Source organism: Narcine bancroftii, chromosome 9 (genome assembly GCF_036971445.1).
Source record: "Narcine bancroftii isolate sNarBan1 chromosome 9, sNarBan1.hap1, whole genome shotgun sequence".
Taxonomy (NCBI): Eukaryota; Metazoa; Chordata; class Chondrichthyes; order Torpediniformes; family Narcinidae; genus Narcine; species Narcine bancroftii.
In genome coordinates, this window is record NC_091477.1 from 104,092,021 (window position 1) to 104,236,199 (window position 144,179).

A 144,179-nucleotide genomic window follows, 5' to 3' on the forward strand; every position below is an offset into this window, starting at 1 on the left:
TCTGATGCTTCAAGGAATAAAGTCCTAACCTATGCAACCTTTCCCTATCACTCAGCTCTTAAAGGCCTGGCAACATCCTTGTAAATTTTCTCTGTACTTTTTCAATCTTTCCTGTTCGAATGTGACCAAACTGCACAATATTCAAAATTGGTCTTACCAATGTCTTCTGCAACTTCACCATAGCACTGTATGCAATCCTGCATGCAATACTATGATTTATAAAGGCCCATGTGGCAAAGCTTCCTTTGAAACCCTGTCTATCTGTGAGGCCACTTTCAAGGATTTATGTATTTGTATTCCCTAATCCCTCTGTTCTTCGGCATTTTGCATTTCCCTGCTGTTTGTTGTGCAAGTCCTACCCTGGTTTGTCCTTCCAAAATGCAACACCACTCACCTGTCCACATTAAGTTCCATCTGCCATTTTACAGACCATTTTTTTTTTAACTTGTCCAGATCCCACTGCAAGATTTAGAGCCTTCCTCCCCGTCCACTATATCTCCAATCGTCATATTATCTGCAAGATTTACTGATCTGCAAATTATTTTTTATTTTGTGTTCTGATATCTTCCAAAAATATACTGCCTTATCTAAACGGCTATCTAGCCTGATTCACATGTTATCTCCATGCTTTCTGACCTCACTCATTTTTCAAATCTTTTTATCCCTCCCTATCTGAACAAACATTCCCAGTGCTACAAACTTTAAAAATCTTGGAGTGAGGGTCAAATTCTGTTCTCTCGATCAAACAAAATATTAATCATTTGGCAGGAAAACCTTTATCTGTCATGTCTCTGAACAATAACACTTTGCACTTCTCCCCCTCTCTCCTCTCATCTTCTTAAAATAATGTTTTATCTCAATGGAGTTCTGCATTACACTTTGTGCAAATAGCCTTTAGCAAAGTGCTTTGGGGTGATTTGTTATGTATTCACAAACATCTTTTATCTCTCCTTACAACGGGCTACAGTTCCCACTTGCTTCAAAAAGACTGCCATCTTGCCAGTACCAAAGCACAATAATAACTACTGAACTACCATCCAGTGGTTCTAACATCCACCATCCTAAAGTAGATTGGAAGGTTGGCCATGGCTTCCATCAATTCTTGACTATCAGTCAACCACGACCCACTTCAATTTGCCTACCATCTATATACCTGGCTATCCACTCAGTTAGAATAGCTCAATCTTCAGTGTCATAGTCCTCAGCAAACATATTCCCAAACTTCAGGAGCTAGGCCTAAGAGCACAACACACCGCCACCACCCCCCCCCCACCCCCAACCATGTAAACTGGATCCTTGACTTTCTGTCTAACGAACCTTAATCAGTGAAGATGGGGAACAACATCTCCTCCATAGTAACAGTCAACACTGGCACTCCTCAAAGATGTGTACCCAGCCTCCACTACACTCTCTCTACTCCTACAACTGCACAGCTAATTACTGTTCCAACTCCTATCTTCAAATTCATTGATGACTCCCCAGTAGTGAGCTGGGTATCAAATAATGATAAAAATGGAACAAGGGAAAGAAAATGAAAGTCTTGTGGCATGATACCAAGATAAAAACATCTTTCAATGTCAATAACATGAAGGAGATCATTAACATCAAGAGAGCAGCTATTAGTGACAGTGAAGTGGAAAGAGTAGATAGCTTCGGGTATTTGAAATAGACATCTCCAATGACCTGACCTGGGACAAGCACATTGACACAACAGTCAAGAAAGTGCACCAATATTTCTACTTTCTTAGAAGGCAAAGGAGATCTGGCATGTCCACCTGTCCCCTCAACGACTTATACAGGTGTACCATCTATTACAGGTGCACCATAAAAGCATACTTGCTGGATGTATCAAGCGTGGTTTGGGAGCTGGTCGGTTCAAGATCGGAAGGAGCTACAAAAAGTCGTGAATGCAGCTCAGACCATCATGCAAACTTTCCTCCTCTCCATGGACTTCATCCACATCTCCCACTGCCTTGGAAAGGCAGCCAAACTACTGAAGGACTCACTCACTCTAGACTTACTCTTCTCCCTCCTCCTTTCAGGGAGAAATCTTAAGAGTGTGAAAGCTTAAAGAGGCTTAAATACAGTTTTCTCCTCAAAGCCATCAGGTTCCCAAATAAACCCTACAGCTGTGTTCTTGTCCTGCTCTTGCTTGCTGCAAATTGATCTTCCTTTTCATTGTAATTTTATAGTCTGTAAAATATGCTCATGAAAATTCAGCTGTAAATTCAGCTGCATGAATATTAGAGATAACTTGTTAATCTGCTTGCAAAAGAACGCTTCTCACTGTACTAGGCATAATATGATATATAAACTTAAAGTTGTATAGAAAATAATCACAAGCTATTCATGTGCAAGTATTTATCCAATTCTCATTCGGATGCTAGCACTGAAGCTATGGCCATCACCCCATCAGGTAACGTAAACCCACTGCCTAAAATAATGCTTCTTCATATCTTTTCTAGTAGCCTTGCCAACAACTTTACATTGAATATTGATCAACCCTTCCAGTGAAGTAGTTCACCTGATTCTTTTATCTCTATTAAACCCCTTTGTGGTTTATCAGATCAAAGATAAATAATTCTGTTTTTCCAATTTGACCAAAGAAATGTAGTCTCTTGCTGCTGGTACCATCGAGTGTTGCAGCACGATAACTGGCCCTTCAGCCCAACTTACCCATCTTGACTAAGTTGCCTCTCCAAGCTAATCCCATTTGCCTCTAAACCTTGCCTATCCATGTAATGTTGCAATCCTACCCTCCTCTACCACTTCTCCTGGCAGCTTGTTCCGCTTACCCATCATCCTCTGTGTGAAAACGTTGCCCTGCAGGACTCATTAAATCTTTACCCTCTCACCTTAAAATACATACCCTCTATTTTTAGAGCCTAACCAGCCTCATTTTATAATTGAAATCCATCAGTCCATGTAACAATTTTGTGAATTATTTCTGCACCTTTTCCAGTTTAATCATATCGTTCCTGTAGTTGCAGGTCCAGTTCTTGTACAGATATAGCACAATGTCCTGACTCTGATACTCAATGCTCTGACTGATGAAGGCAAGGTAAGGCACCTTCTCCACAGCTTTGACAACCCTCCTAAAATGAGGTGCACTGAGCTACAGGCAATACTCTATCTGAGGCCTTGCCAATTGAAGCAAAATTAGTATAATTCATTTTGCACTCAATATTCTGTATCTCATGTATCTTTAAGCATCATCTCAATTATTTAATCAGCCATTTGTTTATGAATTCCACAAATCCTTTTATGTCCTGATTGTTGTTTGTATATTTCCACATTTTGTGTCATCTTAGATTTTTAAACAAATTTTTTTTTCCAAAGTTAGGCTGTCAATATAATAAAGCAAAAACATCAGAATCAGAATTTATTGTCACGAACAAGTCATGAAATTCGGTGTTTTGCAGCAGCGTCAATAGTGCAAACGTACATATTACCCAGCTGCGCTGGATGGGTCACGTCTCCAGAATGGAGGACCATCACCTTCCCAAGATCGTGTTATATGGCGAGCTCTCCACTGGCCACCGTGACAGAGGTGCACCAAAGAAAAGGTACAAGGACTGCCTAAAGAAATCTCTTGGTGCCTGCCACATTGACCACCGCCAGTGGGCTGATATCGCCTCAAACCGTGCATCTTGGCGCCTCACAGTTTGGCGGGCAGCAACCTCCTTTGAAGAAGACCGCAGAGCCCACCTCACTGACAAAAGGCAAAGGAGGAAAAACCCAACACCCAACCCCAACCAACCAATTTTCCCTTGCAACCATGTCTGACAGTCCCGCATCGGACTTGTCAGCCACAAACGAGCCTGCAGCTGACGTGGACTTTTACCCCCTCCATAAATCTTCGTCCGCGAAGCCAAGCCAAAGAAGAAGACATATTATAAACATCTTACGACATTACAAGAAATAAAATAAAATATTAACAACAATATTAGTGCACGAAAAGTAAGGCCGTGTCTTGGGTTCATTGATCATTCATTCATCTGATGGCAGCGGGGAAGAAGCTGTCCTTGTGCCGCTGAGTGTTCATCTTTGGCTCCTGTACTTTTTCCCTGATTGTAGCAGAGTGAAGAGGGCATGGCTTAGGTGGTGGGGGTCTTTGAGCATAGAAGTTGTTTTTTAACGACACCACCTCATGTAAAGTGAAGTCTGGTGCCTGTGATATCACAGGCCGAGTTAACAACCCTCTGGAGTTTATTCTTGTCCTGAGAGTTGACACCTCCATACCAGGCCAGAATATTCTCCATGGTACACCTGTAGAAGTTTACAAGAGTCTTTGGTGACAACCTGCTCAGAAATGTCACAAAGTCTAACTGCTGGTGAACCTTCTTTGTGATTGCATCAACATGGATGCTCCAGGACAGATCCACGGAGATATTGACACGCAGAAATTTTTTGACCCTCTCCACTACTGAGCCCTTGATGAGGACTGGGTCGTCTTCCTCTGACTTCCTCCTGAAGTCCACAATCATCGCCTTGGTTTTGCTGAAGTTGAGGGCAAGCTTGTTATTGTTACACCATTCAATGAACCCACTGGAACTTTCTTAAGTCGTAGTTTATTTTGTACCCCAACAAGTCACAGTCTCCTCAAACCAGTGACTGTTACATTTACGAACAGTGACATTTTCCTTTAGTTCAGTAAAAAAAAGAAATAACAGATTGGAATAGGGTCAGGTGGGCTGAGTGGAAAATATAGGTTCATTCTAAATGGAGATGAAAATGCTGTTCACAGAGAATTCAAAGGTGCAAAAGGCAGAAAAGCAAATGGATGAAGTGGGGATCTGAAAGTAGGAAAGGAACTTCCAAGGTGAATATAAAATCATGTGGTTGATGAGAAGGGGAGAGGTGGGGGGAGGGGTGAAGGGGAAGGGTAGGTGGTCACATGCTGGTGGAAAACAGTGAAGTGGGAGTGTTTGCAAAATATACTACTATGGTGAAGGGCAAGAGAAAAGGTGCTGAGGGGCAGAAGTTGGGCCATCCCTTTATTGGTGCAAAACCCCTACTGGTTGGGAAGAGGCCGAAATGTTGATCAGAAAAAGAGTAATGCAGCCACCAATATCGTGTGCATACATGTACATTGAGCTCAGAAGCAGATGAGCCACCTGTCACGGAAATGTTCTGCTGCTAAGAAGAAGGCTTGACAGTTAGTCTGCAAGAGCAGATGGGGAACGACGGCCCTCAGAGGCAGGAATGCTGAGGCTGATATACCAGGGCCAGACAAGTATGAGACAGATTTATTGGGGGAGATTTAGAAGATCAGCCTTTGGAAAGCTTAATTGGAGTGTCCATGATTAAGAGATACAGGCCATTTAGGGGAAGGAGAAATCTTCTGGGATAAGGTGGGAGGAAATCCAGCAAGTGGATGTCATTGATTAAAATCTTACAAAGATTTTTAATTTGTTTGTACATCTTAATATAGAGCTTCCGGCTGGAGTAACTAAGGTTGAAATAACTTCGGCTGCTTCACTGTAATAGAAATGTCAAGAGCATGCAACTACATGCAGATACAATTGTGTTTTGTTTTGGAATTAACGCTCAGCATGCGATATAGCAGCTGCTGTTTTTACACATAACATCATGTGTCATTGAATACTCTCATTGTAATGCCACCTACAGATACGGTGCTGTTGACACTTTTATAATGACTTCTTTTTTATTCACCCACAGTATGTGGCTGATACTGGCCAGGTAAATGTTTATCAGCCATCATATACTGGTCAGAAGATGGTGATTCATCCTCAAAGTGAATATAATTCAGCAAGTTATTAGCGTTTTACCAAGCAATCACTGAGGATCAGCAATGTATGTATTTAGTCCATTTCAGTTTCAGGTCAAAAATGTTGCCTTAGATGTTATAATAATACCAGTGCTATTGAATGCCAAGGATATGTGGTCTATAATTTCCTTTGAGAAATTGTTATGAATTATCATCTTATTAAATATTGTAAAAAGTTGCAACTGTGGTGGAACACCCCATGGCACAGTGAGGTAGCGGAGAACTGTGGCTTGAGGAGTGTCGGGAATTCGTCCAGGATCTGCTGGAACTCATTCGTCTCTGGGCCTGCTGATCATGGCAATCTGCGGTTGCTCCGAGCAGGAGGCATCGAGGAAGACCGCCTGGAAGGTACGGGTGTCCACCAGGCACCTACCTCGAATGTCCACCAAAAGCCCTTGTGCGAGGAGGAAGTCTGCACCCAGGATGGCAGTCGGGAGGGATGAGACTGTGAACCTCCACGCGAAATTCCGTTGGCCGATCTGGAAGTGGATTGTCTTGTCTCCATACGTCTGGATTGCCGTTGTGTTGGCCGCATGGAGGGGAGGTCCACGAGGTCGGTTCCTGGATTCGATGGCCATGGCCAGGATGACGATGATCTGGGCTCCAGTGTCATCGAGGAACTGCCGGCCGCTGACCGAGTCCTGCAGGTAGAGAAGGCTGTGTCTTTGGCCGGCCACCGCAGCCATTAACAGCGGCCAGCCTGATCGTTTCCCTGGAACGAGCAGGGCTGATGACACATTCCGAGCCTTGGCTCCCCAGCGCTGGTGGTAGAAGCAGAGGCCTGAAGCAAATGCTGTGGCCTTGGTTATGCTTCTGGGGGCCCCTGCAGGGGCCAGGTGCTCTACCACAGTGTGAGGGGTGGGCTTGGCGTGGTTGTGCCTGTGCCCGTGCCTTGTGACCTGCTGAACTACTGAGCCTTCCGAGAATCATGCAAGCCATAGCCTTCTGGGTGACCTTCCTCGGGTCAGTGAAGCTCTCCTGAACCAGCAGCGGGCGGATGTCCCCGAGCATATGTTTGAGGAAGATGCACTCAAAAAGTGGGCCGTTGTTATGCTCACCCATGACTGCAAGCATCTCGTCCATCAGTTCCATCGGGGACCCGTCCCCCAGGGCATCGAGGTGCAGCACCCGAGCGGCACCTCGGATAGTCCGAGGGACCCGGTAAGCACTCACTTACCTCAGCGGGTGGTTGCTAAACAAGGTGCAGCATGCGTCTAGTGGTGGCCTGGTCCAGGGCAGCAACCACATGGTAGAATTTGGTCATGTCGGACGAAATCTGGTGGAGGTAAAACTGGGACGATCCAGGTCTCCAGCTCCTGAACCCAGAATTCAGGCAATTTCATGGCTATAGCGTTGATCCCAGGCTCACTCATGATGGGTTCAAAGACATTTGAACCAGTCAGGATCGCCTCGGGCCAGCGAGTGACGCAGTCCACCTCTGTAAACAGGTAATGGTTGCCCCAGGAAACGGGTAAGGGCCCGACGACGTCCACATGAATGTGACTGAACCGTTCCCAACGTGCTCGAACTCTTGTACGGGCACCCTGGTGTGCCTGTGCACCATGGACGTCTGGCAATGGGTGCATGTTCTGGCCCATGCCATGCGAACCGTTCTGCCACCATCCGGACCATGGACATGATAGATGGATATGAAATGTTGTGGATGTCATGGAAGACCTGCCTGTGCCACTGCTGTGGAACCACTGGCCACGAGGTGCCCAAGGAGATATCGCACAGGATGGTGCCTTCGCCGTTCGGAGTCGAGAGGTCTCAGAACCACAGGCCAGTGATGGCAGTCTTGAAGGCCCTCGTCTCCTCATCAGCTTCCTGGTCCCAGGAGAGCTGGTCGAAGTCGAGGCTGGGCATCAGCGCGCAGATGCATCACGAGAGTGCATCGGCAACCACATTGTCCTTCCCCGTCTTGTGCCGAATGTTGGTGGTAAACTCCGACACGAAGGAGAGGTGACGCTGCTGGTGGGCCGACCAGGGATCCTTTGCCATCACGAGCGCCTTGGTGAGGGGTTTGTGGTTGGTGAAGATGGTAAAAGTCCTCCCCTCCAAAAAATAGAGGTTGTAAAAGTTGACCATACCCCCAAACTCCTGCAGCCCCTTGAGGCTGTTTGACCTTGGGAACTCCTCAAGGCACGGTTTTCCACTGCCATCCGCAGGCCAATGGACTGGTGGAACGTCTGCACCGCCACCTTAAGTCGGCGCTCATGGCCCATCTCACTGGTCCCGACTGGATGGACGAACTGCCTTGGGTGCTCCTGGGCACCCACTCCACTCCCAAGGAAGATCTGCAGGTGTCATCAACTGAGCTGGTCTACGGTGCGCCGCTAGCACTACCTGGTGAGTTCGTCAACGCACCTCACAATCCCCAGCGGTCGCCGCACAAACTACTTCCTCACCTCAGGGCACGCTTGGACTCCTTCGATCTCCCACCGCCACCCAGGCATGGCACCCACCTGTCTCACGTCCCTGGTGAGCTGCTTTCCATGGAGTTCATTTTCGTTCGGCAGGGCCCGATCGCGGCACCTCTGCAGGGGCCGTACAGGGTCATACAGTGTTCCGGCTTGACGTTCACACTGGACTTGGGCGGCAGGCATGAGCTGTTTACCATGGACAGGCTGAAGCCAACGCATCTCGATCCCACCGAGCCAGTGCCCAGCCCAAAAAGCGAGGCCGCCCGACATAAAAGGACATTGGCGCTGGTTCTGGGGGGGTGCTGTGTGGCGGTTCATCACAAGGCAGGTGAACTGGCCCCGCTTGTAAGCCACGTGGCAGGGTAGCCGGGCAAAATGGCGCCATCAGGGGTTTCCCTTCCTTCCAGCTCAGGGCCCAGAAACCCATGCTTGGGGACCACATGACGCCCGGGTGACGTTAGTGCCCTCCAGCGCGGTTCTCAGCCAGGTCTAAGTGCAGCCCAGCAGCCTGCAATAAACTAGTCTGCTCACTGAGCCCAACATGTCTGGTTGCGTGTGTTATTGCAGGAACAGTGTAGCCGCCGCTACACAACATAGAAATAATATTTAAGCTTTGGCAGTAGTATAATTTGGCAGTAGTACAAAGATCTCCAATGTGATCTCTAAACATATACTGTGGAACAGTTCTGCAACAAGCCAGGGCAGATATTGGGCAGGTACTAACTGTGGTTGGAGCTTGGTAAATGTATTCTGGTTTCAGAACTTGCCAGAGATTAGATTTGCATTGAGACAAATTTACTTCTCTTTATTGTGCAAGTATAGCCAAAAACAAAAGATGGAATACTCAACGAGTTTTTTTTTCCAGAGGAAAATGGCAGAATGTATTAACTATTTAACAGTTGTTAAGAAAGTCATCTGATTCTCCTTTAAGAACACCTTTCTCAGTGGCAAAGAAAATAGATTGAAATAAATCAGTCCTAGGACATAAAAAGCAAGCCTCCAAAAACTCACAGGTGTTTGGTTTCATTACTCCAATGAACTATAGCTGTTGATGAGTTTCCCTTGTACTTTTAGTTTCCAAGTACATGTCTGAATGCAATAAAATTACTCAATTAAACACATCTGTCCCTTCATCAAGAAGTTTTGTTCCTCTTTGCTGAAAGCCAAGATTAACCTGCTGCTCGGAATCCACCTGGGCAATACACTGGCATATTGTTTACCATGCAGATCTGGCAGAAGTCAAGGGTCAAGCTAGATTCAACAGTGTCAGATTTTTTTCCCTCGATGTACAATTAGCTGCAGAGCAGATCACAAATACGCTCTAATTACAAGTCAATTATTGTAAATGTTCAAGCTCCCAAAGGGAATGAAGGGGGAACAAAACAACCAGCACGAGTACATGAGTATTGAGAACAGGAGCTGACAAACATTGCCGTCAGAACTAACAACCTTTTTTGCTTCTGCTTGCTTCATACCTGAAAAGGATTTTCATCCACAGCTCTTTGGGTCCTGCTGCACTTTGATCCATTAAATGAAGATTTCTTAGTCAAAGTGTAAATGCATATATCAAATGAAATAAAGTGGTCTGCAGTAAACTAAAAAGAATGCACAAGAATTAAATATCCTACTATATTTTATATACAACCAACAGAAAATTTCTTTCCTATTAGACTTAATTTTCTTTGCTTAAAGTATATAATTTAGTTGCCGTTATCATACATTCTTTCCAATTATTTTTGCCAAATAAATTGATGGTTCATCCAATTAGTATTCCTGATCAATCTTAGCAAAAATGATAAAGAAGTATTCATTCATAGTTGTTAGTACTTATCAAATGATTCAAGTAATTCTAACCCATTATATCTGAATTTCTTACTTAAACTGGATGAGGAGCACAATGCATTTTAAAATGTATAGAAATAAACTGAATATTAACAATATTATGGTTCCAGTAATATTATTATTCTACTAATATTTTCTCTTATGTTTTACTTTATTAATTAAACCATTGAATCTATAAGTTTGTTTGTCTAATCAATTTTTGAGCACTCCTTCCCCAAAGGACAGATTTACCATCAATGAAAGGACCAAAAAAAATCTTAATAAAATACTTTATTTAATTGGTTTCAGTTAAATTAATTTATTTTACATTTTGATTATTTAATCTTTTTAAAAATCTTCACACTTGATGGTTTACCTTCTGAGAACTGGTTACATTTTCAGAATTCTATTCAAATAGAAAAACACAAATAAAATAATAAGCAAATCTTGGAAAAGCAAGATTTTTCTGAGAGTTATCAAGTAAATCACAAATGTTGTTCATGCAGTTCTAATCTTCCTCAAAAGAATTCTGATCCAAGCTTCTGTTCTGTGGTCATATGTGTGGCTGGGTCCTGAGGTAAAGTATTTGTTATTGCAGTTCATACCAGCTAATTGTATACACACCAGTAACCTACAGCCATTCACTGTTAACAATTAAGAATATATCCCAATAGAGAAAAGGGAATGATTGAACACATGGTAGATTGCTAGTTAAATCAGTTGTTGATGTCAAATGAGGTATCTCTAAATAAATCCCTGGTGGAGAATTGAAATAATTTATTTTGTTAGTAACAAAAAGGACCTGTTAAACAACAAAAGACAGCTTCATAATTTCACAGTACATATACATTCACGTTCTATCTTGAATATATATTAATAGAATGCAAAGAGAGAGGTCGCCTTTGGCCAGGTCTGATGCAGTTCATTTGTCTGAAAGTATGCAGCTGAGCCTGCCAGTGTTTGAGGATTAATGCTGATCTGCACTGATTGCTCACACCTGCGTGTCTCAGCAGTTGACGTGGTAACCTGTGTTCCGCTCTGTGTGCAATCAGCCATGAATGGGTAAGACCCTCATCTGTGATGGCTTGTGCAAAAAGACAGCCAACAGGTTGGACCAGGCACCTGCATGCAAAGGGGAAGGAAGAGATGCAATCAGAGATTAGATTATCTATCTATATCATAGCCTTCCATCTACAATTACAAGGCTGTTCTCATTAAATAAGATTAAATCACTAAGAACATCATTGTATTATTAAAATGTATTGATGCCACATTGAAAAGTTTGAGTTCTGAAAATTAGTTAAATCGCACATCAAAGGCAAATCAGCTTGCAAATGCAGTGAAAAACACATAAATGCTGGAGGAACCCAGCAGGTCTCACAGCATCCATAGGAGGTAAAGATATATAATGACGTTTTGGGCTTGAGCCCTAGCTCCTCACTAAATCAGTTTCACATGATTGATGCATTGCTCTAGGTCCTGGATAAAGTCAGGCTTCTGACCAACAAATGATTTAATTAAATGGTTGGCAGTGTACATGTAACCAGGGCAGCAAAACTCAAACATTATTAGTGTACCTATGATAGATTCCCTTGTCTTCTTTTTGCCTAATAACATTCTCAGCTCTGTTCTTGATCTTAGTCACTCCCTCACCATTTTTTCCCAATATCATTAATGAGTGTATCAATGCACTTCCTTCTCTTGCCCTGAACTAGAAAATATCATTAGCTGTGCTGCCCCTGTTCTCACCTTTATATAGTCGGTCTCTGATACTTCCTTTCCACAAATGATCGACCTCCTTTTGAGGAGAAAGGATAGCATCTGCTCCAAGCTGACTACCACTTCTAGTTCTCCCACCCTGCTGTGTCCAAGGACACAATCCATTCTCTCAGTTTCTTCATCTCTAATACATTTGTCCTGCAGATCATCTTCCACACCATGTTTCAAAGTCTTGCTCCTTTGTCCTCAAATTTATGTACACATATCAATTGCTGCAAGATCAACAGCAGTGGGAAATGGAAAGAAGGCAGATGATCCAGGAGGAAATTTCTCATTTTCTGTGAGTAAGTGTACAATGTGAGGATTCAACTCCTGAATGATCTCAGCATTCAAATATAAGTTAGTGATAAAGATCATCCTCAACAGGAAGGATCACTGATGAACAGATATCAATCAAATGTGCCAACTTTTCTCTTGCGCGCCAACTCTCCCCACACCCAGAACCAGGACAGGGTCCACATCATCCTACTCTTCTGACCCAGCATTGACATTCATAAGATCATCATTAAAATTCTGGATTTTTTCAACATAATGCCACTCAAGGCATCTTCCCTTCTTCCCTTTCAGCATTGAGAATGAGCCATTCCCTCGAGGAGATTCTGATGTAGTCCACCACATCCCACTGCTTGGAAGTCCAAGATACCCACTCCTCTTTTGGAAGACCAAAATTCAGGGTGAAGTTCTCTAAGCTTTGGTCAATCATCTTTACTTCTTTTTCCCCATTTTAGGTTGCATTTAATTCTCTCATCTCTTTGCATTTCCTAGAGCCAGGAAGAGCAAAGCCAAAAAACATATTCTCCTCGTGATTCCAAAGAAACACAACTGCAAAGTGCTCTGTTTGGATGTTGCTTATCCCACTCATATAAAGACCACATAACATGGTTCTGAATGACAAGTTTTCTATAAATGTATCCTTTGGTCATTCCCTTAGAGGCTAGCAGATCATTTAGATGTGAAGAATATCTTTAATGATAATCTTTAACACTCCTCAAGCATATGTCAAGCAAGTTAATTGATAAACATGTCACCAGGTTAATGGGGGTAATTTTCACCTTTACTTTGCATGGATTGTAAACTGCAGAAATAGACAGATGCTGGTTTTAGAACTTCCCAATTTTCACTTCCATTATTACAGCCAGTAATATGTCCCACACTTGCCCGCCACCCAAGAAGTAAAAGTGAAAATATCCTTCCATTCCATACTTATAGAGAGGATACTATTTTTTGAAAAGAAACTCAATGTCATTTGAAAACACCAAACTAGTCTTATTCAGGCCGTTAACATTGGTAACAGATTTTCATGAAGGAAGTTTGGAACATTTATAAAATATATTAACATGCTCATTAATCATTGATAAAAGAATGAATGAAATGACAGGCGTTGAATAAAATGGACAAAAGTATGCATCAAAAAAAAATTGCACAATATGATGTGACTTAGAGTAAATGATGGAAAGATATAAAATGGCTAATAGAAATGAAAAGAAAATCAATTTGTGAGATTAATCAGACCAGTTAAGGGAAGTGTATTTTTCTTGTGAAGTTCTGATACATGCATTAGAATGCTGATTAAGAGAAGATATGAATTTTGAAGTGGCATTTGCTGATAGAATTAATGTTCTTACATTAGGGAGTATGAGGTCTGGTAAAATACAGCATGAAAAAACATGGAAGGATCAAAGAAAATCTCAGGAAGTAAACATCTTAAAGAACTGTACAAATCATATTCAACTATGTCCTTAAACATAATACACCTTCAATATTTTCTACTAAAGTTGTACAGAAACCGATACTATTCTCTCAAAGAATACATGACAATGCAAGGCTTCCTTTGGCAAAAGGTAAGTGATCTCCCAGTCTGTGTCCAGTCTCCCCAATGTTGAGGAGGGTACACCAGCAGTACTGGATGCAGTAAATGGCCCCTATAAGTTTACAGGTGAAGAGTTGCCTCACTTGGAAGGTGCCCCAAATAGTGGTGAGGGATGAGGTGCAGGTGCAGATGTAGTAGTTGGTGCTGTCATGGTGGTAGGTGCTGGGGTGGGGTACGGTGTGTGGGGGGGGGGGTAGCGGATTCGTGGGAATGGATGAGTGGACAAGGGAGTCACGGAGAGAGTGGAAAAGGCAGGGGAATGACAATTTCTGCCAAGGTAACTGTGGTAATCAGGGTTTCTAAAAGATATCAGTAAATAGAGGGATTGAGTAATTGGAGAGAGTATGAACATTTGAAAGCGGGGTGGAAGTTGGTGGCAAAATTTATCAAATTAACATGGGTGCTGAATTTAATAAAGAAAGAGTTGGGGAGTTTTGCCTCTGTAGTTTTCCAGCATCTGGTTTACCCAACCTTTTTATGCTGTGACTTATGCTGAGTTAGTTTATTTTTGCACAATTTCATATCTAAGGAATTCAACAAAAAATGAATGCAACATTTTACCAAAACTCACTAATAACTTTTGACTAGGTAAGTAGCTACAAAAACGGATGAATCACCCCATTGACCTTTATATCATTACCATGTTTATATTCATACTGTCTATATTATCATTGTTCTTACCTTGTAAACTGGTAAGAAAGCAAGATTACTACATGTACCTCTCTGCTCCTAAGCTGCTTTTTCTTCCAATATGCTGACTGTCACTAAATACAATGTTTCTTGAACATGCCTCTGGAGTATGTGTGGATGTCATTTATGGATAAGATTAGGCTAGCCTCAGCATTGGACTATTTGCTGGTACACATATGGTCTAATTATTCATTGAAAAAAAAGCACAAAATGAAAACTGGCTTTATCTTAAATGTTATTCCCATCATATTCTGTTGAGCAAATATTACATTGGAGGTGCCAAGATCTGGCTGCCTGTGTGGCCTGAAATGTTCATGGTTACAGGTGTTTATCTAAGTGACTCACAGGTTGCTGCCTCCTTCCTCCTCTGCCATTATCACTATGATCTAGCTCAAGGGCAACAATCGCTTCCTGGATGAACTCTGAGGAAATTAGATTAAGTTCAGTGTTTATTTTCCCCTTTTCCATAAAATGATGACGGCAAACAAATGGGCATGAGAAAAGATGGCTGCAGCCACAACTAGCTGTCAGTACCCCCCGAATCCTCCTCAAAATAATTAACCTTTTTTGGTAGCATCAGTGAGAATCAAACTGAAGGACAAATAGATATAAAGGGTTCCTTTGTTGGACGCTTCATTGGATGGTTAGCATTCAGTTGTTAACATTTGACATTTTAGTGTGTTTACAGACTCTTTTTCTTTTTATAAGAGTCAAGACATTGCCCAGAGTTGCAGGTATTTAACAGGCAACATCTAAACATGAGACACACGCTGCATAGTCCTTTGGGATTCAAACACTGGCAATATATTTTCAATTTAGAATTTAGGTATTCTGAGAATGGCTTTGAGTCATATTAACCATTCATCAATTTAACCCCTTTTAACCCTCTCCTTACCTAGTTCACCTTTACTATCAACTAAGAGGTCAATGCATCAAATCTCTGACCAACCTATCATTTAAAGGCTCTAGTTTCAATGGGAAGGATTCATCACTACTTGCCAGAAATACAAGATGGAGGTTTGTATAGAAACAAGCTCCCCAACCAGAACTCCAGAGGATGCGGCTTCTGAAGGAGTAGAACTGTCATGAAAACAATCGTGGTCGGGCCTGAGATCTAAAAAATGGCAATTACTGCTGGGAAAGGAACCACAGAAGGGAGATAAATGTATATTGTTCATGAAATTTCAGATGTTAGAAAAATAACATGTAATCTAAGACTTTATTTCTTTGTTTCCATTATTTTAAAACTTGCAATAACTACAGTTATAGGGACCCATATCTGCCACTGTAATTTATAATGCAAATTTAGAATTTGACAGAATTATTCATTAAGAGCTTTAGTGAATACTGTGTTCTGATTTTAAACAAGGGTCTTTCTTTAACACAAATTGCTAAGTATCATTTTACTCTTTTATCTCAGTAATCTAATGGCATTTGTCAGATTGCAAATTGAGATGAACTAAGAAGGCTGATAGATTATAAATCTGTTAAACTGACACTCCATATTGATGATTCATCCAGTTTCAGAAATTTTTAACAGCAAATCACGGTGTTTTTCTTAGGACAAGTTATTTTTATTTATGTGAGATCTCTTTAAACATTTATAGGCACAGAAATTGTTGAAGATTTAGTTAGCAGTAATTTTTTCAGAATGAAGTTAATTGTAAACATTATTTCACAGGCTTTAAAACATATTTGTGTTTGTTCTCCAGGTTTTTTTGAGAATTAAAATGTAAACATGGGTCTAATGGTTTCTGCATTACATACAGGAAAAGGTTTTTTTTAATTTAAATCCTAAATACACTCTATAAGATTTTAATACTGCTCTGTATCTCATTAGAAACATATACTGTGCTTCAAAGCTTCTGTTAATAGCTATTTGTAATGGAACTAAATTAAACACAACAAAATCATTATTGGGCAATGTTGTGGATTAATAATCCCTCAATTCCTATTGGAAATGACTAGCAGCTCACAAGATGGCACAGTCATGACAGTGAACCTCTATGTTACATCTCATTAATATGGCATATTGGCAACGTGAGGGTTTTGATCAATTCTGATCATCAGCCTTTGAATAATAAGGGCACAGGCTTAAGACCCATTCTGATTCTATTTGGAGAGTAGCATTTTCATTGGAAGTTTCTATCTTTAAACTAAAATATGTGCTTCCTTGGAGGCAAACGAGAAATCCTACAGCAACATTTGGAGGAGTTTACTCGACTTCACAGCCAATATTCATTCACCATCATCTGCAATAAAAACATGGGTTATTTACACCACTTGTTGTTTAAAAGATAAGAAAATGAGTATATCATTTGTCACTTTGGTATTGAACAATAATACCTTCAATTCAAATTTTTATCTTAATGGAGTATTGAGGGATGTCCTAATGATAATGAACATATTAAACCAATACAAGTTCCTGTTTCAGTTTTTTGATTCACATTTAAAATTACATCATTGTGGAATGGGTGAAGATTATTTCAGACCTTTTATGGCCTCCAACTTTCAGTTGATCCAAATCTCTGCTCCCTACATCTTAACTCACACCATAAACACATGCCCTCTGTTTTCAGTAATGCATTATGGCATGTTTGGCTTTAAAGTCCTTTTTGTTTGTTTTCACTCCTTCCATGATCTTGCCTCACCCCACTTCTGCAAACTCTTCCCTGGCCAGAATCCGCAAACGTCTGTGTTCTTTTTAAGGAGTGCGGTAGAACAGAGGGACCTGGGAGTTCAGATCCATAATTCCTTGAAAGTGGCATCACAGGTGGATAGGGTTGTAAAGAGAGCTTTTGGCATATTGGTCTTCATAAATCAAAGTATTGAGTACAAGTTGGGATGTTATGATAAAGTTGTATGAGACATTGGTGAGGCCAAATTTGGAGTATTGTGTGTAGTTTTGGTCACCTAGCTATAGGAAAGCTATCAATAAGATAGAAAAAATGCAAAGAAGATTTACTAGGATATTGCCTGGACTTCACTTACAAGGAAAAGTTAAACAGGTTAGGACTTTATTCCTTGGAGCAAAGAATGAGGGGAGATTTTATAGATGTATTTAAAATCATGAGGAGATAGACAGAGTGAGTGAATGTAGATAGGCTTTTGCCATGAGGGTAGGGGAGATACAAAGCAGAGGATATGGGTTATGGGTGAAAGGGGAAAAGTATAGGGTAACATGAGGGGGAACTTCTTCACACAGAAAGTAGTGGGAGTGTTGAATGAGCTGCCAGCTGGAGTGGTGAATGTGCCCTCAATTTTAACATTTAAGAAGAATTTGGTCAGATACTTGGATGGGAGTGATACGGAGGGCTATGGACTGGGTACAGATCAGCAGGACTAGACAAAAAAAAGGTTCAGCACAGACTAGAAGGGCCAAAGGGGCCTGTTTTTGTACTGTTATTTTCTATGGTTTTAGGCCTTCCTTATGATCATTTCCTCCTTGATCATCTTACCACTGGTGACCATGACTTCAGAAATGTCAGTCCTCAGTGCTAGAATTCTTTATCCAAACATCTCTGCCTTTCCACCTCACTCCATCTTCATTTAGCTGTTGCAATTTTAGTTCCTGGTAAAGAAATTGGTGACATTTCATTATATAAGCAAATTGAAGTGGCTACGAAGTGGCTGCTCTTAAAAATAAACTTTCACTGTGATTAAACACCTTCTCTACAATAAAGGCAAGACATAAATGAAAAGTAAAGAAACTGCAGATGCTGCAAATCTAAAATGAAAACAGGAAATGCTGAAAACTCAGTTTAAAGCATCTGTTAAAACTGAGTTCAGGTCTCAAGTCAAACACTCTTCATTAAAATTGTGAAAGATTATGAACAATAAGGAAAGATACTTTTTAATGGTATGAAAGGTTGTAGAAGTTTGAATTGGGATCTGGAGCAGCTGGATAAATGGGATGCAAGATGGCATATAAAATTTAATGTGGCACGTTTAGTGTGATGGTTAGTGCAACACTATTACAGTCCCAGCAATGTGAATTCGAGTCTGAAAGGACTCTATACGTTCTCCCCATGACCATGTGGGTTTCCTCAGGGTGTTCTGATTTCCTCATCCTCAACATTCATTGGAGTGACTTCATCACCAACATCGAAGTACTCGAGATGGCAGAGGCCGACAGCATCGAATCCACGCTGCTGAGATCCAACGGCGCTGGGTGGGTCACGTCTCCAGAATGGAGGACCATCGCCTTCCCAAGATCGTGTTCTATGGTGAGCTCTCCACTGGCCACCGAGACAGAGGTGCACCAAAGAAGACGTACAAGGACTGCCTAAAGAAATCTCTTGGTGCCTGCCACATTGACCACCGCCAGTGGGCTGATATCGCCTCAAACCGTGCATCTTGGCGCCTCACAGTTCGGCGGGCAGCAACCTCCTTTGAAGAAGACCACAGAGCCCACCTCACTGACAAAAGTCAAAGGAGGAAAAACCCAACACCCAACCCCAACCAACCAATTTTCCCTTGCAACCGCTGCAACTGTGTCTGCCTGACTTGCATCGGACTTGTCAACCACAAACAAGACTGCAGCTGACGTGGACATTTACCCCCTCCATAAATCTTCATCCGCGAAGCCAAGCCAAAGAGAATTAGTACAACCAGAAATAGGAAACAGGAAATGCTTTGCCGAATCCTATCAATAATTTGCATCCATTAAAAAGCAAATTACCTGTGAATGACCTATTTAAAAAGAGGGCAGAGGGTAGGAAGACAGAGTCCATCCTGCTGCAGAACAAAGATTCGGCCATGCAGTATTAGAATATTAGGAGAGAACACATCAGCTGAAGAGCTGAGCTCTTATTGGTGGATTGTCATGTGCCTTCACCAACTTGGGCAAAATGTTGACAATAGTTTGGAGTTCCAAGGGTGTGAGCTGCACTAAAAAAAAACTAGAATCAATAATCTCAATGTCTTGCTAATCAAATTTTTGTGTTATTTTAAGATCAAGCATTTGTTAACTTCTCAAGAAGGAAGATGAGCATTTGTTTTTACCACTTAATATGAGGTCTTTTACTCCAAAATAAAGCTTCAGAAAATGGCTTAAACTTCTTGCAAAAAGGAGTTTGAGAGTGGCAAGGATCTTAATTAAGATAATTAATGCCTAATTTACACCTTCACATTCTAAGTATAAAACCACTTTAGTCTCTACTGAGTACCAAAGTTAATCCAACATTTAATTCAAAGTTCAAATTCAAATGTCAAAGCTTGAGAAATAACTGCTGTGGGATATTCATCTTTTCCTACTTTGATGCTGTTACATTTACAGAAAAAACCTTTGTGATAAATTCAAGAACACAGTTTACATTCAATGAATATGGTATTATAAACTAATAGTTTTTTTTTTAGCCTTTGGATATGTCTATTGTAAAGTGGGATCAAAGTCAGATTAAGAGAAAATACTCCATGAAAACTAAATAGTGTGTCCTACCTGACAGCAAGAGAATAAAGCAAACTGCTCTCATCGGCTATAATTTCATGTACTAGAATTAACTGCTCTGCTGACAATGAAGAGGGGAAATTAATATCATGATAAATGATATTATTATAAAAGACTTGATAACTGATATTGTACCTCCGAACAGGCTGATACCTTGATATGGCTAATTACTACCGCAACCTTACCTATGCCGATACTAAAAATAAATAGTGAAAGAATCCCAGATAATAATCAAATCAATATAAACGTTAACCATTTGTGATAATGATGTCATGGTGGTTGACAATTGCTTTTAATGTCTTCTGAAATTAATATAATTTTATGTAGAAAATAGAAAAATGTGGAAATGCCATGGATATCTAACTGGTGTGAGACAGAGTTACATTCTACATCCAAGTATTTGCTAATTATTGTTTCAGAAGTTGTTTGCAATGACATTTTACTGTCTATCAAAAAATTACTTTGCACTCTTCAAAGCACTTCTGGCACTAATTCACAGGTGCCGCTTAATTTGCCTAAGAGCTTTAACAATTGAAATGAAAGTGAGAAAATGCAAACAGTGGCGCTAAGAGTGTAATCATCTTAAATATATCAATTTAAACAATTCAAGTGAATATTAGTGAGGAGGTTAAGAGCTACTTTTAACCAGCAGTTCACAGCAGGTGAGCAGTTTATTTATTCAATTAGTATTCCATTTTACTGGAATCCAAAGAAGTGTTAAAAGGGGGAAGGCTCATCAACACAAGAAGGATTTTATATTGAGAGCTTTCCCAGACTTTGGCTAAACCTCATCTATTCTTGTCAGTCATGGTAGACAGTTGAGAGCAATATTAGAGGAGGTAATTATATGCATCAGTCAACAGCCTTTGTCCCACAGCAACTGAGACTTACAGTAAAGTTGGTATAAGGAACCACTGTACTAGATTAAAGGTGGAGTGCTTTCTGGAATTTCACTCAGAGCACCAGCTGTTGCTTTTAAGTAGAAATAATAGTGAGTAGTTTTTAATCAGCCACAAATTTGTTAATAATTTTCACCACTGCTGAAAAAAACAGATCAAGTAAAAGCGATTTGGAGAAAGGGCTTCTCATACATGGTCCCTATTAATCAATATATCTTATAAAGCATTGTCAACTATATAATTGTTACTCTAGTTTTCCATAAGTGTGTTGTAAAAGCATAATCATATTCTTTATATAATTGAACTGACATTTATTGAAATAATGGAAGTGCAGAAAAAATTGAATATTTTCTCATTTCACATGTACTGTGATCAAACACCAACAACTCAATTCTAAAACTGTTAGAAGCAAAGCAAAACTCACTTTATGATTGGCTTGGGAAGAATATCCATGCCATAACAATCAAATGTTTTGTTGTCACTTTCCCCTTGGTCTCCGTATGAGGTTGTCACTTTAAGTTCAATTAATTATGAATTAAGGGCAGTTTAATGGTCCACTCCCATGCACACAAGACTCATTCAAACTTACTTCACAAAGGACCTCTATGAATATCCATCGATTGGGACTAGATGCAAAAACCTACTTTCAAATGATATATTGCAGGAATTAAACACAAAGGTCAAATTGAAGTAAATGATGACAGTGAAGCTGAAAGGACAAATGGCTAAATCCATTTTCTATTTTTTGTTTCCCTAAAGCTGCAGTTTTTTTAAAAATAAAATCTATTCTATCCACGTATTGACAATATATGATTTATTTTGACCAAAGGTGCTTCTGTACAAAGCTTATCCAAAATTGGTCTATTTTGACCTGTCAAGTCTGGGCTGGTTTCCTCCCTAATTTTCCAAGTAACCCATTCTCTACACCTTTCCACCAATTCCCCCAGATTCTTCATCTATCTACACATTAGGACCAACTTACAGTGGCGACTTAATCTGCCAATTTTTGGAGGCAATTACAGGACATGGAGGCAACCCACCTGGTCAGAGGGAGAAACTGCAAATTCCACACAGTCAGGACCAGCTGTCCGGATTAAACCTAGGTGTCTTGTCGTGTATGTCGTTTGCTGTATAACATGAAGTTCCTAAATAGTAATGAGAAATTTGGATCATGCTGACTTTAATTTTCAGTATTTAGTTCTTCATTAAGCAAAGTTTAGGATATTAAGATATATGGAACAATAGCCATTAGAAATGGAGTCAACTTCGGAAGACCAGGTTTAGAATATTATAATTTAACCAAGAGAAGACAGAAAGCAATCTCAACCAACTCCTCCAGATTATATATTTCTATTTTAACCATTTGGCTATTCCTGACTAGAAGGAAGATTAATAAACTTTATCTATTAATAAATAATTAAACACTCTGAAAAGATGTTCATATTCAGGTACAGGTGGTCCAATAACATGTGGAGACCAGATCAAGACTTGCATTATTCTGAGAAGCATGTTAGTACAGATTGAAGACAGGTTATCACATAGAAAGCAGACAGTCAGAATGTATGGATGTTTCCCATGGCCGCAAGATTGTAACTAGTGAACTTCCCCAAGGATCAGTTCTTAGCCTTATTTATTATTTATAGAAGGGGGTAGAGTAATAGAATTTGCATGGTATCCAAGATTGAATGGGGCAGGTTTGACGGGTGAGGTGACCTGTGGCTGCTCCTATTGTGTTCTTGTGAGATAATTAGAAGATGAATGGGTAGTATTTTGCTCTGCAGGATGGCCAAAAATTAACACTGGCCATCAGGGAATGCTCCATATATTCCTTTTGCATCACCTGAAATGCTAACAGAATCCAAGAAAGTAAACACACTCCATCATTCCACATGATATCGATTTGCCGTGGCCCAATTTGTTTGATGGATTTAACTCATTAAAATTCCTATCACTGACCCACATTCAAAATAGGTTTATGTCAAAAAGATTACTGGAGTGCCTTCCAAAAGAGATTTACCAGGAAGTTGCCTGGATTGGAAAATAAGTCCTTATGAGGCAAGATTAGCAGAGCTGGGACTTTTATCTTTGAAGCGTAGAAGGATGAGAGGTGACTTAATCGAGGTCTACAAGATTCTGAGAAGGTAGACAGCCAGTGATTTTTCCCAGGACGGGAGTGGCAATCACCTGAGGATGCCTGTATAAAGTGAAGGGGGGAAAGTTTAGGGGAGAAATCAGGGTTTTTTTTTGTTTTTTTTTACACAGAGAGTTGTGGGTGCCTGAAATGCCTTGTCAGGGATGATGGTGGAGGTTGAAACATTAGGGGCATTTAAGAGCCTCTGAGACAAGTACATGGATGAAAGAAAAACAAAGGGTTATGAAATAGGATGGGTTTCGGATTTTTTTTACAATTTTTTTAGGAATATATAGGTCAGCACATCATCGAGAGCCAAAGGTCCTATACTGGACTGTAGTGTTCAAAATGCTATGTTCTATCAGTTTCCACAGACGAGAGGGAAGATAGCTGGTAATAAAGATAGGGGGAGGGGTGAGACAGGGGTTGATAGATGATGGGTGGACTGAGAAGGGGTGAGTCATGATGGCTTTTATGAAGACGAGAGGGTTTCACCTAGAAGCTCCTTTCTCATCTCTTTCCCATTTCCTCTTTACTATCAGCCCTGATGCAAGGTTTTGATCTGAAACATCAACAATTCGTGGCCTCCACTGATGCTGCTCAAGCCAGCAGTTATTCATCTGGATTCCAGCGTCTGCAGTTTCCCATGCCTTTATAAAGGTAATAAGAATCCATATTCAAGTAACTCTTTAATTGAGCAGAATATCTAAAAGTTTGCATATGCCACCATTGTCTGATGTAAACAATGATGTTTTGAAATAAAATATGCACCCTATTTCAGCCAAACTGAGTCTGATAGACAGTTTAATGAAGAGGCTCTCTGATTTTGGTTACAAAGATTCCAGAATGCTATGATCCTTAAAAATTAGGACTGGAGAATTTATGTCCATGCTTATTTGTGGAGGCAACCAGGACATGATCTGGATATCTTAAAATTCCAAAGATAGCCACTCTGTCAATGCGGCATTCCTTTTCCATTCCATAGAATTATTATTTGAGATTAAACTTAAAATCTGCAAAGGTGCTTGAACCTAAACTGGATTGCAACTTGTAGGGAAATATCAAATGTTTTTACTCACAACAGGATCATCAAATGCTAAATTCCCTGATACACTCTATGGTGGACTTCTCATAGATTTCATAAACATACTGGAAAACCAGGAGCAATTCCCCAGTATTTTAACTGTGAATTCTTTGTGCTGAGCTTGTACCAAGTACGAAGTGAGGCATGAACAGTGAGCTTATTCATCTCAATGGAACAGAATATCGACGAAAAGCCTCGGAAAGTAGAAGGCAGTTTACATATATTTTAATAATTGAGTTTATTTAACTGTTTTATTTGTCATTAGACATTTTAATGGGTTTTATTTTTAAAATGTTTAAAGTTCCTTAATCTTCCATGATTTTACAAATTGTTGTTTTAATTTTCCTAAACATTAAAGAGATTGAGAAACATGTAGGATCTCTAACAGGTTTGACAGCTAGATGAGCCTAGACAGTCAGTTTTTTTTTTTAATGTTTTTTTAAGCTGTTTTATGAATGTGCCCCACTCCCCTCAAAATGCTCGCGAAATGACCCCTTCTTATTGTATCAGGTATGATGTGACAATAAACTTGAAGTTGATCTTGAAATTACAGCACAGTGTCATGCTATGCCTTATGTTTAGGTTACAACCAGGACAAGATGATACTTGGATTTTCCCCTGACCTTTGGATTCTGAGGTAAGAGTGCAGAGTTTAAATTCTAAATCTGGGAATAATATTATTCGGTCTGAAGTATGAACAATAAAATATATTTCACCACTTTTTAAGCTTTCATTCATGCTTTTGTTTTGGAAGAGTGCATCTAAATTAAATTAGGTATATCCAGTGAACAACTAGCAAACCCTTCATTTAATCTGAATACATTTTAACAATAGAAAATGTTAGAACAACAAAATCAGATTGGATGCTGTACCGGTTGAATGCTAAGGTATGTAACCTACATGTCTGTGAGAGCCAAGGCAGGGTCATACACCACTCACTCAGGTCTGTTGGTATTCACTTCTGTTGGAAATTACTTGGTCCAAAATGAACTTGTATGTTTTGGCCTGTAATGAAAATTCTTTTGTTGCCTCTCCATAGGATTTCCCACCATTTTCCTCTGATGCAATTAACTCCCTATGGTTGGTCCAGCGGGATCATCTAATTTTAGCCAATCAGCTTAGGAGCTGCCATTTATCTTACAATGTTGCCATGGTAACAATTGGCTGGGTTTTGTGCATATTAGGATACTCTGACATAATGAAAGCTACCAGCTTGCTTTTTAGATGATTAATCTTTTCCCCCGTGAACCTAGTGGAATACATTAGCAGAACTAGTATGATAAATTTGTTTATCCCTAGACAATCATTAGAAAATTACCTGTGAACCAAATTCTCATTAGTATATAGTTCATGAATGAGTGACCATATGGTAAATGATACCAGTCAGATGTGATAATGTCTGTTTCTGCAACAGGCTGCGACTGTTTATAAGGTGCCGCCAGCAGGTTTTAGATCTCTGCTGGATCAGGTTAATTTCAGACACTGTACAAATGTAACCATTAGGACACAGCTGGGACTTAATCCACATGCGGCCCTCGTCTTTTGCACGGATACAACATTTCACAGATTCACACATTCATTGGGAATGTATAACAATGAATCGTCAGTTATTGCACTGTATAATTTTTGACTATTTTCAATCCTAAAGATATACTTTAAAATTGCAAATGAACTCTTGATTAACAACTTTGGTTTATAGTTATAATCATAGTCCATGTCACATCAAAGGTAACTAGTGTTTTTGCCAGTAAACAAGAAAATTTTCAGATGCTGGGTGTCAAGTGTTTTTGCTAGCATCAGACAGAATTAAATTCCATGAGTTGCACAATTAGCAAATAATAGACCTGTGATGTTCTAATCCAAAACTGAGAATATCTGCACTCTTTCTACTTGAAGAAATCAGCTTTTATAATTGTTAATTTTCTCACTTCTGCCACACACCCATGCTTTAAGGAAGACAAATGACTTGGATACTTGTAGGTTATGTGTGCCTTTTGAAAATTATACCTTTTAATGTATCTATTGTGAGGCAGATATAAATATGCTTTAGAAGTTGGTCTTGAAGAATTTGATCCAAAATTTTGGCCATTCTTTTTCTCCCACTTATACTGCTCAATCCACCGAGTTCCTCAAGGAAATTGACTTTTGGCGCAACATGTGGATTACATGGATGCCGAATGTAGAAAAGGTCACTCCATTGACCTTGGCTTTTCATGTCCTTCCTTTTCTTCTTGAAGGAACAGGGATTAAATTATTAAAATTGTATCTGATGCAAACACTCTTGTTAAATTCTTGACAAATAATTTGAACTAATTCCATTAACTGCCAATATATGTTGGGAGAAATAAGTTGAAGCTCTGTCCCCATCCTTCTGCCTCAACTTCACATTAGGGGGAATAAAAAGGGTCCCGAATTCAATCTCATCCCCTCACCATCACCACCTACCCGCTAATGAGATTTGGAAGGAAAAGTTGACCTATCTAAATTCTCATGCTTTCCAACTCATCCATGCATGCCCATCTGATTGAGATGAAAGCCATGATACCCATATTACACAGAGATGTTGTCAAATGACTTCAGAGCTTAGAAATAACCAACTCGAGACCAACACAGGAGGGCAACTCAAGTTTATTGTCATCTAATTGCACAGTACAACCCAATGAACAGCATTCTCCGGTCCTTGGTGCAAAACAGACACACAACCAGACATAACAAGCAGACAAACAAGACACATGCAGGACAATATTCATATACATCATGCGTCACTTTGCATTCACGATGCAGTCTGTGAAATAGAATGTTATGCAATTTGGACATTATGTGAACACTATTATCCAGTTACATCTGTAATGTCCCATTCTCCGACTGAACGGGATGTAGTGGGCATAACCGGATAATTGATTTGCTTCAATTAAATCATTAACTCATACTGATTTCAATTTGAAACATAAAAATATGCACTTCATAAATACAGAAATAGGCAACGGATAATCTATTATAAACCTATGGGACCACAGACGTACATGCAGTTGGATGTTGTCCAAATGGACGTTATGCAGTGCACGACTCCATACAAATAAATAAATGTTTCATTAATATCAGAGTCTCAGATGGTTAGTATAAGAACTTCCTTTGGTTGTACAGCATCTCACTCCATCAGGAAGAAGCCGTTCCTCAGCCTAGTGACGCTGGCTCTGATATTCCTGTATCTCTTTCCTAATGGGTGCAGCTGAAAGGTGCTGTGTGCGGGGTTGAAGGGGTCCTCAATGATTTTGATCCCCCTCTTCAGACAACAATCCTGATAGATCATGTTGATGGTGGGGAAGGGAGACTCCAGTGATCCTCTCTACCACTCTTATGGTCCTGAGGATTGACCTCTGATCCATTTCTCTGCAGCAACTGTACCCCACTATAATACAGCTGTACCACACTGTAATTATAGAGCTCCTATAGAAGGCTGACATGATGCTGGCTGGTACCCTTGTCCACATCAGTCTTTTCAGTAAGTGTAGTCATTATTGTACCTTCCTGACAAGTGAGGAGATGTAGTGTGATGTTACAAGATATGTTATAGGCAAAAACTCCTTCAAAGTACTTTTAAAATTAAATTTTTGGTTTTATGAGTTTTTGTTAACTTTGAGTTATACAAGTCAACTAGCTGCTATACCCAACATTGGTTGAGTTACTATTCCAGCAGTGTTTCCATTGATTTGCATGCAACTGGATTTTCCCACTCCTTGTGAAAATCTAACTACATTTAATCTACTGATAATATAATTATGGAATTAAAATTATGCAGTTTAATTGAAATTGGTGTATTCTCTTCTTTGGCTTGGCTTCGCGGACGAAGATTTATGGAGGGGTAAATGTCCACGTCAGCTGCAGGCTCGTTTGTGGCTGACAAGTCCGATGCGGGACAGGCAGACACGGTTGCAGCGGAAAATTTGTTGGTTGGGGTTGGGTGTTGGGTTTTTCCTCCTTTGTCTTTTGGCAGTGAGGTGGGCTCTACAGTCTTCTTCAAAGGAGGTTGCTGCCCGCCGAACTGTGAGGCGCCAAGATGCACAGTTTGAGGCGGTGGTCAATGTGGCACGCTCCAATGAATGTTGAGGATGGAGCGGAGACAACACTGGTGGAAGCGTTCTAGGAGCCATAGGTGATGCCGGTAGAGGACCCAAGATTCGGAGCCGCTTCATATTATTCTAAGTAGTTATGTAGTAATGCGCAATATATACCCTATATTTCAACATACAAGTCTCGTCGTGAAACCCAAAAAAACTCTCAAAATATGGGGGTTGACTTATACACTGGATATACTTTTGAGACCTTAAATTCAGCTCAAAATCCAATCCGCACTTATCAGGCATACAAGTCGACCCTTGAAAAACCGATCCAGTGTATGTCAACCCTTGCAAAACCAAAAAAAAGTGTGACAGATTTTCATTGAAAACAAAATAGAACCCTTCAAAATCACTATCATTTTCTGAAAACAACACATTTAGAACACTTTAAAAATCACTCTTGCTATCATTGTCTGAAGCAAAGATGGCGGCAAACACATCCATACTCTCACTGTTTAAACAGTCATCATATGGGGTCCCAGTCTGTATCTGATAAGATGGTTCAGCTTTGTCATCAGCGTCCCACAATAAATCATCTTCCATGCACTTTTTAAACAATTTTATCAGTCTCTACTTTAATTTTGTCCCGTGTCTTGAGCACAAAGTTACACAACATGTCAAGTGATGCGACGCGCATTGCCCCGCCTTTTGTAAATGACTTTTCTATATTCGACATCCATGTAATCCACATGCACATGGTCTTTAAATGGCTTGTTCGAGTAGACATCGAGAGGTTGCAATATAGACGTCAAACTACCTGGGATAACCGCCACCCAAGTATTATGGAGTGCTAATCTACTTTTAATGTTCTCAGTTAAGAGGCTACAAAACATATCCCAGACCAGCAAACTCCATTCTTTGCATAAACCGCCTGGCCACCTGTTCCACATACTGTGTATCCATAATTTTACACCATTTTCATCCATCCATGAAAATGTACAAAAATACTTGCAGAGAATTTAATTTTCAGTTTAATTTTGTGTTTGAAGATTACCATGGGTCTTAACTTTGTCCTGTCGGCCATGCACAAATAACACCATGGTAAACCTGGTCTTTTCGTGACCTGTACTACTGTCCTGCACAGTTTTAACACCTTTCCATTCCACTGTTCTATTGCCTATCATGTCAAAATTGATGGGGGGGTTTTGTCCATGTTTCTGATATTTGCCAATGCAAACTGGTGTTTCTGCCAGTTCTGTATAATAAACTATTGAAAACTTACAACTTTATGATCAAGATATTTTGGTACTTTCTGTTCAATTTTTGTTTTTTGGCATTAAACCAGATTTTTCCTGTTGATGAAACAATTGCATCAGCCTACTGTAGCCTCAACATCATCACTGATGTCTGGATGTGACTTGGCCCACTGCAGTGCAAATGTTCTTATTTTATTTTGGGTGACTATGTAGCAATCTTGCCTCTGTTCACACACCTATTCTGCAATGTGAGTTTCCAACTCTGGCCAACAAGTGATTGCTTTTCTCAAAGAACTTTGACTTGTTGGTATGATTCATAAAGTCTCTTCTTTCTTCTTCCAATCTCTCACCAACTTCTCATCCACATCCAATTTTCTTGCAGCAGCGTAGTTGCTGGTTTTATTGGCCATTTCTATCACTTTCAACTTAAAGCTCGTTTTATATAAACTCAGATGCCATGATCAAAGTAAGGAGCTGCGTGAGCTGTCGATGGCTGCCATGGAGTAATCTTCACAGATGGCAGCTACCACCTGGAGCGCCACAACTCATGGTTCAACTGCACCATGTGCAGCTTGGTGAGCCGAGGCTCGCTGGTGCAGGCACCTGGATGCGGCGCCTCGAACTCTGTCAGGCTTAGCAGTTGACCAGAGGAGCCGGCTGCCTGGCAGATGGTGTGGTGCCAGAGGCTGAGCTGCTGGCAGGTCTGTCACAGCCATCCCCCGGCTGCATGCAGGCAGCCTCGCCGAGCTCCCTGCAGCCTACACATTGTCACACTGCTTGCTTTCCCCTCTGAACAGCTGGCTTCTATGAGGATTGCTACCAGGAGGAGTGTGCTGAGAGCTGGACCACGGCTGGCTTTGGAAACATAATTGGGACATGATGGGGGTGGCTGCTGTCTGTGCAGGTTGATGGACAAGGGGGTTGGGGGGGGGGGTCAAGGTGGCAGGTTATTGATCGGATTGTTTGGTTGAGGGGGAAATAAATGGGCCCACCAAAGGGAATCAGTTCCGGGCAAGTAGTGTGGTTGCGAAGGCCGGCCTCCTGCCCTGTGTCCCACTCTCCAAACAAACTTCTGACAGATTTCCATCACTGGAAAGTGGGCTCTCAGTGATCAGGAGGAGGAAGGGTAAAGACAGATTAGTGTTCCACAACCTGTGTATATGGTGGTGGTGAGAGGCGCTTAAACTGGAAACTGTCGGGCAGCAGCGGTACAGTTGGTGTGTGGAAGATTTTTTTAAATTTTATTTTATTTTTTTTTAAAAACAGGGAAGGAGGGAAGCTGATGTCAGTGGCAGCCCTGGGGCACCACTTTACCTAGATACACCGCTGTGAATGATACTGGGGGAGGGGGTGGCGGGGAGAAAGAGAACAGCTTTGCATCAGATCATGAGGTAATATCACTCCTATTGAGTCTTCATGTCTAATTTGCCCATTCCCTTGTTTAAGCAAATTTGAATCAAACTCTCTTGTGGATGGATCACCTGTCAAATGTCTTTTCCTTTCTTGATTTTTAGGAGTAATTGGTTTAATATGTTCCCAAATTTTTATGCTTTAATATACACTTTTGCTCATCTGCTTTGTACCTTGTGGAATTACTGGTAGCATTTGACAAAAATCTCCAAAACCCTCTGTTAATTTATTTTTTGTGCCTAAGATCTTGCACTGTCAATCTAATGCTTCAGTGGCTGATTTGTGTATCATTGTTCATTACTCCTAGAAAAGAGGTTTACAATCATTTGGAACTATTTCCTTTGCAGTTCCCTGACTAATTTTACATTTTGGTGCCTCTACATTTGGCAAATTTAAAGGGAGTTTAAAAGCCATATGTGCAGTGTTGAAGTAATGCCTTTTCATGTCATGGCCACGGCAGTCAAACTTTAGCAAAAGTAGATTAATAAGTAAATATTTTCCTGTTCCAGTGGAAACAACCACAAAATAGAATTCCTTAGTCAATGTAAACAGTCTCCGATATAGTGCAGTATCTAAGGCATTCCTTTGGTACCTCAATAAAATTGCTTCCTTCTCTCAGATATATAGAAACTCAATGCACACATTTTCAGTTTCCCTGTAAAGGTTCAGATAGACCAAAAGTACTTGGGACAGGTCCATCAACAAGTATCTATTTAAAAATAGATATTTAAAAAATCATCAATTTTCAATGATGAGTTGGACTATGGAGTGGCTTCTGTGAGAATTTTAGAAAAAAAAACTGAAGAATGGTGCACAACCTTATGCTAAACCTAAGTTACATGCAAAAGTTCAGGTTTTTAGGTGGCTTTGTTACGGAGTGCGACAAACACATGTTCCATTTTGCTTTTGATAAAGCACAAGAGTGAACCCAAGAACACGTCATCTGTTGAATATTTCTTTTCCTTCTCCATGTGAAGGAGATGGAAAAGTAATCAGCAGGAGAGTTATGTAGGGCTCCTGTCATACACCATTTTGTTTTTTTTTAAATTTGTAGGTGGTTGGGGGGGGCTGGAAAGAGAGTGATCTATAACAATGCAGGATGCTCCATTTTCAAAGCAGTTATGATGAACCTCAGTCAAATTTCAACCACAGAGGAGGAAAAAAAAGAAGCAATATAATCTTAACAGTGGGAAGTATTGAGGGGATGTGGTGCAGATTCAAGTGAATTCAAATGAATAGCTGAGCAACCTTTATATGACCCCCACAATCATAAAGCTAACACCAACTCACTAGGAACACAGTAACACATTGTGATAAAAAATTACTTAGCCACTGGGCAATCAGTTTTATTGTGATATACCATATGTTTTACTGATGTATTAGACCAGAGTAAAAATGGAAATTTGTTCAATGCTCAAAAAAGGAGCAGTAGTCAAAATATTTAGCATTGGAACCACAAGACTAATGTTCACTTGAAGTTCCAACATAGCAAGCTGAGAATACTATACATGTGGGACAGGCTCTTTGTCATTCAAATCTTGAAGTAGGTACTATATGCAGTATTGAAAAATAGGCACATTTTCCAATAATCTGTAATTAATTGGTAAAAAGACTCAGAAATGGCATTTGAAATTCCACCAAAGCTGAGAAAGAAACATTCATGAAAATTTAAAAGTGTTTTTCCTGATGTCTAGATCTTTGTAAACTGCTTTGAACCTGTAAGTGTATCACAGTTTCAAACAAGGAGCATTTTCACCCAATCCCACCAGACCCAATTCTCTGTCTTCCAGCAACTCATTCTCTTTCACATGTCCACTTCCCTTGGATTCATTTTGACATTTGGCCACATGAAGGGGTAATTTATTGTAGCTGACTAACCTCTCAGTAAGTCTTTGGGATGAGGGAGCACCCACGTGACCACATGGAAAATGTGCAAACTCCACACAAGATAAGGAGCTACATCTCTATGTCATCATGTTACAACCACAAGGAAATGAAAATCTTATGTGAACAGGTAATATAAATTTGGTAAAAACCACAAAGAATTACATATATAACTTCCTCACCACAAGAGTGATGAGTGGTAACAACATCTCCACAATAATCTTCAATGCCTGTGCACTGCAATGTACCCAGTTCCTTACTATACTCCTTATACCTTCATGACTGTGTGATTAAATACAACTCTAATTCCATCTACAACTGTGCAGATGACACTGTCATCAGACATCGACTCTGAAACAATAATGGGATGGGTTAGGAAGTGGATAAAGAGTCTGGTGGCATGGTGTCCAGATAACAACTTATCCCTTGATTTCAGCAAAAAAAATAAGAGCTGGTCTTTGTCTGCATTATCGGGGATCAGTGCTGGGGCCATTGTTGTAATCTGTAATCAATAATCTGGATGATAATGTGGTAAATTGGATTGGCAAATTTGCTGATGACTCTAAGATTGAAAGCATTGTGGACAGCAAGGAAGGCTTTCAAAGCTTGCAGATGGATCTGTACAAACTGGAAAAATGCGCCATAAAATGGCAGATAGAATTTAATGCAGTCAAGTGTGAGGTGTTGCATTTTTGAAGAGCAAATCAAGGTCGGACATACACAGTAAATGGTAGGGCACTGAGGAGTGCGGAGGAACAAAGGGATCTGCGAATAGAGATACATAATTCCCTGAAAGTGGCATCACAGTTAGATAGTGTTGTGAAGAAAGCTTTTGGCACTTTAGTCTTCATAATTCAAAGTATTAAGTGCAAGAGTTGGAATGTTTTTGTGAGGTTGTACCAGACATTGGTGAGGCCACCAATGTGTGCAGTTCTGGTCGCCAAACTACAGGAAGGATATCAGTAAGATTGAAAGAGTGCAGAGATGATTTATTACAATGTTGCCGGGTCTTCAGGATTTGAGTTACACGGAATGATTAAACAGGTCAGGTCTTTATTCCTTGGAGCGTAGAAGAATGAGGGGAAGTTTGATTGAAGTTTTCAAAATTATGAGAGGTTTAGACAAAGTAATTGTGAGTAGGTCTTTCCACTTAGATTCAAAAAGATAAATACAAGAGGTCATGGCTTTAGGGTGAAAAGGGAAAGGTTAAGTGAACTTCTTCACTCAGGGAGTGGTGGGAGTGGGAACAAGCTACCATCTGATGTGGTAAATGCGGGATAACCCTTATGTTTTAAGAATAAATTGGATAGATACATGGATGGGAAAGGACTGGAGAGTTATGGAATGGGTGCAGGTCAGTGGAACTAGCAGAATGTTTCAGTCCAGACTAGAAGGCCTGAATAGCCTGTTTTCTGTGCTGTAGTGTTCTGTAGTTCTAATGTAATCTCTTGCCATGACTGAGGTTAAAATGGATTATTTTAAGTGTCCAGTTTCAGGCATGCAAGCAATGTGACATGCTCATGGCAGCTGACTGAATTTCATTGCTGGTGATATTGCCGTGGAAGAGGACACTGATGCTGGCTTTCTAATTCTTCCCATGAATTTGGAGCATTTAGCAAAGAAATGGCCAGTGATATCTCTGTAGTGATTTTAGAGGACTGCTGTTTATATTCAGCAGTGCTTTGAGAAAGCACCTTTAAATACTGGAACAATACCATTGTCTCTGCACAACCCTTCAAATTCTCCAGTGAACCGATATGAATGCCCACTCCTGAGCCTCTATTACATTCATTGGGTAGGCCATCTTAGTCAAAGGCTTACAACAAGACTTCTGCAACAAGTATTCTATCTTCTTTCATGGGACAAGATTATCAGATGACAGAGGAAATTATTTGAAGTTGTGCTCACAACCCCTTGAAGAAATGTAATACCTCACTGACACCTGGGAACCTCTGACCCCTGACCACTTAAGGTGACAAATGAGCATTCAAGCTAGTATTGAGAACCTGAGCCCATGACCACGTCAAAAGGAGAATACCTTTCAGATTGGAAACCTTGCGAATCTATTTGTTGGTGGTAGGAGTGGAACACCTGATGAGCTACCCATATCTATCAGATACCACCTATCCTATCAGTGGAAGGGGTTGTGGTTCCTATATTTGCTTCATTTTCCTGCTCAGAGCTCATAGGTGGGAGTAAATCAATATAGAGAGACAAAGGGGAGAGATGGGGTGAGACAGACCAACAGAGACCTAGAGACAGACCAACAGAGACCTAGAGACAGACCAACAGAGACCTAGAGATGACAAATGAGCATTCAAGCTAGTATTGAGAACCTGAGCCCATGACCACGTCAAAAGGAGAATACCTTTCAGATTGGAAACCTTGCGAATCTATTTGTTGGTGGTAGGAGTGGAACACCTGATGAGCTACCCATATCTATCAGATACCACCTATCCTATCAGTGGAAGGGGTTGTGGTTCCTATATTTGCTTCATTTTCCTGCTCAGAGCTCATAGGTGGGAGTAAATCAATATAGAGAGACAAAGGGGAGAGATGGGGTGAGACAGACCAACAGAGACCTAGAGACAGACCAACAGAGACCTAGAGACAGACCAACAGAGACCTAGAGACAGACCAACAGAGACCTAGAGACAGACCAACAGAGACCTAGAGACAGACCAACAGAGACCTAGAGACAGACCAACAGAGACCTAGAGACAGACCAACAGAGACCTAGAGACAGACCAACAGAGACCTAGAGACAGACCAACAGAGACCTAGAGACAGACCAACAGAGACCTAGAGACAGACCAACAGAGACCTAGAGACAGACCAACAGAGACCTAGAGACAGACCAACAGAGACCTAGAGACAGACCAACAGAGACCTAGAGACAGACCAACAGAGACCTAGAGACAGACCAACAGAGACCTAGAGACAGACCAACAGAGACCTAGAGACAGACCAACAGAGACCTAGAGACAGACCAACAGAGACCTAGAGACAGACCAACAGAGACCTAGAGACAGACCAACAGAGACCTAGAGACAGACCAACAGAGACCTAGAGACAGACCAACAGAGACCTAGAGACAGACCAACAGAGACCTAGAGACAGACCAACAGAGACCTAGAGACAGACCAACAGAGACCTAGAGACAGACCAACAGAGACCTAGAGACAGACCAACAGAGACCTAGAGACAGACCAACAGAGACCTAGAGACAGACCAACAGAGACCTAGAGACAGGCCGATAGATAGGGATGGAGAAAGAGATAGAGGGGTGTAAGGAGTGTTTGAAAATTACCCCAATATTTATAAAACAGTTTCACAAGATCAAACATCTCTGACCAAAAAAAACCAAAAATTAATTGGATTCTATTTTGTACATTTGCAACCACCAATATTTATGTATGCTAATTTACACTGGGGTGGTACCTGTGAAAGAAAAAAAATATCAGAAGATGAAGGTGCTTGCTTTCATAGTGCCCATTGTTTACAATACTCTCATTTCAAAGTCCTGCACAACCAACAGAAGTCCTTCAAAGTGCTGCAATTTCAGAAAATACTGCAACCAATCTACACTGAGCAAAGTTCCATAAACTTCATTGTCAACAACTACATAATTTGTTTGATAATCTGATTAATGTTTAAATACTAAGCTGGTTGCATGAAGAATTTCTAAATCAACATCGTGTTATTTTTTTTATTTCAAATTTACAGTTTTGGCATTTAATTTTTTTTTAATATAAAGACTTTCAATTTACACATTTACTTTTACCAGTACAGTGTGGACAAGCACTTTGACTGATGATTATCTTAAATAAATTTAATTTCAGCAGATTTTTCGTTGCAGGCTTGGATTTTGAATATGTTTTAAAAGCACTTCATAACACCTTGAATCAAAATTCTTTACATTCCTGTTTTTCTACACGTAGTTCCCTTTATTTAATTCTCCTTCTCCCTCTTTGATTAACTTCCTCCTCTTGTGTTCCTTTTGGCTACGTTACACATATCCTTAAATTTACATCTCATTTCTTCCACTTCCCTTACCTGAAAGCCACTCAGTAAATAAAAAGCTATACTGGACTAAAAATGATCACAAGGTCTTTGCGATATAATGAGTTGAAGTTGAATGTCCTTTTATTGTTTTGTTCTCACTCAGACTTTAGGTAACGTATGTCTAAGTGGAGGAACAAATTGATATTCAACCCAGTCCTATTTCCATCAGCACTGGATCAATGGAGGCAGCTGAATAATACTTTTTATCAAGATTATCCATTGAATGTTTAGAAGTGCAGGATCATTAGTGGGCTGCAGATAGAGGAGGATAATCTATGCAAATTCTAGTTGGCTCAAAAATAGCTATGACCTCCCTTGGAAGAATGGCAGATACTTGCAACCACTTAATATTAATAATACAATGTTTTTAGCTACAAGATAATATAATGATGCCATAACACACAATTGTCATGTCCAAATTAAGCAACAAAGTATTTTAAAGATAAATTTTGAGTGTTTTATGACATTAGTTACGACATCAAATTATTTAACAAGGTTACCAAAAACCATTTGTCTCATAGATTCTCTCCACATTTTAACGAGAGTCCAATGTAACAATTTCTTCCAAGTTTTACGAAGGGTGTGGTTATCAGATCAAGTCAAGTCAAGTTTATTGTCATCTGATTGTACAAGTACAACCTGATGAAACAATGTTCTCTGACCCTCGTGGCAAAACGCAGGCACTCAACCAGACATAACGTATATACAAATGTATGCAGAAGTATTTCAGCAAATCAAATAAATAAATGAATAAATAGATAAATATTGTTGTGTACATATGAATGGCCTGTACTAGGATATTATATCCTTGTATAAAGCATTCTGCAGACCATTTTAACAGAGAAAAAAAGACTATGCTTGAGGATTATATCCCAGCTACAAAATTATTTATTCATGGAATCTTCTGCAGTTAACTGAATTTTGCAGGAACATCAGCAATCCAAAACGACACTCCATTCCAATAAATTCATGAAAAATAACTTGTTTTGACATAATAACTCCCTTATCTGTGAAATCAGCCTCTTTCTTGACAATACCAAAAAAACTCTGGAAGAAATAACTGCTTCTAAACATGACAACAAGAACCAGATTTTAAAAATGTATCATTACCTGGGCTTGGCATCTCTAGCATAAGATCTTCTGCTACATCTATTGACCCAGAACTGATGGAGGCAGGACCAGGCTGAATATCAGTTCTATCCTCTTTGAGGACATATGTTCTTCAAAGTACCTAAAGTCAGAGTAAGGAAAAATAAATGGGTAATCAACTTCATCAGTGGAGAAAAGAACTGGAAGTCAACAATGCTATTTATATCAAGAGGCCATCTTCCAAATTTTTTCATGCCATAAGTAATATTGAGCCAGCAGCAGTATAGCCAGTCCCTTCCCCCTTCCCCCCCCACCCACAAATTCATCACCCATGTCAGAACTTAAATTGGAAGAGCCCATCAAGCTGGCCCAAAGCATCCAAGACTCCACACTTAGTCCTGTCAATCCTCAACGTTGGAAAATATGAGATGCAAATTTGGAATCAGAAGTCAGGAAGACTTTTAGTGATTATGTTGTCTCAGTGAAAGGCCTTTCTTGGCCCCACAACTCTGGAACCTTTCCAAAGCATGCACTTGCTTTCTGTTTTATTGGTTAATGAATTCATCAAACACAGAGAGCCTCTTATTTGACCTTGCATGCAAACTTCTGATGGCAGTGGAGATGGCATGAAAAAGTGGGGGGGGGGGGGGGGGGGGGGGGGGGGGAAAGCATCCAATGAAGGGAATCATAGTTTTCTAGTAATTGAGCAATAGCAAAGGCTGGAGTTACAAAGTAGAATCCATAGCAGAGTGAGATGGATGGTAATCGAATCTATATCTGCCGAAAGCATGTAAATCCATTAAATGGATTAACTAGATGTTTTAACTTCAGGAATAAAGGTCCTTTCTCCTGGCGGGCTGAGTATTTCCTTTATTTTCTGTTTTTATTTTAGCTACCGGTAATTAGCTTTCCAAGTAAATTGTAAAACTGGTTGGTTGAGTCTTCAAAGTGGAGAATTCATTTGCATGAGCTATGAGGACAATAAAAACATCCGTCATGAATGCTTTCATTGTTGCTATTGAGGGCTTGGGATCCAAAATCCAATCTGTCGCCATTGTTTGGAATTCACTTGGAGAGCACTTGCAGAAAACCACGAGGGAGGAAGCATGAGACTTCACACACATCCTCTGTTCTGTGCTCTAATAGATCAGTGGGCATCGAAAGGCAATGTTCTTCAGAAATGGCACAGGGATGGCCAGCTGGCAGTCATTTCAGCAATATTTTTTTTCCTCATAATGCAGCTCTGTACAAGAGATACGAAGCATCATTTCTGGAAGGAAAATCTCCCAACAACCCCACTGAGGACAAGCTTTTACATTGATTCACACCCAAGGTTTGCCAAGAAAACAACTCTCAACCCATGCCAGTTGACCTTGCAGTTAAGCATTGGTCAAATTTATTTATAAAGTACATCTCTATGAAGAATGCTAACCCTTTCAATCACACTGTACATCCACAATAAATAGGCCCATGCATTACAATTTGACATAAATGAGACATACATGAAACATTATTCTCATCAACCAGAGCAGACTGCTCCAACATTCAGTAAGATCATGGCCGATCCTATTATGGCCTAGACACTTCAACCCACTCTCTCTTCATTTGTCTTGACTCCATTATAGTTCAAAGGTCAGTGAATCTTTGGCATGAATAAATTTAATGACATTGCTCCATTGCACTTTGGGGTGGAAAATTCCAAAAGATCTATGACCCTCTGAACTGTTAGACTCTCTCAGTCTGTCCATAGAATGGTGCCTAACCTGCTGACAGATTTTATGTGTCTTGCCTAGAGTACCATAAATGGGGGAGAAAAGGGAAATCATAGGGAAAAAAAATAGGATTGATCTTTGCCAATCTGCCAGTTGATAAACCAATAATTGGGCTATTTCTGAATAGAAGATGGACAGTGCCTTCCTCTTACTGGGCATGCTGCTCCGTGCTGGCAGCTCCGGCATCAAGCACAATAAGTGCACTGAAATCAATGGGACAAATCAACTGCTCAAAGAGTAAATTAAAGTTTTTATTTAATTCAACATCATTAATGTAATACGTTTGAAGCATATGGGGAAAAGATAGGTAGATGGAGATGAGCCTATCATCAGATCAGCCATCATTTCATTGAATGACAGTGCAGGCTTGATGGGCCTGCTCCTATTTCTTATGTTATTTTAATTTTAGCAGGTCTCTCGTGATTTTGCAAGACATACACAAGTATTCAAACCAGTGAAAGCTTCGGTGGTCAATGAGTCTCGGGGCAGAGCCTCACCAGCTGGCAAAGTCATTCTGCCAGCACAGCCAACCACTTACAAACACAGAGGCTTCGAGTTACTGTGCTGTTTTCCTGGCAGATGAGTCTGCCCCGAGTAACAGTATAGTCCAGGGTATAAACAACTGACAAGACAGCTGAAAACCAGCCTCAATACATCTATGTCTCACACGTGTGGGAACAAAGATAATTAAAAGATAGATCCAAAGGGACAACATATTTTGTTTTTAGAGGTTTATTACATTAGCAACAAAAAATGTCTGTACATCAATCTAAAGAGTCTAATGAAAACAGATCAGCTGACCATTACTTCTGAAGAAAGGGCATTTTCCGTGTTAACAATGAATAAATCAAGATATTTATTAATTCAATAACAGAGCAACACTAGTATCAGGATGCTCATGTCCTGCAGCTGACAGATAATTTTAGCTCAGTATGCTAGACATTTATGAGGAGGTCTGCACACACTAAGATAATGTTAACAAGATTCCACAAAGATAAAATATGAATTGTTTTCTGTACACATCAGTAAATGACATTTTGCAAACTTGTTTTCTGTGCAGTTTCAATACCTGTCAATTTAAGTTATTTTCAGATAGAAATTGCTTGGCAAGGTCCTTTGCTTTATTCATAAATACATCTACAGGTGTACAGAAAGGACCCACGGAGGATTAGCTATTCTCCAGGAAGCTAAATAATGATCTGAAATTTGAAGCCTTTCGTGAACTTATAATTTACTTCTTACTTCTGCTGGTGTCTGTATTTGGCTTCACTCCAGCAATTGCAAACTGCCTCCACAATCTAAAATAGTAGCACCTGACTTCACATTTTAATTAACACACAAGGTGGATTTTCAATACAAATTGTTCTTGACAATTTTAGTAATCCAGAGTCAAAACTAGTAAAACAGATCAGCCTTAGACATTGTTAAAGCAGCTATGAGAAAAAAAGTTACTTATTTTTGTCAGACAGGCTTTTGATTTTTCTCCGAGGACTTACAATAAGTTCATCAGAGAATTGCAATGCGGATTCTGTCGAGAAAGAAATGAACATTATCTTCACTATGACAAATGCAAGAAGAGAACTAGGAGCAACTCCAAAATACGTGACCTTTTTTTAACCTTGCACCCTTTGAGTCCAGCAGCAGGAAGGGATTATAGATAATCTTTCACAGTCACAATTCTAACCTACGGATCCAATGCAGGCCCAATCCCAATCAAGCAGACATCCTCTTCTTTGGCTTGGCTTTACGGACGAAGATTTATGGAGGGGGTAAATGTCCACGTCAGCTGCAGGCTCGTTTGTGGCTGACAAGTCTGATGCGGGACAGGCAGACACGGTTGCAGAGGAAAATTGGTTGGTTGGGGTTGGGTGTTGGGTTTTTCCTCCTTTGTCTTTTGTCAGAAAGGTGGGCTCTGCAGTCTTCTTCAAAGGAGGTTGCTGCCCGCCGAACTGTGGGGCACCAAGATGTACGGTTTGAGGCGATATCAGCCCACTGGCGGTGGTCAATGTGGCAGGCACCAAGAGATTTCTTTAGGCAGTCCTTGTACCTCTTCGTTGGTGCACCTTTGTCACGGTGGCCAGTGGAGAGCTCGCCATATAACACGATCTTGGGAAGGCGATGGTCCTCCATTCTGGAGACGTGACCCACCCAGCGCAGCTGGATCTTCAGCAGCGTGGACTCGATGTTGTCGGCCTCTGCCATCTCGAGTACTTCGATGTTAGGGATGAAGGCACTCCAATGAATGTTGAGGATGGAGCGGAGACAACGCTGGTGGAAGCGTTCTAGGAGCCATAGGTGATGCCGGTAGAGGACCCATGATTCGGAGCCGAACAGGAGTGTGGGTATGACAACGGCTCTGTATACACTTATCTTTGTGAGGTTTTTCAGTTGGTTGTTTTTCCAGACTCTTTTGTGTAGTCTTCCAAAGGCACTATTTGCCTTGGCGAGTCTGTTGTCTATCTCGTTGTCGATCCTTGCATCTGATGAAATGGTGCAGCCGAGATAGGTAAACTGGTTGACCGTTTTGAGTTTTGTGTGCCCGATGGAGATGTGGGGGGGCTGGTAGTCAAGGTGGGGAGCTGGCTGATGGAGGACCTCCGTTTTCTTCAGGCCGACTTCCAGGCCAAACATTTTGGCAGTTTCCGCAAAACAGGACGTCAAGCGCTGAAGAGCTGGCTCTGAATGGGCAACTAAAGTGGCATCGTCTGCAAAGAGTAGTTCACGGACAAGTTTCTCTTGTGTCTTGGTGTGAGCTTGCAGGCGCCTCAGATTGAAGAGACTGCCATCCGTGCGGTACCGGATGTAAACAGCGTCTTCATTGTTGAGGTCTTTCATGGCTTGGTTCAGCATCATGCTGAAGAAGATTGAAAAGAGGGTTGGTGCGAGAACACAGCCTTGCTTCACGCCATTGTTAATGGAGAAGGGTTCAGAGAGCTCATTGCTGTATCTGACCCCTCCTTGTTGGTTTTCGTGCAGTTGGATAACCATGTTGAGGAACTTTGGGGGGCATCCGATGTGCTCTAGTATTTGCCAAAGCCCTTTCCTGCTCACGGTGTCGAAGGCTTTGGTGAGGTCAACAAAGGTGATGTGGAGTCCTTTGTTTTGTTCTCTGCACTTTTCTTGGAGCTGTCTGAGGGCAAAGGCCATGTCAGTAGTTCCTCTGTTTGCACGAAAGCCGCACTGTGATTCTGGGAGAATATTCTCAGCGACACTAGGGATTATTCTATTTAGGTGAATCCTAGCGAAGATTTTGCCTGCAATGGAGAGCAGCGTGATTCCCCTGTAGTTTGAGCAGTCAGATTTCTCGCCTTTGTTTTTGTACAGGGTGATGATGATGGCATCACGAAGGTCCTGAGGCAGTTTTCCTTGGTCCCAACAAAGCTTGAAAAACTCATGCAGTTGGACATGCAGAGTTTGACATCCAGCCCATTATACCTCAGTGTAATACTGCAACTAACTTCCAACAAGATTCGTGCTAGAATGGACTTAATCCACGGCATGAACAGGAAACAGTTAATTTGTTTAACCCTTTAGATCCCAGCCATTTTTACTCTCCAGACTGGAACCATGGGTAAGCTGCAGTATGAATACCAAAACAAACCAACTGGTGGTTGGGTATAAAACCAGTCCCCGAAAATGGGCACATGGAGTATATGCACTTTTTGATAGTCCCTGAAAACTGGGACACGGGATTTATGCGGTGTTGGTAATCCCCAAAAAGCAGGAACATGGAGTCTAAAGGGTTAATTATTATCTGGAACCATAATCAGCCTATCCTCAGTCATCAATTTATAGTAGACAGACAACAATCTTTTGGAGGTCAAATACAAATTAATTGTTAAATCCTTCATTGAAACACACAAGAGGATGAAAATAGGCCCTCCATTGTGCCCACCTCCCAAAAGTTTAACAAGACCTGGCTTGAATCACACTCCTCTCCTCCTGTACACTAGAGGCCGGACAACTTCAAATTGGCATACTTCCAGCATTGGCAAGTTTTTGTTTTTCATTTTGAGCTTTCATTTCAAAGAATGAAGGATGATCTAACTGAAACACAGAACATTCTTGAGGTATTTGACAGAGTATATGTGGGGATGACGCTTCCTTCGGCATCTCAAATCGAGGTCACAGTCTCAAAATCAAGGGGTCAGCCATTCAGGATGGAGATCAGAAGAAATGTCTTCACCCAGACTAAACTCATGTTTGATCACCTTCACAAGTATCAGTAACTAATAGAACTCAGCGTTATACATTCTAGTCCAATGAAGATGTAGATGCACAGACAAACAGCAGCTTGAACTTGATCTAAGTAAACAAAGATAAATGTCTTCCTCCAAAGCCAGAATTCATTGGTCATCTGTAATTGACATTCAGAAAAAGATAGTTACCTACCATCTTGGCTTGGCGCAGAGCTCGGTGAAGTTATTTCCAGAAAGTTTCACAATTTTGACCGATCTATGACACTGGAACGATAACATACATTTAAGACAGAATGCTGCGTGACCTGCTGGTGGAGCATAGCAAGAAATTAAAGCCAGCAACAAGGCAGGCATTGAGTGTAAAACCGTGACAAACATTTTGTCCAAACTGAAATACATCTGATTAGGGAATTTTCCGCATCCTCAAGATAGGCAAAGCAATCATGTTGCTCAAAATCATTTGGTAGTTGCACTGGTATCACAACTCCAACTGTCAATTGGGCCAGGCAAGGCCTAAGGCATTTGATTTGGATAATGTCCTCAATTCTCAGAAGAGGAAGTGGTTTAGAAAGAAGTTTAATGGCCAAATCCAGCTGAACATGCCAAAACCACATTGTAGTCTTGTTGTATTTGGCAATGATAACTTCAATTACTTCATTGTAAAATTATTAAAGTTCCTATCTTCCTTGCTTTCAGCTATCAAGATCTTGAAGCTCCCCACATCAGCCAATCCACAACTCTTATCACAGGACCACCTGAACGAATGACATAAGATATTTTTTGCACTACTGGCCAACTGTGAATATTTATTATTTGGGTTGTTTTCTTCCTTTTCTACTTATTTTTTTTGGTGTCTTAATTGTACTTAATTTGTGTTAGTGTGTTTTACGTAACTGGGAAGTTACAGCAAGTGAGATTTTCATTACATCTACACATTGTACTTGCACATATAATAATAAACCTTCATTCATTCATTATTTTTCTCTCTTCACTCATCCAATTATGGAGGTTCACTGACCTATTGGCTTTCACTGGTAAGACAGCATCATGAAAAATGCCAGGGAAATAAAGCACAGGTCCATTCATTTGCTTTCATCTGCTGAAGAAGTCATTAAAGCTGCTTGAAGAGGCAATGCTCAGGCTGCTACAAAGCTTTATTATTGGTCATCTGCAGGATGTGGAAAGCTGTCTTTATTGCGCATCCCTAAGTGCACACAAGGTTTAGGTAAGCTGAAAATATTTCAAAAGTGCTGTGGCATTTGGATTTAAGACTAGCAACAATGCAGGAATGATAACATGTGATGTTGATGATCCCATAGAAAAGCCACCGAGCTAAAGTTGCAAGCTGCTGTTCCCATATCTGAAGTTGTGGGGAAGGGAATTCCAGGATTTTGACCCACCGACCACATGACCAAAATCAGCTCCAAATGTCCCACTTTGACCTTACAATCAAAGACTGATCACTGATGAGGTAACTGAAGATGATTGGGTGTGGAACACTGCCTGGTAAACTCCTGCAGCAATATTCTGACCTGCAATAATCACAACTATATTCTGTTATGCAAGTTATGACACCAGCCAGTGGAGAACGTTGCCTTTTGGCCTATCAAGGAAACATTTGACATAATGTGTAATTTCAGAACACTGAAAGCACTGAAGTAGAAGTGCTGTGATTCTCACCTACATTTTGAAATCATCTATTTGGTTCACACACAGACTGTAATGAAGTATGGAACCAAAGAGTCCTGGCAAAACCCAACGAAGCAACAATAAGCAAGCTTTGATGAGCAAGTGCCAACTGATTGCACTGTAATTTCCATTTCCATCACTTTTCACATACTTGAGACAGAAGAAACGATCGCACAGGACACAACCCGACAACTATTTATGATCATGAAATCATGAAGAAGGCTTTGTAGGACTTTGAGGAGATTTGGTATGTCACCAAAGATCATTGCAAATTTCCACAGATGTACCTTGGAGAGAAATCTGACTTGTTGTATCACTGTCTGGTATGGAGGTGCCTATGTACAAGGACAGAAAAAGACTACAGAGCATTGTGAACTTGGCCAATGCCATCATGGACATCAGTCTTCAATCCATTAAGGACATCTACAGGAGGCGGTGTCTCAAGAAAGCAGCCTCTCTCCTCAAGGACCCACCACCACCCAGGCCATGCCCTCTTCATACTGCTACCATTAAGGAGGTACACGAGCCTGAAGATGAACACCCAATGGTACAAAAACAGTTTCTTTCCCTCTTCCATCAAATTTCAGAATGGACAATGAACCACAGACACTACCTCATTTTTTTCTTCTTTTACACTAATTTTTAATTTAAAAAAATGTAATTTGTAGCAATTTTGCACCCATCACGCTGCTGAAAAACAATGAATTTCATGACATGTTCATGACAATAAATTCTTATTCTCATTCATTAATATTTAACAATTCATGACGAGCCATGATTGCAATGATACATCATTTCCAACAGCTACCAACCAGATTTTTCTATTCAGTCTGACCAGTTGCTGGAAATTGGCCTGCACTTTTCTAACATGTCTTAACCTAGTATGTTAAAATTATTTATTACTATAAAACCAGTTGCTTACACCCAAGGACAGGAAGATAATTGCTTATCTTGGCCGACCACAAATCATGGAACATCCATGCAGAAATGTTATAGCACAGAAACCAAAGATGCTCTCCAACTGGTGATAGGCAACACACAAAGGCAGCACTGTAGATTTACACTAATTTTGAATGATATATTCAGCCTGCCAGAGTAGGAATAGATTATTTTGAAAAATTACACCGGGATATGAAATAACTGTTAAATCTCACAAGAAGTAAAATTGATTAGGCGGCCAATGGAAAATTAAATAAAGCATTATCAGAAGTTATTGAATAAAATTTGCTTAAAAGAAGGAATGTTAGTAAAATTAATGTAATTGCCAATAGAAAAAAAACACCCATGTAAGAAACCCTGACAAATTTCTCGAGGTGGAAAGTGTGTTGACCAGCTGCATCACAGTCTGGTATGGGAGCACCAATATCCCTCCAAAGGCCCTCCAAAAAGTAGTGGACTTAGCCCAGGATATCACAGGCAAAACTCTCCCCACTACTGAGTACATCTGCAGGGAATGCTGCTGTCAGAGGGTGGTTACAATCATCAAAGACCCACACCACCCAGCACATGCTCTGTTCTCACTGTTGCCATCAAGAAAGTGGTATAAGTGCCACAAGACTGGCACTACCAGGTTCAGGAACATTTGCTGTTCCACCATCAGACTCCTCAATGACAAAACAAAATAGTCATTCAAAGCCTTGGCTGTTTCCTCATCATCCAATATCAATTCTTCTCTTCTCATCTTCCACGGGTCCAACCTTCACTTTAGCCACCCTTTTACACTTTATATAATTATAAAAATCTTTACTGTCTTGCTTTATATTTTGTGCTAATCTTTTCTTGTCGACTAAATGGAAAAATTGTCTAACTGTTGTCAGCTCTGTACATGCTTTGAAGGGCCTGTTAAAGGTTCTGATGGTAGTTTTATTTAAAATCCCGCCACTGCGGGTCTGCACCCAAGATGGTGGTGCCTACAATCAGTAGCAATTACAATGGGTTACCTACTGGCAAAGGACACCAGAAAACAGGGGGACCACCACCCATCTGAGGAGGAGAAACAGAGGAGACGGTGACTGTGGCAGCAGACCAGTGAGGGGTTCCGCAGCTGAAAGATTCACACAGGTGGTGGGATTTTGCTATCTCAAGCCTGTGAGCTGCTGGAGTCTGCAGTCAACGGACTCACAACCAGGCTGTGGATTGCTGGAGACTGGCTGAAGGGGGTGCCAGATATCAGAACCGGAATGCGAGAGGGTGCAGGGCACTAAAAGATTTCTAATCGTATTGGAGTTTTGGATCTGGAGCTCGGATTGCAGTTGGTTTGGACCGGACACTCTGCGGCTGTGGAGGTTGAGGGAGTGCTGAAGGCAAATCCACAAATACACAATGACTCTGGGGGAACTCTCTTTTGCTTCTCGTTCTCTGACTCCAAGAGGCACTTCGGGCAATTTCTGCCAATGGAAAATCTGTCTGCTTTACAAGCAATTTCATGTAATTTCGCGCTGCTTTTATTGCATGACAATAAAGTGAATCTTGAATCTTCCCTTTCTTTATTGCTTGCTTCGTGGTTCTTGTTGCTTCTTAAAGGTTTCCCAATCTTCTGGTTTCCCATTGCTCTCAGCATCTTTGAACAAACGAGCTTTTATGACTGTCCTTGCTGTTAACTGGAATATACATACTTCTGTTGAGCACTGTGAAAAATCTCTTTGAAAGTCCTCCACTGTTCCTCAGCTATCCCTCCTCATTCCCAGTCTACCCTAGCCAACTCCTCCCTCATCCTTTGGTTGTTTCCCTTGTTTAGGCATAACAAATTTGTTTTAGACTGAACTATTATTCCCTCCATTTGTATGATAAACTCAATTATACTGTGACCATTCTTTCCAGGAGGATCCCTAACCACAAGATCACTAATTTTATTTTTCTCATTGCACAAGACCAGATCCCAGATAGCATGTTCCCTTGTAGGTTCAATAACATGTTGTTCAAGAAAGCCATCACGTATGCATTCTATGAAGCTCTCAATCAACCTGATTCACCCACTCGACGTGCATATTAAAGTTCCCCAAAATATCTCCAGTTCCATCTTTACATGCCTCTGATATTTCTTGGTTTATTGTCTGTGCCACGTTAATGTTATTATTAGGTTGACCTATAGACAACTCCCACTAGTGATATTTTCCCTTTACTCTTCTTATCCTCTATCCCAATGGACTCGACATTTTTCTCCTTAGATCTTACATTATCTCTCACTATTGCCCTGGCACCAATGTTAGAGTGGTGCTCAGAATATTAAACTATCGCAGCTGGTTGTATAGATCATGTATCACTGAACAACAACAGGCCCTTCGCCCCATACTATCTGTGCTGACTATAATGCCAACTTAAACGAATCCCATCTGCCTGCACATGCTCCATATCCCCCATTTTCTGGCTGTTCATGTGCCTGACTAAATGCCGCTTAAATATCTATATCATTTGTGGTTCCACCACGTCCCCTTTCCTGCACATTGCAGCACCTACCACTCTGCATTAAAAAAAAAACTTGCATCGTAAATTTCCTTCAGACTTTCCACCTCACACTTTAAACCCATGCCTTCTAGTATTTGAGATTTCTACTCCAGGAAAAGGACTTCAACTACTTACTTCATCCATGTCTTTCATAACTTTATATAGTTCGAACAGGATACCCTTCAGCCTCTGACAGCGCAGAAAAAACAATCCAAGACTGTCCAACCTTTCCTTATAGATAACACTCTCTAATCCTGATGATCCTCTTCTTCACCCTCTCCAAAGCCTATATATTTTCCTTGGAATGCAGCAATCAGAACCATACAAGACCCTCCAACATCTCATATCCCAATTCAGGAGTCCCCAACCAGGTGGCATTAATATGGATTCCTCCAATTTTTGTTAACACCCTCCCTGGTCTCTTTTTTTCCCCTTATCCCTCTGTTTCCATTCCTCCAATTGCTCATTCCCTCCCCTCCTTCTCCTCTCAAAGAGCTACGTGTATTTCCTCACCTTCTGCCCACTTCTCAGCTTCTTTCACTTCTACCCTCCGATCTGCCTCCACCTATTACTTCTTTCCTGTTAGCCTATCCTCCTCCCCCTACCCCTTCCCCCCACACTTCCTCCACCTTTTCATTCAGCATCTTCCCCATTCTTGGCTCTCCAGATGAATGGATCATACCCAAAATGTCGATTGCCTTGAACTTCCAGTGGCTACCATGTGACCTGTTTAGTTCCTCTAGCTACTTAGGTACATAGAAATTTCTTGTAGCAGAGGGTAATGAATCTCTGGAATTTTCAGGACTGGCTGTTTTGGAAGCTGGATCAAAATATCTGTTTAAAGTGAAAGTATTTCATAGCTCGAGAAATAAGAGGGTAGGAGAAATAGAACAGAAAAAGTCTTGAGGCCAGAATCAATCATTCATGATCATATTAAATAGCGGGAGAGATCTGAGGGGCCTGATGGCCTATTCTTGCTCTTGTATTCTTGTGTTTTGGTTGATAAGGCTGGAGGTCCTCATGAACTTTAGGCCTGGGTCTTAAAAAATGGCCTCTGTGATAGTTGAGGTGCTGGTCTTATTTTACTCAAATTTTCTAGATTTGTAGAAGATTCCATTAGATTGGAATGTAGAAAATGTAAAGCTAAAGGTTCCATTATTGTCATGTAATACTACATTTAGAATATAATACCTGAAATTCTTTAACTTTGTCTACTGTAAGGAAGACAGAGAGACTTTGTCCAGCACTCTGCATAGAAATGTGGCCCCAGCGAGGAACAAACTCGTGACCCCTGGTTTACAAGGCCAGTGCTCTAACCACTGAGCTATCAGAGCCTCTGAAAGAGGAGTCAAAAAGAGAGAGTCAGGAAGTAGGAGAATGAGAAAAATTGAAAGCAATCGGACAATGTCAACATGAGAGTGTGAAAGGGTGTGGATAAAAGGGAACTGGTGGATGCACCGTTCTTATATTTCAGAAATCATTGGATAATCTGCTAAATCAAAGATTATCACAAAAAAAAACTTATGGTAGAAAAAGCAGCAGTTTAACAAAGTCAGCTGTTGAACAGAAAACAGAGTAGACAAAAGTGGACTTTATTCTGGTTGACAGAATGACAGGGATCAGTGTGCCACAAAGATCAGAACTAAACTTACTATTTTAATGTGGATTCATGGTCCCTTTCAAATTATTGTGGTTGATGTTGATTTGCTGAGAGGCCAAAATGCATCTGGCACATCAGCCCAGACCTCTTGAGTGAGCCTAAGGGCAGAATAAGAAGTCAGGTGACTTGGAAAAGATTTCAGATGTTGGAACCTGGAGCAAAATGCAATGTGCTGGAGATCAGCAGATCAAGCAGTAATGGGGGAGAAAAAGAATCGATGTTTCAGGTTGGAACAATTCAAGAAGGAGTTGAGGAAGGGTTCGGACCCCAAATACAAGACCATTCACTTTCTCCATCTAATACTGCTCGATCTTCTGAGTTCCTCCAGCAGATTGTTATTTGCTCAAGTGGATGAGTATGCCTGCATCTGGCCTCCAGTGCATTCCATAATTTGCCAGTGAAACACAAAACACAAAAAATGTAGTCAAAACACAAAAATTCTGGAGGAATTCAGCATCATCCATGGGAGGTAGGGTAAAGTTAGAAAACAGCATTTCGGCCCTGACCACTTCATCAAGGTATGAATAAACAGCAGGCAGGGGCCTGAATTAAAAAGCTGGGAAGAAGGAAAGAAAAGGCAAGGTAGAGGCCAACAGATAAAATGTGTTAATTGAATCTGAATAGAATGTCAGGATAAGAAAAGGTGAGAATTGTTTGGGGGACAGGGGGTGGCTCTGCGATTGGAGAATTGGGGAAAAGGAGACATGGGTGGGGGAGAGGGGGTAACAGAGACCAGAAAAGTCAGTTAATGTTATCTGGCTGGAGGATGCCCAGATGAATTATGAGATGTTCCGCCATTCTATGCTCTCAGTCCACAGTGCATGAAACTACGGACAGACATTCCAGCAAGGGAATGAGGCAGGGAATTGAAATGGGGCATCCCCAGCACTGCTTCGGACAGCCACTGCAGTACACAGGTAAAGAAGTTCAGACACATAGAAAGTTAGCTGCAATTAGTGGGACTGGCCAATAACCCTACGAGGAATGTGCATGTTTAGAGTATGCATCTGCTTAAATTTCAATTTTAAATTTTTAAGTTTAATTTTAGACATACAGCATGAAAACTGGCCCTTTTCACCCAATTACACCCAATTGACTTTGAACCCCAGAATGCTTTGAAAGGTGGGAGGAAACCAGAGCACCCAGAGGAAACCCACACAGACACAGGGAGAACATACAAACTCCTTATAGACAGTGCCGGATTCGAAAGCTTGTCACTGGGGCCATAACAGCATTGTGCTAACTGCTACGCCAACCATTCTGCCCTCACTAACAGTGCCCTCCCCTTAAAGTGCTCCTCCAAGACTATTCAAATTTAATCTCCTGATTAGAAAAAGCCAACCATAATAACCATTCACACAAATAAATTTTTAAACATTTTTATGAAGATTCTAAACATACCTTCACTGCTCAAGAGGACTGGAAAATATAACTCTTGGATTTGATTGAGGGGGATTCTTGAGAGAAATTTGATTGAGTTTGGTTGACCTGTAAATAAAAAAAGTTCACAAGCTTACAAGTAAATACTGAATTTATGACTCAAGTCCATTCCATCTCAGTTTCTTTGCCTCCATATAGCAGCGGATATTTTGTCGTGTGGTTTCTTTTTTACCTTGAGGTAAGGAGTGGGACTGAGTGGGAGGATGGATCAGCTCATGATTAGACTGGTGGAGCGGACTCAATAGAGCCCCCCATGGACATATTTTTATTTCTATATCTTGCAAATCAGGAGCTATGGGGTGAAATGTGGGAAAACAGCATCAATGTAAATGAGGTGGCAAATGGCCTACTCCTGATTACATTCCTCATGTTCTTACTTTCTAATAAATGTGTAGAAACTCTTGTAGAAGGCGGCACAAAATCTTGTATGTCGACACTGGCCTCTTATTGTCAATTTTGACAATGCAGTAACAATAAACAAATTACAATCATATATTTAAAAAATGCTTACCTTATTACATTTCCCCATTTACTCAATTGAATTTATCCTCATTTGATTAAACTAATCACTGGCCTCAAATCTCAGGGCATTCTTTTTTTTTATATATCAGGTGATGATTACTTTCAGGTATGACTTTACTGAAGTAGATTATGGTCTTGTACTCTTCCTGACCTTGATTGTCATACATCCTGTAACCAGGTCTGATATACAAATGGCAGTAACATGAAACTGTCTCTTTCTTGAACAGAATACCTCTCCACACATACAGCTAAGCTTATCTCAGCCGCTCTTCTGATCAGAGGGCCAGAAGCCAAGTATACACAGGAAAAAAACAACCCCACAAGCATCCCATGACGTGACATAGTAAAATGTCAGCTTAATACAGCCACAAATTTAAACTTTCCCCATCTTTGGGGTTCTTTTCTGAATTATTTTCAGCCTCTAATGGGAATATTAATCAGGTTCTTTGGGACTCTATGGGTTTCTTTTCATTATTTTTAACCAGCAGTTTTTTTTTTTACATATTGCCATGCAACTTAGGAATGGTTTGGGGTTTAGATTAGTTAATTATATTGTTTTTTTCCCCCCCTTTTCCTTTTTTTCAATTTACCTATGAATTTACCTATTACACAACAAAAATATACATCTTTCTCCGACATATTGTGCTTGTCTGCTCTATTACAGTTGTATTAGTTTTATGCATCATTCCTTTATGTATATATGTACTATTATATGAAATGCAATAAAAAATATTGAAAAAGAAAAAGATTATGACAGCCACATAGATTCAATAGACCAAGTAGTTTAATTCCATTCTGTAAGAAAGTATAACATAAAAATGCCAATGAAATCAGGCACACCCCATGTCTTCTTCACCACCTTATTCCTTCTTTGTCGCCATTTGTTTTTTGTTGTCTTGTCAGGTAACTATGAACTTAAACCCCAGGTTGCTCTGATCATTACATTCCTTCATGTCCTACCATTTACCATTTATGCCCTATCCCAATTTGACTTCCCACAATGCATCACCTCAGACCTGTGGAATTATCTGCCGTCTGCTAGCTTTCGCTCTGATCTAAGGCTCTAATCACAGCCTTAGACGTACATCTCGCTATCCATACTTAGGAATCATGCCTCCTGTGCTAATATATATATATATGTATATCACAAAAAAGGATCCCAGCACTGATCCATGCAAGCTTCCAATCAAATAGCATTCTTTCACAGCTATCCTCCTCTGTCATCAACCCATTCTTTGGCCGATCATTCTTTGCAATGTCCACACTTTTAAGGTAATTCCACCATCAGATGCAATTTTCCCTCATCTTCCCTTTCAACAATTTAAAAGAGCTTCATCTTCATGGCTCCCTGGTCCATCCTTCTACCATTTCCTTTCTCTTGGATTTCTCCATGCTTCTCTTGCATTGAAATATCTGCTCTTATCCTTTGTTCCTTCCCATTCCTTCCAGGTGAAACCTCAATTCACATCCAATTCCCACAATCTATTATATTAAGTACTCTAAATGTGGTCGCCTCAACATTGGAGAAACCTGTCCCAGAATGGATGAACGAAGTGATGAGAATAAAATAGGATCTGTGTAAATGGGCTTTGTAGGTAAAGGATTTGCTTCTATGTTATGTGACTCAGTGTCTTGTTTGAGCACGTTTATCCAGTCCACTTGACATTCAAATAGTATTGAATTAGTTATTGTTACATGTACTGAGATGCAGAAAAAAGCTGTGTTTTCTGTACTATCCAGGCAAGTCAACACATACTTAAGTCATACTACTTGTCGTTCAGTAATAAAATATTCAAGATTTATTTATTGTTATGTAATAGTGCAGAACATGAAATATTACAAAAAATTGCCTTCTCCCTGCCATAAGGCAAAGAGTTGCAAGGGTTGCCTGGCACCCCTTGCAGCAGGAGAGAAAGAGAAGCAAAAGACAGCCACTTCAGAGTCACTGAATGTCTGTGGATTCACCACCTGTGCTCCCACAGCCTCTACAGCCTCAAAGTTCAATCCCTTGGCAATCTGAGCTCCAGATCCAAACCTCCAATACAATCAGGTAGCCTTAAGCACCCAAGGCCCTTCAGGAGCCCTTCTTACTCGCCACACCCACTTGAATCCCAGCTCTGATACTTGATTCCCATGAGCCAGTCTCCAGCAGCACACAGCTCTTGTGGGTCTCCCAATAGCAAGTCACCCATAGTTTGTGAGGGTCTCTCAGCCACTGAGCCCTCACTGGTCCACCACCATGGTTACCGTCCTTAGGGTCATCTTCTCTACTTCTTCTCAATAGAGAGTGTTTTCCTTGCTTCTGGTGCCCTGCACCAGTCCATCAGGCTCCACCATCTTGGGTACATAGCTGTGGTTGCAGGATTTTAGATTCAAAACCCTATTAGCTCCATAAACAGACTGTTTAATGCCTGTATGGAGCCATTGGCATTAGGACCAGGTGGTTGAACTGTCCTGGGTCCACACCAGTGGCAGCGCTGACATTGCAACAGCTCTGGCAGCATGCCATTTTTTTCTACATGAAGTCTTTGTGCACAATGAATTCCTTTAGTGCGGGGTATAGTGTTGTAAAGACAAAGTGCAGGGTCTAGACTAGTGGTTCTCAACCTTTTTCTTTCCACTCACATACCACTTTAAATATTCCCTATGCCATAGGTGCTCTGTGATTAGGTAAGGGATTGCTTAAGGTGATATGTGGGTGGAAAGAAAAAGTTTGAAAACCACAGTTTTAATTGTACTTTATTGACTCGTTATATGCACGGTTTCATAACTCCAAAGGAAATGGACCAATGACAATTTTTCTCAAGCAAAATATTTCAGTAACAGTTGGGTCTAGAGCAGAGATTCTCAACCTTCCCTTCCCATTCACATACCATCTTAAGCAATCCCTTACTAATCACAGAGCATCGATAGCATAGGGATTACTTAAAGTGGTATGTGAGTGGAAAGGAAAAGGTTGAGAACCACTGGTCTAGAGATTAATTCCAGTGACGTTAGAATTGAGATACAAAATGGTGGAATGATTGTAATGCATGCAAGTACAGATCTGTCGGGAACAGGTCACAGAATGTCACCTCACTCCAGCACCTGTCACGCTAATTCTCCAATATATTCTCGTTCTGGTATTTTCATGTGTCCTACTGCAATGGGCTCCAAAATGATTATGCAAAATGGCACCTCATCTTGCATCTGATCATTTTGGGAATCTTCCAACAAATTCAACAATTTCATGAATATCACTTCCTGTGTTTGTATCAGAACTCCCCATACTTGCTGCAAGGTCATTCTTCTGTAATATTAACTCAGTTATTCTTGCACCTTAGTTATTGCTTGACATTCTGGGCACTTCCAGCATTGTCTTTTTGGTTTTGGTTCTCTACAAACAGCTCCGACCTGTTTTCACAAGTACAGTACGTTTTTTTTTGTTTCCCTCTCCCTCATATCTCTTACCTGTACTAGGTGACTTTATGAATAGGGTTTCACCTTCATAACCTTGGCCTTGCCTTAGAGACCTATCCATCACTCCCTGTAACGTTAATTAACTTGTGTTTTCACTTTTTCAAGTTCTAGTGAAGAGTCTTCAACCTAAAACATAAATTCAGTTCCAGTTTCATTTCAGATTTACATATCTGTTTTTTTGTTTATCTTTAAAAGATTTATTACTCTTTTACAAATAAATGGTGGTAACTTTCTCTTGCTTCTGTAAAGACGGACAAGAGATTTTAGGTGGCATGCTTTTGGTGATCTGTTGAAGCAGGACACCACCCATTGTAGAACATCCCCAACTTTCATTCCATCCACTTCATGACAGGTTGGTTCCTCAACAATGAATGATTAATTTCCACCAAAATGCTACCCACACATTGAAAATGAAATGCATTGCATTAGATGCCGTCAGATTCATTAATCTGATGAGCGTGAGAAATGATGAATCAATCCATAAATACATTGTGTAATCCTACTTTAGACCGCAAGAAACTGTAGATTCAAGCCATCACGCAGACCATCTTCCCCTCTATCAACTATCTTTACCTCCCGCCTACTCGGGAAACTAATCAACATATTAAAGATGCACCCCACCACAGTCACACTCTCTTCTGCCCCCTCGCTTCAGGCAGAAAGCACACAAAGTTGAAACCATGTACCTCTAGATTCATAGAAGTTTCTTTCCTTCTATTACCAAACCCTGGATGGAACTCCCATAAGTATTAGATTTTTTCTTTTTAACACTATATTTTGTACTTCTGTCTTATGTGACACAATACCATGCACTTTTGTGTTATCGTAGCACTATGTCATTATTCTTGCATAACCTACTGTACTACTTAGAAACTGACTTGCCTGGATAGCACACAATACAAAGTTTTACAGTATATCCTTGTTTACATTGCAATAAACAATTCAATGATGAACAAATAATACTTGAATGTGATGGAAGAGAAATAGCAAGTTTTACCTCAGGCTCTTATCCAGCAAGACTCACACTTACCGCCCATCCGAGTTTCCGACACCTTGAAGGACGCAGGTACTTACCGTGGTCAAAAGTAATATCTGTGTTAAATTTGACCCCCTGCCAATTTTGACCCAAAATATTGGTCCCTAAAACTCGACTATTACAAAAAATATATAGGGTAAATGGGGACGAGGTAATGGGTATTATTTGGGGAATGATCAAAAGAACATAAACCAGAAAAAAATAAGTAAGTTGCAACTTGATCCTAAAATTATTTTTCATTAACTTGTCCATTTAATCATTTCTCTTGCTTTTATTAAGAACAAAATTATTGTGATCACAATGACAGGTGCGATTGTGCTTCCTGGTTCCTAATAACCCTAAATTTTCCCACCTTTCTAAACTATTCTTCAGGGAATATCCATTAGATATTTAGCATTTTCAGATTAATGTTGTCAACAGGTACGATGTACCATTAATAATTCACAAAAGGTTAAATTTAATTTAAAAAAAAAAAAAAATTCACAAAAGGTTAAACAATCAGGCTTTTAATAGCTAAACACATCCACCTCCTCGACTGATCAGAGCAAAATGAAAGGGGTAGGTGGCCAACAAGGGGCATCGGTCTAGAGAAGCGTGTCCAGTTGATAGCAGCCAATCATAATGTAACAGTGGTTTACCACAAGGTAACAAAATTAAATTTCTGGTAATGTCAGCTCACATCAATGACTCCCTAAACTGTACTCTTCCATCCAATTGCTTATATGAGAAAACAATTTGTGTGCAGGATAAATTTACAAAATATCTTACTACTTTAGAATGGCATAACAATCTTTAAATTAAATATTCCTTTATTTCAAAACTTAATTGAACTCAATTTCAGAGAGAAAGAACATGAGATTTAAAAAATTAAATAATCTGTAAGGCAACCTTTGGTGTAAATCAAGTGTTGATAGCTGAACCCCAACTCCAAAATGGAGTGAACTGCTTCTTCTAAGGAGACATCCACTGCTTTACTCTCGTGCCAGACACCCTTGCCTCATCCTAAGTATCGCAACGGCATCAGCAGAATAAGTTAAGCATTAGGGAGGGGAAAATAAGACTGCACTGCCTCCTACTAATCAAGATACTATCCATCCACTCCTCCTGCTGTATCATGGATGTGGCCAGGAAGGGAACAGGAAAACAGAGCTTTCAATATCCAACCACAAACAAGCTCACACCCAGAAAAAAATAAAACTACATCACTAAATTCTTGCTGCAGCCATCAAAATTAAAAGTTTGTCTTTGTCTTTGGGGCTGGAGTACACTGTGCACATAAAGTGTGCATTCAGATTTCCTGCAAATTAGTTCTGAAACAAACAATCGTTCCCAGCTGAAGCTGTCACATAGAAAACATCTTCATTTGAATCAGGAAGGGAATCTTCCAGCAGCATTTCATTTTACATTAACTATTCGTCTCTTGAACATCAAAATACGTACAATAAATTCATACCTCGATGAAGGGCTCAAGCCTGAAATGATGACTATGTATCTTTATCTTTGCTACATAAATTATACTGTTTGACCTGCTGAGTTTCTCCAGCATGGTGCTTTTACTTCAATCATGGCATCGGCAGACTTTCATGTTTTACTAAAATAAATGCATTGCCATTCTCAGTATAAAAATTTGAATTCCAGACAGAAAACTTAACAAAGCTAGGAACAATATCAGTTTAAAGCACATTAGAAACAGCTGTACCATATTGAGTGGTAAGTGTTTGATTTGTTCTTCCACAAAAAGGCTCCTTGTTAAACACCATACAACATAATTGGTTAAATTAATCTGTGCTTTCATTAAGCAATTTACCTTTATTTGCATTCATATTTGTTTAAACTGTATATCCATGTGCAATCTGTTTTCCAGGAAAGTATTTTTCTGGTTTTTAAAAAGAAATGCAAGTGAAAATCATGTCCATGAATAATTTTATGTTTCTGCTACCTTTCAAGTTCATTATTTGTCGTTTAGTTTTACTTTTAAAAGGAATTAAGTCTTACTTTAAAATCAGTTTAACAGCGAATGTTTGAAGGGTATTAAGGTAAAGGTGTAGATCTAATTATCGGATCTGAAACCTAGTCAGGCAGAATGCTTGTTAGTTTTTAGGGCATTGTGGGAATTAATGAAAAGAGCTGATTTCCTGGTTTAAACAATTTGGCAATCTGCTGCTGTGGTTACCCCTAACAACTTCCATAGAACAGAACGCTGCTAAGCAAATAGGGCAAAATTTGAGAAGCCTGAGCCAACGAGCACACAGAAAGTGCTTGTGTTCTTAAACTTACTACCTTTCAGATTACAAAACAGGAAATGGGATCTGGCACTTCTTGGTCGAGTATTTTGTAAACGACTATGTCTATTAACCCTTTTTAAACTGCTTGCATTTTGTGAGCGCTTTTGGGAAAGTGGTATCTTTCACTCTCATGCTTTTTTTTAATTGCAAAATGCCCACAAGGAAAGCACAGTGTGGGATGTTTGGGCAATGCTGCTTTGAGTTTTCTGTGTTTGAGCACAGGTGCACTAACCCAAATGATCCTAGTACAAAGCAGCGGTTGTTTTTATCAAGTGTGGGCACGCTCTGGAGTGGCAGTAAGACCACACGTAAATGAAATGGAAGCATAACCAGCACAAAGTTCCTCCATTTTTTAACAATCAAGCCTCACAGGAACATTGGGTAAAACCCAGTGAGTCATAATAAGAAGCATGATAAAAGTCAACAAAACATGACATATTTCCTTCTCTCTATCACACAGAAGTTATTTAACTATGCCAACACTACATTCAAAACAAATTGGAGAGAATTGCCTCTTAAACCCGAGTTTTTTTATCTGTCCTCTCTTCAGTCTTGCTCCCAATGTTAACATAATGTAAACGTTTGCTGACGACACCACATTTGTTGGCTGAATAAGTGGAAATGTTGAGGATAGAGAACCTGGTTGGTGCTTTTAACATCACCATTTTAGGAAGGAGAGACTGAGGGACTACACACCTGTCTGCATTGATGGGAATGGGTGGAGAGATTCAGAGCCCACAAGTTCCTGGGATTCCATATCTCAGAATAACTTTCCTGGAACCAGCACATTGAGGCAATTGTGAAGAAGGAACATCCATGCCCCTACTTTCCAAGGAGTCTGAGGAGATTTGGCATGTCATTGAATACTCCATCAAACTTCTACAGGTGCACCATGGAAAGCATTACTGACTGTTTGCATTACAATCTGATTTGGCATAAAATGTGCAGGAACCCAAAGGCTGCAGGAGGGAGAAAACATAGCAAGATCCGTCACAGGCTCCATTTTCCCATCCATTGCAGACTCCCGTGTGTGGCATTGCCTCAGGAAGGCATGGTTAGCCCAGTGGTTACAATAATGCTATTACAACACCAACAACTTGTGTTGAAATCCAGCATTGTCAGTAAGGAGTTTGCATGTTCTTCCCTGTGGCTGGGTGGGTTTTCCCCAGGTGTTCCGGTTTCTTCCCTCTCTCTAAATTGTATGGGGTTGTAAGTTAATTTGGGTGTAATTGGGCAGCATGGGTTTAAATGGCAGGCATCGGCTTATACCGTGCTGTAAATAAAATTTTAAAAAATAAAATTAAAATGAAAAGGCACCCAAAATCATAAAGGAGCCCCGTCGCCCTAGTCATAAACTCTTCTCACTGCTTCCTTCAGAAAGAAAATACAGAAGCCTGAAAACCACACCTCTCGGCTCAAGAATAGTCTCTTTCCAATAGCTATCAGATTCTTGAATGGTCTGCACCTGCAAGTTGCATTTTACACTGGTATTACTACTCTAGACATTTATTATCTATCTTATCTATTATTATCTCTTTCAATTTAATTCAATTAGTTTACTATTATGGCTTGGCTTAGCTTCGCGGACAAAGATTTATGGAGGGGTATGTCCATGTCTGCTGCAGGCTCGTTGGTGACTGACAAGTCCGATGTGGGACAGGCACGCACGGTTATTATAGCCTTTCTTTAAAGTACAGGTTGTACCTCTAATCTGGCACTCCGTGTTCCAGCCACTCCAGTGATCCATCATGTCTTGAATCTGCCATCATTAATTTGTGGATCTGTCACCAGGGCAGGGCTGTTATGCGCCAAAAATCTGTTTACTCTGCAGCCGTGTTTTGGTGATACAGTCCTGTTAATTTCCTCTATTCATCTGCATTTTTGCCCTTCATGATGTCATCCAAGAGACCAAGAGGTGCAGAAGATAATAAACGTTCCCTAGGCTTAGGGGACAATTTATTTTTATCTGGCATTTTCTCTGGTCCGGCAATGGCCAGGTCCCAAAGTTGGGAGATAAAAGAGGAAACATGTACCTGTTTGGCTGCAGCAAGTATGAATTTCAGGCATACGTACAATATGCAATGTGTATGACAATAAACTCATTATCATTGGTACCAGTGTGTACTGGAACCGGGCCCAATGTCCCAAGGATATGGAGATAGAGGTTATGCAAGAGTAGCATGCTGTGCAGCTGTGAGAAGTGAGAAAATCCACTACTAGATACAGTTTGGTTTATCATCTGAAAAAAGGAAATATGATGCAAAATTGCTGACAATGCAAAAATTAAATTCATGTGACAGAATAAGCATTGTTTTAATGAAATGAAAATGTATTTAAATACAGGTTATGTAGCCTCTTATTTGCAAATTTGGCTTCAAATATAAAATTAATCCCATTTGCAAAATTTTGCTTTTTGCTACCCATAAATAAGCTACTTGTGGCCACAAGGATAATGCATGTGGCTACCTTTTGTATCACAGCCTGCAGTGTGTGTTATGAAGTGATTACAACTTTTGCTTTTGCAATCTGCTCAAGGGTGGCAGCTTACCCTAAAGGAGAAACCTGATCGAGTGATGTGAAATAAAAATGGGCACATTTTAGGATTAGTCCTCTCCCATACTCCCTGTATACCCAAAACCAGCTCCAACTCCATCCATAAATTCATGAATGGCATCACTTGTATTCAAGGTCTCTTAACAATTTTTAGAAATACAGCATGGTAACCGGCCATTTCGGCCCACAAGCCCATGCAGCCCAATTATACTCAATTGTCCTACAACCCCCGGTACATTTTGAATGATGGGAGGAATCCGGAGCATCCAGAGGAAACCCACACAGACAGGGGGAGAATGTACAAACTCCTTACAGACACACCAGATTCGAATCCCAGTCCCAATCGCTGGCACTGTAACGCTGTTGCGCTAACCGTGCCACCCAATGACAAAGCTGAGTTCAGGAACAAGATAGGAGGACCTGTGGCTTTGTTCCTGAGCAACAACCTGTCCCTCAATGTCAGCAAGACGAAGGAGCTGCTTGCAGATTTCCAGAGAAGTGGTGGATTTCATTTCCTTGTATACATCATCAGTAGTGAAGTGGACAGAATAGACAGTTTAAAGCTCCCATGTGTCAACATCTGCACTTACTTTTACTGGTCCTCCCACATCAATGCAAAGGCCAAGAAAGCACTCCAGTGCCTCTACTTCATCAGAAGCCTTAGTAAATTTGGCTTGACTCCAACATCCCTTAATAAGTTGTACAGGTGCACTATTGAAAATATCCTATCAGGATGTATCACTGACCAAGGCCACAAGAAACTGCAGAGGGTTGAAATATGGCTCAGATCACCACACACACACACACACACACACACACACACACACACACACACACACACACACACACACACACACACCTCCTCCTCTCCTCCATTAACTCTATAGTTACTGCTGCCTTGGAAAATCAGACAACACATTAAAAAACATATCCCATCCCCTCATCCTGGCTGCATCCTCTTCATCCCCCTCACTTCCTGCCCCATCAAGAATAAGATTCATGAGTTTTAAACCATGCACCACCAGATTCAAGGATAATTTCTTCCCTGCTGTTATCAGAACTGAAAAATAGTATAATTATGTTGCCTTTGCTTCATACCAACTGATCTCTCTGTAATTTTGCACTTTTGCATGTTTGCATTATGCCTTGCATTGTACCATGTGTGAGATGTCTGCTGGTCTGCTCGCAAAACAACCTCCGTCACTGGATTTTGATACATGTGACAATAAACTTGAACTTGCATGCACTGGATTTAACCATGTCTGCCATGAACACTCGACTGCAGGACAAAGAATGGAATAAAGAACATGTGTTGTTGAGAGGCTGAGCAATAATTAAAGCTACTGAGATTACAAAGCAACAATCTAGTGTTGTTGTATTAACTCTGTGGACAAATGATCAACATCAGCACCGCATGATGCACGATAATCCAGGAGAAGGCTAAAAGTTTTAAGAAGACTTGAAAGCAAAGAAGGGTGAAACAGAGAAAACTTTTATAGCAAGTCAGGAGTGGTTCATGGGTTAAAGCTCTTGCAAATTAGTATAATGTGAAAGTGACCGATGAGACTGATAATACCATTGCAAAGACAACAAAATCAATGCTTGGATTTAAACCAGCTAAGGGCTATTTAACTCTGTTACCAGGTCACAATGGAGTTAGGAAGTGCAATATGTGTACTCTTCCAGTGTACCATACTGATAATCCTCAGGCGCTGTAAATGATCAGTAAATCCACTGGATCTCTAACCAGAGGGCTTTGGTTACTTTTGTCATATTCAAGCCCTGGCTTGTACGCCAACTAATCCCTCAGTTTAAGGAGTATCGGCAGGCCAAAGGAATAACCTTCAATATCCTTTTGACACTGCTTCGAGAAATCCTATATAGTTAGATAATTATTATCCAGGCAATAAGGTTGTGTACAAGTCATCATACACAATCTCACTGTTGCAGCTGATGGAACAAGGGATTATTACAAATTCCAAGCCATGTTATGTATGCAAAACATTTACTCAAACCATCCAGGCCATAGGAGAGAATAGAAGAACACTCTATGACTCCAGCAAATATGGATAAGATTTGGAATAAAGTGTCTCCTCGATTCAAGAAGCTTCAAATAAGAAGTGGCCATACATTTCTCAATCTGGCATATCAGTTCGAATATGAGACAGATCATAATAATATCCACCTCAATTCCAAGCTCCAGAGCTGCTGAATGAGGAATTAATGACACTGGAGATTCAAATAATACTGAAGAAATTGCAATTTACACAAGGTTGCCCACCAACAAATTTCACAGCAAAATTCTTTGCTAAGGAATTCAGGAACTTTGTGGCAGCTTGATGTTTTTGATGATAGACCCTACTACCATAAGACTCACACGTCAGTCAGATCATCTTGCTACAAGGTCATCTACAATGAAGAATAGGAGAGGGATTCATGGAAGTAAGGGTCCTTATTAAGTAAGGGTCCTTATTAAATAAGGGTCCTTATTAAGTAAGGGTGGGCTTTTCTGTTTTATAAAAGAATGCAGAAGGTTGTAAACATTCAGAGTAGTGAGGGGCCCCATGACTTGTGTTGCCGGGCAACCCCAGCCGAGTCAGTAAATTTCCACCAGCCTGGAGTTTCCCCGGATCAGGTGATGTGCATGAACAATGTCTGAGAAGAGGGGAGCCTGGTTATGTGATTGGCTCACATAATGATGGGATTTGCAGATGAATAGTGTGTAGTTTAATACTGATAGGGTAATACTTGTCACATGGGAGAAGACTGACTTTTTTGATTGGTCAATTTAGATTGCAGCCACCCCATGCATTTGTATGTTCGGAGATTTCCTTGATCCTCTATGGAGGTTTTGGACCTCCCACAGACCTGTGTAATAAATAAAGAAATATCTGAGTTCTTCATTTCTCAAGGAGAGTAAACTGGTGATTGAGACCTCACCTCAGAACCTGGATCGACGATCGACACCAATCCTTCACAAACCTAATACCATCAAAGTATAATAACAAAACAGTAAATGTGCATTTGGGTCCAATGAAGTACTGATTACCTGAAATTTGCCTAACAGGACTGTTTCTGGAGCCAAGCTCTGTCCTAACTTGGGAACTTTCTCTAAGTGAAGGAGATTCTGCTCAACTTATTCCAACTGTAAAACATTCGTAAAAAGAGCAAGCACAAAGGAACCTTGAATAATATTATCCTTTTCATATTTGCAGAAAATGTTAAATCAATTAATTCCTTCCAAAGCTTCTTCATGAAGAATAATTCACAGGCATGGACCATAGCATGAATTTTCTTTTGGTTACTTGAGAAAAATACCAAAATGGAGTTTAAGTCTATTCTTTGGCTTGGCTTCGCGGACGAAGATTTATGGAGGGGGTAAAAAGTCCACGTCAGCTGCAGGCTCGTTTGTGGCTGACAAGTCCGATGCGGGACAGGCAGACACGTTTGCAGCGGTTGCAGGGGAAAATTGGTGGGTTGGGGTTGGGTGTTGGGTTTTTCCTCCTTTGCCTTTTGTCAGTGAGGTAGGCTCTGCGGTCTTCTTCAAAGGAGGTTGCTGCCCGCCAAACTGTGAGGCGCCAAGATGCACGGTTTGAGGCGATATCAGCCCACTGGCGGTGGTCAATGTGGCAGGCACCAAGAGATTTCTTTAGGCAGTCCTTGTACCTTTTCTTTGGTGCACCTCTGTCACGGTGGCCAGTGGAGAGCTCACCATATAACACGATCTTGGGAAGGCGATGGTCCTCCATTCTGGAGACGTGACCCATCCAGCGCAGCTGGATCTTCAGCAGCGTGGACTCGATGCTGTCGACCTCTGCCATCTCGAGTACTTCGACGTTAGGGATGTAAGCGCTCCAATGGATGTTGAGGATGGAGCGGAGACAACGCTGGTGGAAGCATTCTAGGAGCCGTAGGTGGTGCCGGTAGAGGACCCATGATTCGGAGCCAAACAGGAGTGTGGGTATGACAATGGCTCTGTATACGCTTATCTTTGTGAGGTTTTTCATTGGTTGTTTTTCCAGACTCTTTTGTGTAGTCTTCCAAAGGCGCTATTTGCCTTGGCGAGTCTGTTGTCTATCTCATTGTCGATCCTTGCATCTGATGAAATGGTGCAGCCGAGATAGGTAAACTGGTTGACCGTTTTGAGTTTTGTGTGCCCGATGGAGATGTGGGGGGGCTGGTAATCATGGTGGGGAGCTGGCTATTATAGCATACATTAATTACATTTCTGGTATGTTGAGTAGAATCTACATCAATATTGTTATTTTCTTCTTTGGCTTGGCTTCGCGGACGAAGATTTATGGAGGGGGTAAAAAGTCCACGTCAGCTGCAGGCTCGTTTGTGGCTGACAAGTCCGATGCGGGACAGGCAGACACGATTGCAGCGGTTGCAAGGGAAAATTGGTTGGTTGGGGTTGGGAGTTGGGTTTTTCCTCCTTTGCCTTTTGTCAGTGAGGTGGGCTCTGCGGTCTTCTTCAAAGGAGGTTGCTGCCCGCCAAACTGTGAGGCGCCAAGATGCACGGTTTGAGGCGTTATCAGCCCACTGGCGGTGGTCAATGTGGCAGGCACCAAGAGATTTCTTTAGGCAGTCCTTGTACCTTTTCTTTGGTGCACCTCTGTCACGGTGGCCAGTGGAGAGCTCGCCATATAACACGATCTTGGGAAGGCGATGGTCCTCCATTCTGGAGACGTGACCCATCCAGCGCAGCTGGATCTTCAGCAGCGTGGACTCGATGCTGTCGACCTCTGCCATCTCGAGTACTTCGACGTTAGGGGTGTAAGCGCTCCAATGGATGTTGAGGATGGAGCGGAGACAACGCTGGTGGAAGCGTTCTAGGAGCCGTAGGTGATGCCGGTAGAGGACCCATGATTCGGAGCCGAACAGGAGTGTGGGTATGACAACAGCTCTGTATACGCTTATCTTTGTGAGGTTTTTCAGTTGGTTGTTTTTCCAGACTCTTTTGTGTAGTCTTCCAAAGGCGCTATTTGCCTTGGCGAGTCTGTTGTTATATTGGATAACAATATAACCAGATAAGTATGCTCAGAAATAAGCACAGTTGCAAATGATTTTTTACCATTTGACATTGTGTGTGTAAATTTGCCCAATGTTAGATCCACCTCTAATGACAATTTATCAGCAATTAATTCACTTTTACCAACATAATTTAGCTATTACAAGTGAACCCCATGACCTGTACATTCCATTAATAATAAAGAAGGGAAAGTGTGTAACTTCATGGGCTCCATCTTGGTCATCAGTTTCCACAGCCTTAGCCTGACTCACTTCTCCATGTTCTATTTTTCTCCAAAGCATGACTAGCAGTACACTTCCAATGCTGCCAAATTACTGTTGCACATCTCTGAGAACAAATAGAAATGTCCCAAAGTGCACCATGCAAAATTGACTGCACCAGTCCAGACACGATGTGACCACAGTCTTCTGTTTGTCTTCTCACTCTTTCAATCAGTTTACCCCACTTAGACCAATAATTCACTGCAGTGATTTCTTTCATGAAGCAGCAGTGGGCTAACACATTTTAATGGTTTTTAAAACTGTATTGTGGTCACCCCAGCACAAAGATCAAGTTCATCAACTGCCATGCTGAAATAGCAACATTTTTGGATTTGCTTGTGCAACAGCTTTGCTTTATTAGTTTCAGTTTTGCTCCCCAGATGTGTATGCAGAATTGATCAATTCCATGTTAAGCTCATTTTTAACTTGACAGTACTGGTTTGTTTTGAGGCTGCATGAATAAATGTCTAGGCCATTCAGATTTTAGATTTTGATTTCAGATTTATTGCCAGAATACAAACATGACATCACATACAACCCTGAGATTCTTATTCCTGCGGGTGAGGCAGAATTACCACTTATTGGTAGTGCAAAACAAAACTACACAATGTAGATGTAAACAAGTAAAGAAATGTAAACAAACTGACTGTGCAATGCAGAGCAGAAAAAAACAATAAAGTGCAAATGTAAGAGCCCTTAAGAGAGTCCCTGATTGAGTTTGTTATTGAGGAGTCTGATGGCAAAGGGGTAGCAACTGTTCCTGAACCTGGTGGTGTGAGTCTTGTGGCACCGATCACCATGTCAGAGGCATGATGCTTTGACAAGAATGTGCCAGTGAAAATTTTCTCTGATGGCTGAACAAATTGGCTTAATTTCCTCACATTTTCATGAATTAATGATTTACAACAGTCATACTTTAATTCAAACATTCAATAAATAGTTCAAAAAACCTAAAGTCATAAACCAACTGGGCATTACAGAAAACCCAGCCAACACCATTATTAAAATATAAATGATATAATTCACTGTAATGAATCATTAATAAATGTTACACATCCAGGGATCTGTTGGAAATGATACTCCTCCAACAAGCAGGCTGAACTAAATAATTTATCAGTAACAAATTTATGACTGTGTTATGACATCTGGTTTGCTTGTAAGATGAGTATAATGCATTTTTTCATGAATATCAATCAATTTCTTAAATTTAACAGATAAAATTGAAACTCTTTAAAACAGCTCGTCTTTCACAACTGGCTTTTGAATGGCAACAGCTAATATCCAGTTCCAGAGCATTAAATTTCCATTTGTTTCTCGTCTCTACGTCTGTTTATTTCAACTTATCGTTGCAATAATTACACTTTTCCTCTTGTTATTAATGGTATGAATGGCTGAAAACTTCCTTGGTAGCTTCCTGGAACTAGTGGCCAACACTAACAAGATTTAAGGAAGTTTTCTGTGAAAATTCCATTTTGAGGAAATTCTCTTGCTGTGTCAGTGTTACCCTTCAAAGTTCATTAAGACTACATGCTGATATTATTCCTGAGTTCGATCAAAGAGAATTTTTTTACAAATAATGGAAATGTCAATTTCATCTCATAGGCATCTTTCATTTAACACTTTATTCATAATTTCAGAATTTCAGATCAACTCTGTTCCAATGTTTCAGACGAACAGATGATTATAATGGTTTTACTCTTGCCACTTACAGCTCCACTGGGTCCTTGTTTCTTTACTTGATCCACAACAGTGCTCTCATGCGGCCTTTGCTTGTGCTAACTGATCTTCCATTTCATTGTAATCCTATAGTCTGTAAATTGTGCTCTTTACGCAGCTGTATGTCATGCTAGCAATAACCTGGTGGTCTTTTCGCAGAAAGATCCTTCTCCCTGTACTAGATATTTTGTGTACAAATAAATTTAAACTTAAAAAAACAATTTCACCTGATGTTCCCATTATTAACTAATCATCTCTTTCAGTTTATCAGCTTCCATGCCTTTGTATTTACAGTAAAGCCCCCCGATATCTGTCACCTATGAGGATTGGTAGATGCCGGATAAGTGAATTTTCTGGTTGCTTGAGATTGTGTATTGCATGATTGCTAGGAGAGGGAAGGGGCACCAATTTTCATTTTTTTAAACATATTTTTCCACTATATTTTGTTCTGGTTGCTTGAATTACAGATAATGGGAAGTTAACTACATATAAATCTTTGTTTAAGTGTGCTGAAGCTTTGGGAGACCTTTCACCCCCCCCCCCCCCCCCAACCAGACTCATTTCCCACAGTCGCCCATGACTGTACTTGTGTGTCTAAATGCAGATGGCAAAACATCCAGGACTCCAGTGGATGGGTGGAGTGACAGCAGCATGCTTATGAAGTCCTACCTCCAAGTAACCCAAAATCTTTTGCAGCCAGCAAAGCCTCATACACAATTTAAATGCTTTCAACAATTTTTAATAATTTTCAGGGAAAACTGAAAATGAAGTGAATAATTAAAAATAAAAAAAATTAAGATGTTCAAAAATAAAATTAATAAAGTAGAAAACACCTAGGAAGCACAAAAATAAATTCAAAGCATTAAACTACTGCAAAATAATTAAAGTAACTTATCTTCCCTTCACCACAGCACTCCCCATTGAAATCAAGATAGTCTCATATTCTGCGAAACATTAAAGTCTTCAGATGCTATGATTGTAATAAAAACACAGAAAGGCTGAAGGAACTCAGCAGGTCTTGCAGCATCTATCATAAGATGTATTACCAACGTTTCAGTCCTGAGCCATATACCTTGAGGAAGGACTCAGGCCCAAAACTTCGGAAATGCATCTTTACCTCCTATGGATGCTGTGAGACCTGCTGAGCTCTGCCAGCATTTCTGTGTTTTTACTATCATCTCAGATTCTGCACATGGTCTAACCTGGTGCTGGATTAAATAAGTTGTTCCCCAGGAGAAGCGAATGATTGATTCTTTGAAATGGTGGTGTCCTGTGAGCAGATATTGAGTAGGATTGATCTATACTTAGTGGAGTTTAAATCAATGAGAATTAATTTCATTGAGCCAGACAGAGAGAAGTAAATCACAAAAATCTGTAGACACCATGGTTGAAGAAAAAACACAAAATTCTGGAGAAACTCAGCTGGTCAAATAGCGTCCTAACCAGCTAACCTAACAGTTTCTGCTAACCAACTCGTCTTTTCTTTCCCCTCTCCCTTTTCAGCTTTTCCAGTTCTCCCTTCCCTTCTCCTTCCACCCACCTAGCCATCCCTCCTCCCTGATCCCTGCTGTCCCCTACCTCCCTTCTCCACTTATTATCTCCCACATTTGCCCCCCCCCCCCCAATCCTTTTGCTCAGACGCTCGCCGACACTCTTTCATATCTTGGTGAAGGGCTAATGCCCGAAACGTTTGTTATGTATTTTTTATCTTTGCTACATAAAGGACACTGTTTGACCAGCTGAGTTTCTCCAGCATTTTGTGTTTTTTTCCCAAGATTCAGAGAGAACTGATAGAAAAGTGTAGAGTGATTGTTTCTTCAAATTGGAGTGTCTAGAACAGTTGGTCTTAAGCCCCAGTCTGCGGTCCACAGGCAACCCAATCATCCCACCGCTATGGACCTGCAACATCGTGTTAACCTAGATTTTTTTTCATGTAATATATATATTTTACTCGGTTTGCTCATTTAAAATATGTCTGGTAGACATTTGACTGTGCAGAAATAAGAAGTGTTATATGATATTAATTTGTTTTGCTTTGCTGTCAGATGATAAGATATACACATTTTTTAAATGAATACATGGGAAGTATGTTGTGTGGTATCGCCCGCATAAACCATCATCACTGCAGGGTGGCCCAGAACAGCAGATCGGTTGCAAGCTGTTGCTCTCAAACTAGGAGGCATAATCTCAGTATAAGATACTTGCAATTAAGATAGAGATGAGGAGGAATTACATTACTCAGAAATATAAAAATAATTGAATTCTCTGCACAAGAAGGCAGTGAATGCTCATTATTGAGCATATTCAGAATCAAGAATGATAATTTTTTTGGATTCCAAGAAAATCAAGGAATTATGGGGCTTGAAGTAAAAGAACAGCTAGGATCTTGGTGAATTGTGGAGCAGTCACCTGGTGTACTCCTTCCAGTTTTTTTTGTCCTGAAATCTTAATCTTAATATTAGCATATAAACTACAATGTTTTAGTAGAGATTTTAAAAATCCTAAATTAGTTAAATTTGTACTCCTTCAAAATGATAATACTTCAATAAACAAATAAATCTCTTCCTTATCCATTCTATTTTTCCAGCTTTGAGGCCATCAATCAATCATACATGTGTATTAAAATATACAATCACCAGGACCCTATGATCTTACCCATAGCTTTGTAATTGATTGGCAGTTATGCAAGTGAACAAATATTATTTTTTTCAATATGTTTCATCATAATGTGAGGGAATTAAGGTTGACAATCTGTGTCAAGATAGGACAACTGAAAAATTACCTTGGCACTTTGGTGAATCTACTTCCTAATTGTCTGTGAGCAAAGTCACAACATGGTTCAGTCCTACACTACGCTGAACACAACAGTTGCTAATATGAAATTGAAGAACCATGTAATAAGCATAATACACTAAAGCAGAATGTCTTGAATTTTCATGAAAAGTACAAATCAAATTGGCAAAAATAGCTTGGGAGATGAGTTGATCTAATGCATAGAGATTAATCTCTTGAACGAAACACAGAACAAGCTATTTTAGATTAAAGTTACATTTAATGAGAGTTAATCTGTAACATAGTAAAATATCCTCCAAGGAAGAGTCTTCATAAAATCATTGTATTTCATATTAAGTTTGAGAATCATATAGTTAAGTCCAAATATATGATTTTAAACTTTAACAAAACCAATTATTAAAGTAGAAGAGGAAAGTGGACTGGGAAATTATGTTAAAAGATAAGTAAGAGTAATCGTTTAAAAAAAAGATTTTTTGTAGAATTAAAAATACTTAAATGCTCCACTGTGTAAAAGTGGCAGAAGCATGACTAATTGATACCAAGAGTAAGTTTGAGTGAATTAAGATGCTGTCTATACTTGCAAAAATTAGTATATGGACAATGATAAGGTGTGGTTTAAAAAACATCAACATCTTATTGAGAAATTGATTATGGGGGAGAAAATAGAATATGATTAAGGTGACAAATGCATAAAAATGGATTATAAGCGGTTTCAGAAGTGTGTAAAGAGGGAGAGATTGGCCAAAGTAATTGAATTCACAGAGGTAAAGATAAAAAAAAATTGCAGTCATGATTAAGGAAGTAGCAGAAACATTAAATAAGTATTTTGCATCTCTCTTTACAAAAAGTAACTTAGAAATGATGAGGAATCAAGGAACTGATGCAGCTGAGGGAGATAGTAATACAATTGCCACAAAAATCTGGGATGATTACTAAGATTAAAAGTCAACAAAACCCCTTGTGGCGTGATGGGACATTCTCCAGAGTTTTAAGAAGTGCTGAATAAATGTGCCAAATCATCTCAAAAACTAGCAGGTTAACACTGTCATTCCGGAAATGAAATGTAAAGAAAAAACAGTGATGTGCCATAGGACTGAGTGTTGGTTCCACCGCTGTTGGTCATCTATATTAAAGACTTGGTTGACATTGCATATAGCAAGGTTAGTAAGTTGGTGGATAACACAAAAATTGGTGGAATAGTGGACAATGAAGAAGGTTATCTTCGTCACTCAGCAGCCAAAGGACTCACATCAGGCTGCAGGCTGGTGGATACAAGCTCCTGGTATCTATGTATTGGGACCAAGATCCATGAGCATTCTGGTGGCTTGTAAAGTTTGCGAAGGGCCTTGAGCTTTGACAGCTTCCTAATCATCTCAGGATTTCAGCACTAGAGCCGAGGAGGGTGACTTGGATGCCAGGAGCACGAGTTTACCCGAAAGGAGGTCATGCATCTATGGAGGATACAGGAGTGCAGGAGGTGGTGACATTGGAGGAGGAGACAGGATCCACGACACTTGGTGCTTCTTTTTCTCTTCCTGTGGACATACAAGACTAGTGGCGCTCTTTGTGGGTAAACAATTGTAAACAAATTTTGTGTATTTATGTGCATAACAATGAAGGAGCCTTAACTGAGAGTACAACACAGAATCTAGATGAGCGAGAAAAGTGGCCAAAGAGTGGCAGGTGGAACGTACCTTGAACAAGTTTGTGATGTTGCACTTTGGTAGATTATATCAGAGCAGGATTTTCACAGTAAATAGCAAGGAACTAGAGAATGTTCAAGAGCAGAGAAATCTAGGGAAACGGGTACATAATTCCATAAAGATGGCAGTAAGGATAGATAGGCGGCTGCTTGGCACACTTACCTTCATGAGTCAGAGAATTGAGTACAAGGCCTGGGATGTACAAGATGTTAGTGAGACCACATTTGGAGATGGCTGCCGTCCTGCTCTCCCAGCTGTAGGGAAATATGTCATTAGGTTGGAAAGGATGCAGAAAAGATTCACAAAAATGCTACTGGAATTGGATGGCTGAATTACAAAGAAGTATCAATTATCTCAGACTTTTCTCCCAGGAAGGTAGGAAGCTGAGGGAATCCTTATAGAGATAGAGCATCATAAAGAAAAGACATGAGGTAAATAATCCAAGGATAAGGGAGCCTAAATCTAGAGGATGTAGATGTAAGCTGACAGGGGAAAGATTTAAAAGGGAGCACCAGGGATATAGCTCATTAGGCCCAGGGGACATCTACCTTAATGCTCCTCAAAGGACACAACACCACCTCTTTTTTGATCTCAGAACACCCTAATACATGAGCATTCTCCACATTCTGCTCCCTATCACTGCCCATGTCCTACTCCATAACCACTGTTACAAATACTCATTAAGTAGCTCGTCCACTTCCACTGACCATAAACATAAATTCTTTCCTTTATCCTTGAGTGGTTCTCTCTTCTCCTTAGTCACCCTCTTATTTTTAATGCAATCACAAAGTGCTGTGGGATTTTCTTTAATCCTGCTTGCCAAGGACGTATCATAGGTCCTCATGGCCTCCCTATTGCCCTGCTTGAGATCTTTAACACAGTCTTTATTTTTCTCCAAGGACCAGTCTAATTCCTGAAACTTACATTCCTTTATGACTAAGTTCATTACCTGTCTCGTCATCTAAGCTTCCCACCCTTATCCTTCTTTCACATTGAAACATATCAGTCCCGGACTCTAATTAGTTGGCCTTTAGTTGTGAGCTTGCCCTATGACAGCTGCTGTCTAATTACTCCCCCTCACTACTGTCTAATCATGTCATAATTTGTCCTCCACTAATTTAGGAATTTTCTACCAAGCCCAAGCTTATCCTTGTGCATAACTGTCTTGAAACCTAAGGAACAATGATCATTATTCCCAAAATGTTCCCTAATGAAACTCCAAACCTCTGCCCATTCTCATCTTCTAATACAACAGGTCCTCTTCCTGGTTGGGCTACCTGCATTTGCTTCAAGAAATTCTTCTATATACAATTCACAAAATTTGCCCCTTCCAGGCCTCTGACTCTAAGGATGACCCAGTCAATCCTGCACCCACTCCCATGGCTGTCCATGGCCTCATGTACTGCCAAATCAAGACCAGGGCAAATTGTAGGAGCAACATCTAATTTTCCACCTGGGCCCTCTCCAACTGGCAGGAATTAACACTGAGCTCTGGTTTCTGCTAGCCTCCTCCCCATTCTCCTATCTTTCCTCCAGTTCTCTGCCCCCTTCCCTCTCCATTCACAGAGTCCTCTCATCGTTTGCTGGTGACCAACCCTCCCTTATCCCCTATTACCTCCTGCCTGTGGGACTGTGTTTCTCCTACCGCCTCTCCCCCCCTACCATTTTTGTTTGGGTGCCTGTCTACATTTTGTCATACCTTAATGACGGGCTCAAAACCAAAACATTGGTTTTGCATCTTTTTTTTGCTATATAAAGTCCACAGTTTGACCTGCAGAGTTTCTCCAGCATTGTGTTTTTATGGCCCCATCAATATTGGGGAAATTAAATTGTCTCGCTGCAACAACCCTGAGGCTGTGGCAACTTTCCATAAAATTTCATATCCTAAAGTTCAGAAGGACATATTTCCTTAAAAAGGAATGCAACAAAGGTTCATTACATTGAAATGAGGCAGTCACAAGAGGTGAGATTAAGAAGAGTCAGCCTTCAAATGTAGCTTGTTTCTCTTCAGGTTTAAAAGAATACAGAAGGAACTATTCAAGGTATTTAATAGAACAAAAGTATTGAATGAAGTAAGGAAAGAGAAATTTTTCTTTTGTCAAGGAGTTTGTACATTTTGAATGAAAAAGCATTATCTTAAACTCAAGAGTGAAATCACAAATACTCTTTCTTTCTTTGGCTTGGCTTCGCGGACGAAGATTTATGGAGGGGGTAAAAAGTCCACGTCAGCTGCAGGCTCGTTTGTGGCTGACAAGTCCGATGCGGGACAGGCAGACACGATTGCAGAGGTTGCAAGGGAAAATTGGTTGGTTGGGGTTGGGTGTTGGGTTTTTCCTCCTTTGCCTTTTGTCAGTGAGTGGGCTCTGCGGTCTTCTTCAAAGGAGGTTGCTGCCCGCCAAACTGTGAGGCGCCAAGATGCACGGTTTGAGGCGTTATCAGCCCACTGGCGGTGGTCAATGTGGCAGGCACCAAGAGATTTCTTTAGGCAGTCCTTGTACCTTTTCTTTGGTGCACCTCTGTCACGGTGGCCAATGGAGAGCTCGCCATATAACACGATCTTGGGAAGGCGATGGTCCTCCATTCTGGAGACGTGACCCATCCAGCGCAGCTGGATCTTCAGCAGCGTGGACTCGATGCTGTCGACCTCTGCCATCTCGAGTACTTCGACGTTAGGGGTGTAAGCGCTCCAATGGATGTTGAGGATGGAGCGGAGACAACGCTGGTGGAAGCGTTCAAGGAGCCGTAGGTGGTGCCGGTAGAGGACCCATGATTCGGAGCCGAACAGGAGTGTGGGTATGACAACGGCTCTGTATACGCTTATCTTTGTGAGGTTTTTCAGTTGGTTGTTTTTCCAGACTCTTTTCTGTAGTCTTCCAAAGGCGATATTTGCCTTGGCGAGTCTGTTGTCTATCTCATTGTCGATCCTTGCATCTGATGAAATGGTGCAGCCGAGATAGGTAAACTGGTTGACCGTTTTGAGTTTTGTGTGCCCGATGGAGATGTGGGGGGGCTGGTAGTCATGGTGGGGAGCTGGCTGATGGAGGACCTCAGTTTTCGTCAGGCTGACTTCCAGGCCAAACATTTTGGCAGTTTCCGCAAAGCAGGACGTCAAGCGCTGAAGAGCTGGCTCTGAATGGGCAACTAAAGCGGCATCATCTGCAAAGAGTAGTTCACGGACAAGTTTCTCTTGTGTCTTGGTGTGAGCTTGCAGGCGCCTCAGATTGAAGAGACTGCCATCCGTGCGGTACCGGATGTAAACAGCGTCTTCATTGTTGGGGTCTTTCATGGCTTGGTTCAGCATCATGCTGAAGAAGATTGAAAAGAGGGTTGGTGCGAGAACACAGCCTTGCTTCACACCATTGTTAATGGAGAAGGGTTCAGAGAGCTCATTGCTGTATCTGACCTGACCTTGTTGGTTTTCGTGCAGTTGGATAATCATGTTGAGGAACTTTGGGGGACATCCAATGCGCTCTAGTATTTGCCAAAGCCCTTTCCTGCTCACGGTGTCGAAGGCTTTGGTGAGGTCAACAAAGGTGATGTAGAGTCCTTTGTTTTGTTCTCTGCACTTTTCTTGGAGCTGTCTGAGGGCAAAGACCATGTCAGTGGTTCCTCTGTTTGCGCGAGGCCCCGGCCTCGGTCGTGTGAGGCAGGCGGAGGCCCCAATACGGGCAGAGAGTTGGAGGCGGCGGCCCCAGTCCAGGCACAGGGAGAGCAGCAGCGGCCCCGGCCCCGGTCCGGGCGAAGGGTAGACGGCAGCGGCCCCGATACGGGCAGGAGCAAGGGGGAGACGGCGGCCCCGGCCTCGGTCGTGTGAGGCAGGCGGAGGCCCCGATACGGGCAGAGAGTTGGAGGCGGCGGCCCCAGTCCAGGCACAGGGAGAGCAGCAGCGGCCCCAGCCCCGGTCCGGGCGAAGGGTAGACGGCGGCGGCCCCGATACGGGCAGGAGCAAGGGGGAGACGGCGGCCCTGGCCTCGGTCGAGTGAGGCAGGCGGAGGCACCGGTCCGGACAGGGAGTGGGAGGCGGCGGCCCCAGTCCGGGCACAGGGAGAGCAGCAGCGGCCCCGGCCCCGTTCCGGGCAAAGGGTAGACGGCGGCGGCCCCGATCCGGGCAGGAGCAAGGGGGAGACGGCGGCCCTGGCCTCGGTCGAGTGGGGCAGGCGAAGGCCCTGAAATGGGCAGAGAGTTGGAGGCGGCGGCCCCAATCCAGGCACAGGGTGAACTGCGGCGGCCTCGGCCCCGGTCCGGGCAGTATGGACCGACCTAGGAGGGGAGGCAGGCCCCTCCAGCCCGGGTAAGAAACCTGCATAGGAGAAGGCCACTCCGATATAAAACCTACAAATACTACACACTTTAAAAAGTGGCAGGATGTGACTGATAGCACAAATGAAATTTTCTCGACCAAGTACCATTAGTATGTTTTTGCATAGAGATATGGAACTAATGTGAGTTAATTGAACTCTGTACAGGTTAGTCTAATCTAAAGGATATTTTCTGTGTTGAGAAAATGTACCAATTAACTTTGACTAAAAGTTATAAATTCTTGTGTTAAAATGTTTCTTTCAGACTTGAAAATACATTATCAAGTTTAATACAAAAATAAATGGTTAGGCTATCACTCAGATTAGGGAAAGAAATATTGATCAGTGGAGCCACTTTATCATTTCTCAGTAAGGGCATCATAGGTAAAGGTTTCAATATTGTCACATAATACTACATTTAGAATGTAACAAGCATGGAATTCTTTAACTTTTGTCTACCATAAGGCAGGCAGAGAGTCGCCACGTTGTCCAGCACCCCTCACATTACATGTTATGAAACATGTCCCCAAACAAATGGAAACAAATGATATTGTAATTAATCTTATTTCTCTGCAATGATTTATTTTTATATCAAAAATCAATAGCGGTTATGGCACACTATTAAAACGCCAGCGATCAGGACCTGGGTTCTGTCTAAAAGGAGTTTGTACATTCTCCCTATGTCTGTGTGGGTTTTCCCTGGCGGCTCTGGTTTCCTTCCACCATTTGAAACGTACTGGGGGTTGTAAGTAAATTGGGTGTAATTAGGTGGCATGAGCCAAAATGGCCTGTTACCGTGCTGTATGGTTAAATTTTAAAAACTAAATTAAAAGCCTTGATTTGCATTTACAATTCTTACTTGATATGTGGCTCAGTTTCAAGTGAGCAAGATATGATTTTAAGAAATGATTTTTAATTTTAAAAATTAAAAAAATGCAAATGCTGGAAATATTAAATAAAAACTGAAAATGCTGGGGATACTCAGCTGGTCAGGCAGCATCAGTGGAGAGAAAAACAGTTAGTGTTTCAGGCTGACCGCTCCTACATCAGATCTAGAAAAGTGTGAAAAGAAATAAGTTTAAGTTGCAGGGAAAGGGAGGGATGTAAACAGCAAATGATTCAATAAAAAGCAAGATTTGTTTTTTATCCAGGTAACATAAATGCTGTTGATGCCATCCAGGAAAGAGTGATGAAGCTTGACAGTCACAGCTAATCTCTGAGGAGGAGGAAAGCGATAGGAATGAGACCAGTAGGGAGGTGCAAGATCTGAGATACAGAACACAGCAATTTGTGAAAATCTGTTCAATTCTAGGACAATTGCTGAAAATTGAATTGAACAGGTTCAAATACCACCAGATGAAGTTTTATCTTCACATGATAGGTAGGCTGGCTGTGGTAATTTCTTGCATTTACTTTTCATATGAATTCTAAAATATGAATGCTCGAATACAGTCAATCTGTCCAAAATTAAAATCAAATACATTGGAAATGTAATTGCGATAAGTTCATTTGGTGAATAAAATGCAATTTCCACTCTGAATTGAGATAATGGTGTCATAACATTATAAAAAATGATTATAAACAAAATAAAATTACCACTGTTTTTATACATTGGAAATCAATAACAGTTTTCAAAATTTTCGAAGTCAAGATCTCCAGTGCTCTGCACATGTACTAATAAAGTAGTGCATGTTGCCATCCAGCACCGGCGCCCACACATGCGAAGAGGCCAAAACAGAAGAGGGACACACCCTGGCCGTGCTTGAGCAGCAGAACTCCACTGCCACCGCTGCCTGGCCCCCAAGCGTGCTCAAGCGCCAGCCCAGAGCAGCAGCAGGGATGGGGCTGCAATCATGGAGGACTTCCTCCACCCACTCACCCACCCCCTCCCCCCCCCCCCCACTGCTGCCCAGTGCTGACACCTGCGCAAGCACAAGAACTGATATGGGAGGAGATCTCAACTTCTGTCTTAACCCTGAGACCGATAGGTCTTCAACCAATCCAATGTATCCTAACAGGGCTGTGACATGTATTAATTCCTTTCTAATAGAATATATTTTGATTGATATATGGAGATTTTTACATTATATGGACAAAGATTTTTCCTTTTTTTCATGTTTTGCATAAATATTCAAGAATTGATTAATTTTTTGATTGACACTCGTCTAGTACCTATGGTTACTTATTGTGCATATGATGCAATCAGATTGAAAGATCATGTGCCTTTGAAATTAGTAATGAAGTTCCTCGACATTATATCCAACTCCTCACAATGGAGATTTAATATTGCATTGCATTGTTGCAGGATCTAAAGTTTGTACATCTATTAAAGAAGAAATTTCACAATTTTTCAAATTAAATGTTACAGAGAGAATGTCAAATTTGATTATATGGGACATGATGAAATCTTTTCTTAGGGGACAAGTAATTTCATACTCAGTGGGTTTGAGAAAGAAAACCAAAGCATAATTTATGTTGATAACTAACAGAATTGAAGAAATAGACAATGTTTATTCAGTGACTCCTAATAAGGATCTTTACAAAGAAAGAACTCCAAATGCAGCACCTACCCTATTACGAGTCAACTTCTGAAATCTAAGCACCAGTTTTACATACATGGAGATAAATCAGGTAAATTTTTGGCTGGTCAACTAAAAGCAGCTATGGTTTGAAGACAAATTTTGAAAATACATGAAGTATTTTCAAAGTTGATAGAAATATAGCCTTAGATTATCATTAAGTTAATAAAACATATTTAGGTTTTTATTCTAATTTATATAAATTCTGACTTTCTCGATAACAATACTGTTATGAATCAATTTTTACAAATATTGAACTTGTCAAAAATCTCTATTCAAGATATGAATTTATTGAGTGAACCTATTAAGCAAGAGGAAATAAAAAGGGCAATATCTTCTCTTCAGTCAGACAAGGTACTAGGACTGGGTGAGTATATAGTGGAGTTTTTTAAAGCCTTCAATAATACTCTATCCTTTCATTTATGTAAAGTCTTCACTGACTCTATATCTTCTGGGACTTTGCTAAAACATTTTATGAGGCATCTATTTCATTAATTCCTAAAAAAGATAATGACCTAACTGATTGTGCCTCCTACAGTCTGACATAATTATTAAATGTAGTTTCTAAAATTTTAGCCAACAGACTGGAGAATATCCAACCTAAAGTTATATCTAAGGATCAAACTGGGTTCATTAAGAATAGGGATCTAATTTTAATATTCAAAATTTATTTAATATTATTTACTCTTCTCCATCTGAAAATCCTCAATGTGTTGTATCCCTCGATGCTGAAAAAGCATTTGATAGAGTAGTATCGCCCTATTTATTTGAGATCTTAAAACAATTTAATCCAGATGGTCTCCAATGGCACCATTATTAGTTGGTCGAATTAACGCAATTAAAATGATAATTTTACCAACATTTTTATATACTTTCCAAGCAGTACCTTCTTTCATCCCTACAACATTTTTTTGACAAGGTAGACTCTAAAATATCTTCTTACATTTGGAATAATAAAAATCCTAGATTGAGCAAATCTTTATTGCAGAAACAAAAGAAAAACAAAGAATGGCTCTCCATAATTTTAGATTTTATTATTGGGCTATTAATATCTGAGATATTACATTTTTGGATTTATTATTCAAATGTATATGAATGTCTTTCATGGGTAGATTTGAAGAGGAATTCAGTCAAGGGGTACTCCTTGGCCTCATTGTGTTATCCAAAATTAATAGACGAGATCTTAACCCAATTCTTAAGAATACAATAAGGATTTGGTTTCAGTTTCATAAATGTTTTAGGTTTAATTATTATGTTCTATCTAGTAAAATATATCTTAATTCATTTTTTAAAGCATCATTGATTGGTCAGGCATTTTCAATATGGAAAACTAAAAGAGTAATTACCTTTTCAGACCTATATGCAGGAGACTGCTTAATGTCTTTCAATCAGTTAGCAGAAAAATATGATTTGAGCAAGCCACACTTTTTTAGGTATTTGCAAATTAAAGATTATCTGCTTACTTTACTTCCAAATTATCATTCTGCTTACCCAACTAATATGATAGACACCCTTTTTCAGGTGTATCCACTTCAAAATATGTAATTGGTTACTTAACTTGCAACCGATATCCAATGATAAAATTAAAGGTGCTTGGGAAATGGAATTCCAAGAATTGCTTCTGGACGATCAATGGGATCATATTTTTCGACTAGTAAATACTTCATCAATTTGTGCCTGTCATTCCTTGATTCAGTTCAAGGTGATACATCAGGCACATATGTCCAAGTTGGCTTGTAATTTTCCCAATTTGAACCCTTCTTATGATAGGTGCAAAGTTGATGTAGCCACTCTAACTCTTATGTTCTGGACATATTCAAAACTAGATAATTTCTGGAAAGGTGTCTTTGAAACCTTAACAAAAGTTCTAGGATTAGAATTACAACCAAATCTATTAACAGCTATTTTTGGAATCATACCAGTGGAGTCTGGGGCAAATGCCTGTTTCTGCACAGAAAATAATTGCCTTTTCAACGTTATTGGCTAGAAAAGCCACGTTAGTTGCATGGAAGGATCCTAACCCACTTACTCTACTTCAGTGGCTCTCTGCCCTCATGTCATGTTTAAGTTTGAAGAAAATAGGAGTCAGATATTTGATGCATCTTTTAAATTTGAAGTTTGGTGACCATTTATTCAATATTTCCATATACTGTAGTTTAAGAATCATAATGTTATACTTGATTCTCTCCTAATTCCTTATGGTAAATTTGGTTTTAACCAGGAAACCCTTTGTTTTCCTTCTTTCAGAATGGACTGCCCAGTCCCTTTTTCTCTCCTTTTTTTTTTGCATGAGTTAGAGGGGATTTTGTAATAAAATTATTTTATTCTCTTTCCTATTTCTTTTGGTTTTACAAGAGGAGAAGATATGTATGGTTAAAATAAATTTGTTAAATACTAATATGTTCTTTTTTTTCCACACACTTGTAAACACATGAATGTAATTTAACTCTCCTCTTGTATGCATATTCGATATAACTCAATAAACAGATTGAGAAAAAAAAAATAATGCATGAAAAGTAAGGCAGTGCCTTTTTTTCATTCATTATTTATGAATCTGACTGCAGCTGGGAAGAAGCTGACCTTGTGCCACTGAGTGCTCGTCTTTAGGCTCCTTTAGCCTTTTCCCGATGGTAGCAGAGTGAAGAGAGCATGGCCTGGGTTGTGGGGGCCTTTGAGGAAAGAGGCTGTCTTTTTAAGACACCGCCTCATGTGGATATCCTCAATAGAGTGGAGTCTGGTGCCTATGACGTTGCAGGCCAAGTTTTTACTTGTTCTGAGATTTGGTGCCTCCAGACCAAACAGTGATGCAACCAGTCAGTATGCTCTCCACGGTACATCTGTAGAGGTTTTCAAGAGTCTTCGGTGGCATACTGAATCTTCTCTAGCACCTCCAAAGTATAGCTGCTGGCGGGCCTTCTTTGTGATTGTTTCCACATGGAGGTTCCAAGATAGATCCTTGGAGATGTTGATACCCATGAATTTGAAGTTCTTAATCTTCTCCACTACTGAGCCCTCAATGAGGACTGGGTCATGTTCCCCTCACTCCTTCCTGGAGCCCACAATCATCTCCTTGATGCTAATGTTGAGCACAAGGTTGTTGTTGTGACACCACTCAAAGAGTTGTTCTTTCCCTCCTGATCTACAGGGACCGCTGCCATCAGAGAGCAGCAGCAATCAAGAAGGATCCTCAACACCCACCACAATATGGTGTTACTCTGACAATGAATCTGTAATCTGTAAGCTGAGAAATTTATATTACATATATAAGAGCCAGCTTAGCCAGAATTTGTCTTCAGTACTTTTACAGCCAGACGTCTTCTTCCAACCCTCCCCTTACTCACATCAGGCTTGCAGGTGGAAGACCCTGCTACAACACAAAATCTTTCTGCTTAAAACAGTACTGTAATAAAAGTTGGTTTCGAGAGCATCAAAACAGGTGATATTTTTGTCAAAGTCAGTAGAAAAGCACAAATATTTCCTCTGACCACGAATTTCAGATCATCGACCATCATCCCATTAGTCAAACATACACAGCAATCCTGTTCTGAGTCAACATTCACAATCCCAGATGGCTTGGAATCCTGAATAACTAAAATAAATCTGAGGCTGATCTTTTTATAAATTTTATTCCTTTGTCTGGGAATGCTGAGTGTAATTATAATACTCCATCATTTAATCCAATTAAGAGGGAACAAAACTTAAGGCATATGTTGGTTCAAATGATACCAGGTGGTGTTTTTATCCAGAAGACCAATAAAAATAGCTATTTATAAGTGGTATGTAAATTATCTTAATTCACATATGAAGTAACAAGTCTGGCACATTGTACACATTAGGTGATGATATCCTATTTATCTTTGGGTGTGTACTTAGACTTGACTTTCTTTACCTTAGAGCTCCAGCTATTAGGGCACAAGTTGTGTAATTACTTATCTGAGACTTATCAGCATAACGAGCACATGTTTGTGCAATTTATTTTTGAACTAACTTTGGCAGTTCTACCATTTAAAAAGGCAGTAGAAGTACTTTCTGACTGGATAACAGTGACAAATATTTTGCTACTATCTTTTGCCTCTCATTTATTCAGGCGAATCACATTTCTCATTAATAATGTAGAGTGTCTTTTGCTTTGCATTTTGGATGAAAGATTTCACTATTCTGGGTGTTGCGTAGGAGGTGGTTCTCTATCAGAAAATGTACTTAATTATATTAATTTTTTTTCCCAATTTAAAGGTGGGGAAAATACAGAGAAGATTATGAGAGAAAAAGGGAGGAGTGCAATTACATTATGCTGCTTTTTTTTTAAAGTTATTCTGAGAACTAGTTCCTCGACCTATTTGAGGAAAGATTATCTTGACAAATTGGATAAACATCTTATGCATGACAGGACGCTGATGGAGAGTCTTTTCTGTGAGCACACCTGGTGATAGTTTGCTTAGTGTGTGACCAAGGTGTGCAGCCAGCCCCAAGTTCTCCTGCTGTGCTTTGTTTGCTGTTGACAGGTAAAGGCATATCCATGTCTTGGGCCTTAATAGCTGCTGACAAAACCACTACAGAGATCCAAGTAATTTTTAGAGCTTAAAACAACCCTTACAAACCAAATCACAAAAGGAGGCAGCAAATTTTCTACCCAATTCAAAAAAATCCTTGCAGCTCTCGACCTTCAGAAAGACAAACATGGCTGAAGCTGAGAAACTCGACACAAACTACAGAGTCACCCACTCTCCGAAGTCCTCTCATCAGCCATTTTGGCTCACTTCCATGATCATCAGTCATCAGATGTGAACTGTGCTGGGGTTGAAACATTATCATAGAATTCTGTGTTGAAATGCAACCACTTAAAGAGGCTAGACACATCAGCATCACTTCAAGTAAAAAATACAAAGCTGGAAAAACTCAGCTGGTCAAGCAGAGTCCTTTATAGATCAAAGATAAAAATATATAACTAACATTTCAGGCTTGAGCCCTTCATCAAAATATGGGGAAAAAAAACAACAGGATCCCATTACCAGACACATTTTACTCTGTCCTACCCTCTCTGCCTTAGGGACTGCTTCGTCCATGTCTCTCTTGGGTACTCATCCCTCCCCACCAATTCCACCCCCCCCTCCCTGCCCCGGGCACCTTCACCTGTGGCCACGAGGTGCCACTCATGCCTACACCTCCCCCCCTCACCACAGTCCAAGGCCCCAAGCAGGCCTTTCAAGTGAAGCAACATTTCACTTGTGTATCCACAGGATTTATTTACTGCATCCAGTGCTTCCTTTGTGGCCATCCCTACATTGGAGAGACTGGGAGATCGCTTCGCTGAGCTCATTTGCTCTGTCTACACCAGTGGCATAGACCTCCCAGTGGCCAACCATTTCAGTTTTGTGTCACACACCCATACTCAGATGTCTGGCCTCGGCCTCATGTACTATCTCACCAAGTCCACCTGTAAATTGGAGGAACAACACCTGATTTTCCATCTGGGCACTCTCCAGCCAAATGGCATTAACATTGACTTCTCCATTTTCTGCCAACCTGTTCTCCTTTCCCCCTCCCTTCCCTTCTCCCTGACAGCTACCCACCCCCTTCCCTCTCTATTCATCTAGCAATCCCTTTTCTCCTTGCTTACTGATGTGCCCTCCCTCTCTTCTCCACCTCTTACGTCTTGCCTTTGCAAGCACGCCTCCCTCCCCCCCCCCCCACCCTTTTATTTGGATGTCTGCTGAAATTTTCCATACCTTGATAATCAAGCCCAAAATGTCGGTTATGTATTTTTATTTTTGCACTGCTTGATCAGTTGAGTTTCTCCAGCATTGTGTTTTTACTTCAAACATGGAGTCTGCAGACCTTCGTGTTTTACTTCAGATCACTTCAATATGCTCATAAAGACAGAAAAATAATACAAGGAATGGGTATATCAACCTGTCAGGTGAACATGACTCGACATTTTGTGGTTTAAATAAAGCAAATTTTTTTGAGATACAGGCTGATGTGTTTTCATGGTGGTCTGGTCTTGACACACGGCACACCTGATTGGCAGATAGATTCCAATTTCAATGATCTTCAATAACATTTACATTTTATTCCATTTATAAAGTATTTCTCTTTACAGCAGCAAGGAACTTCTGGAATGAAGCAAAATTAGTGAAAATAGTGGATTACTAATTATTTATCATTTCTGATGAAATATAAATTGATTTGTTGCCACTGGTAACAACTAACCAACCAGGAGATGGCAGAAATAGGTGAAGGCTATCTTTCTGATTCTGAAGCCTTGTTCTGGAAAAATAAATTGTTAGTCATAATAGGTCTTTAAATAAAAAATAATTGTAAACCTAATATCCAAAAACTGAAAACCTATTTCAGAATGTTTGAATGCCTGACAAAAAATCTGTTTTGAAAAATTTTTTCAAACTTATTCTGCAGCATTGTGTGCCATTCTGAAGGATCCTAACTGATTGCCAAAAATCTTACCTTATGTTCAATATTTAAAAAGATAAATCAGATAAAGGGGTTTTTATAAGTTTTGATAGAAAGGTTTAGGTTTAAATTTCCCACAGACAAACAGACCGCTCTTTTCACAGAGAGAAAAGTGAAAAAAGGGCTACAATTGAATGATAAAAAACTGGAAACAGCTCAAGGAAAATATTGTCTTCTTCTCCAAAGAGCTATTTGGAGTCTTTTGTTTGCACTCTTTTTATTGCATCACTGCTCCCTTTGCTTCAGGCTCAATAATGGGACTTCATGAATGGACAAGCTCTACTAAGTTTAAAGCACCGGCCACCAGGCAGTTCCTGAAATAAGTGGAGACTGTTAAAAATATGGATTGTCACACTGGGGGAAGAGATACCAGCTTTTATTGGCACGTGCTGATGACTATACAAACCTTGTGAGTGTGCCAAAAGCTTTGGTAATGATAACATGGACAATGAAGATTTTGCTTCCTGAACACTTTTGGGCATATCTTATGGATTTTGGTCTGCTGATCACGAAGGTCACCTTAAAATTTTCCTATCATGTATAATTCTTTTAAATATAACCTATTTTTGTGATTTCCTGTCATATTTTAAGTTTACCAATATATTGCCCACAAAACAAGCTCAGGTTAAGAACAGCCGCCTAATCTTAAGATTTTGCATTATATGCCTTGACAAAATAATTGAGAGAAAGAGAGAAGTCTTCAAGAGACCAAAGAGGTTCTCCTAGCCAAAATTCTATGGGAAGTGATTAAAATCATGGTCAAAGATGAAGCTCATTGACCTCACTGACTAGGGCAGAGACAGTCTTTGAGAGATGTGTCATGGAAGTGGTGAAGTTCCTTGGCATCACCTTTGACTGTTTCTTTGTGGCAACCAATGTTCTCATTGACAGATTTATATCCATCAATTCTCCATCTAGCCAGCTGTGCACTGGGCCTGCTCCAATAGCTTTGCCTTTGCACTCTGCTCTAATACAATGGGACGAAGCAGATTACTAGACATTGCTGAAAATTACTTCATCCCCAAACCACAGTCTTTGGCTTCCACTCCAGGTCAATAAGCAGTTGAAAAGGCCAATTGTCAGATGAAAAACAACAAGGCCTCGGAAACAGATGGTGTCCCTGTCGCAGTCCTAAAAGTTAACGGAGAGGTATTCACACTTAAATTTACAACTTCATCTCTCTCATTTGGAAAGAGAATTACTTGCCAGGATCTTTGACTTCTTCATCAGAAGGCAGCAGACAGTATGAATTGGAAACAACATCTCCTCACTGATTATCAACACCTTAAGGATGTGTGCTTAGCCCACTAGTCTACTCATTTTACACCATGTCTGTGTGCTCAGTCACAATTCCAATTCTATCTGTAAATTTGCCAATGACACTACAGTTGTTGGCAAAATCACAAATAGCAATGAGGAAGCAAACTGGAGGGAGATAGGTCAGCTCATTGAGTTGTGTCATACCAACAAACTTGTGCTCAACATTAGCAAAACCAAGAAGATGATTGTGGACTTTGTGAGGAATGTGAAGGGAAAATGACCTAGTCCTTGTCAGAATGGAGAGGATCAAGAACTTTAAATTCTTGGGTGCCAACATCTCCTAGGATCTGTCCTGGAACCTCCATATCAATGCCATCATGAAGAAGGCTCACCAGTGGCTAGACTCTGTGAGGTGCTTGAGGTGACTTGGTATTTCACCGAAGACTCTCAAAAACTTCTACAGGTGAGTATTCTGGCTGGTGGCATCACTGTTTGGTATGGAGATGGCTCCAGTCTTCATTCCATTGAGGCGGTGTGTTAATAAAGCAGCCTCTACCTTCAAAGACCCTTACCACCCAGGCCATGCCCTCTTCACTCTGCTAACATCGGGGAAAAGGTACAGGAGCCTAAAGATGAGCACTCAGCGACACAAGGACAGCTTCTTCCCTTTGCCATCAGATTCCTGAACAGGGCGGCACATTTGGCGTAGTGGTTAGTGCAACCCCTTTACAATGTCAGCGATCAGGACTTGACCTAGGTTTGAATCCACGCTGTCTGTAAGGAGTTTGTAGGTTCTCCCTGTGTCTGCATGGATTTTCACCAGGGACTCCAGTTTCCTCCTATCTTTCAAAAATATACCAGGGTGTAGTTTAATGGGGTGTAAATTGGGTGGCATGGACTCGTAGGACTGAATTGGCCTGTTACAGTGCTGTATGTCTAAAAAAAATCCATGAAGCAAAGACACTGCCTTACTTTTCGTGCACTTCTTAAAAAAAATGATTGTTGTAAAAGTGGATTATAAGAATGTTTGCACTATATGACGCTTCCGCAAAACATCGAATTTCCTGACTTGTTCATGACAATAAATTCTGATTCTGATTTTGAAATCCTGCAATCATCAAACAGTAACAACTGCAACAGGGCCTCTCTTCTATATGCCACAGGAATGTCATAGTCAGGGTTCTCCTCTACTCCCTCTTTCCAGAACACAAGGACTAATCTCTGAATCACTGTGTGGAGTCTGTCTATTTGGAAGCCTGGTGAACTTGATTGCACGACTCAATAGCTCCAAGTAACATGCAGGAAGTAGCACGGAGCCTTTTTAAATTTAAATACAGGATTTAAATTTAGACACACAGCACAGTACAGGCCCTTCCGGTCCATGAGCCCATGTCCGCCCAATTACAACCAATTGACCTACACCCCCATAACGATTTTGAAAGGTGGGAGGAAACCAGAGCACCTGGAGGAAACCCATGCAGCCATGGGGAGAAAGTACAAACTCCTTACAGAGAGCAATGGATTTGAACCCCAGTTGTTTGCTCTGTAACAACAATACACTAACTGCTACACTCACCGTGCTGTCTCGTTTTGTATGAGCTCAAAAAAACCCTCTGATAATCAATAGAGAACAGTTCTCAAATTTGGCTTTGCCGAGACATTCATCTTTATTCGATACCTACTGCATGAGGACAGACGAGGTATAATTTCAGCAAGTGAGTCAAATCCTTTTTTTCAATCTTTTTCACCTCACCTCCGACGAGTTTCCCTGTGGAGTGGTGATAAACATCGGGATGAATGTGGAACTCCACTCCAGAACCAAGGTGATACTAACTTCCAAGATGTTGATGGCACTTTCAGTGAGTGAGCTCCAAACTTTCATCAACTCCCTCACTGAAATGAAGAAGAGAATGGCCTTTTCACTAAACATTTTCAAACAAATGGTCTCTGGCAGCTGCTCCCATAGTACAACACTACTGCAAAGGAACAACACAACAACACTTCCCATATTTTAACAGCCACCTTCATGCTGAAGATAGATATTGAAGGAGAAATGATTTCAAGGGTTAAACACAATTGGCTGGAGGAACTCAACGGGTCCAGCAGTATCAGAGAGAGAAAAACAATGGGCGATGTTTTGAACAGAAATCCTTTGTCAAGACCAGTTAAATATAGTAAAGAATCCATTGTGAGGAGGATAGGGTGAGACTGGTGCGACAGGATTGGTGAACATGAGGCAGGGGATTGTCAGGTGCCAGACAAAGTGAAAGAGAGCCAAGAAAGCAATGGTGTCAGTTGGGGGAAGTTGAGTCATTCACATTGGAGTAGGTGATTAGAATCAGAGAAGATGATATGATGGTGTAAAGAACTATGCATTGCTTTCCATGTGTGTTGCATAACCTGCTGAGTTCCTCTAGCACCTTTAAGTATTGCTCTAGTTCAGCAGCGGGCAACTGTTAACCATATGTCAGTGGTTGAAAGGCAGGCCTCACTGATGCCACCATAATCTTAAATAAATAAATAAATAGATAGATAAATAGATTGGTTGGATTGATATAGAAATAAATAAAATGAATGCGATGATGTATTTCAGGTCAGGGAATGCATCTTGAAATCTAGAAATGCACCAAAAATCGAGTTAGTCATTAAAATGACACAATAAAAAAAAACACATAGAAGTCAAAAAGGAGAAGAATTAGTCACAATTAAAACAAAGAGAGATGGTGCCATATACATACACAAACAGAAAAAAAGTCTCACATACTGAAACGGGGAGAGAGAGCAAGAGAGAGAAAGAAAGAGAGAAGTTGAAACAGCGCCTCAGAAAGAGGTGATGTTGCAGAGAGAAATAGAGTTGGATTCTCACGGACATGGGTCTCTCACAGAAGAGATGGGTTTCACGCAGAGGAGAAGGCTCTCTCAGACAACGGGATAATGTCACCATGAGAGGGGGGAGAACGACACAGTGAGGGGCAAGAACATCATTGTGGGAAGGGGAGAATGTCACCGTGAGAGGGAAAGAACATCACAGTGTTGGGGGGGGGGGTGAGTCTCCCACAGAAGGCAGGGGGTGTCTCCAGTGCAGAGACTGGGGGAGCCACACACAAAGCAAGGGAGTTGCTCACTGAGGTGGACCTCGCACTAAGCGCGGAAAAGCCTCACACCGAGGGGGGGAGGGGGAGCCACGCACCAAAGGTGGGAACTGTGCACAGAGAGGGGGAGCCTCATACTGAGAGGGGGAGTTGCGCAGCAGGCCAGAGGTTGCCCACCCCTGTTCTAGTTGCTCAGCATCTGCAAATTTCTTGTTTATGAACCAGTAAGGAGGTGTGGGTGGGGGTGGGAAAGGAGGGAGAGTGGAAGAATCCACTGGGGAAATATGGGTGTGGAGGGGAAAGGAGAAGAACAGATGAGAGGGAACATTTCATTTTCTTGGCTCTCATGTCTTTTCTTTGGAAGCTGCCTCTGTTTGTCATGCTTCACCTGGTTCATCATTTCCATTTGAGGCCATTCGCTCATCCTGTCCTCTTTGCATGGGCTTTTTTATTACACTTAACTCATCTCAAAGGCTTTAGCTCAAAACGTCAGCTATTACCTTTCTCCCAGTGATGCTGTTCGACCGGCTGAGTTCTTCCAGTGATTTTGGTTGAACTTCAGAACCCAGCATCTGCAGGGTCATGTGTGTCATCATTTCAAGGCTGATAGCAAAGCCCTGGGCAATCTTCAGAAAAAGAGTGTTCAAAGGTCAAGACCTCAAATCCTGAACGCATTTTCTGGTCTATTGGGCAGCAGTGATCCCTGACCTATATGCTTCAAAAACTGGGACCATCTACAGCAGGCACCTCGAAGGATTAGAGAGCTACCACTATCTGTAAATTACAAATCCATTGACAGAATAAACAAGCAAAATCAGCAACATTTGCCAGGCCAACATCAAGCCCTCAAATTAACTTGCTGGCTCTGAGAGCTTTGTTCCGAGCTCTGGTATAGCAAGAGATTACTAGAAGGACAGAGTAAATTATTCAACAATACTTCCCGATTTAATGTAGTAACCTCACCAACTTAAGGGAACCTCCAGACAAAATGGTTCTCAAACTTTTTCTTTACTCTCACATACCACTGTAAGTAATCCTTTACTAACCACAGAGCGCCTGTGGCATCCTACTTAAGGTGGTATGTGAGTGGGTGAAAAAATTTGAAAATCACTGCTCTAGTTCCACGGCTGATCAAAATGGAAGTGGCATATGGGGCAACGCAAAGAATTTTGAATCACTTCATTGGGAGGAAACAGCTCAGACACTACCTCTCATTCTACCCACCTGACAGTCTTACCAGGATCGTCTTCCCTTATTTGTAGATAGGTGCTGGATCCTATGTTGATCTCAGCAAGTAGTTGAGAACCCAAAGGAGTGGAAGCAAATCTTCCTAAATCTCCAGGAAATGCCACAAAAAAAAGGTCAGGAATGATGGAGCATTCTCTACCTCTGAGATATCCTCCTTAGGGGGTTGTATTAAATATAACCTGGAGGAAAGAGAAAGGAGACAAGTATTAGGATGACGATAAAGGGCAGAAGATATTAACTGTACTAATATGGATGAATATGCACCAGTGCAGCAAAGGGACACAACTAATTTCTTGGATCTTCCCCAAAGAAGTCCCAGGCTCAAAATGACTGATGGGAGTAATTCTGCTGAGCCGAAATATTTTTATTGTTTCTTTCTCCAGCACATTCAACATGATGAGGTCAGCTGCCCATGCCCTGAAGCTCTTCTGCAGTTTGCACGTAGAGATGGAGTCCTTTGTGACAGTGGGAGATAAAGATGGGTTGGGGGGGGGGGGGGGTGGCGGTAGGTGGTAAACGAGCCCTCTGGATTGTAGAGTTCTTGAAATAAATTGATCAAAGTTTACCAAGAGTCAAGAATGCTGTTAATATCATATTTGATGAAAATGGAAAGAGACTGAGAGGTGAAAGAAGTAATGAAGAGTAGTGCAGAAGGAATGTTGCCATGGGTAATCGAAGATGAGTGCTAAATAAAAGATATCAAAATTAATCTAAAAACTGCGCCTATCAGAGCTGATGACCTCTTCAATCCCCCTGCATGCCCAAGGTCATGATGATCCTTCTTGCAGAGCTGGGATACACCATGGCCCGTCTTACCCTTGCTTCTTCAAGATCAGCAACCTGGGAGGTTTCCAAGAACCATGGCAACAAATTGCTGCTAATCTCTTAGATTCTTCTTCCATTGGTTGTTGGTTCTTGATCCTCCAAAATATTCTGTATGGAATTTAAACTGGAGGTGGGGGAGGGGGAGCTTAAGGAGGAGTTTTTTGAAGAGAAGCTGTCTTAAATTTAATTGCGTCTGGTTGTGTGAGTATGGTAGGGTGAAGATCATTTCATGTTTTAATTGTACGAGGGAAGAATGAATTGCTGTACACATCTGTCTTGGAAGATGGCTTTATGAATAGGGTTGCATGCCCTTGTCTGCTTTTAGCAGGCTTGGGTTCGGTGTAGGATTGGTCGTCTATATTGAGCAAGTTAGAGGGTGCATTCTTATTTAAATAGGGCTGCTGGCTTGTACATTTGCAAGATTGTTCACCAAATAATCTACCTATTCTTAAAATTGTCATTTGGGCTCTTTTTAATTATTTCAATTTCAGCGAGTATTTCAATAACTAAGGCTGAAAAATATCCACTATTTTGAATTTGAATTAGCACAGCATCTGTTTCAACTTGCACCAAACACACCAATGTTTGGAACTATGAATACCAATTGGGAACGCTGATCAGCATGGTCCTAGAGGTGTCCGCAATAGGCAGTCATATGCAATGTCATTGGACCTTATTTGTGAAGACACAAGGAAATGAGATTGGAGCTGAGGTGAAGATTGGTCGTGATCCTATTGAAGAGGGCCATGAATTAAAAGCAAATAGCCGACCGTCACCTTGGTGGTCTTGCTAGGTGGGGGAAAACTGGAGGTGGTCATTTCTGCCTGTTTTTTGCACCACCCCTGCTGGGTGGATTGGGGTAAAATCAATCTATATATAGTAAAAAACACTGTTATCTGGAATTCAAGCACTCGGCATCCTCAAACAACCGGAAAAAAAAATTGTGGGAAATAAATAGATTAAAAAATACAGGTTTATAATTGGCATGCCTTACCGTTAGTTCGGCAATCGTGCAAGACACAGTCTCAAGTAACCAGAAAATCTACTTATCCAGCACCTACCAATCCACATAGGTGCTGATTTCCAGGAGTTTTACTTTATTTGTCCACATTAGTGACTTTGGGTAAACTGTTCCATTAAGTCTATGAAATTCTATTTTACTTGTGAGATGCTTTTTTTGTCATCTATAATGATGCTATAGATGAAAAATTAAATGTTCAAAAATAAATGGTTCCATTCCATTCCAAGATAGTTGATACAGGGTATTAAGCCCCAACACTTTTGAGGAATTGCTTATTTGTTAAAGTTAAAAGGCCTCATTTTACAGCAGAAACACCTGTTTTCACAGACACTGTCAGTTCCAGAGAAACTACTATTGTGATGGACCAGCACTTTAAATTGTATTTCAATCTTTGGTCAATGTTTGTTGAACTGGAGTAACTCCGAAGAATTTCCCTATAAGTGGGATTTGCTTTGAAATAATTGCAGTTGAGCATGAAAACGAGTCTGCTTGATAAACACTGATGGGCAATCACCTTATTGCATTTTACACAACATCACAGTGGAATGTATTCTAAACAAATTGCCTTTCTTATCCCTTTATAAACACATTTTCCCCTTAATTTGTACTTTAGTTGACATGAGTGTCTATTTATTTACTCAGAAACAAAGGAAGTACCTGGTGCACCTGGTTCTCTTAAAATTGTGGAATCAAAATTCAGAATTGGGTGACAAGAGTATAAGGAAAAGAGAAATTAAGTCTTTGCCTTTTTAATGTTTTATTTCTATTGGATTACAATACCTGTGAGATAAGATTAAATACACTGCTAATATCTGAACGTTTTGAAAAACTCAGTTAACTTTAATAAGAGATTGGTAAGTTCATGTTCACCAAACGCCAATGTAGATTAATCCATTTTTTTAGAATAATGGTGCAAAATGAAAAATATAACAATTTTAGTCCTTTAACAGTATTTCTACTTTTATATGACTTTCAAAAGCACAAGGAAATGTTCAGATTGCAAATTTGCTCTGTGTCTTGACTCAAAGAAAGTTAGATGCTCAGTTATACATATTTTTCTGAACAGAGAATGAATTGTCGTGGTGTGTACTGCTGCACAATTTATATCTTCCGAGGAAAAAAATGCCAACCCTTGAAGTTTGCTACCGGGTTATTTATGGATAAATGGTCTGAGAACAACTGTTCAATGTGTTCAGAGGCTTCCTGAAGGAGTGAAAGCACACCAAAATGCTTTCACCCAGTCTTTTAAGCCTCTATAAAAGACAAAGATATATATTGCCAATGTTTCAGGCCTGAAACTTCTTCAAAGAATAAGCAGAATGAACCAAAAGCAGGAAATCTCAGAATTTAGACAATACTGGCTGGGCACGGAATCTAGACCAACAAGTGTATGATAAGGGTAGAGGTGAGAATTTATCCTCTCTGTGTGAAAGGAGACATGGAGGGAGAGACAGAGCTGGGGGGAGGGCAACAGGAGAAGAAGTGAGGGGTTGGGGGTGGGGTGGTTTTAATGAAAGCCAGAGAAGTTGATATTAATGCCATCTGGTTGGAGAGTGCCCAAACGGAAGATGAGATGCTGTTCCTCCAATTGGCGGGTTGTCTAGTCTGGCAGTGCACGAGACCGTGGACAGACAGATCAGCAAGGGAATGGAATGGGGAATTGAAATGGGTGGGCACTGGGAGATCCATGTATTGTGGAGGACAGAGCTGAGGTGCTAAACAAAGCGATCTCCTAGTCTGCGGCTATTTCTCCGATGTAGAGAAGACCATACGACAACACAATAGCAGATTCACAACTGAAATGTTGCTTCACTTGGAAGAACTGTTTGGAGGCCCCGAATGGTGGTGAAGAAGGAGGTATGGGTGCATGTGTTGATACTACACTGTAATCATAAAATATTGCAATGTCAAAAAAGGACTGTCTGGATTATTGTAATGGCATTTTTCCTTGCACTATGTATGATAACCATGAATACTTCTTACCTATCTTTTGTATTATCTTTTTTAAATTTAATTCAATGTACACCATTGTAGTTTTTAATAAAGTTCAACTGCAGCAAGTAAGAATGTTGGTACATATGTACATTGTACTATATATACTCATTGCACTATATATACTCATTGCTCATTAAAAGGGTCATTGGGGAGAGAAGAGGTCACCATAAGGATTAAGGAGATGGGCAGGGTGTTAAATGAATATTTCTCATCTGTATTTACCATGGAGGTCATGGAAGTTAAGGATTTAAGGAAAATGAATGGAACATTACCAAAGAAAAGCTGGCAACCTTAAAGCATATTTAGGTGGATAAATCCCAGGCCTCATCAAGTGTATCTAAGGATATCAGGAGAAGCTAGAGAAGAAATTGCCAGGGGCTGAAGGGGTTATTTGCATCATCTTTAGCCACAAACGAGGCCCAGGAAGATTGGAGAGCAGCTAATGTTATACTTTTATCTAAGTAGGGCTGCAAAGGCAACCCAGGGAACTACAGGCCAGAGAGATTAATATCAGTGGCGAAAAAGTTACTGGAGGGAATTCTGAGAGACAGAACCTACCAGGATTTGAAAGGCAAGGACTGTTAGTCAGCATTGATTTGAGATTGAGTTTTCTGAAGAAGTGGGAGTGTGGATTGTGAAGGGTCACTTGACCTCTTGGTCTGTAACTGAGTCTGAAGTCACATCACTTGCCAATCAAGGTTGGACTCTGGCCATCCATTGGCGCATATCTGACCATTGGCCCTTTTAACTACCTAGTGATTATCTGGACTGGACCCTCCAACTTACTGTACTATAAAGTCCACCACGTGCAGTAGCTCATCCTCTTTGCTCTTCAGTCCTGAGACAAACCGTGCTCCACTTCAGATCGCAAACTGTGAAAATGCTGGAGAAGTCATTGGTAAGGTGTCCACTCCACAGGGATTGGGGCTGTTAGATAGCATTGGATCCGTGCCAACATTAGATAAGGAATGACAGGTAGCATATTGTAATCCTTGATTATTAGAAGTCTGTATATAGTTGCTAAAATCAATAGTGTTAAGTCCAATGTGACTGGGTTATACTGTGCTTGTAAGTCTGTACACAGTTTCTATTTTTGGTAGTGTTAAGTCTGATGTGATTGTGTTGTACAGTGTTTGTATGAGTGTAAGCAGTTGGTAGTACTGGTAGTATTAAGTCCGATGTGACTGATGATATTGTGTTTCGTGTTTGAGAGTACTATTGTGTGATTCCCTTATGTGTGTTTTAATGAAGATCTTTCCTGTGTTCAGCCTATGTCCAGACTCATTGCTCCTTGAACCCACCAAACTTTGCGCTTCTCACACAGCATATAGTGAACATCGAATAATATGTTGCTACTGGAGATTACAACATTGAGATCACTCTGAAAGTGGGCCAAAGAATGGTGAATGGAATTGAAATCAGACCAGTGAAAAGTAAAGCATTTTGGTCAGTCAAACCAAGGAAGTCTTACACAGTAAATGGTAGGGCCCTGGAGAGTGTTGGAGAATAGAAAGGCTTAGGAATACAGGAATATAGTTCTCTGAAAGTGGAAACACAGGTAGACAGGGTGATGAAGAACGTGTTTGGTACAGGGCATTAAGTACAGGAACTTGGATGGACAATGGCAAGTTAAACAGGAGAATTTGCAGATGCTGTGCTGGTAGTGTAATGCACAAAAGTGCTGGAAAAACTCAGCAGGCCACATAGTACCCATAGGAAGTAAAGGATACCATGAACATCCTATGGATACTGCATGACCTGCTGAGTTTATCTAGCACTTTTGTGCATTACAAGACATGGGTAAGGTCACATTTTAAATATCAAGTCCAGTTTTGGTCACCTTGCTACAGAAAGAATGTTCTAAAACTGAAAAGGATGCGAAAAAGATTCATAAGATATTAGCAGACTGGAGGTAGTATCAAAAACACACACAATACTGGAGAAGTTCAGCAGGTCAAACAGTGTCCTTTATGTGGCAAACAGAAGATACATCACCGATGTTTCGGGCTTGAGCCCTTCATTATAGTATGAGAACATACCAGCAAGCATCTGAACTAAAGAATGTGGGTGGGGTGGTGGTGGTGGCAAAGGCAAGAGATGATAGGTGGAGAAAGGAGGGAGGGGACAGCAGCAATGAGGGGGGAAGTTGGATGGAGGAACTGGAAAGACAGGAAAAGGGGAGGAGAAAGAAAAGGCAAGCAGGTTTAGTGGAAGGCAGTAAAGTCAATGTTACAGACTGGAGGGCTTGAGTTAAGAGGAGAAGTTGGATAAGCTAGAATTCTCCCTGGAGAGTAAGAGACTGAGGGCTGATTTTCTGAAGGCATACAAAATCATGAGGTCAATATACAAGGTGAATACTCACAGCCTTTTCTCTAGGGTAGTAGAGTCTAAAACTAGAGAACACAGGTTAAAGTGAGGGAGGGGAAAGATTCAAAAGGATCCTACGGGGCAACTTTTTCACACAGATGGCAGTGGGTACGTCAAATGAGCTGCTACAGTAAGTGGTAAAGGCAGATACAATTGTGACATTTAAAAGTCGTTTGAACAGATACATAAATAGGAAAGCGTTAAAAGAATACAGCCCAAATGGGACTAACTCAAAGGGACAGGATGAGTTGGACCAAGGAGATAGTTAGTTTCCATGCAACATGTCAATATGGCTTCATTATTCAAGTTTTGCCTTAGCCAGCAATAATAAATAACCAATCTGAAGCCTTTTTGATTTGTGTCACTGTTATACACAGATACCAAATAACCATTCAAAGAAACTTAAACTAAACCTTTCCCGTGATTCTACTCAGGAACCAGTGAGCAGAGTTCTAATTAAATTTGGCTCCCTTCTCTCAGCTTTTCCAACTTGTATAAGCTGAATATTTGCTACAAGCTGAAACAGATGCTGCATGACCTGCTGAATTTCTCCAGTTCTTTTGCGTATCAGAGCAAAGAATGCAATTTTGATGCCTCCAGACTACTGTAGTCAGGAACATCAGTTATTCATAGGTCAAAATTGCCACAATGGCCCTTAATCAATCAGTAGTGTCTGAATATGATGTCATCTCCATTTTCAAGGACCTTTTAGACTCTGTCAGCTTGTTGGTATCATGGACTAAAGAGAATGCAAATGGCTGCTGTCAGGACTTTTAAAGCCTTTTCAAGCAAAAGTCATGAGCTGGAAAGGAATGTTAAAGTTTAACTAGATACACAATAAAGACATGTGGCAGCTTTTCTAATGGCTGAAGGACATAGCCTGAAGCATTTTACATTGCACCAGATTGCCAAAACATACAATATGATGTCTGTCAAGTTTACTGTGACATAATTATCAAATGTGAAAGACTTGTATATTCAAAAAAAATGCACTTTTGCAATATAAAAAGTGTCCGAGAAGAAAAGAAACATTATATTGAAGTAACGCGCAAGTTGGTGTCAGTCATTTTAATTTCCCTTCGATTCCCACACCAGCCTTCTGTGCTCAACTCTTCCATTGCCAGGCTGAGGCCAAATGTAAATTTAAGGAAAAATGTTTCATATTCCTCCCAGTACCCTAAAAGCCAACAGCCATTTTCAAGAACAGTAGAAGTCCTAAAATCCAGACTGCTTGGGGATTGGTTCAGTCCGGATTTTTGGATTTTTCAGATTCTTGGCAGTACTTTTAAAATTAAAATTTATGGACCATAAAGAGATGAACAGGTAAATTTTGATAGTTTATTAATGAAATGTTTTTTTCATATAAAATACATAGTATAAAAATAAAAATAAATATTTATTCATTTATTTCTCTGACCTCTATGTATCTGTGACACTTACATATGCACACACGCACACAAAAACCCTCTAAATTTTAAAAGTTTGAGTGTTTTTAAGAAGTTCAGATTGTCAGGTGGTCCAGATTTCTGGCATCCAGATTTTTGGGCTTTTACTGTAACCTGTTCCCCCTTGGTCCTTTTTTCTCTGCTTCTCATCTATCTGGGTCCCCTCAAACATACCAGTCATTACAAAAACCTTGTTCCATGCCCCTTCCCCAACTTCTTCACCTGTCCTCCACCCACACACCTTTCTCACCATATCCCCACTGTTCCCATCTGGTCAGCATCTCTTTCTCATATCTTTCCACCAATATCCCTCCATCAACAGCTGTTCTAACTCCACTCTCCCCTCTCTGCACCTGGCCCCATCTACCATTATCTTTGCTTTTGTTTCTCTTCACCCTTTGTCAGCTTCCACCTATCATATACCTGTCTCTGTCTCCCAACTCCTCCACCTGGCCCCATCTGTCCATTATTCTCCTCTCTTCCTCAGTCCACTTATTACTTACTGAAACCTGTCCCTCTCCTCTTTGATCATTATCCCCTCTCTTTTTTCTGTTGTAATGTTTTAACAGCCATTTCCCTCTATGGATGCTTGCTGACCTGATAACCATAAAATTATAAGAAATAGGATCAGAATTAGGCTATTCTGCCCATCAAGTCTGCTCTGCCATTCAAATCATTGCTGATGCATTTTTTTTCCTCTGAACACTATTTTTTTATATTCTCTTCATAACTTTTGAAACACTTACTAGTCTCCCACACCTCCAAAACGTATGGGATTCCAGCACAATACAGGATCCCATCACCAGAAAGACTCTCAGTTTCTCAGTCTCCACCGCATCTGTTCCCAAGATGAGGTTTTCCAGTCCAGATCTTCCAAAATGTCTGCCTTCTTCCACAACCATGGCTTCCCCTCCACCATTATCTCTCACCCGCATCTCCTCCATTTCCCGCTCATCTGCCTTGGCCCCCTCTGCCCCCAGATACCACAAACATAGAATCGCCCTCATCCTCATACAACACATGACAAAATTCTGCATACAACACATTATCCATCAGAATTTCTAGCACTTACTACAGGATCTCATCACCAGACACATTTTTTCTTCTCCTCCCCTCTCAGCCTTCAGTAGGGACTGCTCCTGTGATTCCCTCATGCACTCATCCTTCCCCACCTATCACACCTCCAGAACCTTCCCCTCTAGTCACAGGAGGTGCAACACTTGCGCCCACACCTCCTCCTTCACCATGGTCCAGGGCCCCAAACAGGCCTTTCAAGTAAAGAAACACTTCACTTGTGTATCCGCAGAACTGATTTACTGCATCTGATGCTCCCTTTGTGACCTTCTCTACATCAGAGAGACCAGTTGCAGATTGGGAGATCTCTTCACTCAACACCTCCTCTCCATCCACAACAACCATTTCAATTCTGAGTCACACTCCCAAGCTGACATGTCTGTCTATCACCTTAGGTACTATCCCATCCTGATCTCCTGCAGATTGGAGGAACAAAACCTTATTTTCAATCTGGACACTTTCCAGCCAGATATCATTAACATTGTGTAGAGTGCGTTGAAGGAACCAAAGACTTGTTGATCCAAACCAAGGCTTTTATTAACTAAAAGACTGGAGCATATCACATGTAAGTCGACCAGTCCAGAATTACCTGGTCTGGCTAGGAGCAATCCTTTAAGACCTGCCAATAGGTGTGGCTACACTCTCAGCCAATCACAGTCATCCTACACTACAATCTGTACATATACACATTGGTGATAGAATCTGTCACACATTGACTTTTCCACTTTCGCTTTTGGCTAAACCTGCTTGCCTTTTCATTCCCCTCCCCCTTTCCAGTCTTTCCAGTTCTCCTCTCCCTTCCCCCTTTCTCACCCAGCCATCACTCCTTCCCCTTGATCACTGCTGTCCCCTTTGTCTCCCATCCACCTATCATCTCCTGCCTTTGCCAGCCCCCACACCCCCCCCCCCATCTACCTGTTTGTTCAGACACCTGCTGGCATTCTCTCACACCTTGATGAAGGGCTCAAGCCCGAAAGGTCAGTTATGTATCTCTACCTTTGCTATATAAAGGACACTGTTTGACCTGCTGAACTTCTACAGCATTTGGTGTTTTTATTTCAACAACGGTGTCTACAGATTTTTGTGATTTACTTTAAACGTACGAGATTGGTCAGTTACTTGTTTGCAACTGGGTTGCACGGGTTTCATGGGCCAGATATTCTTCTACTGTGCTGTATCATTAAAATTTTATAAATCAAATCAAGAATCTATTACCCTCTACATTAAATATACCCAATAATCTGGCCTCCACAACTATCTGTTAAAATGAATTCCACAGGCTGAAGAAATTTCTCCTCATCTCTGTTCTAAAGGGATGTCTTTAATCTGAGGCTGTGCTCTCTGGTTCCACAATTTCCCACCACTTAAAACATCTTCTCAACAACCATTCTGTCCAGGCCTTTCAATACTCAGTCAGTTTCAATGAGATCCCCCCTCATCATTTTAAAGAACCAGCCCAGAGCCATTAAATGTATGTTAACCCTCTCATCTCTGGGATAATTCTTGTCAGCCTCCTCTGTCCTCTGATGAGTTCCTGCAGCAGTTTCATTTTTGTTCTGGATTCCAAAATTTCCAGTCCAATATGCACATTTAAATCATAATATAAATATCTAAAATGTATGCATTATTGGGCTGAAGTATATGCATTAATTCAACTTCAAATGTTATCATGAATTATTAACTACTAACTTATTGATTTACTTTTGTAATTACATCACATGCTGCTTAAATAGATCATTAGAATTAGAATCTTATAATATTTAGTAATTTCCAGGAATAGGTCTTCAATTGCAAATAATTGGTAAATCACCACTGATTACGGATATATTTAGTCATTCATGGAAATTAGCTATTTTTGCTCTCTAGGTATTAATTTCGGATTAACCTGTTCTCCACTTTCTTTGGACCTGTTTAATTAAATATATCAACTTAAAACTTGCTCAACACTTAATAGTGGTGGTAGTATGTTTATTCCTGATACTGATCTGATACAAGATCCATTCATTTTGAAAGATAGAAAGTTCAATGTTTAACTTGTATTTCCATGAAATAGATGATATTTAGTAAATCAAGAATGAACACATTTGCTAAAATAAATTAGTTGTATGTTTCCAAGAATTATAATCTTTTATGTTTATTCCAATAAAAGGATGAGTGTACGCAATAACACAGCAAACAACCAAGTGTACTCTCTCCCTGATCCCTGATCCCTGACCCTACGTAGCTTGGGGTCACTGACCAGTGACATGTGACCTACAAAAGTTAATTCCCACAGAACAATAGCAAACCCCTGCCACGGTCTTATTCTATTACATTTTGATACTAAATTAACTGTTTGTTTTCTCATAGAGAAGATCACTGACCCTTTATGCCAAGTCCAAAAGTAGCTGGAAATACGTATTACAATTGTATGTTCAAGTGATGGCCTGCTTATTGAAATTAGTATTCTAATTAATACCTTTCAGAAGTCCTATCAATGGAATAAAATATTCTTTCCTTTGCACAGATACTGAAATCAATCATGCTCTGTTTCTCCTTGTGTGACTATAGATAACCAATTAGGTTCTGCATTTATAACGAGTTCCTCTTTCCACAAATGTTCATTAAGTATTAGAATGAAAATGAGATGAACCGCTTTGACACGAGGGAGAAAGCATTATTAGATGGTGACCAGCAATTCACCTTGCTGCACACAGGCGTTCACACAAATGTCTTTATGCAAAAGATCTAACGGTTATTCTGCAGTTGAAAACAGCCATAATTCTCGATCGGAATTGAAAATCATTAATTCCCCCCATCTCTCTCTACTGTATTATTGAAGTTTGAGTGGGTCTAAATAAAATATACAACATTTTTTGTTTCATGTCTTATACTCTCACCAGACTTTCTATTCAGTTTGTTAGTGAGTCTAATTTATCCTTCATTGCATTCTTGAGTCCAAAGCCTCATTTCTTGATTGACAGGAGGAGGTGTGTTGTTGACAGCTCAGTTTTGTTCTTGCTTGATGAAAGTCCAAGATACCAGATGGTAACATTCTAACATTCAACACAACTCTCTTTATGAAGTTTCCCAGTTTACTTTGGCGGGTGATTAAATACACATTATTTAATTATGTATTAAAAATACGGAGCCTTTATAAAGCACACTGTTATAAAAATACTACACAAATTTAACAAGGGGAAAATATATACTTATATATTTACATGTCAGCAATAAAATGATTGTCTGTTTTCATTGGGTAATCTGCAATAAATGTCCTCCATCTAAAAGTGAAAAGTGCATTAGATAACTATATCTTGGTAAAACGGGCAGGTTATGAATCAGATTACCACAGTGAAAGTTACTATTTTCTAACACCCCATCCACCTTCCCGCCTGCAAACTCATTATCTCCTGAAGGCAGTGATTCTTAGTTGGAATCATGGATATAACATGCAGAGAAGCCATGCATGTCATTCCAAAATAATTGATATAGTTAAGTGTTTGTCAGTCCAATATAAAGGAGCAATACTCAGATGAGGATAGGATAATAATGGTTCTCATCTACCATCCATAGTATATAAAGTAGCTGAGAGCACAGGAGAGATGAGTGAGAACAAGAGCATTGTGAGAACAATTCCCATTCTCTAACTCAGGAACACTGGCTCCTTTCAAACTGCAGCACCTGAGTAGCCCTCCTGGTGCGATTACTGGGGCAAAGGTGCAGCCTAGCAATTTGGGGGGGGGATCTCACCCTGCAATGACACATCATGCACTCACCGGAAGTACTGCTGGATGTTCAGATGCACGCTAGTGCTGACATCACCAGAATAAGTGGGTCAGCCATTTTTCTATTTAAATTGCCTGTGGATGTGACCTGGGTAAGTTTAACTGGGTTCCTTCACTACCTCTGAGGTAGGTCATGGACCCAGTTGGGTTCCGACAAGGTTGACCAGGCTGGACCCTTTCTAACTGGCGTGTAACTGGGGCACTAACCCGGCAAACCTCATTTTTCATGGCAGTTTGAGAGGGCCTACTGACGCTTAGCTACAGCTCTTTATCCAATCAGGTTATACTGAAATTAATGAATTTCTATTTGGCTCAATATCATACCACGTGAAGCATTTTCTTACCATAAGTGCACGTGTTTTGTAGGCAATTGGAACAAAAGTTATTATTAACCACGGCGTTAAAAAAATATTTCAATGCACTCTGCCTGTTCTAAGTACAGATTTCAGTCAAGAAGGCTTACCTGTGACATTTCTTGCTGTAAATTAGCTGCAGCACCAGCCACCATTTACAAATACGATTGTTCTGCATTGTTTTTAGTAGCAAGAAATAAGGAAGTGACAGGTGAAAAAAATCTGTAAAATAAGAAACAATTTTAAGCTAATATATAATCTTACTGTACAAGGTGAAAGAGGGTTTGTGAGGGCATTCTTTCCACAAATGGGAGCACAGGGCATAGAATAAGTTAAAACCATAGTTGGCTGTGAGGTTCTCTCTTTTAACATAGAGATTTGTGTTTACCCATGGCTCCTAACCCCAAAACTGAATCTAAACATCCTTTCAAAACCAGTTTAATCTTTTATTCAGCTACTTGTATCCATCAGGCATTTATGCAGTCAAAATAGGTATATACATATATTTAATTATATGCAACCTTTAAGCCTTTGTAGTGTATTAAGCAATCTTTCTGACTCAACTGTTATTTAAATCAAACAGGATTCAAATACATTGTAATGGAAAACACTGCAGATATTCAAACTATTTAATGCATGGAGTATTTACTGAGCACAATGGATCCTCACTTTGCTTGTATCACAAAGCTCTGAAGCAGATTTCATGCATTTCAACATTAACATGCAGGTAGAGCAAGCCAATTAGGAAGTCAAAAGGTGCATCAGCTTTTATTGTAAAAGGCCTGGAGTATAAAAGTAAAGAAGTCTTATTGAGATTAAACAGGACTTTCATGAGATCTTCCTTAGATCATCTGGGCAGTTTTAGTATTTCTTCAAAGGAATTCTATAAAATCCCTTGGAGTCAAAGCAATGCAGATTCACTGATTCCTGTGAGGCAAGTTGTCCAATGGAAAAAAGCCTTTTATTCAGTGGTGTTATGAATAGGAGATCATGGTTTTTACACAGCTGCAGCGTAATGGAGAATTGTTTGCCAAATTCCCGCAGCACAGGCTGTGTTAAAAGTTTGGAACAGAAACGAGCGACTCATTCCCATTCTGAAATTTTTCCTGCGGCAGCCCTAGACATTTTCATTGACTGCCTGCAGTATAAAACTGAACTGCAGGTGATCCACAACAATGGGCTAACGAATATGACGATGTCATGTTCAACTCACAACATTGCAATGAAGGAGATTTAAATATGAAGCAAGAGGCTTTTTCAGGTCCATTCTCCGCTAAGAATGTGCCTAAAGAAGCAGAGGCGACCCTTTAAATTGCAGTTCAGGTGTGCCAGGATGCGCATCTGAGCACATTCTGGCTCCTGTCCCTCAGGCTGTCAATTCACGATGGCTGGCTGTCAGCTGGGCCAGCGAGCGCAGGCTATCAGCGCGGAGTCGTCCCGCATGGGACGTCTCCACATTGATCCCGCTGCCCCACTCTCTCCCCACTCGTGGGGCTGGAGCGGCTGGTGGGGGAGGAGGCTGGAGCACCAGTGGGTGAGTACGGGTGCTGGAGCGGCCAGCGGGGGAGGAGGCTGGAGTGGCCTGTGGGTGAGTACAGGGGCTGGAGCGGCCAGCGGGGGAGGAGGCTGGAGCGGCCAGTGGGGGAGGAGGCTGGAGCGGCCAGCGGGGGAGGAGGGTTACCAAACTCACCTTGCAGGCGCCTCCTGCACATTCACATGGCCTTCCCACAGCCGCATTTTGCGAAAATATGCGGCTTTACAAGTGGGCCAATTGGCCACCTGAAAGTGTCTAAGGTGACATTTACTTACAAACAGTAGTGAATCATTATGTCGAATCATTGCAGTGATGTGCTGACATTAACAGGATCTCTGGATTTGGAGTCATTTTGCTCTTCTGTCTCGGGGCTTTTTTGGATGCAGGTGAATGACATCCTTGACTATGTTGACGTGGTAATGTCGTATGTAACACGTACATCATACGTCATGGGTGACGTCGACTCACGTTCAGCCTATACAAGTACCACACCTGTGGTACTTTGTCTAAACACGCAGCGATATCCGTACACAGGTCATTCTGTGTGAATATGTGTGAAAATTGACTACGCAAAAATTACATTCTTTAAGTGTGAAAAACATAATTGGGGCTTTGCAAGATTCTGAGAAAAATTGGTGCAGTGGTTTGGAAACAAGAGAAATCACAGATGCTAGAATCTGGAGTGAAAAACAATCTCTTGGAGGAACTCGGGTTGAGCAACAAGTGGGAGAAAAAGAATGTTCAATACTTTCAGTTTGAACACTTCATCGAGACCTCATCAACTCTTCAATCAGATCTGAAATGTTGCTGCTCAGCCACTGAACTATTCCATCAGAGTGGGTTTACACTTGGCATAGTCGAGGGTTAGCAGTTCTTTTCATGGTATGGCAGTAATTTGAGGAAGTGGGGTCTCAGAATATGAAATTGACCACTAAGGAGTGAGGTGAGGAAATATTAATCTATACAAATTGCACATAGTGGTGAGCGCAACGCTATTACAGCACATGTGACCTGGATTTGAATCCGGCGCTGTCTGTCAGGAATTTGCACATTCTCCCCATGTCTATGTGGGTTTCCTTCTAGTGCTCTGGTTTCTTCGCACCCTTCAAAAATACACAGGGGTTATAGGTTCATTGGGATATTTGGGCAACACTGGCTCGTAGGCCAGAGGGCTCTATGTCTAAATTATTATTTTTAATAAAATTAAATACAAATTCACTGCCCTGAAGGCTTGTGTATAGCTTTTTGATGCCAGGGAAATTAGGGGATATTAGGTCAAGCAGCAAAGTACACAGAGAGGCAGGATCAGCTATGACAGTAGATTAAGTTTGAGTGATCACATGACACATTATTTTTTATGTTCTCATGACTGGAAGTACAGGATGTAATCAAAAGCAGAAAAATCTGTGAATGTATTAAAGGGCTCATTTTGGTTTGAAGTCGTACAGAAGTTTGGAGTATTTCTGGTTTTCATGATGAAAGAAATAATTTAGTTTCCAGGCCTGGCTCAAGATTTAGGAAAGCTATTGAGGTTTTACTGCAATCAAAATTGGGTTCAATGGAGATTATACCTGATATAATGTGATGTGTTGAAATTATGAAAAATAACTGACAGCTAGAAAATTTTCTGTACCTTCTATTTGATTTTAAAGCAGTGTTGGCAATCCCCTGTTTAAACACTCTTAGAAACATCCTGAAATTTGTCAATATAAGTTCCAAACCTTGGTCCATTGAGTCTGCTCTGCCATTCATATTATTGGCTGATACATTTTTCCTTTCAACTTCATTTTCCTGCCTTCTCCCCATAACTTTTTAAGTTCTTACTAATTAAGTATGGACACCCTTTTGCTTCTCTCTCTCAAACTGTAAGGGGTGTCGGGCAATTTTTTCTGGTGGCGAATCTTTGTCTGCCTTACAGCAGGCTAAATAAAATTTTGTGTAATATTACATCTGCTTTATTATATGACATAAAATTATCTTGAGACTTAAAATATGTATCAACCTCTGCTTTAAATCTAGTCCTCTATAGCTATCTGTGGCAATGAATTCCACAAATTCACCACCTTCTAACTAAAGTTTCACCACATCTCTGTTCTAAAGGGACAGCCTTTTATTCTGAAGTTGTGCATTTTGTCCAAGAATCCACCACTTCCCCCACTACTGGAAACATGAATTAGAATCAGAATTTATTGTCATGAACAAGTCATGAAATTCAGTGTTTTGCGGCAGTGCAAACGTTCATATTATGAACTAACTTATAACAATAATATATATCAAAAATTTAAAATAGTAGTGCACGAAAATGAAGGCATTGGTTCAATGTTCATTTAGGAATCTGATGCAGCAGGGAAGAAGCTGTCCCTGTGCCGCTGAGTACTCATCTTTAGGCTCCTGTACCTCCTTCCTGATGGAGGCAGAGTGAAGAGGGTGTGGCCTAGGCGATGGGTGTATTTGAGGATAGAGGCTGCTTTTTAAGACACCGTCTCATGTAGATGTCTTCAATGGAGTGATGTCTGATGCCTGTGATGTCACAGGCCGAGTTAACAACATTCTGGATTTTTTTCTCATCCTGAGAATTGGCGTCTCCTCACCAGACAGTGATGCAACTAGCCAGAATGCTCTCCACAGTACACCTGTAGAAGTTTTCGAGAGTCTTTGATGACATACCAGGTCTTCTCAAGCACTTCACAAAGAATAGCTGCTGATGGGCCTTCTTTGTGATTGCATCAATGTGGTGGCTCCAGGACAGATGTCAGAGATATTGACACCCAGGAATTTGAAATTATTGACGCTCTCCACTACTGAGCCCTCAATGTTCCCATTACTCCCTCCTAAAGTCCGCAATGATCTCCTTGGTTTTGCTAAAATTGAGTGCAAGGTTGTGGATGTGACACCACTCAAAGAGCTGATCTATCTCCCTCCTGTGTGCTTCCTCATTGCCGTTTGTGATTCTGCCAATAACTGTGGTGTCATTGGCAAACTTGTAGATAGCATTAGAATTGTGCCTGGCCCCACCGTCATGGGTGTATAATGAGTAGAGCAGTGAGCCAAGTACATATCCTTGGGGTGTGCCAGTTTTGATGATCAGTGAGGAGGAGAAGTTGCTTCCAATTCATACTGACTGTCGTCTTCTCCATTTTCACTCTTTCCAGCCCTAACAATATTTGGTAAGTTTCAATCATATTCCCCCTCATCCTTCTAAATTCTAGTGAGCACAGGCCCAGGACCATCAAACTCACCTCATACACTAACTCTCTCATTTCCAGGATCTCTCTTTTTGATGCTACTCTGCTTAGGGAATGACAGGCATTACGGGTTGACCCTTGTATATTAGTAGCACTTATCCTCAGTAGTCTGTTCTCAGGAAATATCAGTGGTTCTCAGCCTTTTTCTTTCGACTCACATACCACTTTAAGTATTCCCTATGCCATAGGTGCTCTGTGATTAGTAAGGGATTGCTTAAGGTGGTATGTGGTAGGAAAGAAAAAGTTTGAAAACCACTGATTTAATTGTACCTAATTGACTCATGGTGTGCACGGTTTCAGAATTCCAAAGGAAATGGACCAATGACAATTTTTCTCAAGCAAAATATTTCAGTAACAAATGGGTCAAGAGCAGTGATTCTCAAGCTTCCCTTCTCACTCACATACCACCTTAAGCAATCCCTTACAAGTCACGGAGCACTGATGGAATAGGGATTGCTTAAAGTGGTATGTGAGTGGAAAGAAAAAGGTCGTGAACCACTGCCTTAAATGGTTACAAAACCATACAATTAATAATGGGAAGTGTTGGCTAGGAATTAGTGCATAAGACAATGATGGAGGATGGTGGTAAAGCCCTCGCATTTGTCAGAGGATCTTTCATACACTCCAGAAGGAAAGTTTGGAAGAGGCATCTTGGTTGTGTAAAGAACACTTGTGACAGCTCATTGGTGGGCTGCTGTCTGATCTCTACTTTTCATTCTCATCCACCTATGGCAAACTATCACTCCTTATTTTTTGAGGAAGCACGGACTTCTGCCTTAATGATATTCAATTACTAAGTTTCCATTGCCCTCTGAAGAAAATTCCAAAAACTCACAACCTTCTGATAAAGAAAAAGATTGCTTCTTCTTTATCTTAAATGGATAATACCTTACTTTTAAAATCCCTGGTTCTAGATTCTCCCGCATTATCACCCTGTCAAGATCCAACAGGATCTCGTGTGCTTCAGTCAAGTCCCCTCTTACTCTTCAAACTCCATCAGATTCAAGCCCAGCCTTTTCAGCCTTTCAATGATAAGTCTCATGACCCAAAATCAAATGTTCCCCAATTTTGCCTTTTAAGGTGTTTCAGAATTCTGAAATACACCTGAATGAAACAACATGTCATTATTGTCATTTCAGAGCAGACAAGACTTACAAGAATAACTAGGTGTCTGACAGAGAAGTAATCATGATTTTGACTTTAATTTTGACAAGTTCCTTGGAGTTTACTTAACTAACGACCTATCATGGACACAGTATCTCTTCACTTGTCAGGAAGGTGCAACAGTGACTGCACTTACTGAGAAAACTGAAGCAGGTAAAGCTACCGGCCACCATTATGTCAGTCTTCTACAGGAGCTCTATGGAGAGCATCCTAGTTGGCTGTATCACATTGTGGTACAGTGCTGCAGAAAAATAGATCTGAGGTCAATCCAGAGGACCATAAGAGTGGATCACTGGAGTTTCCCTACCCCACCCCCAACCCCCGATCTACGTGATCTTCCAGGATCGTGGTCTGAAGAGGGCACACAAAATCAGGGAGGGCCCCTTCTACACCATACACAGCATCTTTCAGCAGGTCCTGTCGGGAACCATCAGGCTGAAGAACAGCTTCTTCCCACGGGTAGTGAGTGTGCTGAACGACCCAAAAGAACTGCTCACACTGACCATCTAACACTCTCAAATGAATGAGACAATATTTATTAGTATATAAGAATACTTGCGTGTTATGGCTCGTTATGCATCTGCATGTTTTGCACCAAGGACCAAAAACACTGTTTCATCAGGTTGTACTTGTGCAATCAAATGACAATAAGCTTGACTTTAAAAGCAGCATGGACACTTATTCTTGTTTGCTATTTAACGGTTCTCTTGGTCTCTGAGATCCACACCTCTTCTGTCAGATGTTTTTACTCTTTTCTAATTTGATAAGCATAGGTTACATGAACACTTTTGCTGGATTTATAAGTTTTATGGCCATTTAATTTTGACAGGAAACCTGCTAAGACCATCTACAATTATGGTGACAGCAACTTCAGTTTGGGTCAACCTAATAAGGTTTGTTTTTCAGAGTTGTGCCAAGGCTAGCAATAAATTTCACAACTAAAGACCACCCTGGATAAACAACTAATGTGCGCTCTCCAGAAATATACAAAATAATTGACATGATTTTATTTAGATTGCACTGTTTATTTCTAGCATTGGGAAGACAAACTATTGGGTTATTGTTTCAAATCAGTAGGAATCTAGATCAAGAATTCATAAATATATGATTAACTTTAAGTGATTTAAAGTAGTAATCAATAGAAATGTTTTTACTCAAAGAATTGGCAGAATGGAGAATTCATTTTGAGGGTTGATATCAATGGCAGAAACGATGTCAATGTTTACAATTAAACTGGAAAGAGGATTGATACATAGGGGAGGTTAAGGGATATTCTTACAGAGCAAGCCCATGGAATTTCGTATTCATATTAATGCCAGCAGTAACTGGTTTGGCCAAAATATCTCATTCCAACTATAAATTCTTTTTGAGATAATTTTATTTAGCAAAATTAATCCACACCAAAGACAAGCACTCTCACCTTTTCACATTGAGATATGTGTATTATATATATCATCTATGTGGGAATACTTGTTCTCCTCCAAGCCAGCAGGGGTCATGGTGCTTGTGGGGGTGTTTCACTTGTATCAGAGTTTTCTTTTTGGGAGACTCCATTTTGGTTGATCCCTGTGAGGGTTGTGTTTGCAAATTAGTTAACAGTAAGCTTGAAGAAAGTAAATAACTTTCAAAAGGATGAAACAGATTTAATTAACCTTTTTGTTTTGTTAAGATATAGATCTGTCATTAAAAACTAGGGAACAAAATATTGGAAGACAATTAGAGATTTGGATAAGGTTATATTGCGATGTTAGTAAACCAAAGATGCAGATAATTTTACAGATTGGCTAAATGTGGACATCTTGTCTTCTATTTAATAGAATGGCTTAGACTTTGATTAAAAAAAAGTTTTATAGTTTTCTAATGGTTACAAGTTAAAATGCCAGTAAACTGAGGAAGGATAATTGGATATTTCAGGAGGTCATACACGGTTTGAGAATGAATGATAAGTGACAAATGATGTTCAATAAAAAAAACTGGGGTAAATGGTTATTTTTGGAAATGGAACTGTACTGTATATGGAACTGAATTTTTTTTAATAGAAAGGAGAACAATATTTTGATGGTCCTTCTTTAGTCATTAAAGCTGCACAAGGATTGATCAGAGATCGTGAGCATGGTTTTGTGGATGGGGCATTCTATCCAATGAATTTCATTGTTTTTTTTTTAAGGGTTATGAACCATGGACTGACCTTTTGGACTGTGGACTGTCATTATAAAGGATGGATTTCTGCAAAGAACTCTGTGTAACATGTGGTACAGCTGAGTGCTGATTCGCCAATTGCGTGGAACTTTGAGAACAAAGGGAGAATCCAGCTGTGAAGCAAAGAGCGGCAGTTGGAGCGGCTGTTGGAGGGGCAGAGGGCAGCTGGCTAGCTGTGTGAGATGGACATGCCTCATAAGTGAGGATTCATAAGTTTACTGCAAAGCAACATCAGTCAGTTTTCTCTCCAACGTTCAATACGACTTCCTTTGCTATCAGTTAACAAACTGAACTTGGACATTGAACTTTGAGATTGAATTCTGTGGACTGTTTTTTTGGACTGACTTACTTGACTGATTGACCTGGGGTTTTGGGGGATTTTTCCTTTTTGAATTTTGGGCGCAGACTGTAATGATCTGAGTTTTTCACATATACACTGTTTATAAATATATGATATCTGTATATATTTCCTATAGATACTTATAGTAGGGTTAATTGTGTTAATAGTTATTAATAAACATAGAGTTAAAATTTAACCCTTTTATATTGCATCTTCCATTATTGCTGGTTTGAGACGTAACAAAGTGGAGGCTCATCCAGGATTTAAACAAATCTGGGACCTAACCAGAGAGATTTTTGGCATTATTTTGTTGATAGTCATTAATAAATATTGAGTTAAAATTTTACTGCTTTGTATCATGACTTCCATTGTTGCTGGTTTGAGACATAACAAAATAGAATGATGAGGGCAGTGAGATTGATAAAGTCTACATAGACTCTGAAATTGTCCTTCATGGAAGGCTGATCATATATATGAATTATTTAGATCTGCATGTAAGATGTATGGTAAGAAAATATGCAAGTAACACAAAAAATAGTAGTGTTGTGGATAGTGGTGAAAATAAACTCAACTATGGAAAGATATTGATCAACTGGAAAATTGGCAGCTGAGTATTGGTAGATAGAATTTAATCCCAGTAAGTGTTCAAATAAAGGTAGGGCATATATTACCAATAGTCAGGAAAAATCAAGGAACAAAAGGACTATGGCATATATGTTTATGGATCTGTAAAAGTGGCAACACTGGTAGGTAAGGTTATATAAAAGCATATAATAGATGCTGGCCTTCATTATTTAGTGCATGGACTATAAGGGTCAGGTGTCATGGTCCGTTTAAAAATACAGCTTTTGCTGCAACTGGAGTACTATGGGGTGTTGTGGAAACCAAACTATGGGAAGGGCGAGATTGCATGGGAGATGGTACTATAGGTGATACTTCCCAGCTTTTAATATTTCTCAATCTCAAAACATATCATCTACTAAGAGAAGTAAGCCTCAATATTCTGAATTGCATCTTATTCATCCAAATAAATCAAACTTCATAATTGCAGCTGTAAATAGCTTTAATTTTCCTTTGGTAAAAGCGAATAAACATTTTCATAGCTTCGCACTTCATAACAATGAGTAAAATAAACCATATTGTAAATGATAATGATACTCAACTTCAAATATAAACAAATTAAAATGATAATAAATGATTAATAATGAATAATAATGAGATGATGAATATTAATGATAAATTCAAAGAAAAGTTTCCAAGAGCTCACGTCTCTTCCATGATCATTCCAAGAATGAGAAGAGAACTCCCGGTCCGCTCGGATATTATGACATATGATGTCATAGTAACTGTGGTAATTCTACAAAAACAATTGATCCTTAAAGGGAAAGTCATAAAACAACCATAAGTCATAAACTCAAGGTTTTAACCTCTACATTCCAGCCCCTGATTATTATAATAGGTATTAATGACTAATACATAATAATTACTATTACAGAAACAAAAGTAAATATCAAATTAAAAATCAAAATTTTCTGCTTCTTGTAAAAGACAGATTTTAGTAATAGGTCAATTTAAGTAACCGGTCTTGGTTTTAATCTGCACTTGCTGAAAGAAACCTTTTTTGTCCGGAACTATTTCAATGATATTCCCCAGCAACCAAGAATCATTCATGATCATTACAATGTCTCTGGAAACAAAATTGCAGACCATTTTTTGTCTTTCTTGTAATAATGAAAGATATTCTTTAACCCAACTTTTCCAGGATAAATCCACAATAAACTGTACTCATTTCCATCTACGTTTTGCATAAATATGTTCTTTCTGAAATTGACCCGGAGGCATTAAAGGTTTAGATTTAAGAAGTAAGAGATGATTCGGTGTAAGTGCCTCGACGTCATTTGAATCGATATAAACTTTAGTTATTGGACGACTATTTAAAATAGCTTCAATCTCACAGAATACTGTCTGAAGATTGTCATCATTCAGCATTTGATTATTCAAAATAGAATTAAGAATTTCCTTGATTGATCTAATCATTCTTTCCCACATACCGCCATGATGTGATCCTGTAGGTGGGTTAAATATCCAAATAATTTCCTTTTGATGTAATGAATCATGAATTTGATGTTGATTCCAATTTTGAATTGCTTTACGTAACTCTAGTTGAGCTCCTGTAAAGTTAAATCCATTAGTGTTTTTGATTTCTGGATTCTCCATAGAAATTTCCTTTAACTCTTCTGGATTTTGAGGCCAATCTTCTTGAGATTGCAAAAGAAATTGAGGACCAAACACCCTGGTGTTGGCTCTTTTCAGAAATTATTGAACTTTTGATCCTTGTGAAGCCATGTCAGCTGGATTATCTACTGTTTTAAAATATCTCCATTGATTAACATGTGAAACCATCTCGATCTCATTAATTCTGTTAGTCACAAAAGTACGAAACTTCATGGTTTTGTTATTAATTTATTTAAGCACTGATGTACCATCAGACCAAAACACAGAATCTGATAATTCCATCTGTAATTCCCTTCTTAACACAGTGTCCATTTTGCTTGCCATAGTAGCGGCCGTCTATTCCATATGAGGTCTGGTGACTGGCTTTAATGGAGCCACTCTGGCTTTTCCCATTACAAATCCACAATGTATTCGTTCTTTATTATTTCACAGTAGTAAATAACTGACGGTACCAAAACCATCTCCGCTTGCGTCAGCAAAATGGTGTAATTGAGCAAATGTGACAATTCCAAAGTCTGCTGGTTTAAAACATCCGTCGACTTCAAAATTTTCTAACATTCTAAGACTCTCAATCCAATTCATCTAATCTTGTACGATGGAATCTGGTATAGCTTCATCCCATCCAAATTTTCTTCTGCATAATTCTTGCAGAATTTTCTTGGCTATTAATACTACTGGTGCCAATATCCCTGAAGGGTCATATATTGAGCTTACGATCGAAAGAATACCTCTTCTCATTAAAGCCTATTCCTCCAAAATAATTTTGAATTTGAAAAAATCAGATTGAACACACCATTGCATTCCCAGAATTCTTTCAACAGGTAGAAAGTCACAATCCAAGTCCAGATGTTTTATCTCCTTTGCTCTTTCTGCCTCAGGAATAACAGCTAACACATCTCAACTGCTGCTAATACATTTTGTAAGGAAAAACCTCCTTTATTACAGATCTCTTTTAATTCGTGATAAAGATTTATTGCTTCTTTTTCTGAAACTACTGAAGTAAGATGATCATCACCAAGGAAATTATTTCTGATGATGCTTATAGGTTGAGAACTAAATTGCTCTTCATTATCTTCAGCACATTTCCTGAGATCAAAATTTGCACAACTCGGTGATGAATAAATGAACTGTCCTTCTGTATTCAATCATATCTTTAGTGTAATTGCCATTAGGCCACCAAAATAATCATAGAAAATCACAATCTTCTGATGGTACTTTCACTTGATGAAGCATCATTTCAATATCTGCTTCAATCGCAATAGGCTCTTTACAAAATCTTATCAGAATGCCTATTAATGTACTGGTTAAGTCTGGACTTTGTAGAAGTTGAGAATTCAATGAAACTCCTTAAAATGATGCTCCACAATCAAATACTACATGTAGTTTCTCCTTTTGTGGATATATTACTCCATGAGGAGGTAAATACCAACTTCTACCATCCTTACATTCCAAGATAACTTCAGATACCTTTTCTACATATCCCTTGGTTATCATGTCCAACATGACATTTGTATATTCCAAATAAAAGGAAGGATTTCTTTTGAATTTTCTCTTCAAATTTAGCATACGCTGTTCTGCAATTGTTTTATTGTCTGGTGTACAAATTTCTCTTTCCTTCGAAGGTAATGCTCTACAGCAATGATCATCAACATGTTTCACAGAATTTGAAACTATATCCAGAAACTGTTTATCCTCCTTCAAAGGTTCTTTGTGACATTCATGGAAATCAATTTTAAACTGTTGTTCCTACAGATCATTAAGTTTGACAACTGAAATTCTGTTGATACTAACATTCGACAACTCCTGATCATTATTCATTTTTCCTCCTAATGGTCCGTTAATTGTCCATCTGAAGAAAGTTCTTACAGCATAAGGTCCATCATTTTGATTCCTTATTACTTCTAGAGGTTCAAGAGCCTTTGGTACATCTAATCCAATTAACATCTCGATTTTAGCATCAATCTTGGGTAAGCAAACATCTTTTAGATGATCCCATTGTTTGATATCATCCTGAGATGGAATATTCTTCTTATTCTTCTTATTCCAAATAAATCAAACTTCATAATTGCAGCTGTAAATAGCTTTAATTTTCCTTTGGTAAAAACGAATAACCATTTTCATAGCTTCGCACTTCGTAACAATGAGTAAAATAAAGCATATTGTAAATGATAATGATACTCAACTTCAAACAAATATAAACAAATTAAAATGATAATAAATGATTAATAATGAATAATAATGAGATGATGAATAATAATGATAAATTCAAAGAAAAGATTCTCAAGAGCTCAAGTCTCTTCCATGATCATTCCAAGAATGAGAAGAGAACTCCTGGTCCACTCGGATATTATGACATATGATGTCATAGTATCTATGATAACTCTACAAAAACAATTAATCCTTCAAGGTAAAGCCATAAAACAACCATAAATTATAAACACAAGGTTTTAACCTCTACAAGTACTTGGGCCCCATTCACAGAATATTATCAAGATGGGAAGAATTAAGAATTTTGAATGTTCCAAAGATTCTCTGTCCAATGTCTGGAGGTCGCTATCTGATTCTCAATTTTCCTTTTCTTTTACAAAGTTCACCTTGATTAGAGGGAAGGGATAGATTAGATTTAGTTTTTAAGTTATTTTGGGGTATTTTTAATCAATTTTTATTTGGAAAAAATGGATTTCAACATGATTATCATAGATTAATTCAATAACTTGCTTCTCATGTGGATTAGGGAACTGTCTAATGTAGTTCCATCTTTTTTTTTAATGAGATTACTTGTTATATGTTTTCCTTAAAATTTTATATGTAAGTTTACTTGTTAAACACAATAAAAATATTTAAAAGAGAAAAGAAATGATACAAAGGAGATTAACTAGAATGTTGCCTTTTAGTTATAAGTAAAGATTGCATCAGCTGGGTTTGTTTTTGTTGAAGTGGAGAGGTAAATAAATTAAAGGGGCATAAATAGAGTGGATCAGGAGAAACTTTTTCCCATAACAAAGATGAGTAAAATCAAAGGGCTTACGTTTTTAAGTGAAGAATAAGAGGCTTAGAGGCATTCTGAGGAGAGAGTGACTGCAAACTGGAATGCTCTGCCTGAGAAGGTAGTAGAAGCAGTTACTCCTCAACATATTAAGAAGCTTTTGGATGAACACTTGAACCCGCAAGGCACAGAAGGGTACAGACTTAGTCCTGGCATATAGATGGGTACTAGATGGTTAGCAGGAATGCTATGTAATTCTATGATTATAGGAAAATACAAGCTGGAACATGGAATAAAAGTGATCCAGGAAGTAAATTGCCAAAATGAGCAATTATGAAAAGTAAAGATTTGAAAACTGGACCTTCGATGAAACAAAATATCTTTATACTTTATCTTTCATGCCATCCTCGCACAGTAAAGATGAGATAGCATTTCTCCAGGACCAAGGAGCATATTTACATAAATTTAAGTTAGAAGTTAAACACATTAAAATATTAAGACATATACAGTAACAGTCCACAGTACCCTATCCACAAATGTTCTGGGAATTCAGGAGCCTGATGGCTTGGGGGAAAAGCTGTTGCCCAATCTTGCCATGACAAGCTGAGTGCTACGGTACCTCCTACCAGATGGCAGAAGGGAGAACAGTTTACAAGAGGGGTGTGTAAAGTCCTTCACAATGTTTATTGCCTTTCACCTGCATCGAGTGTTGTAGATGTCCTTTATGGTAGGAAGAGAGCCCCAATGATCTTTTCCGCTGACTTCACTATCCTCTGCAGGGACTTGCAGACTGAGGAGGTACAACTTCCAAACCAGTCAGTGAGGCAGTTGCACAGGATGCTCTCGATACATCCTTTGTAGAATTTAGTGAGGATGGAGGATAGGAGATGAACTTTCCTCAGCCTTTGCACGAAGTAGAGGCACTGCTGGGCTTTCTTGGATATGAAGCTGGTGTTAAGGGACCAGGGGAGATTTTCCACTAAGTGCACTTTAAGGAAATTAATATTCTTGACATCCTCAATGCTGGAGCTGTCAATGGTCAGTGGAGCATGGTTTCCCCCTTTGGCCCTCCTGAAGTTGACAACTTTTTTTAAAAATTAATGTTCAGATACAGGTTGTTGTTGGCTCTGCACCGGTCCATTAGTGACTACACCTCATCTCTATACGCTGACTCATCATTCTTACTGATCAGGCCCACCACAGTCGTGTCGTCAACAAACTTGATGATGTGGGTATACTGTATTAAAAGTATCATTCAAAGTTTTAAAAGCTAATGCAAATGATTGTTTTCATGACTTACAAATTGGTCACAGGGATATTCATGAGAAAAAAACAAAAGAGACAGTTATAATATTATTTTACACAGACTAGTAAAGCATGGACATTCTTTTCCAAATAGCTGTTAATTATATTATTTATACAGGAATTAGATGAAATATTTGAAAGGGAAAAATACAAATATTAAGAAGAAAAAAATTATAAGAAACTAGATTATACTCAAGAGCACCAAATGAGCGATCACAATGTGTGCAAATTTTGATTCAATAATGAAGTCCTACAGAACCTTTTCTCCCTTAAAACTATAGATCTCAGTTTTCTTATTATTTAAGCAAAATGCCAGAAGTTCCTGAAGTCTTACTATTATGAATAGCTTGGTCCCACACAGCAATGTTCCACTTCATTAATTTTGCTTGAATGTGGCAAAAGAATCTGATGTTCAATTGACTTGGCCCATTTTAATCTATTGCAGTGCAGGTATACAGAATTTCAGCTAATTTTTTTTTTGTTTGGTCATCAAATAAATGTTCTTTGAAAGCCAGTACTCCAATATTTCCAATCATCTGATCTTCTTTTCAATTTAACACTTGAAAGATTGTAAAATTTTGGTATATGTTGCAAAAAAAATTTTTCCTGAGCTAACAATCTCTATCTGAGAATTTATGGGAAAAAGAAATCTCACTGAATGTTGCTCTACTTGCTATTTTGTTTGATTAATTCGATGATTCTTATGTGCAGTTCAACAGGTGCACTGAGAAGTTTAGAAAAGCTGCCTTGGTAAGGTTCAGACCAAATTTTCAAGGATTTTTTTTGTCACTTCAGATGATGGGAAAGCAGCTCAGTCCCACCCAATTCCCCCTCCCCCCACCCCCCCCCCCCCCCTCCTCAGTTTGCATCAGAAGCTCTGCAGTTAGTACTGTTTGGAAGCATTGTTCTGAACAAACCATCCATTGAAAATCAAGCCCTCAAGCTTATTACGTATTCTCACTCTGAGGTGACTAGCAGTACTTCCTCCAGTCCAGTCTAGCTGCTAATTACCTGGTCAAACACCTTGTAAATACCTCTGTAAACCTGTCAAACAGAGAACTCACCTTTTCACTGAAACACACTTACTGCATGTTCCCTTTTCAACATTCTAATGCTGTTGTTGAAATAGTTGGCCACCTCTTTTAACAGCCCTTATGTTTTCTTTAAGCTTTTCTCTTGGACTCCGACAGATTCCGTCGAAAATGCATGTTTATATAGAGTAAGGCAGCATTTCCACACACTTCTGTGGTGCCCTCAATCGCAGCAGTTATAATAAAATTTTTTATTTTATTTGGTTTTGCATTATAAACTAAGTGGGATTTTCAGGAGATGATGCCACCAACACACCAATTTGAAATGCACATATTTCACCCCGTCTTGCATAAATAATGCTTGACGCTGCAGTCATTGACTGACAATAGCTACCATTTTTTATTTTTCATATTGGCCATTAACTGAAAGACAATTACTGACTTGCTACTTTCTCTTCATTGTCAGTTCTGTTCTTATCTAGGTTGTGAACTGGAGCAAAAGACCCACATTTTCTGATTTGGGCACACATAACAGTTTCATGTTGATAAATTCCAATTACAGTACTGAGAATGGTTCATTCATTTGTCCATTTTGCTTCATTTCTTGTTTGACTGTACATTTCTTCTGCTTTGTCCTTCTAAGCAGAAAACCAATAGTTCCAAAATACCAATTTTATAAGATTTAATCACATTTCACAATGGATCCTATGGTCAACAAATGAGGACCCCCCCCCACCCCCGCAGAAACAGCAGATTAACAGGGAGAGGAGGAAGGACAAGCTTTGTAGGAACCTAGCAACAACAACAACAAATCCAGCAAGCATGGGGTAGATTTCAGCTCACCCAACACTCAGCAAATGCTGTGAAAGGCGAAAGCTGGGATTCCATCAGGATATCCCTGAGAGTCAGTGGAAAAATGAAGATAGTTTATGAACTTTGAACTGTGAAAATTATCAAAAACTTTGGAACTTCTTGAAATTAGATTGTATGTCACGTACGTAATTGTAACTTTTTATTTGCCAGTACATCTCCTCTATAAAACCACCCATGGCACTGTTTCCTCATAGAATCCAGGACCTGGATTAAACCTTGATCTTGCAGAATATGCAGAATTTGCACATTACCTCAGACACCTTGAGTTTCTACTGGAGGCTTTCGGTTTCCTCTCAAGTCTTAAGGATAGGTTAATGGTTCTCCATGGTATTTTCTTCCAGAAAGCCATGAGGCATGGAACTGCCTGGAGTTGGGTTAATGTTTCAGGCCTGAGTCCTTCTTCAAGGTATGAGTAAAAAGCGGGCAGGCACCTGAGAAGGAAAGAAAAGGCAGGGGGAGAAGCACAGACCAACAGACTAAAGATGACAATTGGACATGGATCAGAAGTGTGAATGGAAGCTGCAAGACCTGTTGAGTTTCTCCAGCATTTCTGTGGTTTTACTACAACTGCAGACTTTCGTGTTTTACTGCATGGACTTGGAATTTAACAGTTTGCAGAAGGTAGACAATGGGTTATATTCTGCCTGAAGGTTGGTGACTAGTGCTGTTCTGCAGGGATCTGTTCTAATACCCTGTTGTTTGTGATTTTTATGGTGAAGAAGTGGAGGTATGATTCAGAAAGTTTTCTGATGTAACGAAGGTTAGAAATGTTGTGGATGGTGTAGAAGCTTGTCATAAATTACAACAGCATAAAGGCAGGATGCAGAGAAGTGGCAGATCAAGTTAAATCCAGAAAGGTGTGAAGCGATGCATTTTGCCAATTTAAGTTCAAGGCAGAGTACATGACAGCATGCAGTGTGGAGGAACACAGGAACCTTAGGGCCAAAATCTGTAGATCTCTCATGGTTGCCACACAAACTTGAGGGATCTATAGGTGGTTAAGGAGGAATGTGTTGTACTGCCCTTCATTTGTCTGCTGATTGAGTTCAAGAAGCACAAAGTAATGTTGCAGCTCCACACCACAGTTAGGCTACAGTGTTCCATTCTGGTCACCTCATTGTAGGAAGCTTTAGAGAAAGTGCAGAGGAGATTTACTAGGATGCTACTTGATGAAGAACGTGTTATGAAGAATCTTTGAGCCAACTGGCATTTTTCTCTTTGGTGTGACAGAAGATGAGAGACAACTTAATTGAGATGTATATGATTATGAAAGGTATAGACAGAGTGGACAGCCAGCACTTTTTTTCTTAGGGAGACAATGACCAATACAAGAGGACATCCATTTAAGGTGAGCAAAGGCAAGTTTAGGGGAGACAAAAGAGGTGGGTTGTTTACACCGAGTGGTGGGTGCCTGGAATGCATTGCCAAGAGTGAGAGTGGAGGCTTGTACAACAAAAAATATTTAAAAGAGATATGTAAATGGATCCAAGAAGAATGGAGGGTAATGGGCTGTGAGAGAGGGAAGGAATGGATTGATGTAGAGTAGGCTTGTATAGGATGGTCCAACATTGTGGGCTGAAGTTTGTTGGTCTGCACTTTGCTGTACTGTTTGATGTTAATTGGCTACTCTAAGTGCCCCTTAATGTACCTTAATGGTAAACTCAATCAACAGAGAACCGGTGGGCTTGTATGAGAGAGAATAAGTTGTAAGGGTAGAGGGAAATAAAGATAAAGGGAATAGGACTAATGAGATTGTTGATCTTGGAGTCTTCTAAGCATTGATAATTTTAAAACAAGAGATGATAATAGAATCTGCATTATGCTATAATCTGTATAAATATTTTAAACTAGCAAAACCTACCTGGAAAATTCTGGTATTGAGTTTTAACTAATCACAACAATTTAAATAAATAACACACAAATTACTGCACAGTGATCTTTACTCTTGTCTTTTAAAAAAATAAAATCATACATCACTAAATCTACGCAATATTATATGCCCTGAAAGTTTCCCAAATCTACAGCTGCATATTTTGACACATATGTGCAAAATGATGCCACGCGTTAAATGGTACTGAAAGGTACTTTCAGAGTACTAAGATATCAAAAGAGAAAACAAGATTTATAACGAGAATACGTTTGTTTGAAAAAATCATATTATGGCTGAAATGAACAAGTAAGTGGCCACACCAAACGTTATGATAAATTGCAATAACAAAATGTTTGTTAGTTTGTTCAACAATCATCACAAATTGTTCATAAAAAATTTAAATAGTTGTTATAGATTTTAAATACAAATACTTAACCAAATGTAAATTGATGCTAATGCAAGCGTTTCAAACTTTGGTGAATTGAACCAGCAGTTTGTAACTGAATCTGCACCAAGCTTTTGGAATTAAAAACCCTAAGGTGAATATTTGCTACATGTGGTGATTCAGTAAGTGCCTATAGAAGTGAACCATTAAGACCTATGAAACATCAAAATTTAACAGAGAGGAAACAACCTTCCTGCAGATTGTTGTAAATAAAAAAAACAGCAGTGAGGTGATTTGCAACCATGTAATGGGCTTTTGTCTAGGACTATTTCTTTCTAGTTCAGGGCCCTCCTTGTTTCCTTCTCTGCAGGATGTCAATGTTTCTCCCCATAGCTACAAAGGATTAGGGCTTGGGCCCCTCCTCCAGCCAGTCACCCCCAATATAGCACATGCTGAGGCCTACTAAAAGGAGCCTAGAGTAATTCAGTGGGATACAAGACTTTCTGAATTAGGATTTCAGCAGGTACAGGTTGATTTTTTTAACACTGGAACACTGAGCACAGTTTCATAATCTAATAGTTTTAAGTCAATTGTGTTCAGACTTCCAGAAATTAAAACAATGATCAACTACGGAGTAGAAAAAGTTGATTAGAATAGTTCAATGCAGCACACAAAATGGTTTAGCTCAATCATTGTATAAAAAGCAATCAAAATAAAAACATTACATCAACATCCATCTACTTCCTGTCTTGAATGATTTTTCGAACCCTTGAAAATCGAATCTTATTTTCATTCAGTTCTTTACCAACTATGATCGCTACAGTCAGTGAGTAGTATCAACAGACACAAATAGTGGAATTGAGCACAAAAGAACAAGCAGATGTCGTAGTTATTGCCATGAAAGGTCTCTCTGCAGTGATATAGCACCTGCAAAATTTCCTAAACCAATGGAATTTCTTTCAGCTCAGTGAATCTGAACCCTCTGACACTTTCTTTCTTCCTGAAAGAGCTGTGGAATTTACAGTATTTGATCCCCTGAGAAGCAGACAATGGGGTACGGGGATGGGGGAGGGGAGTTAAATTTGCAGATTTAGCAACATGGAGGATTGCACCTGCCTTGTAAGTAATCAGTAAATTAGCATGTTAAATATCAAATCTAGGGAAAAAAATGTTGAGGGGTGTTCTTTACAACAGGTGGAGTGTGTATTCAAATGTTAATTGCTGGTCAAAAGTTTCATTTTGTAAGGATCAAGTCCCTCAAGCTGGACCCAACCTTTTGGCAAAATACTGATACAGAAAACTGTCCCAACTTTCTGGCAGTGTTTCCCTCACTTACTCACAAGTGGCTACACAACAAAATTCTGGAGCCGATGCCTCATCTCCCACTTTCAGACCCACGCCCAACAACACAAGATAGACAGAGGCATTGAAGATTTCACATCTATGAAGATTTCACATCTATGAACATTCCTTATTATCACCAATCACGTTGGAGACCAAGACAAAGAGTGACACTAAAAACCATCATTTCACTAAATACCATTTCCTATCGTTGCTTTGATAGTACATGGCCAACAGTTGAAAAGAATGCAGCAAGACAACAGAAAACTCATCAAGATAAAAAAGAAAAGTGTCCTCTGCGGGACTTTAAAACAGTTACAGTTGCTAATTTTATGCAGTACTAAACTTAAACTGGCTGTTGTTCCAAATTAAGGGTCATCCCTGTTTTCCTTTTTCTTTATAGGAACTGTCTACACATCTCAGTTTAAGAAAAAACTAAGACCACGGCCTTTAAGACTAAAAAACAAACCCCCATAAATTCAGTTTTGGAATGCAAGGGCATGACTGTATAATCACAAAGTATTTCTATAAAGCTGGACTGCCCAGCAGCAATTCAAAAATTTGGGCTTTTAAGAATGAGTTTCGTTGTTTGTCCCAACACAGAGCAGCTGCTTTTTTGGTGGTTTATTACACATAGGCTGCAATGAATAGAATCTGCTGTTTTATAGTACATCAGAATTACAGAACTCCATCTCTTGGCCTACCACAGATCTGACCTATCAGCGGCAGGGCACTGGAATCATAATTCTTTGCAGAAATGGGAGCATAAAGAGGGTTTGTTGGGAGCTGGCTGAATCTACAAAGTGCTGCCTGCAGGGCCTGCCGATGCCATCTCTTGCTGTGGTCTTAGCCTTGTTAGGTACTGAAACAGGGATTGTTCCCTTGTTAGAGATTGCAGAAGTGCTGGAATGAAGGGAAGGGTGGCAGTAAGGCAGAAGTCCAAGAAAGACTAAGGCTTCCATTTCAACTTCAGTATTCAACCTGGCCAAAATACAGGTTTAGTATGCAAACTAACAAAGGCATCTATAAGAATGCCCTTTCCACCCCCCCCCCCCCCCCCCACTTTAACTGTTGCACTAGAAACACACATCAAGTTATTTTTAAATAATTATTATTTGTCAGTTTAAAAAAACTCAAGCTAGTCATTTGTAAGATTCTAATTAAAAATATTTATTTTTAGCCAATTTACTAAAAATCAGTGTGCTTTCCTTGTGAAACTGAAATTTAGCATGAGTTTCAACCAGATATTTATCATAGAGAATTTTTAAATTGATTATTTCTATTCTTAATGCATCAATTTATTTATAACAGTGTCCATAATTATGGTTTAAACATGCTTAAATTAAAGTTTTTTTTAATAAAAGGAATTGATCTGTAATTCTAACGCTGTTGAAGTATTCTTTAAAACAACAGCTATGGTGGGAAAACATCAGAAAGATGCTCCAGGATACTTGAATATGATGGAAATGCCATTCAGCAAGCACAAAGGCTTGATAGGAAAGTAATGAAAAATGCTGGTTTCCTTCGACTTTATCAATATAAGAAACTTTCATCTTACAAATGCTGACTTCATAAAAATATTTGCATTTTTGATTTGATTAAAAAGGAATTCAAATTCAAAAGTCTTTCTAAAATCATGATATTTCACCATAAGTTGAACATTTCTAATGATTTACTCCTGGTTTAAGCTTCACTCTGTATAGATTCATTCACATTCTGACACATATCCTTTCCACCATCAATGAAAGTCAGCCAGCATAATGGAATATTCCCCACTTTCTTTGATATGCACAGCTCCAACAAATCTCAAGAAGCTTGAAACCATCAAGGAAAACGCATCCCCCTCAACTGGCTCCCCATTCATTCCATTTCCCACTGGGGCACAGTAATTGTGGTTACTACCTCCAAAATGCACTGCCATTACTCCCCAATGCCCATATCTGTGACAAAGACAGAAGGTACATGGGAACATCAACACTGCAGGTTCCCTGCAAGCTGTGCGACATCCTGACTTATTCCTTCATCATTACTTATCTAAATCCTGGAATTCCTTTCCCGATGGTACTGTGGAAATATATTCACCAGAGTACTTTAAGAAGGTAGCTGACCACCATCTTCTTTATTGTAGTTGGAGATGGGCACTAAAAGCTGGTCTTGCCAACATCAGCAAGACCTCCAAAATTACATTTTAAAATATGCTGATTCATTTGGAGATAGAGTATCAAAGTAACACTGCTGAACTAAACAATACTTTCCTAAGATCTGTTTCCAAGGATCCATGGGAGAACAGAAGGAAGAGGCTTTCTGGTCTGGATGATATGATCTTTTTCATCCATCCCATGCTTATATTCCTCTCTGAAAGGCCTTCAACCACAGAACCAACGTGGGCAGGTACTGCAATGGGGTCAGGGATATTAGGTTGGAAATCTGCTGTCTAACTTCTGCTGAAAACTACGTCATCATGTTTAGTGGGAATTTGTCCCAAACTCAACTGCAGAGCTAACAGGTATCCTGTTGCTATTGTAGGGATGAAGAGGTGGGAGAGACTGATGGTATGAGCTGGGGTGGGGGGGGGGGGGGGGGGTGGGAGGGGATGGAGTGCAAAGTGGTGAGTAGATACTAGGGAGATCAGAAAAATATACAAAAGTGGACAGTGTAGCAGTGATTTCAACAGGAATGAGGGACAGGTGGAAATAAGGAAATAAATCTGTGATGGCTGGGGTTAGAGGTGAGTTGAGAGGGGGTGAGTTTAAATGGCATCAGGTGGTGATAATGAGCAAAATTCATCCCAGAAGGGGAAACATCAAATATGGAGGGAGAAAGGAATGGGGGAGATGGGAAAGAGAATTAAAGCATTTTTGTATCTGATAGTCTACCAACAGGATTGCAGAAGTCCTCAGCCAGTCCATACAGCATCTGCAAATCCCTTTGACAGCCAGGTTTCACCAGATTAAAAATCTGACTGCTTGGTGTTTAGTACAGATGTAGGCAACACTTGATGTTCACAGACGGTTAAAATATTTGTAGGTGCAGTCCTGAGAATAGGCTGCATGACCAAATTCACTTCATTGAAATGAAAAGAAACTGAGTTTGGAGTTGGATTTTAGATTTTTAAAAATATTAACATTCTACCTAATCCGACCCCAGTCTCTATACCTGTACAATGGAAAATAACAGATTGATCTGCTGCTGAGTAAAATGAATATTAATAATGCTATGATTTTGTGTAATTTTTTATAATTTTGCTTTGTATGGCCTGTAGGGAAACATAGATTTAATACCATTGAACATTTACAAAAGTACCATGTTTAAATGGAACTGAGCAAGTAAAATTGCTAGCCTATACTGCAAAAGCAAATTTCACTTCTAAGATGTTCTGAAGAACAGTTTTGAACTGAGATTTACGAAGAATTTGGGTGGCACCATCAGGATGTAAGAAAGCACTATTGTATATCTTAAGACTTCCTTTAATATTACACCTGTTTCAGCAAACACTTTCACACCAGGTCTCATTCTCACTCAGAAGATTTAAGTGTGATAAACTTTTTTGGAATTGCATATTTCATCTATGACAACATGACCGATAATCTTTATGCTCAAAAGTGAAGTAAATAGATTTCTTGGGTATATCTAATGCAAATTAACTTTTGAAGTTCCAGTTATAGGTTATTTTTGTCTTTATAAAACATTGAACTTTTAATTTTGTCTATTTTAAAAGAAGTCAAGATGGAAGACTGAAGGAAAGTACATTTTCAGATCATTGAGATTCTGGCTCATTCAACACATGATATTAAGACTATGAGTCTTTACAGATCCAATTACATGCTGACTGCATGAATATTTGTAATACTTTTATTTGGATCCAGATATTCCACATTTTAAAAAAATTGAACATACATTGACATGACACCAGAGGATGCCATATTTAAACATGGTCAAAGTCTACATTACTCTCCTTTGTTCAGTTACATGCTGACATTATACATTTCTGATCTGATAAAATCCCCATTTTCCAACTACAGCAATTTTGAAACAAAACGACCACGAGACAGATGAGTAATTAGCGATTTGCCAGAATGCCCAGTGTACAGTTTTTGAAACTAAATGCTGAGGTTGAGAGTGAGTATCGAACGACTGTTAAATCTAAGGTTAACAAATGACCCCAGGATATACTGTGAACAGTAAATATTTAAGACAACATAAGAAAATAATTCCTTTTATCCAACTTCAATTTTTTTTAAATTCTGATTTTATAATTTTTAAAATTATTTTTATATTTCTTGCATCTAAACTACTTCAAATGCATTTTTTTAAATTTTTTTTAATTTTGGGAAGTTCTTCAAAGATTTCAATGTCCAAATTCTAATAGAACTTTGAGAGACAACTTCAAATAATGTTAAACTGTACTGCAGTTAAAATGGAGAATAATGGGTCACAAGTCATATCAAATAAAATATTGCATTTTATAGATTATGTTTACAAAATGTATGCTGATTAAATAAGTATTTAATAGATCCACCGAGATAGAGGTGCACCAAAGAAGAGGTACAAGGACTACTTAAAGAAATCTCACATTGACCACCGCCAGTGGGCTGATCTCGCCTCAAACCGTGCATCTTGCCGCCTCACAGTTTGGCGGGCAGCAACCTCCTTTGAAGAAGACCGCAGAGCCCACCTCACTGACAAAAGGCAAAGGAGGAAAAACCCAACACCCAACCCCAACCCACCAATTTTCCCCTGCAACCGCTGCAACCGTGTCTGCCTGTCCCGCATCGGACTTGTCAGCCACAAACGAGCCTGCAGCTGACGTGGACATTTACCCCCTCCATAAATTTTCGTCCGCGAAGCCAAGCCAAAGCCAAAGCATGGTCCCAGATTTAATTGCTCGTCCATGCTTCCAACTCTTTGCTGAAAGTGTCTCTCTCACTTACATTAACAGCAGTGTTCTCACGGGAGAAGATAGCCATAAAAGATGATGTATGAAATAGCCAATATCATATCAGATGGCTAGTGATGGAAAAGTTGCTTTCAAGAGAGAATGCAGAGGGAAGAATGCTGGATTTGGTCACAGCTGGCTCCAATGTGCAAGACAGCACTGCCGCTGATTAAGAATAAGTGAGCCGGGAGTTTTCACATCAGAGTGATTCTGCAAATAATTGTACACATGTCACTTGCTTTCAGTTATATAACATGTATTTTTCAGGTACTTTGACAATTTTGCCATGGAAACCAATATGATATTTTATCTGTCAGGATCTTGTATAATCATTGCATGCTAAGGGAATGGACTGGCTGGAGAATTCTATCCATGATTTCTGGTCAAAAAATAAGCAAAACCTCTTCTTTGAGTAGTACTAATGTTTTCAGTGATAAACTATACCTTTAAGTACTCGTTAGCATCAGAAGCACAGAATACAGTTTTCCTTGGTACACTAACAGTGAGGTTCCTTATCGCCAATTCTTTTGTTTTTATTTTTGTTGCAATGCATTTTGGAGAGGATATCGCACTGCACGGCAGTGAAAATGATTGCAACTTTTCTGAGAAAGGATAATTGATCTAAACATTAATTCTGTTTTTCTCTCTCAACAAATGCTGCCTGACATTTTAAGTATTTCATGCATTTGTAGGCCACACTCTTGATGATCTCAACATGAAAGAAAATTCTCTGGACTTCTTTATGTTATCAGTCAGTACACAAATCTTACATGGTGCAAGCAGTTTCTTTATGCCTACCTTGTCAAAGTCCCAGATATTTATAAAGAACCTTTTAAGGTCTTAAACTCCTGTTTTTATAGAGCACAGAACGATGAAGCACAGTATGGACCCTTCGGCCCACAATGTCATGCCGACCTATGTTCACCTATCAATCTAATTCTTCTCTCACTCACACCCATAACCCTACATTTTTCTTACTTCCAAGTGCCCTTCTAAGAGCCTTTTAATGGTCCTATTGTACCAGCTTCCACCATCAACCCGGGCAATGCATTCCAGGTGCCCACTGCTCTCTGTTAAAAAAAAACTACCTTTCATGCCTCCCCTCAGCTTTTCTCCATGCTCCTTAAAAAGCATGTCTTCTGGTATCGGTTATTGCCACAAAGGAAAATGGTGCTATGTTCTTATAATCTTATGCACCTTTATTAAATTGCCTCTCATTCTCCAGAGAAGAGCCTCAGCTCACTCAACCTTGCCTCATAAGACATGTTCTTAAATCCAGGCAGCCATCTTGATAAATCTCCTCTGCACAATTTCTAAAACATCCACATCTTTCCTATAATGTGGCGACAAGATCTGAACACAAAAATGTGGCCTAACCAGTGTTACACAGCTGTAACATTACCTCATGGTCCTTGAACTCAATCCCCTAACTAATGAAGGCTACCATACTATACCCCTTCTTAGCAACCTTGTCAAATTGCATGGCCACTTTGAGAGAAGTGCCCTATACAAATTTGCCGACGACACCCGGTAGGTGGCTATAAAAAGGAAGGGGACGAGTCAGCACACAGGATGGAGATTGAAAACTTGGCTGAGTGGTGCAACAACAACCTTGCGCTCAAAACTAAGGAGCTGATTGTTGACTTCAGGAAAGTCAGAGGTTTACAATCCAGTGATCATTGGGGGGAATTAGAGGTGAGCAAATCTAAGTTCATGGGACTCACTATCTTGGAGGATTTTTACTGGACCCAACATACCAATGGCATCATGAAGGAAGCATGTCAGTGCCTCTACTTCTTCAGGAGTTTGCGGAGGTTTGGTATAACATCAGAAACCCTGGCAAATTTCTACGGAGTGTGGTAGAAAGTGTGCTGACCAGCTGCATCATGGTCTTGTATGTAAACACTAATACCTCTGAGTGTAAAGCTCCCCAAAAGGTCATGGATGCAGCCCAGGACATCACAGGCAAAACCTCCCTACTACTGAGCATATCTACAGGGAGTACTGCCATCAGACAGCAACAGCATCAAAGCAATCATCAAAGACCCACACCATCCAGCTCTGCTCTCGCTGCTGCCATCAGGAAAGAGGTCTAGGTGCCACAAGACATGTACCACCAAGTTCAGGAACAGTGCTACCCCTCCACCATCAGACTCATCAATGACAAAATCAGTCAGACTCATTTAAGGACTCTGACTTGTGCACTTTATTGATTTTCTTTTTGTTCTCTCTGCATTGCACAGTCAGTTTGTTTACAGTTCTTTCTTTGTTTACGTTTACATCTTGTACAGTTTATTTTTTGCACTACCAATTAGTGGAAATTCTGCCGCACCAGCAAGTAAAAAGGAATCTAAGGGTTGTATGTGATGCCAAGTATGTACTCTGACAATAAATCTAAATCTGAAATCTGAAAACATCTCAATCTTTCCCAACTGTTGTATCATCTCAATTCTGTTATCTTCTTAATTCTTTGACACATCCTTTACTGCTTTCGTGATGATATTTTGCTGCATCACAACCAAAAATATATTCTCTACTTCAAATGTAGGTTTGCATATATATTTAGCATTATTTTTAGTTTTTGTATTTTTCATCTAGAAATGAACTTCATTTTGTTTTGCATTATTTCTAATTTTACCAATTTTCATTGCTATATTAGTGTTTAATAAAATGATCTTGTCAAATCTCTTTGTCCCTTTTGCACACTTTGTTGCTTACCTTTAATCAATAAATAGCTGCCAAAGCATCCTCCAAAATGAAACAATGGGCATTTCATTTTTATTTAACTTAATTTGCCATTTATCTACCAACTTGGCACCCCTGTTCACCCCTACATGTACATTAGTGCTGTTTTCCACTTTGTTAGGCAAACCTTTCAATTATATAACCTCTGCACATTTTGAATCTATGAATATGATAAATAACAAAGTCTCATCAGTGATTTTTGAGTATAATGAATCCAACCTTTTTGCCAGTCCATAAAAGCTTCCTTAACTGCCAACCCTACTTCTTGTTTTGGAGGCATATGCCAAATAACGTTGCTACTTGTTCACATACTGTATTCAGATATTTATAATGCCATCTTGTCAAAAATTTAAGAAAATCCATATATTCCATATGCAAAATATTTGCCAAAGGTTAATGTTAGCGTTATTGCTTGGACAACTCTTGGAAACTTCTACAAGTGCACCATGGAGTGCATTCTGGCTGATTGCATCACTGTCAGATATGGAAGTGCCAATGCTCAGGACAAGAAAAAAATTCCAGAAGGTTGTTAACTTGGCCTGCAACATCACAGACACCTGTCTTTACTCCAGTGAGGACATCTACAAGAGGAGAAAGCAGCCTCTATCCCCAAGGACCTCCACCACCCAGGCCATGCCCTCTTCACCCTGCAACAATCGGGAAAAAGGTACAGGAGCCTGAAGACGAGCACTCCGTGGCACAAGGACAGCTTCTTCCCCTCTGCCATCAGATTCCTGAATAAACAATGAACCATAGACACTACCTAATTTTTTTATTTATTTGGTAAAGTGGTTTATATAAATGTTTGCGCTGAGACGCTGCTGCAAAGCAATGAATTTTGTGGCATGTTCATGACAATAAATTCTGATTCCGATTCTGACAACAATAATTTTCTGTCAGAAAATGGTTCTATTTTTGTTTAAATTTTGGCCTTTAGATATTTGTCATCTTATGTTTAGTGAAGATTGTGTTGGCCAGTGGTTGAGTGGTGGTACCTCAACCTTATTGTCTACAATGTACTCGTCCCATGACTTTCACCTTTCCGGAGTATAATGTTACATAGAGAACTGTCACAAATCTCAATTCTCTAGCAGCAGTGATAAAAACAAATCAGTAATTAAGTATTTTTAAAATGTTACTATGGGAAAAATACTGGAGCACAAAAAAGAATTAGACGTTGAAACATGATAAACTTGAAAAAAGCAATATTTTAATCATCTTGAAATTATGTGATTTTAAAATATTTTAAAGAATTGGATTCAAAGCAAATTTAGATTTTCAGGGCCAGAGAAAATGTTCAGAAACAATTATGTCTTCATCTGTAGATAAAAGCTCAACTGCATTCAATCACATGGCTCATCATTGCCAATGGTATCTACAATGAGAATAGTTTATAATTAGTTGAAGCTGTGTCATGAAATCAATATTTTTAATTGATTCCAGCTGTGAAAGTACATCAATGAGATGTGTGGATGAGCAGGGTATCACCGACACCAATGCAGTAATTGTCAGCTTCATGGCAATTCAGTTTGACAATTAAAACTGTGGAGTGTTCCAACTATTACGCCATCATACACTTTGAAGATAGAAATTCAAATTTCTGTTCGCAAGTCTTCTGCTATTTTCTTAGTTCCTTTGATCACTTCAGGGAGCAGCTCTGTATACAGAGTCGTTGTCATACCCACACTCCTGTTCGGCTCCGAATCATGGGTCCTCTACCGGCATCACCTACGGCTCCTAGAACGCTTCCACCAGCGTTGTCTCCGCTCCATCCTCAGCATTCATTGGAGCGACTTCATCCCTAACATCGAAGTACTCGAGATGGCAGAGGCCGACACCATCGAATCCACGCTGCTGAAGATCCAACTGCGCTGGGCAGGTCACGTCTCCAGAATGGAGGTCCATCGCCTTCCCAAGATTGTGTTCTATGGTGAGCTCTCCACTGGCCACCGTGACAGAGGTGCACCAAAATAGAGGTACAAGGACTGCTTAAAGAAATCTCTTGGTGCCTGCCACATTGACCACTGCCAGTGGGCTTATATCGCCTCAAACCGTGCATCTTGGCACCTCACAGTTCAGCGGACAGCAACCTCCTTTGAAGAAGACCGCAGAGCCCACCTCACTGACAAAAGACAAAGGAGGAAAAACCCAACACCCTACCCCAACCAACCAATTTTCCCTTGCAACCGCTGCAACCATGTCTACCTGTCCCGCATCGGACTTGTCAGCCACAAACGAGCCTGCAGCTGACGTGGACATTACCCCTCCATTAATCTTCGTCCACGAAGCCAAGCCAAAGAAAGAGGGAGCAGCAGATCTGGACCTTAGATCGCATCCATGTTAAATCTGGATACTGTCTGGAATCTCCTACCTTTCCATCACAACTATTGTAATATGCCCTATGGCTCCTATTTCTTGATACATTCATATGAAAACAGAAGCTGAATACTTATTGAGCCCATTCCATTATCCTTCTTCTTCATTAGTAATCCTATCCATCTTCTTTAATTGAGAACTAAAAATATGTATTTTTGAATTTGCAAGTTAAAAGGTGTTTTATAAATGAAGCCGTTCATCATTTTGTTGAAATCAATGTGACATGTTCAATAAAGTCTATCTACCTTCCCAGATTTTCTTTACTCTTTATTAGAAATGATGTTGTATGGAAATGAAAAATATAGCAGGTATTTTCCACTTATTAACATTTCTTATGTTGTTTCTTTCGGAACTCTCAAGCTAATGGAACAAAACTCCAGTAGTTAGGCTAAAGTGATAAGATGAAATAAAAAACTTTGGAAATTAAGAAAAAAATTCATCAGACATTGGGTGCTTTTCCATAAATAATAATTACACATCATTAAACATTTAAGGGAACAGTGCATTTGAAATACAGGAAGAACCTAATTTCCTCATCAATAATAAGGATGCATAGATGTAAGATTATTGAGAAGTTAAAAAGAAATGTTTTCATTTAAAGTTTAGTTCAAGTTTTTACACAATACTTAAAAACCTTGCACATTTAAATGATACACAAAGGTGAGATGTGTATGTTACCAAGGTGGGGACATACTTGTAGCATATAAATCTCACCTTGAGTCAATATTAATTGCGGTTATCCATGAAAATGAAGCAGCATTGGATTATGTGCAAGGTTTTTAGGCATTGTGTACAAACTCGAATTACACTTTAGATGAAAACTTTTCCTTTCAACTTCTCGTTAATCCTTCTATCCTTATTTTTGATGAAGAAAACACACTCTTCCTGTTTAATTTATGTAGTCCTCAAAAACATTATGACTGAATCTCAACTCAGCTTCCTTTGATCCCCTAACAACCCCAATCAAATTATTCCATCCCTGGCAGCATTCTCGTTAATCTTCTCTGAACCATTTCTAGTGCTCTGCAAATTGCAAACTGGGTTGTGCACTGCCTTGGATCATGTACTGTTACCTTACATTGGCACTTCAGCCTCTGATACGACTGTTGCTGCCCTTAAAAAGGGTGGCCAAATAATTCTGTCCAAATGATATGCATTTAGGCAGGTTGTGAGGTACTCCCATCCCCAATGCTCCATTGATCAACTCTTGTACAGCATAGATAAAAGTAGCTCTTTTTATGCCATGAAAGAAGAGCTTTCAAGTCATGGACTCAAGTTCTAATTAATGGTCACCAACTATTTCTCTCTTCACTGATGCTATCTGACCTGATACATGTTTCCAGCATATTATATTTTATTTCAGATTTCCAGCATCTGCAGTCTTTCATTCTTGAATATATTCTAATGAATTTTCCCTTTATCTTTACTCAAATTATCTAGTAATGTAGATGTAACAGATGGTGATAGCAATCCCATTGAATTTAGTGGAATCTCATTAACTTTCTATATTTAAATTAAAACAGTTGTCCCTTAAGAATTTTGCATCTCTTTATCAATATGATAATGACTGAGGTTGTGTGGTGCAATTATGCTTCATCTCTGGTAGAAAGTGACTACAACTGATTAAAGTCTAGTGCATTGATCAGCTGAAGCTGCCCTTTTCTTCCAGGTTTTATATCATTCAAGAATCATGAACTAACACAGGTTGTTGGACAACCATTCTGCAGTCAGCTTTCCACAACCAGCTCAGAGTTCCCAATTATTCATAAGAACATGATAAAGGATTGCATTATTTGATCATTAAACTCACAACTTAGTCTAGTAGATTAAAGGAATACAAAATGGTAAATGGCCAGAGGTGTTTCAATTTAAACTGTGAACTCCCGTTCCTTCAGGTAATGAATTGTTGTTGAAAATAAACATTATTACTTGGCATTTTCAAGTACAAGTTTTGTAAGTTTCAACTTTTGTTTGGTCTGCTTTTTCTCTCTTCATGATCTGTCATGAATGTAAGCATCATAGGCAAGGCCAATATTTAATGCCCATTCCTCATCTCTTAGTAGGTAGTGGAACCTTGCCACTTCAGTCAAGTGAGTGCTATTAAGTAGGTTTCTCATTGCATAGCAGAACAACATTGAGGACATAGATTTCCATATAAGGTGGTGCATGACTTGGAAGGATCCCTTAGATTCTGTGGTGTCCATGTGCTTTCTGCCCTTTCCCTTCTTATTCCAAGAGATTCTGAGTTTTAAAGTACTAATGAAGTCCATATAGGTTACTGCAATGAGTCTGCAGGCTGCTAGTGACTGCGGTCAAGAGACTCACGCCAGGCTGCAGAATGCAAGAGATTGGCTCGAGGCTGGCTGAAGGAGTACCAGGTGTTGGAACGGGTGTGCGAGAGGGTGCCGAGGGCTTCCTGACTTTGTCAGAGTTTGGATCTGGAACTCGGGTTGCTGATGGTTTGGACTGACAACTGTGTGGCTGAAAGAGTGCTGGAGGCAAATCCATGGACACTCAATGACTCTGAGGGTACTCCCTTTTTGCTCCTCTTTCTCTGACTGAAAGAAGCACCAGGCAATTTGTGCTGATGGCAAATCTACATTTGTCTGCCTTAGTCTAAAGGAAATTTTATGTAATATCACATTTTCTGATTTATTATATGACAATAAAAGAATCTTGAATCTTATAGATGGTATACACTGTGGTCATGGTGTACCAGAAGTAGAAGAATGTTCTGAGGTGTTGTCAAACAAGAAGTAAGCCTTTAAGACAGGTCAAGTTTCTTGAATTTCATTGGAGTTGTACTCATGCAGGAAAGTAGGAAGTATTCCATCATACTCCTGACTTTGAGATGTAAATTTCTCATCATAAATTACTTAGCTGCTCTTACACCCATAACTGCAGAGCCAGTTAATCTTTGGTTATTAGCTACCCATCCAAACTTGATAATAAGGGATTCTGTGTACATTGAGTTCAATGTACATAAAAGGTTATATGGCGCCTCACAGTTCGGCAGGCAGCAACCTCCTTTGAAGAAGACCGCAGAGCCCACCTCACTGACAAAAGACAAAGGAGGAAAAACCAAACACCCAACCCCAACCAAGCAATTTTCCCCTGCAACCGTTGCAACCGTGTCTGCCTGTCCCGCATCGGACTTGTCAGCCACAAACGAGCCTGCAGCTGACGTGGACATTTACCCCCTCCATAAATTTTCATCCGCGAAGCCAAGCCAAGAGAACTTCTCTGGTACTCATATTACTTTTCATTTATCAGTGCACCCCTAAAGTGGGCAAGGCTACTAGTCACCATTATATCAACCTTCTACAGGAGCTCTATCGAGAGTGTCCTGACTGGCTGCATCACAGTGTGGTACAGTTGCTGCAAAGAAATGGATCGAGGTCAACCTACATGACCATAAAAGTGGCAGTGAGGATCACTGGAGTCTCTCTCCTGCCCCCTACCCCCCCCCCCCCACCTCCATTCAACATGATCAACTGGGATCATTGACTGAAAAGAGTACCCAAAATTATTGAAGACCCTTTCCACCCCACACGCAGCATCTTCCAGCTCCTCCCATCAGGAAAGAGATACAAGAGCCAGCACCACCATGCTGAGGAACAGCTTCTTCCCACAGGTAGTAAAAATGCTGAACAATCAAAGGTACTCCTCACACTATCCATCTGAGACTCTCATATTCATGTAGCATTCATGAAATTTGTATCTACGAGTAGTTCTCCTCTATATGTATTGTAATGTCTGGCTATGTGTCTGCAGATTTTGCACTGAGGACTGGAGAACACTGCAATCAGATGACAATAAACATGACTTGCCTTGACTAACTATTATTCAAGTTTTGCTAAAGAGCTAAATATAGAACTGGACCCTATGTTATAATCAGCAAATAACTCAGCCTCTGACCTTACATTCGAGGGAAGTGTCACTGGCAAAACAGACCAAATTATTTGCTCCAATAAATTCTCGCTAATAGTTTGATTCAATCACATCTGGTGATGTATATATTATCAAAGCCAAAATCTGGACCAAGTAGATTGAGGGAAAGAAGGGAATTGGATTTGGGCAGTGTAATTCATCCACAATGCTGGTCAATTCTATGTGTAGATAGTTTGACTATATTAATTACTTCTAGATATAGACTGATCCATTATAATTTTCTGCACCAATTATATCTCACACCTCAAAAGATGCATAAAAATAAACCAGAATTTTCTGATAGGTGCCTTTTTATATTCCACTTGGTTAAGCACAAAATTAAGACCCTTTTGGATAAAACTGGGGGAAGTATTGACAAAAATGATGGGGGTGAACTTCCCTCTAGGCCCAGAATTTTTTTTCTGGGGAATTTGGCAGTTATAAAAGTTAACTTCTTCAGAAGTAAATCTAAATTTATTAAAATTGCATTGTCAATAGCCAGGAAATGTATAGTGGTAACATGGAAATCCAATTCCCTACTTCACATTGAGCTTTACAACATAGAAGTGCAAAGTTGTATTCCCCTTGAGAATATTACTTATACTCTTAGGAATGTTCAGTGAAATTTGGCAACCTTATTTAGATTACTAAAATGCCCAGATTGTATCATTTATTTTGATATTTGTCAATTAGTATATTAAAAATTTAATACTTTTAAAATGATGTGGCTCTGAGATGTTGTACCTTGCTTTTGTTTCTTTTTCTTTTCTTTTTATCTCCTCTATTCCCTGCTGTCTGTCCCCTTTTCTTTCAAACCTGGGGAAGGGGCGCTGGGAGAAGAGGGACTCTCCTTTCCTTTTGTTTTTGGACCTTCTGAATGTTTTTCTATGATTTTGTTTTCAATGTACCATTGTTATTTATATGAATTGAGTCCTATATTCTGTATTTTCTTAAAACCTAAAACAATTCAAAACAATTAATAATAATTTCATCCACCAGTTTTCTACAAAGTACAGTCAGAAGGCACTAAGAATTCACTTTTAATATTTGACAGGAGTATTTGCATGAAATATATAATTGAATACATATTTACAGAATTATCCAATAGGTTGGTTCTTTTGGGAACTCTTCTGTACCTCTGAAAAATGTGTTCCAAGTGCTATTTAGGTAATTAGTAAAAAAAGACTTCATAGGTAGAGGATATGTCTTGAGTATACATTTCAGTAGAGTGGGTGAAAGAAGATACCAAAAAAGATGGCAAGAGTATGATCCCTATTTATTTTTGGTGCCGTAGTAAGAGTCTTGGTTAGAGTGTCATGTGCAATGGAGTAGTTACTGAAAAAGATCGATTTTGGGTGCTGCGCTATTTGGGTGATAAATCCATGTGGAACTTTTCAACTCTTAAATCTATCCATGCTTTGGTGACTTCTCGTACATCAGTCTTTTCACAGTATCTTTACCAACTGATCCTTCATGCAATCTCTACACATGCAGGAAAATTCCAAAGAAAGTCAACAGATTTTGCGGTAATCATTTGACACTGCTCTTAAACATCAAAAACAAAAATAAATCTCAGAACTTTCAAACAAACATAATATAGGAAGCATCATTATGTAATTACAAACAGAGTGAAAAATACTGATAAAAATGTCACCTTGCACTCCATGTCTTCAGGCAAATGTTATTACAACAATCAGAAATTTTACTGGCTCAGACTCAATAAAATCAGGCTACGGAAGGTGTAGCGGTTAGCGCCACACTGTTGCTGCACCAGCGACAGAGACTGGGGTTCGAATCCCATCATTCAAAACATATGGGGGTTGTAGATCAATTGGGTGTAATTGGGCAACATGGGCTCATGGTGCATTGCTGAATTTAAAATTTTAATTTAAAATAACTTTGCATTAAATGCAGAAGTATTAAATATAATGAAAAGAAATAAAACTATGTGCTTGTTTTGCCTTTTGTAGTTGATATTGTAATTGAATGGCAAATGGGAGATGTGTAAGAGAATTGAGAACTAGTATATATTCCATAAATTACAATCTCACAATGCAAGAACGTTCATTGAACTGTTTCTCTGTCATGTGCTTTTTATAAAGAACATTAATTACATATATGCTGTAATTATCACTTACTTTGCTTGAATTGTTTATTTTTGTATCATTATTTACTTAATGTGAAAGAATATTAAACATTACGATGAAGTGCATAGGAACCTTTGATCCATCAACAATTACTACTTTAAAAATTTCTTACATGAAGTATTATGACACCTTCATGCTATTTTACCTCTTGTTAATGTTCTCCTTTCCGCTGTAGATCAAATTGATACTTCAACGAAAAATGCTTTCCCACTTTCTCATCTCTCTCCCAATTGGGTAATTGCAAACCTTTGCAATGAATGGGGACACTTATGCAACTGCATGGTGCGCAACAAACAATCCTCGTCCTGCAGTCAAATGTCTACCACAGACATGTCAGAGAACTTGGACTTTGTTTTCTTCTTTCTTATAAAGATAATCTGAAGCCAACTAAAGCATCCCTGTGTCATTGGCAGAACTATATATCAAGGACAAACCTTTAAACAACGTCTCAATTAGTCACTGCATCTATTCAGAAAATGAACTGTAATTGACCTATCAAATTCAAGGTACCGAATGAATTTCAAACATACCCCCTCCGATGAATATTTCACGAAGAACACTTACCTTCATGAAAAAAAAATTGAAAAATAGAATAGGTTACTAACTATGATGTAAAGACCCTTGGGGTCTTTTCCTTGGGGGGGAAAAAATACAGATATCCAGGCTGTAAAAACAACATTCTCAATTTGCAAAGTAAGAATACTCTTTCCTCTGATGTGATTCAATGATTCTTTTACAGATGCCTGAATCGTGAAGAAAAATTCAATATCCTGGTGCAGATTTTGCTGTTTTTCTGATGAGGTCATCAGTATTGGCCATAGTGGCAATAACAGCAACTTTTGGAGTACACATTCTCACAATTAAATACAGAAAGCCAAAAGTTAATGCTCATAATTTCCTGGTCCTCTCAGAGTTCAGACTACTTTTAAAGAAAGGCTTTAGATGTTTTGCTTTGCGACATTAAGAATAAATATGATCTGAATTGTATACTTGCAATAATTACAAATGAGCAAATTTGTTTGTGAATTGTAATTCCAACCTATGCATGAAAAAGTATTTTAAGATAATGAATGTACTTTAAAACATTTCAGCTTGTATTTTAATTTCAGAATGGTTCAAAATGTTCCAATTGTAAATTGTTCAAATTATTAGTTAAAATTATGCTTTTTACTTCCTGGTTTGCTGTTGACAATTTTGAATTGCTCAGCCATCTGGATGTCATTACTTTTGCTGGATTCTAAAAGTTCTTTAGAACAGACATTGGAAAATGTACATTGCAGTATTTCTATGATTTCATATCACTATGCAGTGGACCAGTAGTTCTTAACCTTTTTCTTTCCACTCACATACCACTTTAAGTATTCCCTATGCCATAGGTGCTCTGTGATTAGTAAGAGATTGCCTAAGGTAGTATATGGATGGAAAGAAAAAGTTTGAAAACCACTATTTTAATTGGAACTAATTGACTTGTTATGTGCACGGTTTCATAACTCCAAAGGAAATGGGCCAATGACAATTTTTCTCAAGCAAAATATTTCAGTAACAATTGGGTCGAGAGCAGTGATTCTCAACTTTCTCTTCTCATTCACATACCACCTTAAGCAATCCCTTACTAATCACAGAGCACCAATGGATTAGGGATTATTTAAAGTGGATTGTGAGTGGAAAGAAAAAGGTTAAGAACTACTGGTCCACTGCATAGTGATATGAAATCATAGAAATACTAGAGCACAGAAATTCACCCCTTCAAGTCTATGCTGATTCAGTCATACTCATTCCCCTCCTCTAACCCCCTCTTCCTACACTCAGGTACTCAACAGACCATCTCTTGAAATTATTGATCCTCTCCATTTCCATTAAGCTCAGAGACAGTGTTTCAGGTTATTACCACTCTCTGTGTAAAACATTCTTTCTCACTGACCCTTTGTATCTGTTGCCCAAAATTTTACATCTGTGCCCCGACTTAGTCCTTGTACAATCACCAACAATAGAAACAGCTATAATTGTCCTGTACATCTCAAATCTCCTCTTCCTTTGACCTAAGGGAATATTTCCAGCTTCTTTAAACTAATCTTGTTGTTCTCAGCCCCCATCTCTGGTGAATATCCCCCCCGTATCCTCTTCCAGATCTTCAAATCCTTCCTAAATTGTGGTGATCAAGACTCAGTGCAATATTTTAACTGCAGCTTAACCAGAACTTTTATAAATTTTTTTGTACCGTGCTCATTATTGTACTTGATAGCAAGTCCCAGATCAAATCTTCCCGGCATCTACATAATATTGAAAGAGTCACAGAGAAGATGGCCAGGACATGGTGGAAAAATGTTTAATGACAGAGTTCTAAAACAGCTACTTTATGGAGAGATGACTGAAGGCCAATCAGCATGTGTTGGACAGAAAAAGAGATTCAAAGTCTCTCTTAGAATTTCAACATTGGCGCGCTCCACTGAGAACAATGAGCATTGGATCTTCCTGTTTGATGT

General features: G+C 39.8%; 1 long non-coding RNA gene across 1 annotated transcript; it reads right to left on the minus strand.

Moving 5' to 3' along the window:
• Nucleotides 1-10,394: 10,394 nt before the first annotated feature.
• Nucleotides 10,395-114,810, minus strand: LOC138742559 (uncharacterized). The gene is made up of 12 exons (XR_011344260.1): nucleotides 114,700-114,810; nucleotides 112,418-112,563; nucleotides 105,165-105,276; nucleotides 92,184-92,386; nucleotides 73,425-73,516; nucleotides 51,865-51,951; nucleotides 44,689-44,874; nucleotides 43,864-43,934; nucleotides 37,721-37,841; nucleotides 21,763-21,867; nucleotides 17,833-17,945; nucleotides 10,395-11,157 (listed from the first exon to the last, which is right to left on the minus strand). It is a non-coding gene; the product is annotated as an uncharacterized lncRNA (long non-coding RNA).
• Between the last annotated feature and the right edge of the window lie 29,369 nt (nucleotides 114,811-144,179).